At 43.1% G+C, this 139,495-nt stretch overlaps 3 protein-coding genes and 1 pseudogene across 8 annotated transcripts in view; 3 read left to right on the top strand and 1 right to left on the bottom strand.

Annotated features, from left to right (window-relative positions):
* Positions 1-3,078: 3,078 nt before the first annotated feature.
* On the top strand, positions 3,079-9,305 carry LOC134565050 (alcohol dehydrogenase 1-like; annotated as a pseudogene).
* Positions 9,306-15,514: 6,209 nt separating this feature from the next.
* Positions 15,515-50,639, top strand: LOC134565046 (alcohol dehydrogenase class-3-like). The gene is made up of 9 exons (XM_063424412.1): positions 15,515-15,586; positions 18,309-18,410; positions 19,665-19,806; positions 20,405-20,492; positions 21,287-21,506; positions 22,006-22,266; positions 23,455-23,610; positions 24,380-24,392; positions 50,089-50,639. The coding sequence occupies exons 1-9, from the start codon at positions 15,584-15,586 to the stop codon at positions 50,229-50,231; spliced, it is 1,128 nt and encodes a 375-aa protein (XP_063280482.1). The 5' UTR covers positions 15,515-15,583; the 3' UTR covers positions 50,232-50,639.
* LOC134565037 (methionine aminopeptidase 1-like) lies at positions 26,348-114,617 on the bottom strand. 5 transcript variants are annotated; one of them, XM_063424402.1, is made up of 12 exons: positions 113,838-114,607; positions 101,005-101,056; positions 97,483-97,595; positions 96,091-96,151; positions 94,786-94,877; positions 93,165-93,248; positions 75,829-75,967; positions 72,949-73,080; positions 70,076-70,219; positions 56,333-56,398; positions 55,987-56,164; positions 26,348-26,478 (listed from the first exon to the last, which is right to left on the bottom strand). In XM_063424402.1, the coding sequence occupies exons 1-11, from the start codon at positions 113,955-113,957 to the stop codon at positions 56,004-56,006; spliced, it is 1,164 nt and encodes a 387-aa protein (XP_063280472.1). In that variant the 5' UTR covers positions 113,958-114,607; the 3' UTR covers positions 26,348-26,478; positions 55,987-56,003. The 5 variants fall into 5 exon arrangements, 4 of the variants coding, with proteins under 4 accessions (XP_063280472.1, XP_063280471.1, XP_063280470.1 ...); XM_063424401.1 differs by lacking the exon at positions 26,348-26,478 and adding an exon at positions 27,784-27,921 and having other exon boundaries at positions 113,838-114,608; XR_010083757.1 differs by lacking the exon at positions 26,348-26,478 and adding an exon at positions 68,486-68,586 and having other exon boundaries at positions 56,124-56,164; positions 113,838-114,617.
* A 10,765-nt stretch (positions 114,618-125,382) lies between these two features.
* The window catches only part of LOC134565061 (eukaryotic translation initiation factor 4E-like), a 21,711-nt gene continuing 7,598 nt past the window's right edge, over positions 125,383-139,495 (top strand). Inside the window, exons 1-4 of one of the 2 annotated variants that reach the window (XM_063424437.1) lie at positions 125,383-125,887; positions 134,818-134,924; positions 136,554-136,649; positions 138,670-138,733. In XM_063424437.1, coding sequence (XP_063280507.1) covers positions 125,861-125,887; positions 134,818-134,924; positions 136,554-136,649; positions 138,670-138,733 — 294 coding nt within the window. In that variant the 5' untranslated portion in view covers positions 125,383-125,860. The remainder of the gene's footprint in view (positions 125,888-134,817; positions 134,925-136,553; positions 136,650-138,669; positions 138,734-139,495) is intronic. The other variant, XM_063424436.1, reaches the window with a different exon arrangement.

A 139,495-nucleotide genomic window follows, 5' to 3' on the forward strand; every position in this document is an offset into this window, starting at 1 on the left:
CCATCTGCCAAGCATAGTAAATGCCAGATGTTAGTATCTTTAGTAGGATAGTTGCTGGAGTCCAAAATAATAAACCCATTAAATCATTCTTATTAGGGACATTTTATAAGGCAGACATCTAGATCTGTCTTCACATGGAGGAATGAAGTGTATTCTGACGGGGAAACAACAAAAAGTTCATACTTTCCTAGAGTATTTTGTCCTGCAAACCCTTGTAAACACTCAACTGAAGATGAATTTGTGTGACTGTATACCTTGGACAGAAGGTTTCTGACAGCGCTTCCTAATGACTCTGTCTTGGGTTGAAAAATGTAACCAAAAATGTGTATTCTATTTTCATCTGTTGAAACCAGTTGGGAGATATTGTTCTTTATCTCTTGCAACTCTAGGGGGGGGGAAGATGGCAGATGCCTTCTGTTAATGGGACAACTGATAACACCAGATAAGGCAGTGCCTTCTTATCTCTTCCTCCACCCATCCTCCTCTGAGGGACATCACCTGTGAATGGGCCATTTAAGGCCTCTCACATGACTGATAACATTACTTCATTCCATTGTGAGATGCTCCACTCAGTGCGAGGAGCCAAAGCCTTTCCACGGGCATAAAACCTGCAATCCCAAACAGCAAGATAGCCGGTTTTCTACTGAATTCTCGGAGGAAGACCAGACCCAATCTCCAGCACTGGACCCTTTTTTCTACAGGATCATCTCTACTTCACAGAACAAGATCTGTTACTCCAGGAAGACTTATTTGGACTGCTTCCAACACCCTTACAATGGGGTGTCAGGTCATATCTCTGACTGTCAGGGTTTTCTAGGACTTTGCTTGTTTGTTTTGTACTACTGCATTTGTATTTTTTTTATATTCCTGGTTACCAGCTGTTATTCCTATTCCCACATTTTTGCCTGAAAGCTCCTAATTGCAAAATTGTAAAAATTTGGAGGGAGGGGGTTTTTACATTCTCCATTCCAAGGGAAACTCCAGTTTTCCCTGACAGATACCTGTCTTTCCAAACCAAGACACTCTGGCTCTTAGGTACTCCAGGGGGGCATCCAGGAGCTCTGGACAGCTCATGCACAGCTCTGTGTAAGCCTCCATTTAGGAGCTTTCCTCGGAGCAAGTAGAGACCACATGCCCCATCAGAGCACCAACTGTCCATTAGCACATAATGACACCACGAACAATCCACAAAAGACAAGAAAAATCCAGTAATTTCCCAAGAAACAAACTAACTACCAGACAAAGCTCAAATGGTATTTCCTCAGACCTTTGACTATGGCAGTGTTTAACTTAACATCACTTGGCTTTGTGTACAACTTAGCACTCCCATGTTTCTGCTCTCCCACCATATCCTACCCACCCAGACACTCCCCCAGGAAATGGCACATGCTCCAGTGTGCAGCTCTATTTTCACATGATTTTAAAATCACACTCCCTGACAGTGCATCAAAGCCAAATGATCATTCCCACACAACGTAATTCCCTCCAATGCTTCCAGGTTATCAGATGGAGACCACAGATCCCTGTAATAAAAACAACTGTGCTACACACATACCTGAGAAACAACAATCCCATATTTTGTTCAGGGGTTATCACATCTTTGGACAAGTGAAAAAAAATTGCTCTGGACAAGTGAAAAAAAAATTCTCTAACAGGATACATAAATCATATTGAAAGTCATTAAAGATTTATTTCTTTTTAATGGAGCAGGTTGACCAGGCTGAATACCAAAAATCTTTAAAACTTCAGTCTAAAACGCCTCACTCCTCGGAATTTATACATCATCATCATCATCATTCATGTTCTGATTGAGGCTACCAGAGGTGTGCAAACAAATGTATGAAAAAGTAGAAATTTCTTGGGAAAAAATGCTAAACATCCCTGAAATACAGATAAATATTATCTACAAGTGCATGTCTGCTCTAGAGCCAGCTGCTCACCTCCAAGACAGGAGCATGTCATCACCTAGAGGTTGGGTTGACCAGCAGGGCTGGGGAGCTGAATGCTAAGGAGTACTTCCATGTGGCTGGGACCACTGTCACAACACACGGCTGCCATGCTCTGTGAAAGAGCTCAGACAGCTTCTGAGGCAGGATAGAGCAGTTGGGCTGCATCCCTGAAGCTGGAGATGGGTTCAGGGAACTTGAGAGCTGGGGCCTTGGCCTGCCAACTCTGAGTCCTGCAGCTGCTACCAACCTTCCCCCTCAGCCCATGAAACAGGGTTGGGACATTCAGTAGCAAGCACCAACACAAACCTCTGTGGGGAGTCTGCTGAACACATAAACATGGGGCTGACGTCTTCCCAAACAAAAGCAGTTCCCAAACACACATGGTGTTCATCTTAGCCTGGTCCTCCAACAAGCTCTTGCTCATCCTGTTTCCCCCATACATCACCTTCTCCAATGCCTCAGCAGAAAACAGCTCTGGGGGAACATGAAGAGCCCAAGGGGGTGTGAACCCACAAACCTGGTTACACAGGAGTGATGCAAATGTGTCCTTGGAAAAAAAATCTTTTCTTGTCAGACTCTCCTCTTACTGCTCTGGTGAAAATAGCTGCAATACCACAGATATTAAAGCTTCAGCCTAGAAAGTGATATGAGTTTGTCCACCACACCATTGTTTCCCTGCCTTGTTTGTTTGTTTTTTAAAATTTTTAACCTCTTTGCAAATATCTTGGTGTGAATGGCCACCAGATCAAACGCTCCAACCCAGCAAAAAGGGGATGCCAAGGAAGCCCCAGCAGTGCTGCAGATCTCCTCCCTCCACACCTGCCAGAAGCAATTGAAGGGAAAAAAAAGTCTTTCTGAGCACTCTGTTCTTTTCAGGCAGGGAGGGCAGGGAACAACCCAAGGGAAGAGTCACTGATAAAACCCTCCCTAGAGGACTTCTGCCCCTGTCCATCTCAGCACTCCCTGAGCTCCTCAGCATCCAGCATCCGACACAGATTAACCAGTGCTCTCCAGAGACGGTGCTGCAAGGGGACTGCTCCCGCTCCACGCCTTGGGGTTCTGCAACACACCAAGGCAGCAGCTTACTTCCTGCCTGCGAGAGCAACAGACACAGCTCTGCTAAGACCACATGGCCACTGCAGGAAAAGTAAGGACATCGCATTTCCCATCCTTCTTCCCGAGGTGCTCTTGGCAAAAGCCTCAGCCTGCACACCACTCTGTGTGCCCTCTTTCCTCTGACCTCACTCTCTCACCTCTTCCAAACCCCTGTGAATTTCACCAGATTCTGCTTTCGGACAACTGCACGTGTCCATACCTGCATTAGGTAGTGCATTCCCCCTCTGTCCTGCCCAGCTGCTCAGGAAACGAAATATGGAATTGTGCTGCTTTGAAAGACCCTCCTGCTCAATCCCACTCTGTGCTCTTGCTCTGGCAGCAAATGTAGTTCTTCAGTGGTGCTCTCTTCAGCCACTCATCTCCTGCATTCAGCCTGGTCCATGGCAATACCCTTTTCAAGCTGCAAGCTCCATTTTGCTGATGCCAAACTGCTTTGATTTGATTGGGAAAGGGTTTGAGTGATGTCATACAAAAATCATCCTTTTGGCAAGGACAGAAATTATCCAGTTGCCAGCCAGGCTGGGACTGTTTTGTAACCTCTTTTTAGATACCTTCAGCCCACTGAAACTACAAGTTCCGTCCTGCCTGTCTTAAGCCGCAGAAGCGCTCATGTTGCTGTCACATCTGCACCATACACCAGATGAACCAGTCACTTCATTTTGCATTTCACACTTCACATGTGTGGAGTCCCTTGTGCCCTTAAAGGAATTCCCAACTACCTTGCCCTGGAAAAGCGAAGATTAAAGATACCCTTTCCAGGTGTAACAAAGGCTTTTCCCCCATGGTTCCTTGCAAACATTGTGCAATCTGCTCCCTGGGTTTCCCAATGTCCATCACTCCCCCATGGTGTCCCCTTTCCCTGGTCTCCCATTGGCTGTGGAGCCTGGTGTCCAGTTTCTGTCTTCCCTATGGTCACTTGCCTGCTGCCCTGCCCCCCTGTACCACCCATGAACCTGAGACACTATATAACTGAGAAAAATCACATAATCCCCCCTTTTTGGCCCCTGGATTCCCTTCGGCCTGGAATAAACCTCGCTGGAACTGATCTGGTGGCTGAGGGCCTTCTGCCTCTCCTTGCTTGAGCTAGCCTGTAACGTGTGTGGATTTGTGGGCTTGATTGCTTTGCCTGAATTCTTCTCAAGCAGTTTCCCCACTGGAGAGGCTGACTGAGATCTAATTAGGCTGTAGCTACACTCTGAAAAAGACACACTGTTACACACATGAAGTTAGTGTTTAGTGAATATTGTTTGGCTCCACATACAGCTGAGTATTCCTATGTTTCTGCTCTCCCACTACATCCCACCCAACCAGCAACCCCCAGAAAACAGCACAGGACAGTTGTGTAGCTCTAGAAGTGTGTGGTACAGTGTGCAGAGACACATGTGCAGCTCTGACTTTGGTGATTGTAGGACAACTGTCCTGGCCTTTTGTCAAAGGCGAACCTTTCCTTGCAATGTAATCCTCTCCGTTGCTTGCAGGTTATCAGGTGCAGAGCTGCTGTTGCCTGTGCCCTGGGCAAAACACTCTGCTGAGGAGGTGGAAGTTACACCTCCAAAGGCAGGGGAAGTCCAGATCAAGGTAAAAACACATTTCAATAATTTTTTCTCCCTTGCAGGAGTTGCTCTTCTTGTGGCTGTACCTTGGATATAACCAAATTATCTATGTCCACCCATGGGCCTTAACTGCCCAGAGATGTTCTCTGGAAAATCCTTCTGCAAACTCAGATAAGCAGAGGCTGGACTATTTCTAGAAATCACCATTTACTCTTTCCTCTCCAAACAGATTGTGGCCACAGGCATCTGTCACACAGATGATCACATTTTGAAAGGTTCCTTGCCTAATGTGGAACTCCCAGTTATACCAGGCCACGAAGGAGCTGGGATTGTGGAAAGCATTGGAGAAGGAGTGACCTCTGTGAAACCAGGTAACCAACACACACTCAAATGCACGCCCAGGGTTCAGGCCTCAAAGCTCTGCCAAGAGCTCAGAAACTTCCCCCTGCTCCTGAGTCAGTGGTTAAACACCTGAGTGCACACTCATTGCACTGGACTCTCATGTCCACTTTCCCAATCTGTTCCTCATGTGGATGAGTGGGGCCTGGATCATTCATCCTTACAGGGAAAGCAGAAGGTTCATGGTAGGTTTCTGCCCTCAGAAAGCTCAGGAGAGGTGATTCAACAGGCAATGCCTTCAGGGCCTGCAGAGCAAAACACCTAACAGAGATCCACTTTGTTGCAGGAGACAGTGATCCCCCTTTGCATCCCTCAGAGTGGGGAATGCAGCTTCTGCCAGAATTCTGAATCCAACTGCTGTCAGAAGTGCCAGTAAGTTTGTTTGCCTTCCCCTACACCTACATGGGATTGACTTTATGACAAGTCTGATGCTCCCATCAGTGCCTTAGTCAATCAAATACAAATGTTTGTACATACCCACAGTCTCTCTGAACCACAAAACCTGCTGCTGGACAAGACCAGTCGCTTCTCTTGCAAAAGGAAGCAGATCCACCACTTCCTGTGGGTCAGCACCTTTGCAGAATACACCGTGGTCCCAGAGTACACCATTGCTAAGACAGATGCCATGGCACCTCTGGACAAAGTCTGCTTGTTCGGCTGTGAGTTTTCCACAGGCTATGGGGCTGCCATCAAAACAGCCAAGGTTGGTATTTAGGCATGTTTAGCACCCCATGGCCACCCTCACAACCTCATCAATCCTGTGCAAAAGAAACTTCCCCCTCTTCCTCCTCTTCCCACTGGAGACTCACAGGGTCCCATTTGTTCAGGTAAAACCAGGCTCCACCTGTGCCATCTTTGGCCTTGGAGGAGTTGGCCTCTCTGTTGTCATGGGCTGCAAGGCAGCTGGAGCTTCCCACATCATTGCCGTGGACATCTGTTGGGAAGGATGAAACAGGAAAGCCTTATAAATATGATTGCTTGGCAAAATATATTGAGAATATGAAACCTATAAGCAAAGTAGAAATGAAGGCGAACTTGGAAATGTAAGATGCCAAGCCATTAGTTACTGAACAACCGGAAAACAATGGTTTAGCCGGCTGAAGAAGAATCCCTCTTGACTAAACAATACCCTTGGCAAATAAAGGGATGCCAAGGGTCCAAAGGTTGGGGAGGCCCTGCCTATGTGGCAGGGAAGAAAAAAGGGGTCTAGAAAGTAGCTTTTAGGGTTTAAAATGTAACACAATATGGTAATGTAGTAAGTCTTATAGGCTGTATGTAAATTCTATAAGATTTGTGTCTTTTACTGGTTGGATGATTGTAAATTAGCATATTCAAAACAAAAAGAGATGTAATGTAACAAGAACTTAGGCCTCTGCTGTCCTTCTCTCTCTCTCTCTCTCTCCTGTTCTTGCTCTCCTTTTCTTGGGCACGCTTCTAGCTGTGGCTGGCAGCTTTAAGCAGAGCTCTTGTACCCACAACCCTATGCAATAAACTGCTTGTTTCAAGAGCTGCCCAGACTCCAGAGATCTCTCTTGAACTCCCACAACTCTCCTACAGACATCAACAAGGACAAGTTTGCCAAGGCCAAGTAGCTGGGAGCCACCAACTGCATCAACCCTGGAGACTTCAAGAAGCCTGCCTAGGCTGGATACGGGTATAAAGTCTCTAAAGATCTTACCACATCTTAGTATCTAAATAAAGTAGTTTATTTATACAAAAGCACATATCTGAAGGCACGAGAGTTCTAAGAGCGGCCTTATTCTACAACCAATTACAAACCTAGGCAAACAAAGTCTAAACAAGACAATAACTAAAGCATAGAAATCTTAACACACAGAGTTCTAATGAAACAGCAAACAAAGCACAGAATTCCTAACAAGCAGAACTAGTAAGACTATAAGTAAAGCACATATCTGACATTACAGCCTCTAGGTAAATCAGCCTCCCATCTGACCCCAAGCAGGATTTTCCAACCGTGGGGTCACAATAACAGAAAGGGAACACAAGATCACAGATCCCAGACCGGGGTCCCGGCCACGGGGATCACAGTGGCAGTGGAGGGGTCCCCAACTTGGCAGAGTTCCCGAAAGCAGGGCCACAGGGACAAGGAAGGGTCCCGGGGTCCCAAACCCTTGCAGTTCCCGGTTGCAGAGACAGAAACCCTCGCAGACTCCCCAGCAGCCCCGAACAGAGTCCCGGGGCAAACGCCACAGGGAAAAAAGGGAAGGGACGGGATCGCAGGGGCCAGGGAGGATCCCTGGGGTCCCGAACCCTCGCAGGAGGAAGGGACGGGACCCCAGGGCCCAGATGCCAGGCTACCTTTAGATGATACCTTTAGAATCCCATTCGGCTCCCTGGCAAGGCTCCTTCCTCAGGCTGCAGGAGGTGGAGGTTGGATTGATAGATCGGATTGATCAATCAATCGATGCTTCCACCTCCAACCCTGAGGCTTTTTATCCCAAATTGCAAAATGCATATTCATATCTTTTATCTACACACTAACCAATCTAGGTACAATTCTAAAGTTCGTAAAACTACGAAAATCAGCGTCAAAACCTACGCACAAAGCATATCTATTAACGTAAAACTCTATCTTACTAGCATAAGGTTCTACCTTGTTGTACATAAAACTCATACTAAAAATTATAAACAGTACCCTACTCTATTTTTGTTATGTCTGTACTCTATCACTAGGCCTGAAGCTGTGTCCTTCTACACTGAACTAGGACTTAGGGCATGTAAAGCTTAAAGCTAAGGGTTAGATTTCTACTTTGTGCATTTAAAGCTTTTATATATTCTAATTTTTCTAAAAGCTTTAATTCTATCTCTGTACTTTTCACTCTCTGTGGAGGATCCATGGAAACATGGACTCCGACAAAGCCCATCCAGGAGGTGCTCACTGAGATGACCGGGCAGGGTGTGGACTACTCCTTTGAGGCCATTGGGGATGTGGACACCATGGTAGGTGGCACTTCAGCACCTGTCCTCCCTGCCAGATCATCACAGGCCCCTCTCAGGGCAAAATTCATCCCCATGGGAAGTTTCTCACCTGCTGCCTCCACTGCTAGATGCAGAAAGGCAGGCTGTTTGCTTGGAGATAAAACAGCATATAAATCTTAAAAGAGGCCACAAGCTCCCCAGGTCTGCTCCACAAGGGGGAATGTGTCTTTTCAGATTACCAGGGAGGAGCAAGAGATGGCACAAAATCAGCACTCCCCTGAACAACTCATCAGGGCTTTCTCTAATTCTCCTGCCTGTCCCATCAGATTGCTGCCTTGGCTTCCCGCAATACGAGCACTGGCATCTGTGAGATGGCTGGGGAACTGGATTCTGGTTCAGAGATTTCCATCGATCCCACGCTTCTGCTGACTGGGTGTACCTGGAAGGGGACTGTGCTCGGAGGTAGTAAACTTGAGAATACAGTCTAAATTTTTCAGCTTTCCCTTTCATGGTAGTTGACAAGTCATAGTAAAAGAAGGTTTTCAAGTAAAAGACAACTAAAGAGGAGCACTGTATTGAACATGAGCATTACACATGCAAATAAACCCCTACCTGTTTCACACAGTAATCCACTCATCCTAAAGAGCAGAAAATCTCTCACAGGAGTCTGGCACCAGCACTGGTTACTCAGTTCTTACCCTCACAGTAACACTACCTTACCAAAATAGCCTTTCTCCCATTATTCATGCAGCTGCTTTCTCCTGTTTCTAAGCTGGAAGATGAGAGAATATGTTCCCAAATTAGTTTCCAGCTATTTGGAGAAGAAATTCAATTCAGACTTGCTGATCACGCACACGCTGCCATTCGCTAAAGTGAACGAGGGACTTGAGTTGCTACATGCAGGAAAAAGGTGAGAGCCTGAGCAGCAGGAGTGAGGTTCAGCAAACCTCAACACCTCCTCCTAAAATTCAAACAGGCAGAGCACTCAACACTGGCTTCCCAAAGAGCACCTGAGCCTTTTGAGCAAGCAGGGCCTCACAGCTGAGTGGTGGCAAGACCTGCCCTAGCCCAGAGGGAAGAACCCACATTCAGCACAGGGAACCCTCCTGCTCATGGTTCAGCTCAGCACAGATCCTGTGGCCTTATCCCCTGAGGGGTTCCCCTCAGCAGGGATTTGAAGGCTGCCCCGCTCCTGCACACCTCATGCAGCTCAGTCAGGAAGAGGCTGGATGACACAGAAGTGGCCAGTCCCCAGGCACACCTGCCTGCCCCACTGCCTTCTCCTGAGCTGCAGCAAACCCTCCCTTCCCTTCCACTTTTCAGTATCTGCACTGTCCTGCTCTTCTGAAGGACACAGCCAAGGAAGCCGAGTGGAGGGACCAGCGCAGCAGATGCTTTCCTGGCCCGGCCCTTCTCAAGCAGCATCTCCTTGTGGGGCACAAGGAGAAGAGAATGAAGAACTCACCTGTGCTGGTGTCACTGCTGCTCCTGCTGTGCCTGGACAAGATCCAGAAGGATGTCTCTCCCAAGAAAACATTTTTACTAATAAAGGGTTTCTTTCAAACTTGTCCCATGCAGTGCATTCGATCAAAAGTGTTTCCAGAGGACAGGAGGAGCTCCCCCTCACATCGAAGGCCTTTCCACCACACTCTTAGTCTCAACAGTGAGCAACGGCCTTTACCCCTCCTCTCTGCTGCCTCCTACCTTCATCTGCTTCAGTGAGCTGGGGCCTCTCCTCTCTGCCCCTGTCTCAGCTGGGTGAATGCTGCAGCTTCCAGCAAAGCCCAACAGGGGAACCACCCCTGCTGCTGCTGCTGCTCTGAAGCATATAGAGCAGTATATAACTTTAGTATATACTGCTTTATATAAAGCAGTAGATAACTTTCTTATTATAATGTAACACTCATACAGCATCCGTGGATGTGGTTTCATTTTGGCAAATGCTCTTATACTTTTAATATATTTTCTGCACCAAGTCCCACAGTGTATTACAGTACAACTCTGAAAAATCTTCCCCAAAGAACAGGATTGTCACTCCAATATGCGGTCAGTCTGCTAAATGGATCCTTCTTTCAGTGCTGAACATTGGACCCATAACACTACCATGTCTTCTGACCTCTTTTGTGCAACATTTATCACATCCCATAGCCCTCTGAACCTCCGGAAACCCCTTAGCACAATCAGCAATTACACAGAATATCAAGAACACACAAATGAGTTATGAAGGGTAAACAAATCCCATCCTGTTTTCCAGTTTTTAGTAACTTCTGCACATATGACTCTGCCATGACATAAAAGTTAGCTATAATTCTCCTTATTACTTTTTAAACATAAGACAATAAGAGTGCTGGTAATGAGTTAACACCAGTATAATTCAATAAATGTTGATTAATTGAGTTCTAGCACTTCCCTGCTGAGAAAACTCCAAGACGTTCCTTCCAATAAACATTTCCCTAATACTGCACAAGCATCTGCACAGTCTTTCTTTTATACAAGTGACAAGTCTCAAAAATGTAATCAATTTGCCAAGTATCTGTCTAACAAACATAAACACAAATAAATCTGTGCAGGATTGGGACAAAATATAATATTCCTTTTCAGAAAAAATCTAAACGTAGATAAAAAAAAAGTTTGATCATTATGAAAAACCTCTGCCTAAAGTAAATTGTAACTTGCACTTAACCAATTCTTTTGAACTGTTGCTACGTGAAAAATCGCCTAAGTCCTGAGTACTGAGGAGCTCTCTACTACAGCAGGGCCACCTGGTGGTCACCTGTCCCTGCTGTCCGGGCATGCTGCTTTGGATCTCAGAGATCCTCGTGCCCCTTTGACAACAATCACTAACTGGGCAGGACTTCAAATTTCAGCAGATAATTAGAGAGCTCCTCAAATTCCGCTTGATTCCTAAAACATCACTTGTTTCACAGCTGGCCAAATAATTACATTTGAAAGCAAAGACATTTATACAAACTAGAAGAAAATGCTGCCAAGTGCAAAGAAAGAGGAGACAGCACAACTCTTTCCCCACTTTCATCTTTCAAATTTCCCTTGCATAGTTAAATATTAACATATTAAAATCAGCACATATTAGATAAGCTTTTTTTTTTGTTTTATTTGGTTTTCAACGAATGCAGATACCTGAGAACATTTAATTGCAAAACTCCCAAAATTACTTATTTCCATATCTAAAATACTAAACATCTTTCAGCATCCCAGCTTCATGTGTCTCTACTGCAAAACTGTCATGGCCACTTTCACATTTACTTTGAGTACATCAGATTTGTTTTGCAAAGTTATTTTACTCTAGTATACTTTAGAATTACACCAGGATTAATTTGTGAAATTATTCCTAAAGTTTTTCCTTTGGAACCAACCATTTCTTGAATTACCAGATAATATTCAGATTTACGTTCACAAACCCAGAATATTTCTATTACCTAGGAATTATCCAAAGAAATACCAACCAGCTTTGAGCATTTTTGGACATAGTCTCAAGCTGCATCAGGGAAGGTTTAGGTAAGACATTAGGAAGAATTCCTTCACAGAAGGAGTGATTAAACATTGGAATGGATTCCCCAGGGAAGTGATGGAGTCACCATCCCTAGAGGTGCTTAATGAAACACTGGACGTGGCACTCAGTGCCATGGTCTGGTTAATGTGGTGGTGTTCTCTCAGGGTTATTGATTCCCTGAGATTCTCCTTGTGGTTGGTGTTCCCCAAGGTGCTAAGGGTTCCCCCAAGGTTGCTGTTCCCTGGGAGTTTCCTCTGGGTTGCTGTTCCCAGAGGTAATAAGGTTTTCAGTCTTCTCTTTGCCCTAAGTGTTACACACCAGAGGTAGAGACGACAAGCTGAGTCTGCCAGTGCACATTTCCAAGGTTGTTTATTCTTCATTATCTCAGTTCTTTTTCAGCTCTGCCAGGCCTCCCTGGCAGGGTACCTTATCTTAGTTCTTTCTCTGCTCTGTGAGGCATCCCCAGCAGAGCAGGACATGCGGCGGACTGCCGTGGATCAGAGAGCTCCGCACCTTATGTACAGTACCCCTGACCCAACCACCGTCCACAACATACTTTTTATTTACAAAATTGTACCAATACCTACTACCTATGCTAACATGTCATTTCTACTCTAAACCAATCCTTGAGATCCAACTCAGCAGAAAATGGGGGACGAGAGCAAGAACAAGGAGCACAGGGGCCACTCCCCAATTCCTCCATCTTGCCTCTTCAAGCCCATATACTGAGAATCCTAGATTCTACATTTACATTCTATGATAAACTAAATACTACTTATTTTGAATTCTCCCAGCTTGTGATTCTTCATACAATGTGGGCATTCACTCCCATGGACAGGGATCAGAGGCAGTGTCCTCCTGGGCTCTGTGTGAGGCTGGCTGACCCCCTTGTACAGATCCCAGACCCCCCTGTCTGGTCTCCAAACCCTCCAGGGTGGCCAGAGGGATGTTCTAGACTCCAACAGTGTTCAGTCAAAGGTTGGACTCAATGATCTCAGAGGTCTTTCCCAACCTAAATGACTCTGTGATTCTAAATTGAAACAATTCTGATTTTTAAAATGTTTCCAATTTTTTAACCAGCTATACTTATACTTTATAAAAAATAATTGATGCTGACTTGAGGAAAGACAAGAATTTCTAGCTTTTTTTTTAATGCTGCACAAGTATTATCCTCCAGTACTTCACAGGAAAATGTAGAAAACTTCAATCAGAATTCAAAAGGATGGTTTTGAGAGCAATGCCCCACAAAAAGAGAGTTACACTCAAGCATCCACTGTTGGAACTAGTGTTGGAACTGGTTATCCCAGCTCCAACAGGGTTGCTCTAATGAAATATTTCTATCAAAACTACCAGTTTTATTTGGAAAATTTATAGTATTAATAGAAGGAAAATTACCTGTGGGTCAATCTAGGACCATATCTGTTTGGGGAAAACAAACCAGGCAACGTTTGTATTAATGCATTTCAGTTTTGCCTCTGGGTAGACTTGTCAGTCTGCTCCAGCCTCCCTGTGCCTTGCCAATCTGTTCACCAGTGTGTGAGGCTGCAGCCAGCAGTTCCAGTGGCAAAGCACCAGCTCCTCCTTCTGACAGAGGCACACAGCCAGCTTCTGCCTCTAGCACTCAGACTGTCCCAGGATGGGCACCCTGGCAGATCACTTGCATCTTCATTCAGCCATACACTGCCTGCCAAACTTGCAAGTGATTTCTTGCCCCACATCTTCTTATGCTTCTAAGTTAAACTAAGGTACAGAAAAATCCGTACTAAAAAACGAATGCCTCTAGGTAGGTGTAATAATACTGTTTTTTAAAATAAGCAAAAAAAAGTAATAGAGACCCCTAGTTGTTTTGGACTTTTCTCCCCACTTGGCACACAAAATAGACCACATCCACCAAACAAGAACATGATTGCCAGGCCTCCCTCCCACATGCTCAAAGTGCTTCCAAGCCCCTCCTCTTTTCCCAATCCAAATTGATGTTTCTCCTTAATATGTAACACCTGGTAGAACAACACCAAAACCAAACTAATGTAAAATCCAGAGCAGGAGTGGAAATCCTCACCTACAGAACGAACTTACGTACATAAACCTGAAGCATGTGACAAAGCCTAGATAGTTCAGTCAAGAGCATGGAGTGATAACTTGATTTGCTTGCATGGTGCTGAGAACAGAAAGAAAGTTGCAAAATCACTTACGGTGTCCAAGGGCTTCCAAAAGTACACAGCAACACTGGGGGCAGCATCACAAAACTGCAAGGGAAGAAAAGATGAAAAAATAAACAACCTCTTTCATCTCTGAAATTGGAGAGTGAGCATTAGAGGTGTGATTCACGTATCTGTCCTTTTGTCCACCAGAATCAGTGCCTACAATGTTCAGAATGACAAAGATACTAAAAAAAGCAGAGCGTCTGTGGAGTTTATCTAAATATAAAACACTTGGAGGCTTTTTGGAAGCACTGACAAACCAGGGGTGGGCAAGAGCATGAAATTCACAGGAGAGGTTGTCAGAGCTGAATTTAACCAAGGAAGTAGACAAGGCCTGTGTTGATTTCAACAAGGTGTGTAACCTGTATAGCACTCCCACTGACCAAATTACCTTCCAGTTCAATGTCACCTTTCATGAGCCTACAGACTTTGTTTCTCATTTTAGTTTTGTTATTAAATGTGATGTTACTTTCATGTTATTTACTAAATGCCATAGTTGCTTATGTCCTGTTATTAATTTTCCACATGCTGGTGCTGTTGTCTATATGTGGTATTTGCTAAGCTTTTGTTAGCATGTCACTGGAAAATAAAAATTCCCTTTCTTACTGAGGGGGACTTACACCCTGCAACTCCTCAAGCACCATCACCTCTTGTGGAAAATCCCCACAGCTCATGGCAGAACTGTTCCCCTCATCTTACACAATCATGTCTGCAGACCGCACAGGAAGCCCTTCCTACCCTGCCTGGAGAAAAAAGGTTTTTCAGAAAATGAAACAACAGCATGAGTCAGTGAATGATCCTGTCGCTGTGAGCCTCGCCAGAAAGACACACTGGAGCCGATATTTGGGTATCTCAGAGCAGCAGGGGAGAAAAATCCCCCTTTGTTTATTACTTCCTATTTTATACTTCTCGCAAGGTGACCATGGATTGGAGAGTGGGCATTCCCACCTCTCACCACATTGGTCAAGGAGGCTGTCATTCAACCCCCCCTTCTCTTGGAGAAGGAATTCACAACAATGGCAATATTTACAAAACACGATCTTCTGTTTACATTAACGAGCGTGAGAAGGTGCACCCTTCTACTTTAGTATGAACGCTCAGCAAACTAGGAAGATCTCATGGTGACATGATTCCATCTTCCAGCAATAGCTCCTTTGCTTCACAGGCTGCTGGATGGATGTCAAGCAACCCAGTCAAAACTTCCATCCCACTGCAGATCCCTTCACCTACCCTGGCATCAGGCTGCCTTCACCCAGTCTGAAGTAGTCTTCACACTGCCACCCATTAAACCACCACCACTGCACTTTATCCAGCCAAGAACAGATTCAGGCACAAAGGACATGCTCTGTAGATATGGTCAGCTTCCCCCTGTGTCCAGGTGAGACAGGCGGTACCAAGCACCTCCAGAACGGGAGCCAGGGCAGTATTCCCCCGCATGGGGAGTGCATGCACGTCCAGGCACTGCTGCGGCCCTCAAGGGACCGGCGCAGAGGAGGCCGTGGCGTCCCCTTAGTTGGGAAGGAATCTTGGCAACCTGGTGTCGGCAGGAGCAGGCTCATAGCCAGGACAGCGGGCCTGCTCCCCTACAGGCACAGTAATGTCCGTCTGCCGGCCGGACTAAAGGGGTCGCAATAGAAGACGCTGGTGCAGCCGTTAGCAGTCACACCGCAAGGCAACACTGCAGGCACTCTCAGGAAACACAGAGACGTTGGCCCGCACCGCGGTCTGCGTGAGGAAAAGCTGCACGGAGCTTGTGACTGACCCAGTGCGCCCCTGCCCGGTGAGGGAGGGACGCCATAGAGGGACGAAGGATCCAATTCCTTCACCCGCCCTTGAGAGGGAGGCGCGGAGACAGGCAGCGGAGAAGGAGGCGGGCTCCCCTCCTCCTTCCGCTGGGCGCTTTAGCCGTGCGCGATGGTGAGCGGCGTGCGCGTCTGCATTCCCGGCGGGAAGGTCGCCCGGGGGCGGGCGGAGGGTCCCGCACTGGGCAGGATGAGGCGGACGAGCCCTCCCTGCCCTGCTCTCCTCTCACTGCCGGGCTCCGGAGGCTGTCCGGGGCCGCGGGCCGGGATCGCCGTGGCCACTCCCGCCCCAGCGCTGGCGAGAGCCGGGCCGCGGGGGTTGTCCGGGCGTCTCCGCGCTCCGGCCCCACGCGTGTGAGGCGTGCGGCAGAGTCGGTGCCTCTACTTAGGCGTGGGAGGCTCCTGCTGTGAGAATGTGCAGGATTGGGAAGGAAAACACGCATTTGCTTCCCGCCGTGTGTTGTACTCGACCCCCGTGCGCGTCTTGTGTGTCTGAGGGCTGCGCTCCGGCCGCTCCTCGGTCGCGGCGGTGGAGGAACTAGCAGAAGACCTTGAGTTTGCGTGGTTTCCCGTGGGCTTCGGGCAGGTGCCACCGAATCGGCTGGAAAGAAGGAGTAAAACAAGACCCTGCCTGCTCACAAAGCCATTACCTGGCACGTTTGCTGCATCGCTTTAGGAGCAGCGCGATAGCCCAGACCTTCTGCCAATATTTCAACGAATTGTGTACAGGCGGTCAGTGCCTGGGGCCCGAGGGGGCTCGGTGGCCACGCTTGGCCAGACGCTGAAGCTGCTCCAGGCTGGCACTGGGTTTGGAGCAGCTTCTGTCACTGCCCAGAGCTCGGTTTCATCCCGACTGAGATAGCTGATCGTGTGCATAGCCACAAGCAACCCAACAGCTGTGCTCCAGTGCTAGCATGGTAATAGAGGAAATGAAGAACTGCTGGAAGTTGGTCTTTTGGTTTTTATTTCTAGTTGTTGGCTTCAAGATTTTCAGCAAAGCAACAGTGGAAAGTTATGAATAATAAAAGGGCAGAAGAAGATGGGGCTTTCCTGATACCCACTCTGAATAGTCCAGGGGCCTTTGTGGCTGTATGAACTGAATCAGAAATTACTATTTCAAAATGTGCTTCCAGATGCGTACTGTTAGTTTTAGATTATTAGAATTTATCCTGTAAGGAGAATTTTTTCCTCCTCTCTGCCTTTAATTTTGTGTTTAACTAAGCTTCTGGAAATCAAATTTTAGGAGTGCGCGGTCTCCGATGCAATAACAAGTCATGACTTACTGAAGGGAGGATGAGGGGATGGATTGAAAACCAGTAAATGATTTACTGAATGATGGCTCCTCTTGCACTTTGTGCTTTGAATTTAGATTTTCTGGCAAAATCTTTGGTAGATTTAGAGATTATGACTGATGGCTCACACTGTGATTCCACAGTTAGTTACTATGGCACATTACATGCCTTTTTGTAATATTTACCCTGGTATTAAAAAGCAGGACAAGAAGATTTCATGGTTCTAGTTAGGGGTGTTTCTGTTTCTGTCTAATTTAGACCCCTGCTGGCTGTTGGAATAGGTACCTGTTTTCCGTTACAAATCTTTTTGCGTCTGTAGTATTTATTTTACCAAATTTAAGCCAAGGTAAGTATCTAAGTTCTGTTATTACAGGTACAGTGAGGATTTTAACTGGCTTTGGCAAAGCCTGGTACTGCTTATTGTTCAACAGAAATACTGCAGAAAGGCATAGACTAGCCATTGTTTTCTCCTGATCATACGTGATGAATCAGACCTAGCAAGCTCAAAAGGTGGTGTCAGCACTGTGGTTTCTTCCAGCAAGTGAAATTTCAGAAAAGCTGTGTGACTGTATTTCTGGTCTTGGGAATTTACATTAATCCTCTTTCTTTCAAGCATTCCATGGGAACACCACAGCTATTTTAAACATACAAAATGTCATGTTCCTCTATTGGTTTATATTTCTAATAGCAATGGTTTAGACCTTGTCATCTTCATGAAACCAACCTCTAAGGGTAATCCAGATGCTTATCCTGAAGCTGCCCTAGAGTGTATGGCTATAATGCCTGCTGATTTTCTCAGTCAGTTGTATGTATGTACCTGTGAATAGGGTTTACAGATGCAGAAATCCTGCTCTTTCATCCAGGCTCTGCACCACTGGGATTGAAAAGCTTCCCGGGATGTTTAGGTGTGGTTGCAGAGCCGGATTTGTCATAGCGCTGAGAGTAGTGAATGAAGACTTGCAGACAGTGATCCATGTGGCCACTGCAGAGGTGTTAGAGCCTTATAGCAAAGTCCCTCTGGTCCCTCTGCATCACTGGGGGCTCTGCATGTCAGCTGCACACACACACCTTGCTGGAATCCTACTTAGAAACCATCCTGATAAGGAACAGGAAATTCACTCTTGATGTGGGTCTCCACAGTTTCCTTTCTGAACTTTCCACCTTCAAATACTGTGTTTAATGAACATTTCTGAAATAAATGGCAGTCTTTGATTTTAAACCACCATTTTTATTACGCAAACTTTCCATTCATGTTGCTCACTTCACTGCAGCGTGTCTCCCAAGCACTCCCAGGCTTGTTATATTTTTACTCAGTAAGTGAATGACATCCACATTTCAGATCTTGGCTTACTCATTATTGTTTAGCTTCCTGAAAGCAAATGTGGGAAAATTAAACCTTTGTGTTGAAATTACAAATTTCAGATCTGGGATTCTTTCCAAAAACCAGTAGTGCTGCTTTTATTTTCTCACTTGGCTGAACAGGAATTATTTTAAATGAACCATACTACAGATGTCCTCTTTTTTTTTCTTGTTCTTGTCTTTTAGGTTATTAAATGCAAGGCTGCTGTTGCCTGGGAGGAAAGTAAACCTCTCTCTATTGAGGAGGTGGAGGTTGCTCCACCAAAAGCTCATGAAGTTCGTATCAAGGTAATTAGATCAATTCTTATCTATATGTTTTGTATTTTAGGAGACTGAGTATTAAAGATGAATAGTTTGTTTGCCAACAGAAGAAATGTTGAATAGATATCATAAGTTCATTAGTATCTCAGCTGGCTTTACAGAGAAGAAAATTACAGTATTTAGATCTTCTGTTTATGAAAAAACACTTTCTACTAGTCTCACTTCACAGTCTGGTCTGAGGATAATGGCTAATCTTGAGGATCTATTGCAGTTGTTTGTCACCATGAGATTTTACTAGTTTGCTGAGCGTTCATATTAAAGTAGAAGGTTTGCACCTTCTCACGCTCCTTTCATGTAAACACCAGTTGTGTTTTATAAACATTACCATTGTTTTCACATTCCTTGCTAGGACAGACAAGACTGTGTGACAGTCCATTTGACCAATGTGGTTGAGTGGTGGGAATGCCACTCTTCAATCCATGGTCACCTTGCTGGAAGTATATAATAGTAAGTAATAAACAAAGCAGGAGATTCTCCCAGCTGCTCTGGTCTCCCCAAAACTCCGGACTCTGTGTGTCATTCTGGCGAGGCTCACAGCAACAGTTGTTACATACTTAGTTCCCTCAGAATGTCTTAACTGGGAACACCTTTATCTTGTTCGAAGGACAGCAATTTGTCATTTGTGGCAGCTGTGTAACATGCTGGATTTTACTTCAGTCAGGCCATAAGTTACTGGCTGCTGAGCTGTGATTGGTCTCTTGGATTATCTATACTCATGTTTCTGATTTCATCAGGTCTTTCCAGGAGCCCATATCTGCCAAAAAGTATACATTAATGTGAAATTTGTTTCTGTGGAAACGATTTCTGCATGGAGCTGAATACTTAAGCTGGATTTATGCAGTACAGAGAGTTCTGCATGGTCTCTCTGGTAATTTTGCCTCTAAGTCTTAACTTATTTCGAATCTCAGATGCTAGACTACTTTGAGATGACCTGGAGTACTGATTTCTAGTATAGGAAAAAACATGTCATCTTTTACCCCTTTCAAGGTCACATTTTGGTCGATGGAAATTATAAAAAATCATAAAAATACTGTCATGACTTTGCCTTTTCAAAGTAAGAAAAACTGCCTTGGCAGGAATTGAAAATATGTTGCCCATATCCCAAATGCTGCCAGAACTTTACCCTGGCAATTGTGCTGAATTTCTGACCAAAGGGAATTCTTTAGATCTGTGATACTATTCTGTTCTTCAGGGTGTCTCAGATTATATATTTCTTCACAGATAGTTGCCACTGCTGTCTGTCACACTGGTGCCTATACTCTGAGTGGTGCTGATCCCAAAGGATGTTTCCCTGTGATCCTTGGACATGAAGGAGCAGGAATTGTAGAGAGTGTTGGGGAAGGAGTAACAAAAGTAAAGAAGGGTAAGAAAATACAAGTTTTCTGCCTTCCTTGAAAGTGTTACTTTATTTGAAGACCAACTGTCAAATTGGGCCACTGAAATGCCATATTGCAGGAGTTAATACAATATTTTATTCTGGGGTGTGTGCCTGTGTTGATTTCTGTGGTCTGTGAGACTAATCTATTCAATGAGCTCTTGATTTAAAGCTTGAAAGAGCCCAGAATAGCATTTTTTACTTGAAATCAGGTCAGTGTATAGTTGGAAGAGGGTTGGGGGTTTATTATTTTTTCAAATTAAAGTTTTTATCTGTTGGTTTAATTAGAAGGCTTAAAGTGTTTAGTCATGTCATTCACTGTTGATTTGGGGTTGATTTGTTTTACAGTAACATTGCTACTTGTTCTGGAATGATGAATTTTGGATGAGCTGTCTGCTCAGCCAGGATTACAGTTGTTTATCTGGCACTCTGTAATACCACTGTATACCATACACAGCTTTTAGTATGCAAAGGTTTTAAGTGAACTCAAGCTCAAAGAAAAACATAGAGAATCAAGTACTGTCATTTTTTTTTCAGAATGCCTTGCTTGACTCAATAACTAGACACAGAATATGTTTTTTCTTAGGGGACACTGTTATCCCTCTATACATCTCTCAGTGTGGAGAGTGCAAGTTCTGTAAGAATCCTAAAACAAACCTGTGCCAGAAGATAAGGTTTGTGACTTTGACACACGCTATAGTATTTGTTCAATGTATACTTGCTGTAGTTAGCAAAAGTAATTGACAGGAGTTTTCTTTGAAGAATAAGTCTGTTCATGCATCATTTAATGACTTGGAAAGTAGGTGTTTCAGGAGTCACTTATGCATTTTTTTCCACTCTTCCTTAAAATTTCTATTCTTCCCTTAAATAAAACTTTCTCTCTTTTCATGTATGTGAAGGTGCAAACTACTACCTTGTGTTCACAGGTTGGAAAACATAAATGCTCTGACTCCATATTTAATCTGTACTTAAGGGAAGCACTTCAGGGAATTTAGCTTTTGGGAGTGAACACCAAAGCTTTCAAGTGGTACAAAATCATACAGACAGTTCTTTCTTTTCCTTAACACCTGCTTCCCAGATAAATTTGAAGCTCCTGTTCTGAAAAAAAAATCTCCCAAACTCAAAAAAAAAGCCCCAGTGACATAACTGACAGGTGCTAGTCAAGGAGAGGGTACTGAAGGAGGCCAAGACAGTGGTGTGGTACAGTGGCACAAGCAGTTAGCATTGGTAACTAACAAAGTGAACATGTGAATAAACTCCATTTCTTGCAGTTTTTCTCTGGAGGAATTAACTGCATGAAGTTTTAGGAATTTAGCATCTCACTTCTGTGAACTCCTAGGTTTATTGAAATGGTAAAATATAAAGCTGCAAGTATGCAACTGCCTCTCTGTGCTGCTTAGTGGATTCTGTCTAGTGCGAATATTTGCTGCTTAAAACTCTGACTGCACTTTCCTGTCTTTGCCTCAAGAATTACTCAAGGGAAAGGAGTCATGCCTGATGGTACCAGCAGATTCACCTGCAAGGGAAAGCAGATTTACCACTTCATGGGGACCAGCACCTTCTGTGAGTACACTGTGGTGGCTGATATCTCCGTAGCCAAGATAGATGCTGCAGCACCTCTGGATAAAGTGTTCCTGCTGGGCTGTGGCATCTCCATGGGCTATGGGGCTGCTGTCAACACTGCTAAGGTGAAGGCTGGGCTTGTGACACACACAGCTTAGCAACTACATTAGGTCTGTAAATGCGATGTACCAAATCTGTGTTTCTTCTTCCTCTTCAACTGATGAAGTTTAGCTAAGAATTTCTAACTTCCTCATAGGAGGCCAGATCAGGTTAGAAGAACCTTTTGCCCTTAGGAGGAAATTCAGGGGGAGTATCCCTTTTGATACTAGCTATAGATGAATTGCTTTTCCAGTTCATGTTCATCTTGCTGCAAGTCATTCTGATAGTCTGAAGCTCGGTGTGAGGCAGAAGTAGTAGGTGAGTGGGCATGAGTCTTCAAGCAAAAGAAAACGCTTAGTACCTACATATTAAATTTCTATATAGTTTCCCTTGTCTATAAAATCTCATAGCCATATACATTTGCTTCTATTTTTTTCTTTTATTACAGCCTCCTTAACCTGCATTTCCTCTTCCAGTGGAAGGATGATTTTTTTATGCTGCTCATGATTCCTTTCTTACTCCTAGGTGGAGCCTGGTTCTACATGTGCTGTGTTTGGTTTGGGAGGAGTTGGGCTGACGGTTATTATAGGCTGCAAAATAGCAGGAGCATCCCAGATCACTGGCATTGACATTAACAAGGATAAGTATGCCAAAGCCCAAGAGTTTGGAGCTACTGAGTGCATTAGCCCCCAAAATTCCAGGAAGCCCATCCAGGAGGTTCTGGTTGAGATGACCGATGGTGGTGTGGACTACTCATTTGAGTGCATCGGAAATGTCGGAGTCATGGTGAGTGCTTGACCAACAGGAGCGTGTACAGAGAGGGACTGATAGTGGAGGGTTAAAATGATTTCTGCATGGCAAGCGGCTAACTGCAGGTAGTGGGGAGCTAAAAGACGCACGGCCTGAAACCTGACGCAGCCTGGCCTTGGAACAAACGTCACCTTACTGCAACTAGCATCGTACTATTGTTTTAACTGAATTGAGTGTGACTCCAGCCCGGGAGATAACTGGGAAGCATTGTCTTGACCAAATCAAGTATAACTCAGGGTAAAGTATAGGTATGATTTAAGATAGTACCTAAGGATTAGAGAGCCAGTAGCTAAAGGGGGGGGGGTCCGCTAGATAACGTATGTGTAACTTGAAGGTATAAAATCACAAAGCAACTTTGTATCCTCGGGCACAAGATTTGGGCGTCCCACCGCCCCTGTGTCCCGCGCGCTCAAATAAAGAACCGCATATGATTGCCTTTGTGTGGTTATATATTTTCCTACGCTAACATTTTGGTGACCCAGGTCGGGAGCTTGTGGGCGCAGCCAGGACCCCGTGACCCGATCATGCTCCAGCCGGCACCAGGTGATTTCTCGGGGAGCCCATCGGCACCGTGACCCTCGCCGCTCACAACGACCCCTGGTGAGTGGTAAGGTTCTTTATTTTCTGGTCTGGTCTTGTTAGCGTAGGAAAACATATAACCACACAAAGGTGATCATATGCGCTTCTTTATTTGAACACGCGGGACACAAGGGGCATGGAATGCCCAAATCTTGTGCCCAAGAATACAGAGTTGATTTGTGATTTTTATAGTTTCAAATTATACATATGTTAACTAACCTCCACCCCTAGATACTGGTTATCCTATTTCTTAGTTACTATCTTAAATCATACCTACGCTTTACCTTGAGTTATACTTGATTTGGTTAAAACAAAGCTTCTCAATTATCTCCTGGGCTGGAGTCACACTTGATTCAATTAAAACAATAGTATGAAGCTGGTTGCAGAAAGCTGACGTTCGTTCCAAGGCCAGGCTGCGTCAGTTTCAAGTCCTGTGTCTTCTACCTTCCCTCCACCACCTGCAGTTAGCTTATACAGAAATTATTATTTTTAAACTCTCCACTATCATTCCTCCCTTTGAAAGTATTTTCACTCTAATATACTAAGTGTAAATGCTTTCACTTAATACAGTCTCTTTGGCTTCAGAGTTTATACTGGATGTTCATCTTCAAATCCTCAGTTGTCATGAGCTTTGTCCCGGATGTTGTTGCGGATCGAAGGCGCTGGATATGGATTCCGTGCAAACGACTTCATAATGGTCCTGTTCCAAGATGCCTTTTTCTGTATCTCTCTCTTCAAGATTCTGTAAACTAACCAAATTGCTAAAAATATAATTAGTAAAATCATCAGATTTTCAAGGATAGACTTTATCCATGAACTCACATTCCATCCTAATCCTTTAAAGATTTTGCCTAACCAGCTGGTAGCTAAATCCTTTTGTTCCTTTTGTGCTTCATGCTCTCTTTGTTTTAACTGGCTGATATCATGTTCCACATCTGCAGTTACATTTGGGATGTGGATGCAGCAATGGTCAATTTGTCCTTTTAGATATCCACACACTCCATGTTCTTTCAAAAGTAACATATCTAAAGCAAATTGATTTTGTAAAGTCATTTTGGTGGTGGCCTGTAATTGCATGTTGAGTTCTTTAAATCTTTCTTGTGTGATTCTTGCTCATCTATCTACCTGACCTGTGAGTCTATATAGCATTTCTCTATTTCGATAATTTGCAACTGGACCAAACAAGGATTCTAGGGCCCACCCAATTTTTACTCCACTAGAGGGTTCCTGCCAAGTGTCATCTGGGTTCTTGTCCTCTGAGACATCTCGTTTTGATTTTATCTGCAAGGGCTCACTGCTCCCATTAAATGGGGATTTCTTCCAAATTGGACATAAAGTGGAAAGGCCTAGGGTGATTTCTCTTACTTCTTTGTCCACAGGCAAGTGTGTTGTCTATGTGCCATCAGTCATTGCCCATACAAACAGTCCTGGACTTTGAATTGTACTCCTGCTACATCCTACTATAATCTTGGAATCTATTTTGCCTTGTTTGTGTCTAATTTTCCTGCAGGCACAACCGATTGGTAAGGCTACTGCCAATGGTGACCACTGTTTTATTTCCAGATCATCAGAGGTGCAATCATAAATTTTATTACATACCCACCAACTTACCTTATTTGCCTCTTTCTGACTGCTAGTACCAGTGCTCGTCACTGTGGGAACTGTCTCATTTTCAGAGCCTTTCCATTTAATGCACCAAGGAGTGCTTGCCATATATTAGAATTTCTGGAGGATACTCATAGACCATGCACTGTCCCAGGGTTCCAGTCCTTTCCAATCCTTTTCTTCCCATTTCCACACCACAGTGCTCTCTGTAGCTTTTTCCCTGATCTTTTGATAACGTGGTAACCAACATTCCCATTTTGCAAGGTCTTGGTCCTTAACCCACCACTCTACGATTTGTCCCAATTTGCCATTACTAAGAATGCAGTCTGATTTTCTCATAGGTTGCATATAGGCTCTCTCTGTTATCTTCCAGTACTCTTTGACCACCACCCTTGACTCTAGTACTTGTTTACATTTGACTGTTTTGTTCCCTTCTATTTCAGGTAATTTTGACGTTATTATTCCCCAGCTTACTGGGTCCCCTGCTGCCTTTGGTATTGGCAGACAGGCTGTTATTCTGCTGGTATTGTGCATTTTGGCAAAGTCTCTGACCAATCCAATCATTACATTTTCAGCCCAAATTGCATTAGAGATTTCTGTTACTTGTGTCTTTGCTTGTACCTCTCTCTTCATTCTAGAATGAAGAGTGGTTAGTTGACCCTTCTGTATTCCATATCCCAAAGTAACAGCAATCCCCACTGGTGACATTAGTATCCATGAAATTAACATTACCCACAAGAAGAGCATGAGCACAATTACTGATACCATTTGAGCAGTTACAGACATTTTAGCCTCAGCTTTGTCGGTCCTATAGTTTCTACAGCCCACGATTAGACTCCACGAGGTATTGGCGATTGATGAGAGACGGGAAGACTGATTCGGTGATCAGAATTCGATTTTACTCAGGTTTCCCAAAAGCTTATATACTATTTCAAACAGGTTAATAATTTCTACTACAATAATCAGGTTAAAAATCACACGGAAAACTCATGCATTTTACAACAATTCTTTGCTTGCAGAAGTTGACTGAATCTTCTCTCTTCCCGTAAACAGGTGTAATCCCATCTCCTGTAATTTTCACAGTTCTGTTTGTTCCTGCCATGGCATCTTGGTTATCAAACTGGCTATGCTAATCAAGTCTGTTTGACTCTCTGTCTTGTGAATTCCCAGATCTCCTCCTTCTGTATTAACCAAGAATACCCCCTTGATGGCTTTATTAATTAATCTCTGTACACATTGAAGCAAGCAAGGTATCATAACTAATACAATTATTATTAAAATCGTTACGTGCATTCCTATCCTAAGAAAATCTTTTAGCCAAGGTGTCAAACCCCAGCCACTAAACAGGTTATCTAGCCAAGATCCAGATTCTACCTTTAGTTTAAACACACTGTAAAATATAAGGAATAATTATAACAATACATAATATAATGTCTAATACATATAAGCTTATTTTAACTAAATTTCTAATTTATTTATGGAGTCTTTAGCTTCTTAGGAGTTTATTCATCTATTCAAATCTATCATGTTTGCAGGTTTTACACTTTCTTTTAGGGCTGAGGCTTCACGATTTTGCAACATAAACTGAATCTGTTACTATATTAAAAGGAAGAGAAAAAATTTTGAAAAGCTCTGACAACAGTAGCAAGTTCAATAATTTGAGGGGATTTAAGTCTGTCATTGAACAATTCAAGAAATTAAAAACATACAGGGCTTTGCATAATCTTTCAGCAGGAGTGTCCCCGGCGCCCCCCTTTTGTTGTAACAAGAAGTTTGAGAGAGCCATGGGCATGTTCTATAATTGATTGTCCAGTGGGTGAGTGAGGTATCCCTCTTTTGTGGGTGATACCCCATAAGGAGAAGTTTGCAACTCTAGGGAAATGTATGCAGGTCCATTATCTGTCTTAATCTGTTGCGGAATTCCTAAGGTGGCAAAGGCAGCAGCGAAATGATGGCAGGCGTCTTTCCCTGTCTCTCCTGTGTGAGCTGAGGCAAACAGAGCACCTGAAAAGGTATCAATAGAAGCATGCACAAATTTCAAGCGGCCGAATTCAGCAATGTGTGTCACATCTGTCTGCCAAATTTGCAGGCTCTGTAGACCTCTTGGGTTGACCCCTGTGTTCACATTAGGAAGGGAGCAACGCTGACAGTCAGGGCATATAGAAATTATATTAGAGGCTTGTGCTGGAGTTAATCCGAAAAGTCTTACCAAAGCCCCAGCATTTTGGTGAAAAAAGGAGTGACTCAGTTTAGCTTGCTCTATTTTGTTAGGCAAAACATGCTGCACTGATAAGGTTAACAAGTCTGCCTGGGCGTTACCTTCAGTGAGAAAGCCCGGTAGATTGGAATGTGACCTGATATGCATCACAAAGTAAGGAGCCCTCCTTTGGTCTAACAGGGAGACCAGCAGTTTTAACCAGGAAAAAAGAATGTCATTTTTAACATTTTTCAAAACAGAATTCTCTGCTCTCTGTACAATACCTGAAACATATGCGGAGTCAGTAATCAGATTAAAAGGTGTGCTGAATTTCTGAAACACTCTGACCACGGCAGCTAGTTCCACTATTTGTGGAGACCCTTCAACAACAGCAATATCAGATTGCCAAGTTCCAGTTTCAGGGTCCCTCCATACAATCACTGATTTATGGGTTTTCCCAGACCCATCTGTGAATATTGCCATAGCTTGCAAAGGAGTCTCACTTCTCTTTGGCTTGGGGATTAAATTAAAAGATGAGCTTAATAATTTGTGTTTAGGCGGATGGATAGATATCTGCCCTGGGTAATTTGTTAAAGCAATTTGCAGTTTTTCAGACATCTGTAGCAACCAATTCAAATAAAACATTGTGAGAGGTAGATAGATACGATCAAAATCTTTCCCAGCCAAAGAGGTCAGTCTTTGGCGAGCCTTGACAATCAACATGGCCATAAGTTCATCTTGCATGGAAATAGTCTTGGGCATATTGTTAGGCAAAAAGACCCATTCGATAATTAGCCAAGGGTCTGGTTTTTCTGAGTCCCACTGAAATATTAAGGCATAAGGCTGTTTTGCTAGATGAAAAATTATTAAAAGGAAAGGCAGTTTAGGTGCCTAGCTTGCAGCTTGCTAGTTTACCGAGCTCTGCAGTGCATGTTGAACTTGTAAATGAAGTCTTTTTGGTGATAAAAAGGTTTGAATCTCTCTTTAGCAGGCTAAACAAAAGACTTAGTTCTCCATTTGGGATTTCTAATAGGGAGCTTGCTCCCAAAAAATCTTTTGTCCATCATGTAAATTTTGATTTCAGTTGAAATTTGCAAGGGTTGTGCAGAAATAGAATGCATGCCTATTCGCCAGCCCAAATATATTCCAGGGAGATGTCTTTTGAACCTTTTCAGAAGCAATGGTGAGGCCCGCTGAGGTAACAGGTTGGCAGACAGCCTGCACTGCTTCCTCCACTCAACCCACAGTTTCTGCAGAGATAAGAATATCATCCATATAATGATACAACATGTGGAAAATAGGGTTATTTAATTCATGTTCTATAAATAATTATAGACTGGAAACTGTAATATATTGTATAAAGGTATGTGTGTCTGCTCAACCCGCACGTTTCACGGACTTCTGTAAAGCACCTCTCCTGATCTCCCTGGTCCAAAAATAGAAGGTGAGAACACGAGGCACTGATGAGACAATGAACACGGACCAACCTACCCCTGCCTACGTGCAGCGAAAATTACCAGGACTTACACCAGTCGAATGCTACGTGCCAGAGGGATCATCACACACCTCTACGGCTCAAAGCAGGGACTCCCACTGATCAAATGCTACGTGCCAGAGGGATCATCACACACTTCTACGACGGTTAAATTACTCAAAGCAAGGACTAACTCTGGACATTAGCATTTGAATGGGCCAGGGGACCCTTTCGGGATTTAGTATAAACAAGGTTAATGGCCGGTGCTTAGTGGAAACAATGGGAGAAAGGCTGCCGAGGGTGGAATTAAGGGTATTTAAGTTAAGCCTCTAGGTGGGCAAGGTGTGAATCCAGCTAGAGACACCGACGGCCAGGATCCGTGTCTCTGGGTCACCCTTGGCTCATTTTTCCCGGGAGAAATTCTGTCAAGTAAGTGTCGCTGGTTGTGGGGTTTTGTTTTGGTTTGGTTTTTTTATTACTTAAAATTCTGTAATTTGATTCCAAATTTTGTGATTTGAATTTTAATAAACCAAATTATTGAATTTGGTAATAAATTGTCCTGGCATTTATAACAATTTTGGTGCCCAACGTGGGGCCAGTTTTGAATATTCTACGGACCCCTGCTTCTGACCGGGGGGTGCCCCGCTGTAAAAAGCGTCCTGGCAGAGCGGGTAAGTCCGAAAGAACGAACTGGCTTTACGAACCCAGAACTCACAACAGCGAAGGTATTAGGTGTTAGGACAAGCTAGCTTGGGGAGGGCTCGGGAACTCAGCAGGGGTTTTCCCCTGGAACCGCGGTATTGTTTCACTCGTAAAAGTCTAAGTGCACGAAGAATCCATGCAGGAAAAGGACCGTAAGTATAGCGTGGTTGAGTGGGGTGACCAAGTGTTTGAGAACGTGTATGTGTGTGAGTGTGCGTGAACGAGACGTGATTTATCACGAAGCGAGAGCGGACCTTAAGGTCGCGGTTCCGCTGCTCCCGCGAGGGACACGGCCGACCGACGGGGAAGCGATTGGAACGCGTGATATTTCGCTTCATGTGTGAGTGTTACCCGACAGGGTGTGGGAGTCACCAGGGGTCCTGAAGGAAAGAGGACATCCCTTTTTGAGTTCGGGGACTAGTAAGCCTTCTTGACCGCGACCGAGAGGGGTCCGTTAATTTTTTCGGTGGCGGTTACAGAGCCCTGCGGTTAACCGAACATCCACGGAACGGTCATCCGTTGGATCATTAAGTTAACGGCACCGAGTTCGGAAACTCGGGATTTAATTTTTATAGTATCCCATAACTTCTGTGCCACGGGGAGTATGGGATCGTATCTCAGTAGAGATCGGGAGGATTCCTTAAGGGAAACCTCAGCGGGGGCTGCTCTTGAAATCCCTCGGAAAAGTCCATTAGGAAAGTTGTTGCAAGATTGGCAAGAATGCCCAATTAGGAGAAGGGCATCTAAAGATCGGATGATTTATTTGTGTATGAATGTTTGGGGAGGAAAGGAGATAAGACCTAATCTTATATGGCCTGTGTTTGGTACTTTTGACGAATGGGCATGGGAAGCTCTGTGGGAACATGTAGCGAAGAAGAAAAGGAGAGAATTTGAGGAATTGGTATATGTTCTGTTATGGTATTGGGTACGAGTAAAGCTGTATTCTGAAGAAAGGGAAACACGGAATAAACCGGACTACGGGATAAGCTTCTCTCACAGCTCGGTGGCCCACATCCTGTCAGCCCCTACCCTTCCTCCTCCTCGGCCTTCTCAGTGGCAGCGTTAGCACTGCCATCCGAGATCCATGCGGAGCCCCGAGCTCAGCGGCCACTCCAGAAACCTTCCTCCCGCTCAAGGAGATCCCCGAGAGGGAATCCTGCCCCCGTTTCTGGTCCTGACCCCGCACCTCGGCCACCGACGCTAAACTATGGAGAAAAAGAGAAGAAGGGTAAGAAAAACGAAGGGTGGAAGAATAAACCAGACAGGTATACACCAGTTAGAGCCCTGGCTAAAACCAGGACCTCCGAAGGAGATCTAGAAGAACCCGGAAGGGATTCAGGGTGGGACAGTTGGTGTGAGAGCAAGAACGGCCCGGGAGGAAAAATGGGGAAAAAGAAGCATTCCCATAAGAAATTTAAGCTAGACAGTAGAGCAAAACAGAAATTACCAAAGGTGAATTGGAATGCATTAGAGAATAACTGGTGGTGTTGGGAAGCGTGCAAATTAGAAATGTGAGAATTCACGCAAGTCTGCAAAAGGAGAAAAAGATAGAAAAAGAAATTGAAAGGAATCTTGCTTACTCTTTTCCTTGGTGGTGGTGGATCTTTTACTTCAGGCTGAATACATTTTGGAGGCTCCCTAGAGTTGTGTATTTTGCTTTAAAGGGTTTTTTCTCCTGGACGAGATCGGCGGAGTTTTTTTTTGGGGGGGGGGGGGGGTTTTTTTCTCTTTTCGCTAACATGGGAAAAAGAACGAAACCCGCCCCCCTTCCCCCCTGCAAGCGGCAGGGCGAGTCAGTCCATGGTTGCCGGGAGACGAAGGAAAGCGGCAGTTTTAAAGTGACTAGACGAGGCTGCCCGGGGCAGAAAACCGCCATGTAAGGCGAAATAGGAAGCAAAAATGGATAAAAGTATTGAGAAAAGAGACCAAGAATGAGAGCTATACTTATGCGTGGGAAATATCTAGGTGTTTGTTCTTGAAAAGCTGAAAATATATCTTCCTTTTGGTTGCCTGTGTGCTGCATGTGAGGATTTTGTGCAAATCAAAATGTTGATAGTATGGTAGATGTAGTTCGTCTATAATTGAAACAATTGCTACATTTTGAATTCGGATTGTTAGCTTGAGCAGGGATATGGCATTTGTGTTGGCAGACAATGTATTGCAAGGGTTTTGTTTGTTTAAGTTTTTCTTTTAAAAGGTTGAAGCATGTGCCCGGTGGAGTCCAAATTAAAGCGGCTGTTGAGAGGCTGGAAACTAAATCTTTCTGTCGAGATAGTGTTAGAATGGTAGTTGGAGTCAGGATTCTAGTATTAAGTTGGGAAAGTGGTATAATTCTCTGTGTTGGTAGTTACAGGACTTTTCTTTATTCTTTGCAGTTCCTATTCTGTATGTATTTTGTCTAGTTGGGAACAGGGATTCTTAATTTTAATTACTGACTCCTTAGAAGGAGATAGTTTGTGTTGTCCCTTTGATATTATGTCTTCTTTACTTGCTCCTCAATTTGGAGGATGTGAACCTTGAGGTTGCCCTGGTGCCTGTGTTTCAGGGGTGGAGAGTAGGTGATGTATGAGAGGCAGCATTTGTGTCACCGGTGTTAAGTATGGTCGGTGTTTGCTTGTGGTCCTTCGAGCCATGTATTTAAGTTTAATAATACGCAAGAATGGATAGCAAATACAGGAGTTTTGCTTTGGGAATTAGGCATAGGTTAACTCGAGTTTGCTTGTTAAGAGAGGCTAAGTTTGTGAAGTTCTTTTAGGACTGAGGTAAAATGCAGTAGTGTTAATGTTCTGGCAATTGCACTAGATAAAGCTGTCTGATTACCGGGGCCTGAAGTTTACAGTGACTCCTAGCTTTGGAAAACTTTCCCGAGTCTTAAGTTCCGAATTTAAGTAATGCATGGTATATTACAGAGTATTTTGATGCATTTTAACTATAGCTTTTGATGCCTTCCATCTAAAACAGATGAGTTAGTCTTGCTACTTTATTCACTTCTTTTGATAAAAACTGAAGAAGCTCAGACCTGCAATAAGTTAGAAGTGCCTGAGGCGATGCCATTTCTATATTGCTGCCAATATTGTTCTTATAGCATCTGTATATGTCTAGAATATTTTATAAGTGGTAAAGAAGTAGACTCTGTCATTTGTGAGGTCATTTCCTTTTATTTGGTATACCTCATTTCTTTTATGACTTGTTAAAAGTATTCCCCAGGATTATGGTTGATGTCTAAAATTTTTATCTCATGTGCATTTTACTTAAGAAGCTATTCTTCACTAGAAACATATTACCTGGAGCTAGTTTATGGGGTTTAAGGTTGTCTTAGTGTTTATTATTTACTTGTTGTACAGAATCCATGTACCAAGCAGCCATTTTTCAGATGTATTGGTAAAACCATCCTGTTAGTTTTACTTTCTCTCTGGAACAGTACAAAAAGGATTTTTGAATTTTGTATTGAATTATTTAAATTTTGGATGATGCGTTGGAATCATTTTTTTTTAAAAAAATTCTGGATTGTATAGTGCATTGTGTGAATAGTGAGGTGAAAATCATAGTGATCCAGGGACAAAATTGTTTTTATGGTGAAGGTGTGAATGTACTATTAGATAACTTGTTCTAATATTCAGATTTTCTGGATGGTAGGCATGGCAGGGATTCTTTCTGTAAAATATTCCTGTAGTATTGGGCTGGTTTGGAATTTTGTATTAGGTACGTGTTCTTAATTGGTAAATTCAATCTGGGAAAGTTGCAGGATTTTGATGTATATTCATGATATACAACCAGGAGATAAAGTACTGATAAGAGCTTGGAAAGCGGTGTCACTAACCCCTCATTGGGAGGGACCCTTTCTTGTCCTTTTAACTACAGATACAGCCATCCGAACAGCTGAGAGAGGTTGGACACACGCCTCCAGAGCTAAGAAGTTAACAGCCCCGAGGGAAAACCCCGAATGGAAGGTCATCTCTTCCCCCGGAGATCTGAAGGTCCGGCTGCACCGAGGACACAACCGCCCTGAGGAACATCAAGCAGCAGCCTAAAGGAGCCTCAAAAGAAACTTTGTAACCACTCGAAAAGGAGAACTAAAAGAGGGAAGGGTAACCCGAAGGAAGGTATTTCTCCTTGGTCATACAATCTTAGAAATTACGGTCTGCTGGGAGTAGTGTGGGTTAATCTGGCAAATACCTGGAATTCGGCCGGCAGGGGGGGATAGAGTGCAAAAAGCATAGAAGTGGAGAAATTGATCCAGTGAAGCTCCTATTGTGACAAAAGGGAAACTCAAGCTGTCCAGGGAAAACAACCCAGCAAAAAATGAATGAAGGATCAGGAAGGGGGTCCAGGCAACCTGTCCCTGCTGTGAGAAGAACCCGGAAACCAGCCGTTGGTCGCAACCCAATGGGCTTTGGTACAAACAGAGGAACTCGTCTGTGGACTTCCCTACTGATCATAAGCTTAACTGTAATACCTACAAAGGGTCAGTACAATGAAACTGGACTCAGCCTGGGGATTCCTAGAAAGGACGGTCTTAAAGTTGACATAATGTCCAAAATGGAGCACCCTCAAAAGGGAAATCTGGATACGGGAAGAAAATTGGTTAAAAGAAATTCCAGCCCACAGACCTTGTCTAAAGATTTGTGGCCAGAAATACCCTCTTCTTTCAAGAGTACCCCCTCAGAAGGAACCTTGGAGGGAGCGGTAATCACATGCAACCCGGCTCAAATAGCAGAAGCTGGAATGAGAATCCACGAATTTCTAATCAGTATACAAATTGAATTAAAAAGACTGCAGAGGGTAATGGGACTGGTGGGAGGCAACACTCAGAAAAGTAAAACCAATTTAATTTGGACCGAAATAGAAAATTGGACAAATGTGCAGTCAAAAAGGGTGGACTGTCTTATAAAAGGGGAAGAAGAAAATAGGTTAAGCAAGCTAAAGAATCCGGACACCCGTTTTCCAATGTGGGGGTGGATAATAAAAGGGGGAGGAGGGATAATAGGATTATGTGCTATGGGAATGATGTGGATCCTGGTAAATCCCAGATTTACCGTGAGAATGGGACCTCCTGGCTCTCCTGGCTCTCTCTCATGTAAAACCATGACTCTGGCTACACCATCCATCTGGGGCTGACCACTCTGGCTAAACATGCTGTCTAATTGAGGCTGACCATTCTGGCTAAACCGACTCGGACACTCCCTTTTCCAGTGTCCCTCCATTCAACAATACGCACACTGGTTCAGACCTAGCCCCCCACGACCAGAACCTCTGCCAAAGCCACCTCTATTACCGCCACGACCTCCTCTACCACGTCCTCGCCCCTGTCTCTGTAAAACTGCCAAAAGGCTTTGCCCCTGTTTCTTGGCAACTTCTCTGTCCCTGTTATTTTAAACTTTCCAGGCAACCTCTAGGAGTTTATCCAAGTTTCTTAACTCTTCACCTTCTAATTTGTGTAGCTTTTTCATAATATCTTCCTGTGCTTGACCCAGAAAAATAAAGGCAAGCTGAATTCTTCCTTGCTCACTGTCTCCCTGAAGATCAGTATATCTTCTAGCTGCTTCCTTAAGTCTTTCTAGAAAGGCAGTGGGAGATTCTTCTCCTGTCGAATTTCATACAACTTAGACCAGTTCATACTCTTAGGTATTGCCTGTTGAACACCAATTGAAATCCACTCCTGACATCTCTTTAGCCTATGCATATCTACTCCATATGGGTTACTAGCGTCCCACTCCGGATCTGCAGTGGGAAAATTGTAATCCAGTGTCCCTGTCACCAAACCATTTCATAAGTCTTCTCTAGCTCTTTCTCTTCCTGCCCAGAGTACCATGTCCCTTTCTGTCTCATCCATCAGTGTCTAATATCACATGAATATCTTCCCAATCAGGGTTCTGAGTTTTCATTATCATCTTAACCACGCGAGCTACCTTATCTGGGTTTTCTCTATATGTTCCAGCTGATTGTTTCTATATGACTAAATCAGCCGGTGAAAAGGGTACCTTTACAAAGACAGGTCTATTAGTTCCCACCCCTTGCCTTAGTGGTGCAATAATTGTTCTCCTTTGTTTGCCTGATTTTAATATACCCTTTCCTGCCTTAGGCCACGCCGGGGCCAGTTTTCCTCGTGTTCGGTGAGCTACTGGGGCATCTGACCTATCTTCTTCACTGTCACTACTTTCCATTCTGTCTGCCTTCTCTGCATTCTCTCTTTGCTTCTGCCTCACAATCACATCCTGGACAGGCGAATCTGGCAGGGGAGGGTACAGGGGGGCAGAGGGGACAGGAGCTGGCAAAGGAGGTGTAGGTGGGAGCAGAGGGTACCCTTGAACCAGTGTTGGAGGAGGAATAAATCTTTGTGCAGGCGTCAGCGGGGGGGCAGGATAGCTTTGAGCAGGTATATGTGAAGGGGGGGTTCTCTGAGCAGGTGGAGGAGGGGAAGGCACCTGAGCAGGCAGAGGAGGGGCAGGCACAGACAAAGGAGGATAATTTCCTTCAGCAGACAAAGGTGGGGGGGAAACATTGTGCTGGCGTGAGCGAGGGGGGTGTAAGAGAATCAGGTGGGGTCAGGGTGAGCAGGGTAGAACTCGGTGTTGAGGGGGCTGTGGTGGATGCAGGAGCTATAGGGGCTACTGATAAATCCAGGTCCAGTTCATCTCTTCCTCCCTCCAAAGCTTCACTTAAAATCACATGCTGCATACAACGTTTATTTTGGACGCAAGCCAGGCACTTATTATTTTCAAGCCTTACTGCTTCCACGTTGCTACTAACCCACCAAACCGGTTTCTCGAGCAAGCATAGAAATAAATCCAGGTATGGGATTTGTTCCTCCATTCCGTCTTGTGTACAAAGTGATCTAAGTTGCATAATAACCTTTACGTCCAAAGACCCGTTCTGTGGCCACCTCTGGTTTTCAGGCAAAGCATATTTTGGCCAGCTCACAGTACAATACTCAATCAATTTATCTTTTCGTAATTCCTGACCGAAATTCCCTTCTTTCCAATGTGCCAACAAACAGCCCAAAGGAGAAGAACTTGGTATAGAGGCATTATTGCTGCCCCAAACCTCTTTTAACCCTCTTAGTTTCTCCATATTACAGATACATAAAAACCACAGATGCCGATCCTGAAATGCTTTCGCGATGTCTGACGGACGGCTGCCTAGGCAATACCACCAGGAATTCCTTTTGCCCAACCAAGCGTAGCTTTTGCTGCGTCTTAATGGCAGGCCCCCAGACCAGACCAGAAAATAACGAACCTTACTTCTCACCAGGGGTCGTTGTGAGCAGCGAGGGTCATGGCGCCGATGGGCTCCCCAAGAAATCACCCGGTGCCAGCTGGAGCGTGATCGGGTCACGGGGTCCTGGCTGTGCCCATAAGGTCCCATCCTGGGTCGCCAAAATGTTAGCGTAGGAAAACATATAACCACACAAAGGTGATCATATGCGCTTCTTTATTTGAACACGCGGGACACAAGGGGCATGGAATGCCCAGATCTTGTGCCCAAGAATACAGAGTTGATTTGTGATTTTTATAGTTTCAAATTATACATATGTTAACTAACCCCTAGATACTGGTTATCCTATTTCTTAGTTACTATCTTAAATCATACCTACGCTTTACCTTGAGTTATACTTGATTTGGTTAAAACAAAGCTTCTCAATTATCTCCTGGGCTGGAGTCACACTTGATTCAATTAAAACAATAGTATGAAGCTCGTTCCAAGGCAAGGCTGCATCAGTTTCAAGCCATGGATGTTATACCTTCCTTCCACCACCTGCAGTTAGCTTATAGAGAAATGATTATTTTTAACTCTCCACTATCAGTCTGGGTGCCTGCCAAATAAGACAGTGAAAGCTATGCTTGGTTGGTGTTGGGGGTTAGATTTGGGTTTTTTTTCTTCTCACAGAATTTCTTCCCATAAGTTTCCAAGAAGCCTTAATGACTACTTAGTCAGAACAAAAAGGGGTGCTTGAGGGATATGGCAGCACGAGGCTACACCTATTGTTTCTGAGTCCCTGGGAGTGTCCCTCAGAGGGGAGAGATGATGAGCTTTGGGAAAGGCAAAAAGACAGATCTGGGGAAGGGGGAGGCACTCTTGCTCTCAGCGCCGAGGAGGACGGTCAGGCTGCCCTCTGCCTCTGCCTCGTCCTGGGAAATCTACAATCATCTGCTGTGTACCCGGGAATCCTGAGCTCGTTTTCTCCAGCCTCTCCCCCCACCGCCGCTGCTTCTTCGGAGCTTTGAGGTTCCACTGCTACTCTGTAGCCCTGCACTGCCCAGCCCTGCCGGGACACCCCTGCTGCTCCAGCTGCCAGCGCAGAGCTCCTCATCTCATCCACCGGTCCGGGACTTTCCTCCCTTCCAGTTCGGCCTCTCGGAGCCCTGCAGGGGCGCCGAGATCAAACTGCTCTGGGCTTTTGTAAAAGAAAGCCCTCAAGGTTCTTGGTTCTGTTTATTATTGATGCTGTAGTTGTTGTTTGTTGGTCGTTTTGTCATATATACTAGTAAAGAACTGTTATTCCTACCCCATACCTCTTCCTGAAAGCTCCTTTAAATTTTTTTTAATCGGAATAATTTGGAGGGAGGGGATTTGAATTCTCCATCTCTAGGGAGGTCCTGCCCCTTCCTAGCAGATATCTGTCTTTCAAACCAAGACAGATTTATTGGCGCCCACTGTGGGGCTTCAGGGCATTGAGAGGAAAAGGAATAACAGTTCTTAAGTGACCTTGTGCACTGGGTATAGAAACCTCCCTAAATAGCATCATGTGGTCTAGCTTACCTTGGTTTGGGTGGCATGTGGTTGTGGCTGTGTTTCTCCCATTTTCAGGTCCTTATTTAAACATGGGCCCTATAACTAAGGCTACTGTGGCTGTTATCCAGTTTGCACTATGGGTTAATAAGGTGAGGAATTCATGGATTTTTAACTTCCTCTGGAAGGCAGGCACATGGATACATGGCTATCACACTCTAAGTGTTTGTTTGTGGGGTTACTTTAACAATGGTACCTATTGTGGGGAAATGACACCAGGGGAAATTTTTTCCCAACCCTTTACTCAGCTGTTTGGGTCTATTCCACCAGTTTTTGAAGGGTTTAAATCTTCCCTGAATGCTAATGATATCATACAATGGCTAGTATTGCTCACGGGCCTATCCTATTTAATATTCCAAGATAAGTGGAGATTGGCCTGGATAACCACCCTGATACCTACCCCAGAGAATAAGGATACTGCCCTAGAGACTGAGGGTGCTGCCATGGAGCCTGACACTGCCCCACAGACTAAGGATGCTGCCCCACCACCTGACCCTGACATAAAGACCACCTCAGGAATGAACCACCCAGATTGGGTGGGAGTTCTAGTGAAAGAGATAAGCCAGGTGCTGAAGGAGCACCTTTCCCCAGCTGGTGGCAAACCCTCCCCCTCCCCTGAAGAGGGAGAGTCTGAAGGTGCAGCAGTGGAACCCACAGACATTACAACTGTCCAGGTTCCAGCAGAACCACAGGGGCAGTCACAGCCAGCAGCAGTTGCCCCTGTGGAAAGAAAGAAATATAAGGTGAAATCAGAGCACCCAAGTGATAAGGATAAAAAAGGAAGGCCCTCACAACCCACAGGGGAGCCAGAAGTTGAGATCATCACTGAGTCCCTGTCATATGAAAATCTCCGTACTCTGCAAAAAGATGTTGCACGACGGGGACGTGAGCCTTATACAGCCTGGTTACTTAGGGTCTGGGACCTTATGGGTAGAGGTGTGCAACTGGATGGTGGTGAGGCAAGGAACATAGGACCCTTGACCCAAGACTCAGGTGTGAATCAGGTATTTGTAAGGGAGCAAGGACCCCTTCACCTTTGGGACCGGCTTTTAATGAGTGTAAGGGAGAGGTTTGTCCACAGAGACAGAATGCAGGAGCACCACCTCAGCATGCGCTGGAAGACTGTTGAGGAAGGGATCCAACAGCTGAGAGAAGTGGCAATACTGGAGGTAGTTTTTGGGAGGGATGGACAGCATAACAATGACCCCGACAACGTAAGGTGCACAGGGCAAATGTTGTGGAATCTAGCAACTAAAGGGCCATCTGAATATAAAACATTCATGTCAATGATTAATGCTGATACCAGCCGAGTGACTGTAGGTTCTGTAGCCAGCAAGCTTAGAAATTTTGACAGTATGATCAGTGGCCCAATGCAGACTCAGGTCTCTGCCGTGGTTAAAGAACTCCAAGAGGAGATAAGGGAGGTGAGGGAGGAGATGAGGAGGAACAGTTCCCATGTGGCACCGGTGCGAGCCACAGGCCCCAGAGTCAGAACCCAACGTCCCTCAGCTAGAGAGAGAGGGTACATCCCACGAGCTGACCTGTGGTCCTTCCTGCGTGACCATGGGGAAGACATGGGAAGGTGGGATGGGAAACCCACTTCTGCCCTAGCAGCACGGGTGCGTGAGCTCAAAGAGAGAAACACTAACCAAGGGGGTTCCACTAGAATGAAGGTAGCCTCAGCCTCCCATGACCAGGCTGTCAGGTATTACAGAAATGAGGATGCTCTGTCAGACCCCCTTGAAGGAACCTCTACTATGTATGCACAGGAGGAGAGTAGTAACCGGTGCTAGAGGGGCCCTGCCTCTAGCCAGGAAGAGGCACGGGAAAACCGAGTCTTTTGGACTGTGTGGGTTCTATGGCTTGGCACATCAGAGCCACAGAAATATAAAGCTTTGGTTGATACCGGTTCTCAGTGTACCCTAATGCCGTCAGAACATGAGGGAGCAGAACCTATTTCCATTGCTGGTGTGACGGGGGGATCACAAGAATTGACTCAGTTAGAAGCCAAGGTGAGCCTGACCGGGAAGGAGTGGCAGAAACATCCAGTTGTGACTGGCCCAGAGGCTCCGAGTATTCTGGGCATGGACTATCTCAGGAATGGCTATTACAAAGACCCTAAGGGGTTCAGATGGGCTTTTGGAATAGCTGCTGTGGAGGCAGAGGGCATTAAGAAATTGAACACCTTGCCTGGATTATCAGAGAACCCATCTGCAGTAGGACTCCTGAAGGTAGAAGAGCAACGAGTACCTGTTGCCACCTCGACGGTGCATCGCCGGCAGTATCGGACAAATCGAGATGCTGTGATCCCCATTCACAAGATGATCCGAGAGCTGGAGAGCCAAGATAGAAGTGTCAAAGATAGACCTAGATTGGCAACACAAGGGAGAGTTGTTCCTAGCTCGATGGGCCCACGACGCCTCAGGTCATCAGGGCAGAGATGCCACCTATAAGTGGGCACGAGACCGAGGGGTGGATCTAACCATGGACAGCATTTCTCAGATTATCCATGACTGTGAGACATGTGCTGCAATCAAGCAGGCTAAGCGAGTGAAGCCCCTATGGTATGGCGGGCGGTGGTCCAAATACAGGTATGGGGAAGCCTGGCAAATTGACTACATCACCCTTCCCCAAACCCGCCAAGGCAAGCGCTACGTGCTGACCATGGTGGAAGCCACCACTGGATGGCTGGAAACCTACCCTGTGCCTCACGCTACTGCCCGGAACACCATCCTGGGCCTGGAAAAGCAAGTCCTGTGGAGACATGGCACCCCTGAGAGAATCGAGTCAGACAATGGGACCCATTTCAAGAACAGCCTTATAGCAGCCTGGGCTAGGGAACATGGCGTTGAGTGGGTGTACCATATTCCTTATCATGCACCAGCAGCCGGGAAAGTTGAACGGTGCAATGGCCTGCTTAAAACCACCTTGAAGGCATTGGGTGGGGGGACTTTCAAGAACTGGGAGATTAATTTAGCAAAGGCCACATGGTTAGTGAACACTCGAGGTTCCACCAACCGAGCAGGCCCTGCCCAATCTGAGCCCCTGAGAACAACAGATGGAGATAAAGTTCCAGTAGTACACATGAGAGGTATGCTGGGAAAAACTGTTTGGATTAATTCTGCCTCCAGCAAAGACAATCCCATCCGCGGGGTTGTCTTCGCTCAGGGACCAGGATGCACCTGGTGGGTGATGCAAAGGGATGGAGAGACCCGATGCATACCTCAAGGAGACCTTGTTTTAGGATGAACTACCCACATCATGTGTCTGTACCCATATCTATATGTATAGATATATATAATTTAGGTCATGCATGTGTGTATATATATATATATATTTTGTTTTTAAAGATTTAAATTCAATGTAATAGGTTGGTATGGGAAAAAATTCGGGGTGGATGATGTTGGGGGTTAGATTTGGTTTTTTTTTCTTCTCACAGAATTTCTTCCCATAAGTTTCCAAGAAGCCTTAATGACTACTTAGTCAGAACAAAAAGGGGTGCTTGAGGGATATGGCAGCACGAGGCTACACCTATTGTTTCTGAGTCCCTGGGAGTGTCCCTCAGAGGGGAGAGATGATGAGCTTTGGGAAAGGCAAAAAGACAGATCTGGGGAAGGGGGAGGCACTCTTGCTCTCAGCGCCGAGGAGGACGGTCAGGCTGCCCTCTGCCTCTGCCTCGTCCTGGGAAATCTACAATCATCTGCTGTGTACCCGGGAATCCTGAGCTCGTTTTCTCCAGCCTCTCCCCCCACCGCCGCTGCTTCTTCGGAGCTTTGAGGTTCCACTGCTACTCTGTAGCCCTGCACTGCCCAGCCCTGCCGGGACACCCCTGCTGCTCCAGCTGCCAGCGCAGAGCTCCTCATCTCATCCACCGGTCCGGGACTTTCCTCCCTTCCAGTTCGGCCTCTCGGAGCCCTGCAGGGGCGCCGAGATCAAACTGCTCTGGGCTTTTGTAAAAGAAAGCCCTCAAGGTTCTTGGTTCTGTTTATTATTGATGCTGTAGTTGTTGTTTGTTGGTCGTTTTGTCATATATACTGGTAAAGAACTGTTATTCCTACCCCATACCTCTTCCTGAAAGCTCCTTTAAATTTTTTTTAATCGGAATAATTTGGAGGGAGGGGATTTGAATTCTCCATCTCTAGGGAGGTCCTGCCCCTTCCTAGCAGATATCTGTCTTTCAAACCAAGACAGTTGGGCTAAGGAATTCCCGGTTTTGCCTAGGCAGCCGTCCATCAGACATCGCGAAAGCATTGCAGGATCAGCATCGGTGGTTGAAATGTATCTGTAATATGGAGAAGCTAAAAGGGTTAAAAGGGGTGGGCGGCAGTACCCCCATCCCAAGGACTTCTCCTTTGGGTTGCTTACTGGCACAGTGGAAAGAGAGAATTTTTGTCAAGGATTACAGAAGGATAATACTGATTGATTATTGTAATGTACAGTGGTCGAACTACCTGCGGGACAAACTGGTTTTGTTAGTAGAGTGCAGTCTGAAAGCAGTGATGCTTGAAAATATTAAGTGCCTGGCTTGCGTCCAAGATAAAACATTGTATGCAACATGTGATTTTAAATACAGCTTTGGGGGGAAGAGGAGATGGACTGGACCTAGATTGGTTAGTGGCATCTATGGCCCCCTTGACACTGAATTCTACCCCACTCACCCTGACCCCACCTGATTCCAAATATATTTCTCCCCCACCTTTGTTTGCTGAAGGAAATTATCCTCCTTTGCCTATGCCTGCTCTTCCTCCGCCTGTTCAGGGAAACCCCCCTTCTTCACATATACATGCTCAGAGCTATCCTGCCCCCTCCACCAATGCCTGCTCATTCCTCCTCCAACACCAGCTCAAGGGTACCCTCCCCTCCCACCTACACCTTCTTTGCTAGCTCCCCTGTATCCTCCTCTGCCAGATTCGCCTGTTTCTCCTGTCCTGGGTAACTATCAGGAAACAAAAACAAAGTCTTTTTGCAGTTTTACAAAGACAGGGGCGAAGACATGGTAGAACCAGTCCGGACAGTAATAGAAGTGGTTTTGGCAGAGGTCCTGGTTGTAGAAGGCTAGGAATAAATCAATGTTTTGTAAAATAGAGGGACATTGGAAAAAAGAGTGTCCGAGCCGATTTAGCCAGAATGGGCAGCCTCAGTAAGACAGCATGTTTAGCCAGAGTGGTCAGCCCCAGATGGATGGTGTAGCCAGGGTCATGGTTTTACATGAGAGAGAGCCAGGATTGAGAGAGCCCATGGTGACTTTGCATTTAGAAGGGAAAGACATAGATTTTCTCATTGACACGGGGGCAACACATTCTGTATTAAATTATCTTGAGGGGCAAGTTGGGAACAGGTTGGCAGCAGTCATTGGAGCCACAGGGAAGGAGGAGATACGGCCATTTCTGCAACCCCTAGATCTGAGCTTTGAAGATAAGGTCTTGACCCATGAATTCTTATACATCCCCGATTGTCCAAATCGGCTTTTAGGGCACGATCTACTGGCAGCACTGGAGACAGTAATTACTTTTGAGAATGGTGAACTTGTAATGAGAATACCTGAGTCTAACACAGGAAAGATTTTGATGATAAAAGAAAAACCAATTTCTCATATTCCTAAGAAAGCAGAGGATGCAGTAATTCCCTCTGTCTGGGAAACAGATGTACCTGGAAAAACTAAGTTAGCACAACCAATACATGTAGAGTTAAAAGAAGGGGCAAAGGCTGTACGAATCGAACAGTACCCTATAAAACCAGAAGCATGACAGGGAATAGCAAAGACCATTGATAAATTCTTAAAATGTCAAATTGTAGAAGAATGTGAGTCAGAATACAATACCCCAATATTCCCAGTAAAGAAACCCAATGGTGAGTATAGACTTGTACAGGATTTAAGAGGCATAAATGAAATAACCAAAGACATCCATCCAGTGTTTGCCAATCCTTATACATTGTTAGCATCCATGAAGGAGATATATAAATGGTTTACTGTAATTGACTTAAAAGATACCTTCTTCTGCATACCCCTTGACCAAGAAAGTAGGAAACTATTTGCCTTTGAGTGGGAAGATCCAGAAAATGGAAGAAAAACCCAGCTCACCTGGACCCGATTACCGATGGGGTACAAGAACTCGCCCACCCAATTTGGGAGTCAACTGGCAAAGGAACTGGAAATTTGGGCCAGAGAAGGGCAAGTACTGAAAGACCAATATCTATTACTCCAGTATGTAGATGACATTTTGATTGCGACAGAGGAATAAATGACCTGCATAAAGGTAACCATTGAGATTTTAAATGCATTACGAATGGGAGGGTATAAAGTATCCAAAGAAAAAGCACAAATTGCCCAACAGACTGTGATTCACCTGGGATGTGAAATATCACAAGGGCAGAGAATACTGGGTACTAATCGTATTCAAACTATCTGTGCTATTCCAGAGCCTGAGAATCTACATGAGCTGCGGATCTTCCTTGGAATGACTGGGTGGTGTCGCCTGTGGATCATAGACTGATAGCAAAACCCTTGTATGAGGCTCAGAAGACGCAGCCGTTCACCTGGGGCAAACCACAGAAAGAGGCCTTCCAGAAGTTAAAGGAAGCATTGACAACTGCTCCTGCTTTGGGGTTACCTGATCTGTCTAAAGACTTTCAGCTGTACGTGCATGAAAGGCAGCGACTGGCACTGGGAGTCCTGACCCAACGACTGGGAAGCTGGAAAAGGCCAGTGGGTTACTTTTCCAAACAACTCAACAACCTAAGTGCTGGATGGCCTTCATGTCTGTGGTCAGTGTCAGCTACCGTGCTGTTGATACAGGAAGCCAGGAAGCTCACGATGGGAAGACACATAGATGCCTATGTGCCACACATGGTAACTACAGTCCTGGAACAAAAGGGGGGCCAAGCCGGATGATGAAATTCCGGGTAACCCTGACTGAGCAGGATGACATTGCACTAAAAACAACTAACCTCTTAAATCCAGCTCTATTTCTAGGTGCCACAGCTGAGGAAGGTCCATTAGAGCATGACTGTGTAGAAGTAATCAAGCACACCTATTCAGCAAGAACAGATCTGAAAGATGATCCCCTAGAGCAACCAGTGGGAACTCTTTACAGATAGAAACAGCTTCATGGAGAGCGGAACCAGATACGCAGGATATGCAGTAACCACAACTGATGTAGTAATAGAAGCAAAAGCACTACCACCTAATACATCTGCCCAGAGGGCAGAACTAGTTGCATTAACCAGAGCACTAGAGCTGAGTGAGGGGAAGACAGTAAATATATAGACTGACTCCAAATATGCCTTCGGAGTAGTGCAAGTACACGGAGCTCTATGGAAAGAAAGAGGACTGCTGCTGTCCTCCCAAGGTACACGTATTAAACATCAAGATGCAGTCCTGCAACTGATAGATGCAGTACAAAAACCTGAACAAGTAGCAATCATGCACTGCACAGCACATCAATCAGGCAACTCCAAAATTTGTGAAGGAAATCAAAGAGCAGATTGGGCAGCCCACCAGGTAGCACGAGAGGTGCAGAAAACAATGGCATTGATACCGTCAAGACTTAATATCTCTCAATTTAATTTGCCTCCTAAGCCAAAATATACAATAGAAGATGACAAACTAGCACAACTGCTGAAGGCACAGAAGAACACAGAAGGGTGGTATGTAACCGCACAAGGGCAAACAGTGGTACCTCCTTTGGTAATGAGAGAAATTTTACAGGTAAAACATAATGAGTGTCACTGGGGTGCAGAGGCATTGGTAAAGTGGCTGAGACAACACCTAATCTCAGTACGGATGCAAACAATGACTGAGTCAGTAATGTCTAAATGTGAAATCTGCCTGAAAAACAACCCGGTAGCTAGACAACTAGCACAGTTAGGCAGAATTCGAATGGGAATAGAACCAGGAGACTATTGGCAAGTGGATTTTGCAGAATTGCCAAGAACTCGGGGATACAAATACCTGTTAGTAGGGGTTGACACATTTTCTGGATGGCCAGAAGCCCTTCCCTGTCGCACAAACCAGGCAAAAGAAACAGTTAAGTCGTTATTACAGGAGATTATTCCCAGGTTTGGGGTGCCCCTAGGGATATCATCAGACAGAGGCCCACACTTCATAGCCACCGTGGTACAAGGGGTGAGCAAGTTATTGGGAATATCTTGGGACCTCCTGTCATGGGTTAACACTGGCTAGATGTTAATATACTCATGAATATATGTTTTTTCTTTAACAACTACTGTGGGATGTGATCAGGAACAGAGCAGAGCAGGCTTAAATTTTGAAAACAAAAAAACCCAAAACTTTATTACATTACATAAGAACAGAGACAGAAAACTCTTAAACACACAGACAGAAATAAAAACTTCTCAGAACATTTCTTCTCTTAGTTTCTACCCCCTACACATTACTCTCTATAGACTAAACTTTTGGGTTTTAAATTAAACAATCACTACTCAAAAAAAACTAATCTTCAATTCAGCAAGGGAGAGAGGAGTCTCTCTCGCACCACAGACTGTTCTTTAGAAAACACGGGTCTACCCCTTATGTGTTTCTATGTCACCTGTGGCACCGCCTGGAGAAGTCTGTCAGGGTGACACTCTCTTTTTCTTATGTCTAGCGCTCTCACTGCTGTCTATAGGCTGAAGCTGCATATAGGGCTCTTTTAAGGATGCTTGCGTACCAAGCTCTCTCTGTTTTTCCCCTTGGGGCTGAGGGTTTTAAGAGCAGGTCTCTCCTGAGGGCAGAGGGCGCTACCACACCCTCCCCTTCTCTTCTCTGCTCGCTCTACTCTTAAAGTGCCAGTCACTGTAGCAAAAGCAAAGGCAGCTGCACCCACCCAAATGCAGTTTATGTTCAAAGGAGGCTTGAGTTCAGTCTATGGCTAACATTATGCAAGAAAAGTCCAGCTCAGAAGCTACTTTTCTTTAATTCCTTGCCCATCGGGTTCTTTCTAATCGTGTTTTATCATCTTGGTCTCAGGCTGTTTCTCTCTCTCTTCTGAAACTACTAGTCATGAGAATCAATGTCTAAGAAAAGTTTTTTTCTGCCAAGAAAGGGTTAAGAGTTTTTAGCTCTCGGCAGGGCTGCAGGCTCAGGCACTCCCAGGTTGGGCAACTCCCACACGCAGCTGGGCATCTTCTCCCGGAGGGGTGGGGGGCGGTGAGCACACACGGAAGGCACTTCTACAGTTTTCTACCCTTCTATCTTGGATGGGGCAGCTCAGTTCTAGTCTTGCCTACTCTCTTCTCCCCCCGGGGCCCCAGCTTACTTCAGTCCAGCGTAGTTTTCCTGAGCCCGGCCACGTGGCTCCCCTCCCCCACTCAGCCCAAAGCTGAGCAGGGGAGAGGAGATGTTTCTTTGCTGAAACCGGAACTCAAAAAGAGGCTGAACACCCCTGGAGTCTTGCTTTTAACTCTGTGTCCTCAGAGGCGTGTCCAAACCTCTGAGTGACTAATCTAAGTGCCAGCAGAAAAGCTGATCACTGATTGGCTTGCCCACATCCCCCTGGAAAAATTCACCTCCCCCCGCAACTACGACACCTCCACACATCATGGAGACCCCAGTCAAGTGGGCAAGTAGAGAGAATGAACCAGACACTGAAGGGGCAGATCAGAAAAATATGCCAGGAAGCCAAACTGCAGTGGCCACAGGCTTTCCCAATAGCATTGCTGAGAATTTGGATAAAGCCTAGGCGTGGGATGTCAGTTGGTCCTTATGAGATATTGTATGGGAAACCATATGAATCTCCTAACCCCAATCCAAATGTTCATATCACAGGGAAACAAGATGTGTATAATTATGTTCTGTCCCTTGGGAAACCTCTAGCTCAGCTTCAAGGTACCCTCATGTGGAACAGACCACTGGCCCTGGAGAATCCAGTCCACAATATCGAACCAGGAGATGAAGTATACATCAAAACCTGGAACGAAGAACCACTATAAGAGAAGTGGACTGGTCCCCATCAGGTACTGCTAACCACCTTTACAGCAGTCAAAGTGGCTGGAGAGGAACCCTCGATACACTACACACGTGTGAAGAAGGTCCCTCGTTCTGGGAATACACAAGACAGAGAGTCAAACACACTTGATTAGCATAGCTAGTTTGATAACCAAGATGCCATGGCAGGAACAAACAGAACTGTGAAAATTACAGGAGATGGGATTACACCTGCTTACAGGAAGAGAGAAGATTCAATCAACTTCTGCAAGCAAAGAATTGTTGTAAAATGCATGAATTTTCTGTGTGATTATTGTAGTAGAAATTATTAACCTGTCTGAAATAGTATATAAGCTTTTGGGAAACCTCAGTATAATCGAATTCTGATCACGGAATCAGTCTTCCTGTCTCTCATCAATCGCCAATAGCAAGCGGCTAACTGCAGGTAGTGGGGAGCTAAAAGACGCACGGCCTGAAACCTGACGCAGCCTGGCCTTGGAACAAACGTCAGCTTACTGCAACTAGCATCGTACTATTGTTTTAACTGAATCAAGTGTGACTCTAGCCTGGGAGATAATTGGGAAGCATTGTCTTAACCAAATCAAGTATAACTCAGGGTAAAGTATAGGTATGATTTAAGATAGTACCTAAGGATTAGAGAGTCAGTAGCTAAAGGGGGGGGTGGGGGGGTGGGGGGCGTGTCCGCTAGATAATATATGTGTAACTTGAAGGCATAAAATCACAAAGCAACTTTGTATCCTCGGGCACAAGATTTGGGCGTCCCACCACCCCTGTGTCCTGTGCACTCAAATAAAGAACCATATACGATTGCCTTTGTGTGGTTATATGCTTTCCTACACTATTAGGACCAGTTCAGCTAAATAGCAAGATCAGCTGCTTTCTTGACACAAAACATGACACACTCAATTTTTTTTTTTAAAATAGCAATAACTGCTATGACTAAAAAGGACAATTTACACTCAATCCTAATTATGTAATGAAAGCAGTTGCTACTTCTTGGGTTGAAAATGGCGCTTACAAATGTTTTTTCCCCAATCAGACTTTTTTGAGATCCTTAGTTTCTCTGTGCTGACAGTTGAAATTAACAAAACTCACATAAAATATATTGTGCAATGAACAGTAAAATCTCAGCGATCACTCAGTATTTGCCTAATTTCTCAAGTAATTAATTTCACCTTTGGAAATGCCTAAGTATTACTAAATGTAAGGCTAGATTTTCAGGAATTACAGTAGCATTCCTAACTTGGTAATATGGTCTGTGATTACAGTTTATCCCAACTTTCAGTGGCAGTTCAGAGTGACTTCTTTGAAGGCTAGATAGGATATAAAAAGTGCAAAGTGAACCTTTAACAGTATAAGGGAATCTGAACCAATGGAAAATATAATGTAATTTTCAGTGTATTAATTGTTCCTTAAATGCTGATGTGGTGATTCATTAATTGGGCGGAAGGTGCTACCAGTCCAGGCAGCATAAACCTTAGCAATAAACACTCTGCTTTGTCCTGTCTGTCCATGAAGAGGGCTGCCTTGGAGGCCTGCCACAAAGGCTGGGGAGTCAGTGTAATAGAGTGGCTGCTGCTGGCCAGGAGATCTCCACATGGCCCTTTCATCTAGTAACTGGGCAGACATGGAAAGGGACCACGTTTGGAGGTAACTCTCTCTTGCTATGGGGATAAAAATAATTTACTCTGGGCTAAAGCTGGGAAGAACACACCCCCTTAGTTTAGCTTGTGCAAGTAATGTACTGTTGACAGGCTGTTCATAAATGCTATGTTGGCTTTTAAGATAAAGACTCTTTAAAATTTCTTATTCCTACAAACAGGGTACAGATTAACACATTGGTATGATATCTAACATATTTTGAAGAGAATATATCTATATACTACTCAGTACTAAAGGAGTGGGACAGGGAGACTGCTTTATCCTCAAGTGAAGGTTTGGTCCAGTGAAAGGACCTGGTCTTTGGGGAGATGGGAATTCACATCAGTATGTATTGCTTAACCACTAAGTAAATTGTGGGGCCAACATGACAATGTGCTATAAACACCTTTAAAATAAAAAGGGAACAAGTGCTTGATACACATTTTCTGCTGTCAACTCAAAACCACATTGAGTTATTTTTTAGGGAATTCAGTAATTGCTGAAATTGATGGAAGTATTCAGACTTTGAATTATTACACACAGCTCTTTGTCCAAGCAATGCAAACCTTATTGGGTTGGGTTATAAAGATATGTAGGGGGCCTGATAGATATGCCATGTGTATACTTTACTATGTGAGGGCTGCTGTCAATGTTGAATGCTGGAACAGCTAGTGATTCTTCTTCAACACTTGTGTGTGTTTGGATAATGTGTGCTTTTGCCAGACCTCTGTGGGAGGGACAAACATGTCACTTGTCTCTGTTCCTTTTCATATTGATCATACAAGTGCCCGTGTAAGGGCTGTGGTTTTAATTTTCTGAGATGGGTGGAAAAGGTAAAAACAAGGCATGTTTTCCTTCTTTCAGGCTGGAAGAGTGTTGACAGTGTACCAAAACTGGTGACGGAATACATGTCCAAAAAGATCAAGGTTGATGAATTTGTGACTCACACGCTGCCTTTTGACAAAATTAATGAGGCTTTTGAGCTGATGCATTCAGGAAAAAGGTAATGTTCACAATATTGAAAGGTATACAAGACACTTCTTGATCAGACACGGTCGAAGTACAGGTTCCCTGCCCACTGTCATGTTTTAAACGGGGAATCTAAAGGGTGACATATACCACATGAATTGATTCTGATATAAACACACTTCTCTGAGCTTCCAGGTATGTGCCACAACACAGACACACTGTAAAAAGCAAGCAACGGTGTACAAGAGAAATACACAGATGTAAAGCTGATAAAGGGCACAGGTCAGTCTCAGGCTTTCACCATTGCTAAAACATTCTTCCTTATAGAAAGGAAGGTAAGGAGACTGAAGATTACATATTCAGTAATATTTAGGTTCCTCTGCAGATAGACAAATAGTTATGAGCATTATCTCCAGAAACCAGCACGGTCTTTGTATTTGATCTCACTCTGTATCTATCTATTGTATATAACTTTGGGGAAAGTGCTAACTCTACCTGCTTAAGCTCATATGCATTTTATTTTGGATAAATCAGTTGACTGTACTTGTTACAACTGAAAACACTGCATCTTTGCAAATTTCATCTGGCAGTTGATCCCTGTCCCAGTTATATATTTCAGTGCTTTATTCATACATGAGCATGTCCTATGAAACTAATAATGAAAGCTACCTAACATTTTCCAAACAGACAAAAGTGAGAATGCCTGTAAATATTACTGCTCCTGATCAGTCTTGGCTAGCTACTGAAAGATGACACCTAGTTTGAAAAAGCATTCATTTGGAGTTTATTTTACTGGAGGAGAGATGAAAAAAACCCTCAAGATAACAGGCATTATCCTGGATTTTTAGTAAATATTATAGGCATAAGCACAACTTCATTCTTACAAAAGACAGAAGTTAAAATATGTCTCAGCAATGAAAGGGAGGGGAGAGATGGGGAGAAAATTGACTTCTTGGTATTTTTTTTAATTTTTATTTTAAGCATTTGAACTGTCCTAAAATTTTAAAGCCAAATGTGGACCTTCTAATTGGCCAGCACCATGCTAACTGCCTTTTTATAATGGAATTTTTGATAGAAGATAGAATCAAGCAACTGAAAACTCACTGGAACTAGGAAGACCATGTATTTTAGGGTGAGCATTCTGGGTATTAAATAATAAAAAATTGTTAACCACTCAATAGCATTACAGAATTAGTCCTGATTATGGAACTTCTGTTTCTATACTCATTCTTCAAATTCAATAGTGGCTAAGTCAATCTACTTAATAAAAGCTTATTTCTAAACCCAGGGTTGGCATTATTTAGCATTAAGAGCGACTGTGATTGCTGTGTTTTACTTGTTTTCCTCTTGTGATTCTACAGTGCATATGTGACAGAGGAAGAGTATTCTGCAGAGTCTACAGCAAACAATATGGGATTCACTGCACAAGGCACAGTTAAGCACAGGGGTGAGAAGCAGAATGCATTTTCTGCAACTGTGCTGAGAGTGGCTAGAAGTTGTCAAGTTTCTGAGGCTATTCTAGGACTACAGTGGATTGCAGCATCCAGCTCAACCTTGAAGCCAAATGTAGAGCAGAGAGTTTGGTATCCAGGGGTACCATGTTCACCAGGGTGGTCCATGTTCTGCCTTATTTCTCACTGGTCTCTTTGGCAGGCCTCTTGTAAAGATCGTGGCACTAACTCCTCTAGTCAGTTGCTCTAGTAGTGTCCTCCAAGACTTCAGGACAGTTGTCCCATTTCCTTAACTTACTGGTAAATGAAAAAAACTTTGCAGCCAACACTGCAAAAACCAACAGCGTGGGATTGTTACCTCTAGTCAGAAATCTGATCATGCCATTGAAACAGGAAATACTACTATTAGAGCAAGTCTGCTCTTGAGGGCTCCAGAGGAAGAGGAAAGAGCATTGCGTGATGATAGCTTCAGGATTTTTTGGGATTTTTTTTGTTGGAGGGGGAGGGGTTAAGTCTCAGTTTTGGAGTTGCAGGTTTTCTTAACTCTAGGTGAAATGATCTGACTGGATAAGGTTCGTTTTGTATTGAAACCTGGACTCAGTGCCTCATATCCAGAAAAACATAAAGAAATAGCAGAAAAGAGACTGCAAAGCAGAGGCAGAAAGCTCAGCCAGTTAAAAAAAAAGATACATAGAAACTCAGTGTTTTTCAGTGAACCAAGGACACTGATTAAGTGAGAAGTTTCATGTTTTAAAGAACCCTGGTCAAAACAATTTCTAACAGAGAACACTGAATGCAAACAGTAATCTTATTAGAAGAAATTCCTTCTCATCACCAACAATTACTCCAAGCCACTGCTATACAATGGGGACAATTCCATCTCTCATTAAAAAATATCCCCTGGAGCATTCTGAAAATAGTCAAGGTAATGCATTTCTACTTCATTTCAGAAATAAAGAACAAATGTGAATGTCATAAGAATTCAATTTTGAGCATCAGGAGGAAATAAAAACTGAATTTGTACCAAGAAGGTAAGCCCTTTAACCCAGCAATGAGGTGATTCTCAGTACCTTGTACCTCCAGGAAGGCTGGCTGAACATCAGAAAATCCAGTAGAAAACTTGCTGTTAAGCTGTTCCAGTGAGAGTACTCCATAATTACAAGGTGGTATCAATACAATACTAGCTAACGTGGCAAATCACCCCCGAGCTGGATCTAACAGATTTAAAATGCTTACACTGGAACAACTGTTCCTCTATGCTGTACAGACTAGAGGAAGACCACACAATCTTGTCTGCACTACATTATTACTTCAGAGAATCCGCATCTCAGAGTGTGAGAAGCCAGTCTGTAATACCAACAACAGAGATGTAGTGATACCAGAGCACTTGGTCAAAGACCTTCAGCTTCTTCCCAGCCTGAGGAGTTGATGTCCACCCACTACTTTATCCTGCAAAGCTTTTGATTGAATGGAGCATGTTTGAAATAGGGTTTTTTTTTTGAAGTTGTTCAACAAAGGGACTCAAAAACAAGAGCTTCTACCCTATTTTCAGCAATCAAGGTACCATATTGAACAGCACCATCCTGACAATGGTAAGAACTTCAGTGGACAAAAAGATTCCACCAAATCACAGTGCATGAAATGTGCATGTATTGTGCTGGCTGTCATGTAAAACATGCAGGCTGGCCACTCTCCTCCTGCTATTAATCTTAGTCGACACGATCTACCAATCCTTTTCTCCTTAAATATTCAAGTCAAGTTGCAGAAACAGCATGAAGAATTTCCACACTGACTTACACAACAGTAAAGGGGAAATACATTTGGAGATGGATTCAGAACTAATTGCAGGATTGTGTTTTTGATAAAAGCGTATACAACTGCTAAAAATGTCATTAAAAAGATTTAAGTTGGGATCTTTTATTTAAGTGGATAGCAACTTACGTAAGAATCAAAAATAGTAAATTTCCACAATCCAGTCAGCACAAGTCCAGTACGTCATGTTGAAGCAAAGACACAGCCAGATAGGTGAAAAAATAGCTTTTCTCAATACTTCTAGTTAGTAAGTTTTGTTCTCAAGGCTGATGTGCCATCTCATGTTGAAAGATCTGGTGTAGATGCTAACTAAGCTTTCCACTCATTTAAAAATACTGCAGTTGTATGAACTCACTATAATGAGTATGAAAAATCAAAGTTACCATGCTATGATTTCAATTTATAGGCAGAAATGCATAGCACCATAGATTACCTGCATTAAAAATGTGCTAAATTTGGTTGTATCAGTGCAACAACAAAGAGGTATCCAAGTGGCACATGTGTGGGTTTAAGGGTGAGTTCTAACTGGATGCATGCATACCAGTGAGGCTTGCACTACTGCAACCAAACCTGAATGCAATTGAAAATTCTGTGTCTGGGTTTGGATTACAAGACAAAAAAAAAAAGTTATTTCTATTAAAAGCAGCTGCAACTTTTATTTTATAGACCAAAAATGAAGACCCCCACCGCCCGCATCATACACACACATAGAAAAGGCAAGAGCATTGTAACCATTCAAGTGAAGGATATGGTGGGCAAACCTCCACAACAGGCATCTCCTCAACACAGCTCATTCAGCACAGGTAATCCCACTCAAGTACTACAGTCTGGTTTGTTAAAAATCTCTACACACACACACACGCATACGCACGCACACGCGCTCTCTGTGCATCATTTCAGGTCACTTTACTGCATAATTAAAAGAATAAAGGTAATGAAAACATCACAGTGATACTCTTACAGCAACAGAGGTCTGAGGCACTCAGGGCAGAGAAGACATTTTCTGGAAAATTTGGGAGTAGATGAGTCCAGTTCTGTAAAGCACTAACCCCTTTCCCCCACCTAAATTGTGCAGTGCCAAGGGGAGCCAAGGGTATGCAGCACTTCATGTTCTTGGATCTGTGGCAACAAATTCACCACACATTTTGTAAGAGGTGTATTTTATGCCCATGATTGTATGATTTAATGTCTGTGTTGGTTTAAGTATTTCTTGCATTACAGTGGTATAAGACGAAGTCTACAATGGGATCTGAAAATTTTTTCATTACAATTCCAAAGAAAAAGTAAATTCCCTCAGCAGAGACACTAAAGATGATGGAAAGAAAATGGGCAGGGAAAAAGAAAGGGTAGAGAGAAGAGAGGCTTAATCAATCCACACTCCTTAACCATTTCCAGCTCACCATGACCCATTAACAAAATATAAAGGGGTATATGTACCAACGCTGCCCACTCTATATACCCTGTCTGAGGACAAAAAAGATCAGTTTTCATAGCTGCCTCCCCAAGACTTTCCAAAAGCCTGAAACTCACTCAACCGAGGGGGAAGAAAATGACCCATTTAAAAATTACCAAAAGAAAATGAATACAGTGTTGAACGTGTTTCATTTTCACACACTCAGACTTGTTTTGAGATGCTTCACTGTAAGTCTTGCAAATCCAATCCCTCGCAACTACTGTGCATGTACTTTTAAAAAATGCCCCACAGTTAACTAATGTAGGGATCCCATGAATCATGGGATCTTTTTGGTTCTTGTTTCATTCCTTTACCTAGGCAAGTCTGATACATCAGCTTCACTAAGCTTTTGGTGCAGGAGGCTGCCTGCAAGTAATGCTTTGCCAAAAAGCAGCTTATTCCAGGGAGCTGCATATAAGACACTTTGTTAACTTCCCATTCTATCAAATCTCCAGCAAGAAAAACAAGTCCTGCCATTAACACAGTGTGCCACCCACAGTGGCAATCACCACAGAAGCCACCAGCAGAGAGATGGGAGAAGAATTAAAGGTAGCCTGCTCTTGTACATGTGTGTCTTTCTCCCTTCTGCCCCCTTCTCAACTGATAAACAAGGCCCAGAATAGTATCTGCAGAAGCAAATCTTTGGAATGAGAAATGCTTAAAATCTCAGGTGCCACTCACAAACCAGGAGTGACAGGGCACACTGAGATGGTGAAAAAAACCTGGATCCCAAATATCAAGGCCCAGAAGGAAATCTTCCCCACACTTTTCTAGCTAATATCATGGCAGCAACAGAAGCAATTGTGTGTCTAATTGGAAGAAAAGTGCTAAAGAGATAATGGAAGAAAAAAGGAAAGTACAGCATGAGTGCTGTAGGTAGGAGGAAAGCAGGAAATTCTTTTAATTCTCTGCTTTTGCAGACATTGGGTCAGGTTCTTCGAGATATTCCTCTCATCTACAATCACTGAGAACAAAGTAAATGGTGAAATCTTTCTAGTCTGTACTCTTTAAAAAATGCATAGTACAGGAGCAATATATATATATATATATATATATATATTTCTTGTTCTGCTGCACCTTCTCAGTGTGGACAATCACTGGGTCATGAAGTGGGGGCGGATGCTGTCCAGGCGCTGGGTCAGGATCTCGCAGCCCGTGTCTGTGACCAGCAGTGTGTGTTCAAACTGTGCCGAGCGCTTCCCGTCCCTCGTCACCGCAGTCCAGCCATCGGGCCAGGTCTCATCCTGCCAGCCACCTTAAAACAGAGAGCATCACTGCTTGCCAGGTTTTAAATAACAGGTATCAGTCCCCCAAAGAGAAATGAAAAATCTATCAGCTTTACAAGAATGAAGCAGCATCCTGTTCCATCACTACTTAAGAGCAAACAAGAGTAACCATTTTACTCCAATGTTAAATTGCTCACCTTCACAGATCATTGGTTCAATTGTAAATACATGACCTGGCTTCATGACTCCAACAGCTTTGTTTTCTGCAAAAAAAACCCCACTCAAGTTAGAAAAAAGAATACCATCTTAGTAAATGAATGAATCCTTGTCCTAACAGAATACAACAGAAACACAGTAAAGTCAGAAAAGCCCTTCTGAGATGATCTGTTCACGTCTCCATTTTTACGTATACATAAAGATTTCCCCGAGTTCTTTCCTTTTCCCCATCTCCCAACACTGTAATACTTAATCAAGCAGCTTAAAATTAATTGCTGTCCTTTTCTCCAACAACTGGAATTTCAACTCTAGTTCTATAAAAACACTGAACAAATAAAATACAGGAATTTCTGCACACTTCTATAATGGAAAATCATAATTATAAAAAACAGAAGTAAGAAGTACTTAAGATATTCAGAAAAGGCTTGGAATCTCCTTATTTGTTTGCACAGAGCCATTAGCTTCAATAAATTGTCAAAATGTGACAGTGGTTAAGTAATCCCACGATTTCATTTATGAAAGACATACTGCCCCCTAATTACCCTGGATAATGGGGTCATAGTAGCATCACAGTGATAATGCTGTGTTCATTAGCTAACAAAATAGCAGAGCATTTTGAGGTATCCAGGACAATAACACAGAAACGTTTTGATGTTAAATGCACCAAAAATGGTTATGTGGAGGCACATGAACTGATGGACAGCATCACTCCAGGAGCGCAGTTTGACTAGAGGAGGGCTTCAGTCCATTTCCTCTGCCCTGTTTCACCTGAAAGGACAGCGCAGCTCAGATGTAACTGAGCCTGGAAGCTGGAACAAACTCCAGAACTGCACAAAAAACATTAGTTCACAGCTACTTTGCTGCTGTGGAAAATCTGCATTCATTTTAAATCCCCCCATCTAACCTTAATTGTGCAAATTTATTACACTGCCTAAATAACCTACAGGCTATAAAAATCTCAGACATCAAGCTGCCACAACAGCAACAGAAATTAGATTTTTGTTTTTCAAACTCCTTTCATATTGGCGATTGATGAGAGACGGGAAGACTGATTCCGTGATCAGAATTCGATTTTACTCAGGTTTCCCAAAAGCTTATATACTATTTCAAACAGGTTAATGATTTCTACAACAATAATCAGGTTAAAAATCACACAGAAAACTCATGCATTTTACAACAATTCTTTGCTTGCAGAAGTTGACTGAATCTTCTCTCTTCCCGTAAACAGGTGTAATCCCATCTCCTGTAATTTTCACAGTTCTGTTTGTTCCTGCCATGGCATCTTGGTTATCAAACTGGCTATGCTAATCAAGTCTGTTTGACTCTCTGTCTTGTGAATTCCCAGATCTCCTCCTTCTGTATTAACCAAGAATACCCCCTTGATGGCTTTATTAATTAATCTCTGTACACATTGAAGCAAGCAAGGTATCATAACTAGCACAATTATTATTAAAATCATTACATGCATTCCTATCCTAAGAAAATCTTTTAGCCAAGGTGTCAAACCCCAGCCACTAAACAGGTTATCTAGCCAAGATCCAGATTCTACCTTTAGTTTAAACACACTGTAAAATATAAGGAATAATTATAACAATACATAATATAATGTCTAATACATATAAGCTTATTTTAACTAAATTTCTAATTTATTTATGGAGTCTTTAGCTTCTTAGGAGTTTATTCATCTATTCAAATCTATCATGTTTGCAGGTTTTACACTTTCTTTTAGGGCTGAGGCTTCACGATTTTGCAACATAAACTGAATCTGTTACTATATTAAAAGGAAGAGAAAAAATTTTGAAAAGCTCTGACAACAGTAGCAAGTTCAATAATTTGAGGGGATTTAAGTCTGTCATTGAACAATTCAAGAAATTAAAAACATACAGGGCTTTGCATAATCTTTCAGCAGGAGTGTCCCCGGCGCCCCCCTTTTGTTGTAACAAGAAGTTTGAGAGAGCCATGGGCACGTTCTATAATTGATTGTCCAGGGGGTGAGTGAGGTATCCCTCTTTTGTGGGTGATACCCCATAAGGAGAAGTTTGCAACTCTAGGGAAATGTATGCAGGTCCATTATCTGTCTTAATCTGTTGCGGAATTCCTAAGGTGGCAAAGGCAGCAGCGAAATGACGGCAGGCGTCTTTCCCTGTCTCTCCTGTGTGAGCTGAGGCAAACAGAGCACCTGAAAAGGTATCAATAGAAGCATGCACGAATTTCAAGCGGCCGAATTCAGCAATGTGTGTCACATCTGTCTGCCAAATTTGCAGGCTCTGTAGACCTCTTGGGTTGACCCCTGTGTTCACATTAGGAAGGGAGCAACGCTGACAGTCAGGGCATATAGAAATTATATTAGAGGCTTGTGCTGGAGTTAATCCGAAAAGTCTTACCAAAGCCCCAGCATTTTGGTGAAAAAAGGAGTGACTCAGTTTAGCTTGCTCTATTTTGTTAGGCAAAACATGCTGCACTGATAAGGTTAACAAGTCTGCCTGGGCGTTACCTTCAGTGAGAAAGCCCGGTAGATTGGAATGTGACCTGATATGCATCACAAAGTAAGGAGCCCTCCTTTGGTCTAACAGGGAGAACAGCAGTTTTAACCAGGAAAAAAGAATGTCATTTTTAACATTTTTCAAAACAGAATTCTCTGCTCTCTGTACAATACCTGAAACATATGCGGAGTCAGTAATCAGATTAAAAGGTGTGCTGAATTTCTGAAACACTCTGACCACGGCAGCTAGTTCCACTATTTGTGGAGACCCTTCAACAACAGCAATATCAGATTGCCAAGTTCCAGTTTCAGGGTCCCTCCATACAATCACTGATTTATGGGTTTTCCCAGACCCATCTGTGAATATTGCCATAGCTTGCAAAGGAGTCTCACTTCTCTTTGGCTTGGGGATTAAATTAAAAGATGAGCTTAATAATTTGTGTTTAGGCGGATGGATAGATATCTGCCCTGGGTAATTTGTTAAAGCAATTTGCAGTTTTTCAGACATCTGTAGCAACCAATTCAAATAAAACATTGTGAGAGGTAGATAGATACGATCAAAATCTTTCCCAGCCAAAGAGTCTTTGGCGAGCCTTGACAATCAACATGGCCATAAGTTCATCTTGCATGGAAATAGTCTTGGGCATATTGTTAGGCAAAAAGACCCATTCGATAATTAGCCGAGGGTCTGGTTTTTCTGAGTCCCACTGAAATATTAAGGGGTGAGAAGAGGTTGAGCTCTCCTCCCAGGAGGGCAAACAATGGCTCTAAATCTGCATTTGAAATCCCAAACAAGGGACGGACCCAATTTATTGTTCCCAGCAATTTTTGTGTATCATGTAAAGTTTTGATTTCAGTTGAAATTTGCAAGGGTTGTGCAGAAATAGAATGCATGCCTATTCGCCAGCCCAAATATTTCCAGGGAGATGTCTTTTGAACTAAAAATCAAACTGGTTATCACAATCTTTGTTAAAAGCATGTAAGTTGTCACAAGTGTGAAAAATGTGAAATGATTAATTCATGTTCTTATAGTTAATGAAATATTATTGAAAACTATAAAACTGTATATCTGTGTGTGTTATATGAAAATGTAAGTTTCAGGACACCTTGTAACATTTGGCTAAACCAAAATGTTGAAAAAGCAGGCGCCACCCGAGAAACTCACATTCAGAAAGAGACAATAGGCTTATGGGAAACGGACAGCCTCCTTGAGCACCGGCAGGAGACCCATCGAGATAAGGTGGCTGAAACATCAAAGGTTCCTGACTACTCCCTCTCTGGTCATCATCCATATCTCGACCATTCATCAGCCATAAGGATCTATAGAAACTGGACATTAACATATGAACTGAGAGAAAGAACTCTTTCCAGCCTGGTCGGAGAAAACCCTTGGATTTGAATAGCTAGCTGGAAAACAAAGGGAAATATGGGGAAATATTGCCGAGGGCAGAATACAGTGTATAAAAACTAAGCCCTGAACCAGGCAAATCTGTGAACCGTTGGGGGAGATAGCAGACTGCCAGGTTCTGTATCTCACGGTTCACCCTTGGCATTTTCTCGGGAAAATACTGTCAAGTATCTCCACTGTTGGTGGGTTTATCGAAATTCTGTAATTCGATCTTTATTAATAAACCAAATTATTATTTCAATTGGAATATCTGATTGGCATTTATAACAATTTTGGTGCCCAATGTGGGGCCAGTTTTAGAAAATCTGTAGACCCCCGTATCTGACTAGGAGGCGCCTCGCTGTAAAAAGCGGCTTGGCAGATTGGGGTAAGTCCAGCAGAACCTACTGGCTAAACGAACACAAAAACCACAACAGTGGAGGGGTAAAATGGACAAGCTAGCTTGGGTGAGCTCGGGAACTCAGCAGGGAAGGGTCCCTGGTAACCGCAGTATTGTTTCACTCGTAAAAATCTACGTGCACGAAGAATCCACACAGGAAAAGGAGACCGTATCGTGTGGTTGGGTGGGGTGACCTAGCAAATGAGAACGTGTGTGTGTGTGTGAACGAGACGTGATATTATCACGAAGCGAGAGCAGACCTCGAGACCGCGGTTCCGTTGTCCCGCGAGGGACACGGCCAGTTGACAGGGAAGCGTGTGAATTTGTGAGATTTGCGTGAGTGTCTCCCGACGGGGAGGTTAGTGGTCACCAGGAGTCTTGAAGGAAAGAGGACGTCCCACCGAGTTCGAGACTAGTAAGCCTTCTTGACTGCGACCTTAGGGTCAGGTAATTTTTTCGGTGGCGGTTGTAGAGCCCGCCATTAACAGAACCTCCACAGAACAGTCCTCTGTTGGACTACTACGTTAACGGCACTGAGTTCAGAAGAACTCGGGATTTAATTTTTGTGTGTGTTAACCCATCAAAACTTCTGCGCCACGAGAAAGATGGAGTCGAATCTCAAGGATTCTTTAAGGGAAACCTCAGCAGGGGGCTGCTCTTGAAATCCCCCAGGAAAGCCCACTAGGAGAGCTGTTGCAGGGCTGGCAACAATGCCCGATTAGGAGAAGGGCATCTAAAGATCGGATGATCTATTTATGTAAGAATGTTTGGGGAGAAAAGGAGATACGGAAAAATCTCATATGGCCTGTGTTTGGTACTTTTGACGAATGAGCATAAAAAGCTCTGTGGGACTATGTATCTAAGAAGAAAAGGAGAGAATTTGAGGAATTGACATATGTCCTGTTATGATACTGGGTACGAGTAAAACTGTATTCCGACCAAAGGGAAATACTGGATAAATTAGACTACAAGATAAGCCTCTCTCACGGCTCGGTGGCCAAAGCGCTGTCTGCCCCAACCCCCACCTCTTCCTCCTCGGCCTCCTCGGTGACAGCGTTAGCACTGTCATCCGAGATCCATGCAGAACCACGAGCTCCGCGGCCGCCCCCCCTCCTCTCGGCCGAGGGGATTCCCGAGAGGGAACTCGGTCCCCGCTTCTGGTCCTGACCCCGAACCCTGGCCACCGACGCTAAACTATGGAGAGAAAGGAAAGAAGGGTAAGAAAAAGGAAGGGGGAAGAAATAAATTAAATAATTATACACCAGGTAAAGCCCTAGCTAAAACCTGGACCCCCGAAGATGATCTAGGACCTGAGGGAGATTCGGGATGGGACAGTTGGTGCGGCGGCAAGAGCAACCCGGGAAAAACATGGGAAAAAAAGACAGTTAAGCTAGGCAGCAGAGCTAAACAGAAATTACCTAAAGTGAATTGGAATGCACTAGAGAACAACTGGTGGTGTTAAGACGCCTATAAGCCAGAATGGGAGAATTAGCGCAAATCCAGAAAAGGGAGAAAAAGATAGAAAAAAAGACTTAAATGAGATTTTTCTTTCTCTTACTCTTTTCTTTGGTAGTAGTAGATCTTTTGCTTTGGGCTGAATACATTCTGAGAGCTCCCTAGGGCTGTGTAGTTTGTTTTATGGAGTTTTTTTTTGAGATGAGATCGGGGAAGCTTTTCCTTCATTAACATAAGAAAACGAACTAAAATCCCCGCGGCACGGCGAGTGTAGTTGTTGCCGAGTAACAGTGAGAGCCTGCACGGCGAGACACAGCAAGGCAGGCGTCGTTTCTCTGTCTGTGACACCGCGGGGCCGCCCAGAACAGGGGTAGCAATGTAAGGATCCGAACGAGAGTAGTATGGAAAGGCAAGAACAGATAAAAGACTGGGAAAAAGGAACCAAGAATAAAACTGATTTACTAGAAAAGATATTAAGAGTTTTTTTAAGGCTGTGGCTAGAATGTGTTTTTGTGAATATTGCGATTCTGCCGCGACTTACATAGAATCGATGGAACCTGAGAACGTAAGGAAAAATTTAAAAGGGTTTTTTTTTTTCTTTTCTGCCTTTGAGTTAATTAGATGGTAGCAAGTGCTAAATGCCTGGATAAAAAAATTGAGAAGAAGTCAAGAAATTAGTACAACTAGTATAAATAAATTATGAGGTTTTGGAAGCCAAGGTTAATAGGTGATACACAGATGCTAAGTTACTGAATATATTTGGTCTTTGTGGGGGAATAGAGAAAATGTAGCACTGATTTGAAAGATACAAGGAATGCTTCTGAAGATAGATATGAAAGCTTGCTTTGTAGTTATTAACAGTATAGAAAGTTATATTTATGTGTGGGAAGTATCCATGTGTCTGTTTAAAGTTGAAGAAAATAGATAAATATTTTCTCTTAGTTACCTGCTTGCTGGATGTGAAGATTTCGTGCAAACTAAAATATATTGATAATATGATAGATGTGACTCATGTAGGTTTAAAATAATTGCTACAGTTTAAAATTAAGTAGTTAACTTGAACATGAAATGGGAATATGGTATTTTATTAAGTTGCCTAAGTTTTTCTCACTACGTGTATTCTCTTAATATTAAGGCATAGGGGCAGTGGCGTCCAAATCAGAACTGCTTATGAGAAATGGCCGTTAAGAGGCTGGAAATTAAAAATTTGCTCTTGAGGGTGATATTGAAGTAGTAGTTAGTTTTATGATTCAAGTCTTAAGTCGGAGTGATGGCATGGTACAGTGGTGTCTGATAGCTCTTTCCGGGGACTAGTAGCAGTTACACCTGCTAGACAGTAGATGAGAACTGGAAGTTTTTTTCTTCACTTTCTTTCTCTCAAATAATAATCTCTGTAGGGGGAAACAAGCCTTAAAGTTTTTTTTCCCAAGACACATCTAAGCATGGAGGATTTTTCTGCTTAATTAGAATTACTAGCTGTGATTTCTCTGTGTAAGTAGTTAGAAGCCTTTTCTCTGCAGTCTCTATCTTGTATGTATTTTGTCTAGTAGAAACAGGGATTTTTTCCTTTCTAATTACTGATTTCTTAGAAAAGATAGTTAATGTTGTCCCTTTGATATTGTGTGTTCTTTACTTGCCCCTCAGTTTAGAAAATACAAACCTTAGAGCTATCCTGATGCCTGTGTTTCCAAATAGAGAGTAAATGACTTATGTAGAGCAGCTTCTATGTCATAGGGCTAGTAGTTGCCTGTAGTTCTTCAGGCCACGCATCTAGGTGTAGTAATACACAAAAATAGATGAAAGGTGCAGGAGTGTTGCTTTAATCTAAAGCAAATAGTAATAGGTTGGCTAGAGTTTGGTTGTTAGTAAAAAGCTAAGTTTGTAAAAGCTCTTTGTGATAAATAGTAGTGTCTATGTAGTGGTAACTGCACTAGAAAAAGCTGTCTGGCTAATAGGGCCTGAGTTTTAAGGTAACTCTTAGCCCTAGAAAACTTTCAAGTATTTTAATGCATGTTAAAGATAGGTTAGCCTTGCTGTTCTATTCGCTTCCTATGATAAAAGCTAAAGAGCTGAAACTCTCAATGAGCTATGAAAAGTGTCTGAAGTGATGCCATTTCTATAATAATCATATAATATGTGTAAAGCAAGACGTTATATTGCTGCTAGTGTTATGTGTACCTTTTGTTTTTATTGCTTCTGTATGCTTAGTTTATTTTGGGAAATTGAGATACTACATATGTTATAAAAGACTAAGATCTGTCATTTATAGAAACAATTCTTTAGCTTTTCTATGCCTTGTTAAAATATTACCCAAGATTATAATTGAGATCTTAAATGTTATCTCGTTTAATTACTAATTTTACTTAAGTAGCTCTTCTTTGTTACAAGTGTATTACCTAGAGCTAGTCTGTGGGATTAGAAGTTGTCTTAATGCTTATTTACTTATTGTATAACACCCAAGCGTAGATAAGCACTTTTAGATGTATCAGAAATATATACATAAGTGTTGTTTGTCAATATTATTATTATAAACCTCATTTAATAAGAGGTAAAATTCCCTTTCTATTAGTACAAAAAGGAGATTCTGGACTGTGTTTTAAATTGTATTTTAGATTGTGTGCTAAATTGTTTTTGTACAGAAAAGAGATTTTGAGTTGTGTGTGGAATTGTGTGATAAATTATTTTTGTATAGAGATGATGTATGAATTAAGAACTAGAAAAACTCATTCAAATATTCAGATAGTCTGAATAATAGCCATAGCAAGTTTTCTTCCTGTAAAGCATTTCTGAAGATTTTTCAAAAGTACTGTCCAAATTTAAATTTACATAGTTCCTTAAGTGATAAATTTAATTTGAAGCAAACTATGATAAAATTTCAAGATTTTAACTTATATAATCAGATAAATTCTGGTAAAAGAAGTTACCTCCATATGACAAAGGTGTAGTCTTTGCTAACCCCTCAGTTAGAGGGTTCCCATTTTGTTCCTTTTTTTTACAAGTGCCGGTGCAAAGAAACATTAAGAGAAGTGAACCCGTGCCCCCAAAATTAAAGAAGAGGAACTACATCCCCAGGAGGCTCCGAGGGAAAATCCCGAGTAGAAAGTCGTCTCTTCCCCAAGAGATTTGAAGATCCATTTACATCGAGGACATAACAACCTAAAAGAGCATGAGACTATGACTTAGAGAAGTCCTGAAAGAAAACCTTTGTATCCACCATAAAGAAAACCCAGAAGAGAGCAAGTAATATTAAGAGAGACATTTTTGACCGTGTGATCGGTGGGGAAAATGGGAATCAATTGGATAACACCTAAAATTCAGCAAGCGGAGGTGAAAAAGCAAAAACATAGAAACCGAGATTTTAGTCCAAAAGGCTCCTGACCGCAACAGAACAGCTAAAGCCGTCTAAGGGAAACCACCCAGTAGATATGAGGCAGAAACCAGAAAGAGGGTCTGGGCAACCTTTACCTGCTGTTTGAGAAGAAACAAAAACCTTGCCATTGGATGCAACCCAATGGGCGCTGGCATAAACAGAAGAATCGGTTTGTGAATCACTCTAATGGTAATAAGCCTAACTGAGCCTGACAGAAGGCTGGCATAATGAAACTGAACTTAGCCCGAGGTTTCCCAACATAAACAGCCCTGAAGCTAAAATTCAGTCCACCTTGGAGCACCCTCAAAAAGGAAATTTAAACCAAAGGATAAAATTAGTCAAAAAAGATTTCAACCGACAGAACCTACCTAAAGATCATTAGTCACAAATGCTCTCTTCATCCTCAGAAATCCCACTGAAAGGGACCTCTGAGGGGGGTTTAACATCATGCAGTCCAATCCATATAATGAAAACAGGGATAAAAACCCACAAATTTCTAATTAATATATAGATAAAATTGAAAAAGCTAAAGATAATGATAGAATTTATGAGAAATAGCACCCAAGAAAACAAAAGAATTGAAATTTAGTCTAAAATTGAAAGTTGGGTAAATATGCAATCAGAGAGGGTAGACTGCCTTCTAGAGGGGGAAGGAGAAAATATGCTAAGTATGTGAACATGAATTAAATAGTTAATAAAAGAAAAGAAATGGGAAAATTGTGAAAAATGTGAAATGATTAATAAAATGTGAAATGATTAATTCATGTTCTTATAGTTAATGAAATATTATTGAAAACTATAAAACTGTATATCTGTGTGTGTTATATGAAAATGTAAGTTTCAGGACACCTTGTAACATTTGGCTAAACCAAAATGTTGAAAAAGCAGGCGCCACCCGAGAAACTCACATTCAGAAAGAGACAATAGGTTTAAGGAAACCGACAGCCTCCTTGAGCACCGGCAGGAGACCCATCGAGATAAGGTAGCTGAAACATCAACAGTTCATGACTACTCCCTCTCTGGTCATCATCCATATCTCAACCATTAATCAGCCATAAAGATCTATAGAAACTAGACATTAACATATGAACTGAGAACTCTTTCCAGTCTGGTCGGAGAAAACCCTTGAATTTAAATAGCTAGCTGGAAAACAAAGGGAAATATGGGGAAATATTGCCGAGGGCAGAATAAAGTGTATAAAAACTAAGCCCCGAACCGGGCAAATTTGTGAACCCTTGGGGGAGATAGCAGACTGCCAGGTTCTGTATCTCACGGTTCACCCTTGGCATTTTCCCAGGAAAAAGACTGTCAAGTATCTCCACTGTTGGTGGGTTTATCGAAATTCTGTAATTCGATCTTTATTAATAAACCACATTATTATTTTATTTGGAATATCGTATTAGCATTTATAACAAAAAGCATGTAAGTTTAACAGGCTATATCTGAGCACCAGAAACAATTCTCAGTAAATATCATGATAGTCAGGAAATCATAATATATCCTTATTCTCAGTGGCAGTAAGCCACTGTGCTCTAATTCTTCAGGTGGATCAAACTTATATACACACATTAATTGTTGAATTTGTGCATTATTTCTGATGCATCTTGATGGATCACATTGACAGCAAATACCTCGTCTTTTATGAGATGCACAGTACAACAGTATCTCACATTCAACACATTTCCATTCAACCTCGGTTTGATGACAAACTAAACAAGAGAAGGAGAGAAGTAGTTCTGCATTAAGTTCTCACTTAAAGGCTGTAACCATTTGTTTACAGTTCATCAAGAACAAAAAAGACTGAAAACCTAAAAGAGCTTTCTGCATTCTTCTCAGCAGGGGTGCCATCCTCGGCTCCCCCTTTCCTGTTAAGAAATTAAGAGACATTAATTTACCAAACTTTTTTTTTTTTTTCCCTAGGTTAAAGTCGCCCGCTTTAGTGACCTCTATACAAAATTTGCATAAAAATTCCCTACTGAGATAGAACATCTCCCCCCCACAAAACAGACAACACATAAGGCCTGACAGTTGCACAGTTGCCACCCTCCCCTCAGGCCCTGTGATCTGTACCAGGTGCTGGCTTTGATAGCTTTGACTGTTTCCACCCACCCCTGAGAGGACCTGGGAAGAGTCCATAGATTTCCTGTAGGGAGACAAAAACTGAGCAATTAGACAACGTTACTACAGTTCTTGGGGTGGCTGCACGTAGGTTGGAGATGGTCCGATGGCCGGTGGATGGGGGCTGGGCCAGCTGGAAGCTGAAGGTTGCTCCTGGTTACTGTGTCAGCTGCTGCATCTGCTGTGGGACTTGTGTCTGCACTCATTGCTGTCCCGTGCTGTGAGATGATTTGCTGTAAAAGCTGGCCATTTGGTGAAACTTGAAGAGGCATTGATTAGCAAAATAAAGGCAAAGTCTCTGTCTTTAAGGGCTTTCTTTTTTATCTGTAACCAATTGTTATGCACATTTGAAGCGAGTAAGTCCAGATCATTTTCAGGGCCGGGGTCGAATAGCTTTCTGTCACTGCTAGAGTCAGAGTCCCCATAAGCGGTTAGCGTTCGGCGGCTCTGGGGTTGCTGGTGGGATCCCGGTGGGGGTGCAGCTGGCATCTGGGCTTTATCTTTGGCGTTCGTCGGGGACAGGGAGCGGACGGGGGACGGGAAGCGGGACCTGGGCAGGTTTCGGTCTGGCACGGCCTCTGGGGCCGTCTCTGCGGTAGCCTCGCAGGCTGCCTTGCTCCCCCCCTCTTTTTTAATTGCTTCCATGACCGCCCTCCATGCAGGAAGCAGGCGTAGCTCTGGCTCGTGGCCAGGCAGCGTAGCCAGGTTGTAGAGCTTTACACCGACCTTGTCCCAGTAGCGGAGAGTAAGAACAGAGGAAGGGGTGGTATCGGGGAACATGCGTGACACCCATCATAGGAGCGACTTAAGGTCCTGCTTAAGGATGGGGGATCCATGCTTGCTCAGCAAGCGTTGCATGGTTTTGTTAACGTCTCTCCCGTCGGACACGTCCTGTCCCATACCTTGAGTTCCCCTGGCTCACCTGTCACATCTGGTGTACAGATGATTGTGGGCCCAAACGCGGTTCCTTCACCGTCACGATCAGTTCCAGGGGTGTCGCCAATTGCCAGCAGATAGCCGGTTCTTCTCCAGTCACACGGAGCACCAATTATTGGCGATTGATGAGAGACGGGAAGACTGATTCGGTGATCAGAATTCAATTTACTCAGGTTTCCCAAAAGCTTATATACTATTTCAGACAGGTTAATAATTTCTACTACAATAATCAGGTTAAAAATCACACAGAAAACTCATGCATTTTACAACAATTCTTTGCTTGCAGAAGTTGACTGAATCTTCTCTCTTCCCGTAAGCAGGTGTAATCCCATCTCCTGTAATTTTCACAGTTCTGTTTGTTCCTGCCATGGCATCTTGGTTATCAAACTAGCTATGCTAATCAAGTCTGACTCTGTCTTGTGTAATCCCAGACTTTCATAGTAGGCTAAAAATAAGCAGCAGCATTCTTTTTCCTCCAAAAGGCTTTAAGTCCCTCAGATCTTTCCACTTTGCTTTTGCTGTGACTCTGTATTTGAAAATACCGGAAAAAACACCCAGCATCTTTCTTTCTGGGAACAGATATATTTGCTCAAAAAAACCAAAAAATTCAAAGTTCCAAATAGCCAGGAAAAACAGAAATTTCCTTTGTCTTGGATTTTAATTGGGTTAAAAAGCTCTCCAAAGAATCCATATTTTCTTTGTTTTACACAACAAAAAGGACATATCAGGAATCGATACTCTTACCCTGCAATTAACAGATTTTCTCTGTTGTCAGAAAAAATAACTTTGGGAAATTATGACGTGGAAAGTCAGGAATTCTAGACTATATTCTATAACCATAACATATGCTAAAGCTCATTAGGAGACACGAAGATGGAGGCACCTGTCAGGTCTGAGGAAATAAGTGTCCTAGTATCAGGGCAGCTTCAGAACTGAAGTGAGTGTGAACTGTTCATCACTGCTTCATGATGTTTACTCTGCCCTTAGTTGTCCACTGGCACTTAACCTTCTGTCCTTTGCCTCTGTGGATGTTGTTTCTTAGTCTTGCTGGAAAAATTGTTATGGGGCCATGGACATTTTCAAAAACTACCACTACTGGGGGAATGTTCATTCCTCCTCTGCCACACACTAGGATGAATTTTCCAGAAATACCAAATCACAACACTCAAATGAAGAAAAGTGAAAGAAACAGGATCCAGATTCAGGCACAATACCCATCTATACTATTCAAAGAGCTTTTTATTTGCATCTGTAAATAGCAGTAAGGTTTTGCTTAGAACTTCTAAGGAGAGAAACATTTGGCAGTTCATGTCAGACAAGAATGTCCAAGGGAATTCAGCTGGGAATTCAGGAAAAAACTTTGAGCAGTTAACCAGTACTGGTGAGAGCTAACACTAACCATTAGTGCAGTCAGATAATGCAAGCACAGGTTCATAAAGTATGCTACAGTCCAGAGTTTAAAAAAAAAATATTTCTCAAGTGCCAAAATGCAAACTTAATGGCTCAAGTAAATTTGTTGCATTCACTGCAAATCACTTCTTGTCTACAGGACAGCACAAAGGGAACTAATACTCACTGGCATAATGGGGCACGTTAGGAGCTGTATGGAAAAGTTTATGGATTCCATGCCCACAGTAGCTCCGAACCACTGAAAATCCATTTGCTTGAGCGTGTTTCTGAATTATGTTCCCTAGTTCTCTGTACCGAACACCAGGTTTTACTGCAAAATTAAAGAGATACAGAAGAAAATTTAGAGAGCTTTCTTTCAACACAACTAACCATCAAACACCATCTCTGTAGCGCTCATGACTTGTGTCCATCTGTTCTAGTATGCAGCTTCCTATGATCATTTAATCCACTGAGTATGTATGTGTGTGCAATAATATGAGAGAGGGAGGAAACTATCATATAAAAAAAACCCAAGAGAGAGAGAAGAAAATGCCTTTTTCACAAGAATACTACTTCCTTCCTTTAAGGGATGCAAGTGGTCACATTAAAAGGATGTTAAAGTTTGAAATTAAAAATAAAGGATTTTCAAAGTACTTGGTGAGCTCTCACACCCTGAGCTACAGTGCTTCTTGCAATGAATGTATGAACTATATTTTAATATACAATTATCCCTCTATTATGTGAAAAATGCTCACAAAGGACTGATATTTAGGAAAATAAATAAAGGGGAAATGGTTATCTCTAAGACAAGATTCTCACTGACAACGCTACAGCAAATAAGAATGTTCATATTCAGGTTTAACTTTTTTTGACAATCCCTTTAGGAAGCCTTACCAGTTAGAGTTTGAAACGCATGAAAATGGTGTGAGAAATTCACTTTGAGCACTTCGACAAGGGAGTAACAATACCATAAAAGCAACAATGTTTCATCATTCAGCTAATGAAGATTCATCCCAAAAAAACCCTTGAGCCTCTTAAAATATCAAGCTTTCCCAAGACTATTCCCAACTCCCTGCATGTTACATTCCCCTGCAGGAATGGTTTCTCCCCCTCAGGGACTCCTAGAGTTTCTCACCATGTAGTTTAACCCTTCCTCCCCTTTCTGACCCTATTGGCTGTGTCCCAAACTGCCCCTCCCTGGCAGGAGCTGAGAAAAGACCTTCTCCCTCTGTGCACGCCCTCTTTCCCTCCGGACACCACCTGGAATAAACGTCTTGAACTGCAGCTGGGGGTCAGAGCCTCTTTTGGGTCCTTGATCCTGTCCATGAAATATTCCTCCAAAGTCTTCTAAGGCCTGAGCTAGCATTGGAACCTCGGAGGGGTTAAAAGGAGGATTTATTTCACCTGAATATATGCTGTTCCTTCAGGAGCCAGATGTGTGGTTGTGTGGAGCCATCTTAAGCAGAGTTCACATAAAGCTAAAACTTTCTGTGAAGCAACCATTTAGTTCAATTCTCTGATAATGTAAGCGACTACAACTGAAATCCCTAAGCTGAATTTACAGAAAGTAACAAGAAACTTATATTACTGGCATATACATGCTTCTCCAAAAATTAAAAAAGGACATGGTGGGGAAGAGATTAATCTGTTGTGTTTGTGCTAAATAGCTGTGAAATATGGGCCTGACAGCACATGCAACTCATTTCAATGGAGCAAGGAGCCCTCTGCTTCTCTCTCATACAGCTCTCCCAGCTAGAGCTCTGCTGGTCCAACACCAAGACATTAAGATGATTTAAAGAGGGGAGAGGTGATCTCCTTATAACAGGTGAGACACTTGCTGCCAGAATTCTTACTCACATGCAATGTCTAAAACCCTTTAAAACACGTTACAGCATCTAAAAAAATGGTTAAAAAGACTTAGAGTGAGATTTTTCATCTCATTGTAATGAACACGGAAATTTCTGCCACAGTTTCTACATCAAAGCCAGGATACAAAGGATAAGAGACAACACATGTAATGTTTGCTATAAAAAAGTACAGGACCAAAGATAGACACTGTTCTGGTTTAGCTCTGAAAAACAAAGTGGTCATTTCAGAACAGTAATCCCACATAAACAGGTAATCTTTATTCTTCACAGCTCAACCTGGCAGTATTTTCTTGATCACACAATGGATACACAAGACATCAATCCTATGAATTTTTGTCTTTTCAGCTGGACTAGCTATCTCCAAATTATTAACCCAAATTATGTTCATTTTAATTTCTTTTATTTACATTTACTTTTGATTAAATGCAAGTTTAAAGCCTTACTATATAGCACCTTAAACTTCAATCTTTAGAGGCCATGAAGTGATTAAATTATAATGGGGATTTTAAGAAGCTGCAGGGTATAAAAGATATAGATGGTACAAGTATTTCCAGGGACTTGAGAAATTCTTCTTTTGTTTTCTGAAGTTGAACATAACATTCTGCAGCTACCTTTCTATCTCATTGTATGTCTCAATGCAGCTGCCCTGACTGTTAACTAAAGTTCTGTATGCACTGGAGGATATGGATCTGTCTTCTCTGGCACACTCCCAGAGAAAATCAAGAGCTCATAACTAGTTTTATGAAATAAACATCAAGTTTGGCAGGGTTAAAGAGATATGTTAAGGTGTTCACACAGTGTTTTACCTTACCAGTTCACTGTGCAACACAATACAAATTATAAAATTAGGGTTCTCCAAAACATACTTTGCTTGTTACAGTCTCTAAGTTACTCAGATCAAGGATGTCTTACTCATCAGTGGTCAAAAAAAAGGCTGTTTCCATGTCAATATCATCCACCGATCAGCTCAGCATCAAATACATTTTCCTCATCAGCCCACATTTAAAAAGAAGTTGCATCCACCACCCACAGAGCTGTGCCATTTGAAGGATCACTGCATTACACAACATCCATCATCAGCTGGTCACAACACACCAGTGCTTCTGTGTGCTGCACTAGAAGTCACTGAGCAGTGGCAATATGAGCAAGCATGTTTGAGAACCAAAACCTTCATGCTTCAGACATGTTTTACCTGCATCGATGGCTTTCACTAGGCACTCATAAGTTGTGTGGACAAGCCTCCTGGCACCCTCGTCCACGTCTCCAACATAAAATGTCTCGTTCAGATCTCCATGGTAGCCATTGCGATAGACAGTGATATCCACTGCAAACAACAGCAGACATGGGAAATTAGCACTCTGTTCCTCACTTCCTGCCTCTTACTTTGTGAAAGAACCAGCATTTAAAAATGGGGGATTCTAACTGTGAAGTGATTACTTCACAAGAATTCCATATGAAAACTCTTCCAGCAGAATCAATTCTTTCATGCTTATCCTGTAGATTCTATATAATAATTTATAAGTTAGTGTTTCATCAGTGAACAGTTTATTTAATGAAATAAAAGGGGGAGGAAAAAAATCCCCCAACAATGCAACACAGACACAGCAAGCTAGCATTGTTTTTTTAGGTAAATATAAAAACGGGAAAGAGAAGCTCTTTGCTCCATGGTGATTTACCTGGCTAACGTACTTTCTTAGAATTAATTCCAGCACTAATAGGAGAAAATAAAATTTTAAAAGGTATGTAATAATGGTTTTACATACCAAGTTATCTTGCTGTGGCAGAATGGGAACTTTTGTTTCTAAGTCTTTGTCAGTCAGCTGATAGGTCTAAAAGCTGCTAGATCACCAAACCCATTAGAAGAGCTACTGCTCTGCTATTCATGAAGAAAATCACACCCAAATCCTCTCACAGGTAAACAGTCATGAAGGAAACTAGTGAACAATAATACTATAGGAATATTGTACACGAGCTGCCAAGAGAGACCAATACAATCTTGATAGGAAGATATGGGAAAATACACTTTGGTGTCAACAGCTAGATATCACTTGCTAGTTACTTCTGGATGATATGTTCCTGTGATTCAAAAAATGTGTTTTGGACTTTGGCATGGCTTCCAGGCTAAAAAGTTTCAAAGAAAAAAAAGATGGACACTTCCTTTTAATTGTTCAATGGGTACATTCCCTCCAAGGTACCTTTTCTTTCCCTCCTTGTAACCTGTTTTGGTCCTCCTTTTCAAGAGGCTTTTGAGCCACTACCTTGCAGAAAGGAAGCCCAGTTCTTTCTCATCATAACAAAGCACAAGGCTCCAAGCTTAATCAAGTGCAGGAATGTGTACAAAGATATGACTAAAGCCTCTTACAGAAGGTGTTCTCTAGGGCTGAGGTACAGCCTTGGCATGTAAACAGCAGAGGTAAGGCACCGTGCAGGTGAAACCAACCATGTTGATTAGAAGGCTGGAGCACCTCTTCAATTAGAAAAACCTGAGAGAATTCAGATTGTTCAGCCTGGAAAAGGCTTTGGGGTGACTTAATTGTGGCTTTCCAGCACCTGAAGGGAGCCAAGAAGAAAAATGGAGAGGAACTTTTACAAGAGCATGTAGGGACAGGACAAGGAGGAATGGATTCAAACTGAAAGAGAGTAGTTTTAGATTAGATACTAAACAAAAATTCTTTACAGTGAGAGTAGTGGTGCACTGGAACAAGTTGCCCAGAGAAATTGTGGAAGAAGAAAAATGGAGAGGAACTTTTACAAGAGCATGTAGGGACAGGACAAGGAGGAATGGATTCAAACTGAAAGAGAGTAGTTTTAGATTAGATACTAAACAAAAATTCTTTACAGTGAGAGTAGTGGTGCACTGGAACAAGTTGCCCAGAGAAATTGTGGATGCCCCATCCCTGGAAATGTTCAAGGCGAGGCTGGATGGGGCTTTGAGCAACCTGGTTTACATTGAAAGTGTCCCTGCCCACAGCACAAGGTTGAAGCCAAATGATCTTTAAGGTCCCGTTCAACCCAAACCATGATTCTATGAGCTGGGCTTCTTAAGCTGGACTCCAGCAATGCCAGAATAGCTGTCAATAAAAAAGAGCTGTGCAAAGTCATCATCTCTGAAATTAAAATAATATAAAGGAGCTTTGGCATACATTGTTACATGTACCCTACAAGCTTAGAGTTTTCAACCAGACCACACCTTACCTAGACGGAGCAGCAATCATGAGACTTGTTCTGAAAAGGCTGGTACCCCAGCACAAAGGTGCAGACTTAGTAGCTATTATTACAAGCTAGTATGTATCAAATATCTGATAATCTAAAAAGATTACAACCTGCTTCTAGAAGCAGGTCAAACCTTAGCATATGCTGTGCATTTATTTACAGGTAAGAGAAAAGCAAACCAATGCAATAAACAAAGGGGCAAACGTTAGTACAAAAAAAGGATCATTAATTTTTACTGCCAAACCAAGAAGAAATGGAAGCTAAAAAAAGATCTGGTCAAATAATTTATAAAAGTATCTCTCACCACCCAAGAAGGCTTAAGTACCTTGAGTACTAAGAACAAAAAGCAGCTGGTATTGTTAGGCAGTGAGATACTCAAAAAAAGATAACATGCACCCATATAACACCTCGACGTTAGAACCCCTTACAGTCATCATAATCATCATGAGCAAAGCAAAACTAAGAATCTAGAGCCATCTAATCTAGAATTCACATGGAACTAATCCAGTTGAATAATTCAATATACATTTTATTCACTATATATACACAGTTGGAACAACTGGAATCTAGCCCAAAAGTGGAATACTAAGGCACTATACTAATACACAGATCAGGGCAGAAGACTTAAAAAGCTATTCAAGTGGACTGAACTTTTGAAATTATTTTATTAAATAAATTCATTAATTTAAGTATGTAAAGAGCAGAGGTAAATGAGAACAACCTAACTCGTAAATGAGAACAAAAGCCTCTCTTAAGAAGCTATTCAAATGATGTTGCCTGCTGCTGAAACCTCACCGTACTGCATGCTTTAAGTGCACAGAAGGTAGAATTGTTGAAGGTTAATTTTCACAGCACTTACCATTAACAATATCTCCCTCCTGCAATGGCCTCCTGTCAGGAATTCCATGGCAGATCACTTCATTCACTGAAGTACAACATGACTTGGGGAAATTATAATAATTCAAAGGGGAAGGATAACAATTCCTTGCAATACAAGCCTAAATAGAGAAGATACAATTTACACCAATAAGTTTTGTACAAAGAAAATACACAGAAGAAAACATATGTGCAACAGTTTCACAGTAAGAATGATAAGCTAAAAAGCACTGACTCTTGAAAAAAAGGTTCTTCAAGCATTTCTTGGCAGTGTTTTCATTATGCCTTGCATTTCTTACCAGGAAGAAATTAAACCTACTTTAGTTTTCTTTCCACTAATTTTCATGCTTGACTGCGAATGCTGAGATATTCAGTGTTAAAACAATGCATGGCAATATTTATTCAGTTTTTAAAATTCATTTTCTGTGGCAGTGTGCAAATTAGGTTTATTAGGTTTATCGTATTGTTCCTTTGTTCTCTCGCACGTGCGTGCACTTGTCGTTATGTAACAGTCCGTTACCTGTCATTCACGCTGCCCGTGGTTTTTTGTATTCCTCCCTGCTTCCCTGGTTGGTAAAGTTAAATTTCCCGCGTGCTTAACGGTCCCGGGGATCCCCTTCATTGGTTGTTGTACCCTCACCCCTCCCTCTCACCTATCTGGATAAAACTCTGCTCAGACTGCTTTCGCGCACAGTCGCGGCGCAGCTGGAACGCGTTTGTACGTGCAATAAAACTCTGCTGCTATTCGCTGCCTCCCTCTTCTTGCCTCTGTCCGAGTCATTTTACCACCGCTGCTGAGAGGATCTCTCAGGAACAAGAACCCCGTAAGAATCAGCATCGTTCACGCGGCGTACGAACTGACCCTTCAAGCAATATTCACAATGCCTGGACTAGCTGGAATAGAGACACTGAGGTCTCGAAACATGGCACACTGACATATCGTGTGGTGCCCAATGTGGGGCCGTGAAGAGGTCCTCACAGGTCTCGAAGACCCATGGAAAGGACTGGCAGACTGCCGTGTTAGGAGCGGAGTCTAGGAAACGAAGTCCATGGATGCTACACGGTCCCCGGTCCAAGCAGCCTCGTCCGCTCGAGGAGCGCTCCCAGAGCGAGGGAAGGCAGCGTCCCTCTTCGCACTCAGAGAAGGCGTCTTCCCCAAAGACAGAGGTCTCTCCGAGATCGTCTTTTGCACCCACCGCCAGGGTTTGGTAAGTATCCCCGCTTTTCTGCGGAGCGGGTTTTGGTTTTGGGAAGCCTCCGCGCAGACGAGAGGTCCCCGGACAGCTGGCCCCGCGGCCGCTGGCATTGAGCATTTTGGCTCCTTGGCTGGTTTCGAGTTCCCCTGGCGCTTATTGGTTTTTTCGGTGTGTGTCGGATTTTACGTTGTGCGCGAATGCGCGAGGGTGTGCGTGTGTCCCCCACTCGCACGGCAGTCAGCTGAGTGAAGCTCGGAAGGAGCACGTTGCTGGCTGCCGGCTTTTGTTTGGCACTGTACCCCGGTGTTCTTTCGCAGATTTAGTGAGTGTGTGCGTGTGCCGGTGTTTAAAGCGCGCAGCGATTTTTTTCTTTTAAAGATTTTTTGTTGCCGATCTCGGTTTGGGAAAGTGCTGATTTTAAGATCTAAACGGGAGAGGATGGGTGCTTCTCTTTCGTCAGAACAGGAGGGAATTTTTAACATTCTGGTTGAATTGTTAGAGTTTAAGAAAGTTAAGTTCTCAAAAAGCTGTTTGAGGTGGTTGGTCCAATAGCTCTGTTCGAACTTGCCGGACCTCTCCCGAGCAAAAGCTCACAGCCCTCACTTTTGGAGCACTGCGGAGAGAAAACTAGCGGAATTGGCAGATGCTAGGGACAAAGACACGCAGAAATTCGCGGCTTTGATTTTGCAGCTCAAAGCTGCCGCAGCAAAATACAGGGAGTTTGAAAAAGAGCCTCTGCAGGGACAAACTGCCTCGGGTTCCCTTTCCCTCAGCCCCAAACCCTCTCTCCGCAAAAAGGGAATTTTAAAAAAAGTGACAGAAAAAACGTCTGTCAACCCCAACTTTCTTCAAAATTCCCATTCCCCCCGCTCAGGCAGTCGAGGCCAGACTGCCCGGGACCCCTCTGAAAGCCCTGGCCAGGCGATCGGAGGACCTTCCCTTCCCCCGAATTCTCCCGGTTCGAAGCCAGAAGTTAGTTTTAAAGTTACTGCATCACAAAAGCCTCAGAATGGTGACTGTGGCATCCATAATGGGGGGGACCGCATGGTCTGGTCACCATCCCCCTCTTCTTCTTCCCATGATTCCCTTTGCTCTCCCCACCCTTCCCCTTCACCCCACCCCTTCCCGTCCCCTACCCCTCCCACTGCCCCGAAGTTCCCACCCACCTGCCCTGCCCCCAGACCCGCCCATGGACCCGCCTGCCAGGTGGAGCCACAGGCGGAGTCCCCAGCATGTCCCCACCCCGGAAGTCGGCCATCTTGTTTGTTTGGTTCCCACGGTAACACTTCCCGTTCCCACGGTTGGAACCAGGAAGTAAACAACCGGGAACCAGGAAATCAACAGGCTTGCTTTACTGCCGTGCCAGTGACTTACCGATGATCCCAGGGAGACAACAATAATAATCCTAATTGGCAACCTTTCTCCCAAGTAATCATTAGGGATCTCTGTAAAGCCCACAAAGAGTACGGCAGGGAAAGTCCGTACTTCCGTAGTCTCACAGCCAATCTTTCTAATGTGGCAGTTGTTCCTGCTGATTTAAAGCAGCTGTTTTCATGCTTCATGAATGTCACAGAGTTTAAACTCTGGGAAGCAGCGTGGAGGCAGCTGTTGAGAGAAACACTACCACACCTTTTACAGCAACCAGATACAGCAGTTGATGGGCAGGGGAATGCTATTTCCCTTGAACTCCTTTGGGGTGAAGGCCAGTGGAATTCTCCATCCACACAGGCCTCCCTGATTCCCTCTGCAGCCCTCACAGTACTTAAAGATCCAGCTTGCAAAGCGTTTTTCAACCTCCAAACCCATGCTCCCATGCCACCTTATACCATGCTCAAACAAGGTCCAGCAGAACCTTTTGTAGATTTTGTAGAGAAATTGACCCGTGCTATTGAAGTGCAGGTCAAGAATGAGAGTGCCAGGGATCAAATATTAGAAGAAATAGCATTCATTAATGCTAAGGATTTGTGTCGCTCAGCTATTTTGAGTCTTCCTCTAGATCCTCCTCGCACACTCCACTCCATGCTTCAAGTGTGTCAGGTCAAAGTCCCCTTCCTCAGCCGTGGGACCCAGCCTCGACCACCTCAAGCATCTTCTCTCCCACGACCTCCACGTGTGGCTGGAGCATCCCCTGCAAGCCAGACGCAGCACAAGCCTTTGCAACGCCGCACACCCTTCCACGGCAATCGACAGCAGCAATGCTTCTTCTGAAGAGAGGAAGGACACTGGGCTGCCACCTGTCCTCACAAACATCAAGGACAGACGACAACACCCCGAACACCTGAGACTCCTAAACCTTTTCATCAAACGCCAAAAAACTAAAGGGGGAGCATGAGTCCACCCAGCGCGATGACCCCAATCGGGTGGACCAAGCAGGGGGGTCAAAAGGGGGTAAACCAATTGATGATAACACATCGGACGGGACATTTCTCTCACCTGAATTTGACCTTGCAAAACCCATTTAAACAACTAAATCTCTATATGAACCTTACAGGCTGCAGCTCACAGAACCGTTGATTCTAAGTGACCACGACTGGCATTTTGTTACCATCGATCGTTGCAGCGCCAACGACTGGCCATTGGTGGAGGACGGTAAGTACATCATCGTCGGGGACTGCAAACACACTCCGCAAGAGGCTGAGGTTCTTCCTGGGCGACTTGTTAACTGTCCCAAGCACCTCATCCTCTGGCTGCGTTGTATTTACCCACCCACATTCTTACCAAAAGGGCAGATAATTGCACAGGCCATCCCATACGAGGACCCTGACTCCCAGAACAACACAATCACAGTAAACACAGTACACAAGGCAACAACACAGCAACCCAGGGTGAAGTGTACATTTATGATGGGTGGAGAGTCCTTTGATAAAGATCTTTTTGACACAGGAGCAGACTTGACATCGATCCCAATCAAGGATTGGCTGTCACACTGAGCTCTGGAGGACATAGCAGGTCACGTCCAGGGTGTAGGGGGCTTTCAATTAGCAAAGCAATCTAAGAACGTGGTGAAAGTAAGGGGACCAAAAAAACAATTGGCAACTATACGTCCTTTTGTTTTAGATTACGAAGAGCCACTGCTTGGCAGAGACCTCATGGCCCAGTGGGGAGTCACAATTAACATCCCTGAACCCCCACAAAACTTTTAGGCGGCGGCTGCTGAGACGCGCCCCATCCAAAGACTCAATTGGAAAACCGATGATCCAGTCTGGGTGGAACAGTGGCTGCTTTCTAAAGAAAAATTACAGGCGCTTCAGGAGCTCGTAGAAGAGCAATTGGAAAAGGGTCACATCGAGGAGACTAATTCTCCTTGGAATTCACAAGTCTTTGTCATCCGCAAAGCTGACAAGACTCGGTGGTGGTTCCTTCACGACCTCCGCCAAATTAATAATGTTATCGAAGATATGGGGTCTCTCCAACCAGGAATGCCCTCCCCAACCATGCTCCCTCGAAATTGGAATCTGGCAGTCATTGATATAAAGGACTGTTTCTTCCAAATTCCTTTACACCCTGACGATGCTCCACGTTTTGCCTTCTCGGTTCCTTCCATCAACCGAGCAGCTCCAAGGAAACGATATCACTGGAAGGTGCTTCCCCAAGGTTTGAAATCCTCCCCAGTCCTGTGTCAGCAGTTTGTCGCTTCCTTGTTGTCCCCCGTGAGAGCAGCCGCGGAGGAAGTAATGATCCATCACTAGATGGATGATATACTTGTTTGTGCCCCGACAGATGATTTACTGTCCCACACACTTGGCCTTGTAACAAATTCGTTAGTTGCTGCAGGTTTCGAGCTGCAGGCAGGAAAGATTCAGCAGATGCCACCCTGGAAGTACATGGGCTTGGAGATCAGTAAGCGGACCATTGTTCCGCAGAAATTGGAGATCAGGACAAAAGTCCAGACCCTTGCTGATGCCCATCAACTCTGTGGTGCTTTGAATTGGGTAAGGCCATGGCTGGGTCTGACCACCGAAGACCTAGCCCCTCTTTTCAATCTTTTGAAAGGGGGAGAGGAGTTGAGTTCTAGGTCACTTACCCCAGAGGCAAGAACAGCGCTTGAGAAAGTTCAAAAAGCAATGTCTTCCAGACAGGCACACAGATGCGACCCAGACCTGCCTTTCCGTTTCATCATCCTAGGAAAGCTGCCGCATCTGCATGGCATCATTTTTCAGTGGGACCAGTCTGCAAGAACACCCAGACAAGGTAATAAGGGCCAAGGCAGGGGAGATCCGCTTCTGATTATAGAGTGGGTCTTTCTCAGCCACCATCAGCCCAAGAGAATGACACAGCCGCAAGAGCTCATGGCTGAGCTCATCCGCAAGGTGAGAGCACAGATGAAAGATCTGGCCGGTTGTGATTTTGAGTGCATTGAGTGCCAATTGGCTTGAAGACAGGCCAAATGACAAAATTCATGTTGGAACACCTGCTTCAAGAGAATGAAGCATTGCAATTTGCCCTAGATTCCTTCACAGGCCAAATTTCAATTCATCGGCCGGCCCACAATTTGTTTAATTGGGAGGTAGCATTCAAATTGTCAATGCAGAGTGTCCGGAGCAGGAAGCCCCTCAAAGCTCTGACAGTTTTTACGGACGCGTCCGGGGCTTCTCACAAGTCAGTTCTGACTTGGGAGGATCCAGAAACTCGGCAGTGGGAGGAAGATGTTGAAGAGGTGATGGGATTGCCTCAGATCGCTGAGTTGGCCGCAGTCGTTAGGGCATTTGAGACGTTCACCGGACCATTCAATTTAGTTACTGACTCTGCACACGTTGCAGGGGTGGTGTCTAAGCAGATCAGGCCATCTTACAAGAGGTGTCCAACACCGCTCTGTATGAGCTGCTCTCGAAGCTTGTAAAGCTTGTCTCCCACCGAGAGCATCCATTTTATGTGATGCACACAAGATCACACACTGATTTGCCAGAGTTTATTGCTGAAGGTAACAGGAGAGCTGATGCCCTCACCGCTCCTGCAGCAATAGCCCCATTGCCAAACATATTCGAGCAGGCAAAGCTCAGTCATCAGCTTTTCCACCAGAACGTGCCAAGCCTGGTCAGATGTTTCCACCTCACACATCAACAGACCAAAGCGATTGTCAGCTTGTGCCTATCGTGTCAGTCCCACGCCGTGCCCACACTACATGCCGGAGTCAACCCTCGCGGGCTTCAAAGCTGCGAGCTCTGGCAGACAGACATCACAGACATTGCATCATTCGGAAGACAGAAATACGTCCATGTATCAGTAGATACTTTCTCGGGTGCAGTTTACGCCTCTGTCCACACAGGGGAGAAAGCACAGGATGTCATTAAACACCTTATCCAAGCATTCTCTTTCATGGGCATCCCCAAGGGCCTCAAAACTGACAACGGCCCACCGTACAAGTCAGGTGAGTTCTGCAGCTTTCTGCAGCAATGGGGAGTGGAGCATAAAACAGGCATCCCACGCTCCCCCACAGGACAAGCGATAGTAGAACAGACCCATCAAGAAATCAAAAAAGTCCTTGCACAACAACAGCAGGTACTAAAAGTTGAGCCCCCCTCTATCCGATTAGCCAGAGCGCTGTACACAATCAATTTCTTAAACTGCAGTTTTGAGGTGTTTAACCCACCAGTCGTGCGACACTATAGATCAAATTCTGATTTCCAACAGAAAGAGAAGCTACCAGTCCTGCTCAGGTCACCTGAGAGCAGACAAGTTGAGGGTCCTTATGACCTGGTGATGTGGGAGCGTGGGTACGCCTGTGTCTCCACGCCCACTGAGCTCAGACGGGTTCCCGCAAAACGGGTGAAGCCTTTTAGGAAAAAGCAGGAGGAGAGAAGGGAAGATGTACCGCAGGTCGCTTCTGCGGCGCTGCGCCACAAAAGGCGAAATTACACTTGGTTGACCCTACCCATTCTCTGGGAATGGGAGGACCCCTCACCTTTTTCTTATTTCCAGCCCTCATGTTAATTATTCTGTGTTCTAAAGTCTGTTTTTCAGTTTTTCAGTGTGAAAGATCCAACCCAGACCAGAGAAAGTCACCACCATGATTCATCTCTTGCTGACGATTCTCCTTTTCACCAACCTCCTGGCAGTCCATCACGTCTAAGGCAAACATCTGGGCCACCCTCGCTACATCTACAGGCCAAGATCACATTTGCCTTAGCCAAACCTCAGCCGCAGATCCATTGTCCGCCTGTCTTGTGGGGATCCCATTCAAGGTTGGAGAATTGCCCGAACCCTTGCTGAAGGAAGCCAAAAAGATAAGTAGATCCCAGGTCCCTGATGGGTCCCACTCTATTGTGGCAGGAAGCAAGGTTCCAGATATTAATCCCCTGGTAGGCTAGGGAAAGTTTGTGGCCAAGCTGAGTGAACTCCAAGGGGAGCCTTCAGAGACTGAGCTCCTTGGGTCCTCAAAAGCACAGGTTTGCTCCCAGTTTACCATGACCCTGCCACAATCATCAGGGAAAGCCCCAAATAATATCGGGAAAAATAATAAATTATACTACACAGACCCTTGGTGTGAGCGAGTTGCTCAAGTGCCTGTGACATCTAATTGGTGGACAAAACCCATCTCACTACCCAGGGGAATGTTTCTTACCTGCAGAGAAAGGGCCTGGGCAGGCATCCCCTCTCGCCTTTCCGAAGGTCCATGTACACTGGGAAAATTAGGCTTGTTTACACCCAACAAAACAAAAATGATGAATTGGCAAAGGAAAAACAATGGTACCCACAATTCGGCCATTCAGAAATGAATATAAAGAATCTGGACCCCGATTGTGACTCTGAAATCATTTATTGGAACAAACCAAAAGGAGTCGCAGTCACAATACTAATCCCATAGGTCGCCATTGCAAAGTCCATGGGGGAATTAGCTCACTTTGAGTGCTGGGTTGCTAAACAAGCCAACCTAACTTCAAATGCCCTGAGTGACCTCCTGACAGACGAGGGAATCACAGGACAGGTGACCCTTAAAAATCAGGCCTCAGTTGATTATCTTTTCCTCCTCCATGGACACATGTGAGGAGTTTGAGAGCCTTTGCTGTTTTAATTTGTCATCTAAAGCTGAAGACATCAAGAAGACCATTGATGAAATGAAAAACTTGGTGAGCAAAATCAAAGAGAACACGTCGGACTGGTTCAACGACCTCTTTAAGAACTGGGGAGTCTCGAGTTAGGTTGCATCCATTTTAAAAACCTGTGTTACCGTTATAATTGCTTTAGTTCTGATAAGTTTTATTAGAAAGATAATTCATAGGTTTAAGTCTAGTGCCACATCAAACCCAGTTGTGAACCGTGTTTCCATGGCATCTGTTCCTGAGGAAGTGGAAATGGAAAACTTAGAGAAGTCTTGGGAAGACAAGAGCCTCTCTGAGGAGCAGTGGCCATCCATGCAGTCAAGGTTCAGAGACAGCTTTTCTGAATGTGAACATCAGCTTCCTCCATGCCGTTTGCTCATCTTAAAAAAAGAAAAAGGGGGAGATGTGGCAGTGTGCAAATTAGGTTTATTAGGTTTATCGTATTGTTCCTTTGTTCTCTCTCGCACGTGCGTGCACCTGTCGTTATGTAACAGTCCGTTACCTGTCATTCATTCTGCCCACGGTTTTTGTATTTCTCCCCGCTTCCCCGGTTGGTAAAGTTGAATTTCCCACGTGCTTAACGCTCCCGGGGATCCCCTTCATTGGTTGTTGTACCCTCACCCCTCCCTCTCACCTATCTGGATAAAAGTCTGCTCAGATTGCTTTTGCGCGCAGTCGCAGCGCAGCCGGAACGCGTTTGTACGTGCAGTAAAACTCCGCTGCTACCTGCTGCCTCCCTCCTCTTGCCTCTGAGTCATTTTACCACCACTGCTGAGAGGATCTCTCAAGAACAAGAACCCCGTAGGAATCAGCATCATTCACGCAGCGTACGAACTGACCCTTCAAGCGATATTCACAGTGCGTGGGCTAGCTGGAATAGAGACACTGTGAGGTCTCGAAACGCGGCAGAGTGACCATTTTCAATTATCGCTTTTAAGCACCTGTCTTGGTTTGGAAAGACAGATATCTGTCAGTGAAAACTGGAGTTTCCCTTGGAATGGAAAATGTAAAAACCCCTTCCCTCCAAATTATTACAATTTTGCAATTAGGAGCTTTCAGGCAAAAATATGGGAATAGGAATAACAGTTGTTTACTAGGAATATTAAAGAATACAAATGCAGTAGTACAAAAAAAACAAACAAGCAAGCAAACAAAAGTCCTAGAAAACCCTGACAGAGTCAGAGATACGACCTGACACCCTGGTGTCAGGGTGTTGGAAGCAGTCCAAATAAGTAGCAGATGTTCTTCTGTGAAGTAGAGATGATCCTGTAGGGGAAAAAAAGGTCTAGTGCTGGCGACATGGATCCAGTCTTCCTCCGAGAATTCAGTAGAAAATCACCTGAATTCGTGTTTGGGATTGCAGGTTTTATGCTAGTGGAAAGGCTTTGGCTCCTCCAACTAGGTGAAGCATCTCACAATGGAATGAAGTAATATGATCAGTCATGTGAGAGGCCTTAAATGGCCCATTCACAGGTGATGTCCCTCATAGGAGGATGGGTGGAGGAAGAGATAAGAAGGCACTGCCTTATCTGGTGTTATCTGTTGTCCTGTTAACAGAAGGCATTCGCCTTCTTCCCCCCTCAAAAGTTACAAGATATAAAGAACAATATCTCCCAACCAGTTTCAACAGATGAAAATAGAATACACATTTTTGGTTACATTTTTCAACCCAAGACATTATCCACCCCTTATTCTATTATCATCTGTATCATATCCAAATCAATAAACTCTGTTTTATATATATACATACACAGTGAAACCTTATACACAATTCTCACTTAAGATTAGGTTTCCCTGTGGCGCACAACAGGTTTCCCTGTGGCGCACAACAGGTTTCTCCATCTTTCTGCATTACCCACCAAGTATAACCGGGTCCTTGAGCAAAAACAATCCCACAGATGGGTCTGCCTTTGCCTGAGGTGGGATCAATCCAAACAGTCTTTCCTAACATACCTTTCATGTGTACCACTGGGACTTGATCTCCATCCATCGTGTGCAAGGGTTCAGACTGGGCAGGACCAGCTTGACTGATGGAGCCTCGGGTGTTGACCATCCAGGTGGCTTTCGCCAAGTTCATTTCCCAATTCTTGAAGGTCCCTCCGTCAAGTGCCTTCAGGGCAGTCTTAAGTAGTCCATTGCACCATTCAACTTTCCCAGCAGCTGGTGAATGATAAGGGATGTGATAAATCCATTCAATGCCATGTTCTCTGGCCCAGGTGTTTATAAGGCTGTTCTTGAAATGGGTTCCACTGACTGACTCCAGTCTCTCAGGGGTGCCATGTCTCCACAGGACTTGCTTTTCCAGACCCAGGATGGTGTTCCGGGCAGTAGCGTGAGGCACAGGGTAGGTTTCCAACCATCCCGTGGTGGCTTCCACCATGGTCAGTACGTAGCGCTTGCCTTGGCGGGTTTGGGGAAGGGTGATGTAGTCAATTTGCCAAGCTTCCCCATACGTATATTTGGACCACCTCTCGCCATACCATAGGGGCTTCACTTGCTTGGCCTGCTTGATTGCAGCACACGTCTCACAGTCATGGATAACCTGAGAAATGCTGTCCATGGTTAGATCCACCCCTCGGTCTCGTGCCCATTTATGGGCGGGATCTCTGCCCCGATGACCTGAGGCGTCATGGGCCCACTGAGCAAGGAACAACTCTCCCTTGTGTTGCCAATCTAGGTCTACCTTTGAAACTTCTGTCTTGGCAGCTTGATCTACTTGCTCCTTGTTTCGGTGCTCTTCATTAGCCCGACTCTTGGGGACATGGGCATCTACATGGCGGACTTTTACAGGTAGCTTCTTTACGCGAGTGGCAATGTCTTTCCATTCATCAGCAGCCCAGATAGGTTTTCCCCTATGCTGCCAGTTGGCCTTTTTCCACCTTTCCAGCCAACCCCACAGAGCATTGGCTACCATCCACGAATCAGTGTAGAGGTAAAGCTTTGGCCACTTCTCTCTTTCAGTAATGTCCAGGGCCAGTTGAATAGCCTCGAGTTCCGCAAGTTGACTCGATCCAACTTCTCCTTCAGTGCCTTGTGCAACCTGTCTTGTGGGGCTCCATACAACTGCTTTCCACTTCCGGTTCATCCCCACGATGCAACAGGAACCATCAGTGAAAAGAGCGTAGCGTTTCTTCTGCTGGCAACTGATTATACAGTGGAGCTTCTTCAGCACGTGTCACTTGCTCTTGTTCCTCTTCATCGGTGAGATCAAAGTTTTCACCTTCCAGCCACTTGCTAATTATTTCCAAAATCCCAGGGCGATTCAGGTTTCCAATGCGGGCGCGCTAAGTGATGAGAGCAATCCATTTGGTCCATGTGGTGTCAGTGGCGTGGTGGGTAGAAGGATCCTTTCCTTTCAACATCAACCCCAGCACCAGTAGTCGGGGTGCCAGGAGGAGTTGTGCTTCCATGCCAATCACCTCCGAGGCAGCTTGAACTCCTTCATAGTCAACCAAGATTTCCTTCTCTTTTGGAGTGTAGTTGGCTTTGGACCCTCTGTAACTTCGGTTCCAGAATCCCAGTGGTCGGCTTCGAGTCTCACCAGGCACCTTCTGCCAAAGCCTCAAAGACAGACCATGGTTCCCAGCTGCAGAGTAGAGCACACTGTTAACCTCTGGTCCTGTCCTGACTGGGCCAAGGGCTACTGCATGAGCGATTTCCTGCTTGATCTGGGCAAAGGCTTGCTGCTGTTCAGGGCCCCAGTGGAAATCGTTCTTCTTGCGGGTAACCAGGTAGAGAGGGCTCACAATCTGGCTGTACTCAGGAAGGTGCATTCTCCAAAAGCCTATGGCACCTAGGAAAGCTTGCGTTTCCTTCTTGCTGGTTGGTGGAGACATTGCAGTGATCTTATTGATGACCTCAATGGGAATCTGACGCCGCCCATCTTGCCACTTTACTCCCAGGAACTGGATCTCCCGAGCAGGTCCCTTGACTTTGCCCTTCTTGATGGCAAAACCGGCTTTCAGGAGAATTTGGATGATCTTCTCTCCTTTCTCAAACACTTCCCTTGCCGTATTCCCCCACACAATGATGTCATTGATGTACTGTAGATGTTCTGGAGCGTCACCCTTTTCCAGTGCAGCCTGGATCAGTCCATGGCAGATGGTGGGGTTTTGCTTCCACCCCTGGGGCAGTCAGTTCCAGGTGTACTGCACGCCCCTCCAGGTGAAAGCAAACTGAGGTCTGCATTTGGCAGCCAGAGGAATGGAGAAAAACACATTAGCAATGTCAATTGTGGCATACCACTTTGCTCCCTTGGACTCCAGCCCGTACTGGAGTGCTAGCATGTCCGGCACAGCAGCACTCAGCAGTGGAATCACTTCATTCAAGCCACCATAGTCCACAGTCTCCATTCTCCATCAGACTTGCACACAGGCCAAATGGGGCTGTTGAAGGGTAAGTGGGTTCTGCTGACTACCCCTTGGCTCTCTAGCTCTCAGATCATTGTGTGGATGGGAATCACAGCATCTCAGTTTGTGCAATACTGCCGGCAGTGCACCGTCAAGGTGGCAACAGGTACTGGTTGCTCTTCTACCTTCAGGAGTCCTACTGCAGATGGGTTCTCTGATAGTCCAGGCAAGGTGTTCCATTTCTTAATGCCCTCTGCCTCCACAGCAGCTATTCCAAAAGCCCACCTGAATCCCTTAGGGTCTTTGTAATACCTGTTCCGGAGGAAGTCTATGCCCAGAATACACGGAGCCTTTGGGCCAGTCACAATCGGATGTTTCTGCCACTCCTTCCCAGTCAGGCTCACCTCGGCTTCCAACATAGTCAATTCTTTTGATCTCCCCATCACCCTAGCAATGGAAATAGGTTCTGCCCCCATATGTCCCGATGGCATTAGGGTACACTGCGAACCAGTAGCAACCAAAGCTTCATATTTCTGTGGCTCTGTTGTGCCAGGCCATCGAATCCACACAGTCCAAAAGACTCGGTTTTCCTGTGCCTCTTCCTGGTTAGAGGCAGGGCCCCTCTAGCACTGGTTACTATTCCCTTCCTGTGCATACATAGTAGAGGTTCCTTCAAGGGGGGATCTGACACAGCATCCTCACTTCTGTAATACCTGGCGGCTTGGTCATGGGAGGCTGAGGCTACCTTCATTCTAGTGGAATCCCCTCGGTTAGTGTTTCTCTCCTTGAGCTCAGGCACCCGTGCTGCTAGGACAGAAGTGGGTTTCCCATGCCACATTCCCATGTCTTCCCCATGGTCACACAGAAAAAAACACAGGTCACCTCGTGGAGTATACCCTCTCTCTCTAGCTGGGGGATGTTGGGCTCTAATTTTGGGGCCTGTAACTTGATCCAGTGCCACGTGGGAACTGTTCCTCCTCATTTCCCTCATCTCCTCTTTAAGTTCCTTAACCAAGGCAGAGACATGAGCCTGCATCGGGCCATTGATCATGCTCTCATAATTTCTGAGCTTGGTGGCTATGGAACCCACCGTCTCTTGGTTGTCCTCAGCATTAATTGTTGCAATCAATGTGGCATATTGAGATGGTCCTAGAGTTGCCAGATTCCACAACATTTTCCCTGTGCATCTAACCTTGTCAGGGTCATTATCATGCTGTCCGCTCCTCCCAAAAAGTACCTCCAATACCGCTACTTCTCTCAGCTGTTAGATCCCTTCCTCAAGAGTCTTCCAGCGCATTCTATGGGGGTGTTCCTGCATTCTTTCTCTGTGCACAAACCTCTCCCTTTCACTCATCAAAAGCCACTCCCAAAGGGAAAGGAGTCCTGGCTCCCTTACAAGTACCTGATTCAAACCTGAGTCCTGTGTCAAGGGTCCCAAATTCCTTGCCTCACCACTATCTAGTTGCACCCCTGTACCCATAAGGTCCCAGACCCGAAGTTGTTGTTTAAATTTATGGGGGGGTCCCCGGGGAGTGCCCCCCGGAGACCCCCGGGGTCTTTATGGGGTCGTGGTGTTCCCGTGCTGGCAGGCAAAGAGACTCAGATGCCGGTGGGGTGCTGATGAGGTGAGGGTTTATTCACTGAGGGAGGGGGGAAGGGAAGGGGGGGAAGGGAGGAGAGGGAAAGAGGGAGCATCAGGAGGCCTCCAGGGGGAGAGGGGCAAGAGGGGCAGAGCCTTCTGCCTTAGCATTCTTATCACAGAGGTTCAAAGGGGCGCGGTAACATTCTCCAGCCAATGAGGTTACAGATACAGGATACTGCAGGGAGGATACAGACTTGAGATAAACCATACATTTTCCAGGGGTGAGCTAGAACAAACCATTTCCATAAAATGCAATCCCACACGAAGTAACCAGGCTGTATAGGCCTCACGTCCCCATTGAGCAATATCTTTTTGCAGATTACCAAGACTTTCATATGAGAGGGACTCAATTATGATCTCAACCTGAGGCTCCCCTGCGGCTTGTGACCGCCCTCCTTTCTTATCCTTATTACCTGGGTTTGCTGATTTCACCTCAGACTTCTTTGTTTCCACAGGGGCTACTGAAGGGGCCACTCTCCTTTGTCAGGGCAGGGGGAGGGTTTCCCACCATCTGGGGCTAATGAGGCTACCACAGGGGAAATGTACTCTCTCAGCATCTGGCCCATCTCATGTATCTCCTTCACCCAGTCTGGGTGGTTAATATCCAAGGTAGGCTGTGGGGCAGGGTCAGGCTCTGGGGCAGTATCCTTATTCTCTGGGGTACGTATCAGGGTGGTTATCCAGGTCAATCTCCCTTTATTTCTGAATGCTAAATAGAATAGGCCTGTAAGCAATACCAGCCACTGTGATATCGTTAGCATTCAGAGAAGATTTAAACCCTTCAAAAACTGGTGGAGTAGACCCAAAGAGCTGAGTGAAGGGTTGGGAAGAAATTTCGCCCGGTGTCATTTCCTCACAGTAGGTACCATTGTTAAAGTAACCCCACAAACACACAGTTAGTGTGTGATAGCTCTGAAGCCATGTGCCTGCCTTCCAGAGGACGTTAAAAATCCATGAATTCCTCACCTTATTAACCCATAAAATAAACTGGATAACAGCCACAGTAGCCTTAGTTATAGGGCCCATGTTTAGATAAGGGCCTGCAAATGGGAGAAACACAGCCACAACCACATGCCACCCAAACCAAGGTAAGCTAGACCACATGATGCTGTCCAAAAAGACCTCTATATCTAGTACACAAGAACATAAGCACCCCAAAACTGTTATTTTCTCTCAGTGCCCTCGTTCCTCACGCTGGGCACCAAATTCTGTCTTGGTTTGGAAAGACAGGTATCTGTCAGGGAAAACTGGAGTTTCCCTTGGAATGGAGAATGTAAAAACCCCCTCCCTCCAAATTTTTACAATTTTGCAATTAGGAGCTTTCAGGCAAAAATATGGGAATAGGAATAACAGTTGTTTACTAGGAATATTAAAAAATACAAATGCAGTAGTACAAAAAAAACCAAGCAAACAAACAAAAGTCCTACGAAACTGACAGAGTCAGAGATACGACCTGACACCCTGGTGTCAAGGTTTTGGAAGCAGTCACAATATGTCTTCCTGGAGTAAAAGATGTTGTTGTGTGAAGTAGACAGGATCCTCTAGAAAGAAAGGGTCCAGTGCTGGCGAGATGGGTCTGGTCTTCCTCCGAGAATTCAGTAGAAAAACCGTCTAAATTACTGTTTGGGATTGCACCTTTTATCCTGATGGAAATGCTTTGGCTCCTCCCACTGGGTGGAGCATCTCACAATGGAATGAAGTAACATGATCAGTCATGTGAGAGGCCTTAAATGGCCCATTCACAGGTGATGTCCCTCAGAGGAGGATGGGTGGAGGAAGAGATAAGGAGGCACTGCCTTATCTGGTGTTATCAGTTGTCCCATTAACAGAAGGCATTCGCCCTCTTCCCCCCCTAGAGTTACAAGAGATAAAGAAAAATATCTCCCAACCGGTTTCAACAGATGAAAATAGAATACACATTTTTGGTTATATTTTTCAACCCAAGACAGCACCCACTCCAAGAGTTCTGGAAGACACACAAACTAAACAAAGTAATATTTAGCATTACTCTTCCCCCAGCTTTAAAACCTTAAGCTGCTTCCCTTTCAGTGTAATAAACTTTTTGTAGTTTTGCAAAACGGACACATTTCATATATACTTACACATACGTACACGTACTTTGTGACATACTGAGCAAAGTACTGAAAAAAAAATACTGTGTTGACTTTTTTTAAATTAAAAAATAACACTTTTTAAAACTTCAAAATATCAATTAGGGATATCAGTCAGTGTCAACCAACTGCCAAATTTTCCATAAACTGCTGGGGAGGAGTAACACCGTGTTAACTACTAGCTGTTCATATTAGACATAATGCCTAAGCAAGTAGTTTGGTGTTTAATGCAGTTCAACAGAAGTCTCCAGCCTAATGGAAGCAGACAATCTTGGCTCAACAGCTGCAGATACAGATAAAAAGAAAGCTCTCCAACAAACTTAACTATACCAAAATTGTTTTGTTTCCCACAACGCACAGGAGTAGCCTCAAGTATCAGATTAGATGATTCATACAGAAGACAGCAAAGAAAAACAATTACACAATTCAAATATCTATGGAAAGTTAAGGCAGGAAGATTCTTGAGCATGCTTTTATAACACTTCAATGGACTGTGGCTTTATTTTGTCAGACTGTATCAAACATCGTTTCAGTTCTCTCTGAGGCACCTCAGTTCTGATTCCCAATCATAAACAATTTAACTTTCTCCTCTATATGTCTTAACCAACCACAGAGAATACAGGAATTCCATAGCCTACATCTGATGTTCTTTATATAATGGTATCCATGGTTTAGAAGAAAGAAAATAATATGATGTTAACTGAGAAAGCGAGTGAAGAAACTTAGAAGAAATCTGAGGCCAGAAATATGGAAGCAGCTGATACAGAGAGAGACCCAGGAGTTTCTAAATCACTTTGAACCTACCATTGCACTGTAGCACACTTCTGCCATCTGCACTACCCACCAGCTTCCAACTGGGAAACAGTTTGAAATAAAGAAATAGAATTCATGCAACAAAGAAAACCACACAATAGTAATTTAAAAATAAAGAGATAGAAGAAAACACTTATAAACACCAGAAGAATAATAAACTACTCTTACTAAATGGACAGCATGATCAATTTCTTCAGTAGTTACTCCTGGTTTCACCATCGTGGCAGCAACATCCAATACTTCTCTAGCAAGCTGCAAATGAAACAATTTAAAATTTAAAATAGATTTCAAATTGATCTATTGGCTTAATTTAAGCTGATGTAAAATAGGCAAGGACTACTCTCTAGAAGATTCGTAACCCATTTTTGACAGCTACGCTGAGATCACCAGGAAAGCTGTGTGGAGTTATGCTCTAGAAAGACTGAGACATCTCCAGTTCATGTACTCAGCCACCTCCGTGAGAGCTGAAAATACCCCAGTTCAGGTTTGGAGCACACTTTCCTTGAATGCCATAATCTTAAATCAGACTACCCAAATACATTTCAAAGTTTGACTTTATGCACAAGGAAGTGATTACAACTGAACAGTAATTTTTCAAAAATTGTTAGGGATGGAGCTTTGTTATGCTTTTTAGTTTTTACTTAGTACCTGTCGGAGTCTAGAACATCCCTCTGGCCACCCTGGAGGGTTTGGAGACCAGACAGGGGGGTCTGGGATCTGTACAAGGGGGTTACCAGCCTCACACAGAGCCCAGGAGGACACTGCCTCTGATCCCTGGCCATGGGAGTGAATGCCCACATTGTATGAAGAATCACAAGCTGAGAGAATTCAAAATAAGTAGTATTTAGTTTATCATAGAATGTAAATGTAGAATCTAGGATTTTTAGTATATGGGGTTGAAGAGACAAGATGGAGGAATTGGGGAGTGGCCCCTGTGCTCCTTGTTCTTGCTCTCATCCCCCATCTTTTGCTGAGTTGGATTTTAGAGATTGGTTTAGAGTAGAAACGACATGTTAGCATAGGTAATAGGCATTGGTACAATTTTGTAAATAAAAAGTACGTTGTGGACAGTGGTTGGGTCAAGGGTACCGTACATAAGGTGCGGGGCTCTCTGATCCGCCCAGTCCGCCGCGTGTCCTGCTCTGCTGGGGATGCCTTGCAGAGCAAAGAAAGAACTAAGATAAGGTACCCTGCCAGGGAGGCCTGGCAGAGCTGAGAAAGAACTGAGATAATGAAGAATAAACAACCTTGGAAACATGCACTGGCGGACTCAGCTTGTCATCTCTGGCTCCGGTGTGAAACACTTAGGGCAAAGAGAAGACTGAAAACCTTATTACCTCGGGGAATAGCAACCCCGAGGAGACTCCCAGGGAACAGCAACCTTGGGAGAAGACCTTATTACCTCGGGGAACAGCAACCCCGAGGAGAATCTCACGGAAGAGCAACCCTGAGAGTACCAATTCCAGGAGAGGAAAAAGGTCTTATTTATGCACTATAAAACATATTCTTAACAGTAACAACGTGTCAGGCACAGATTGTCTTACTACTAATAACAAATGCAGGAAACAGATAAAAGTCATCCTTATGCTTGCAAAATACTTTACTGGGTACTGGGGTCACAAGAAGAGAAAAAGGCAGAAAATATAAAGCTTCCCAAACTATTTTTCAGTGCTCTAAAGTGGTTTGAAAATTTATACTCTCAAATGTGCTGTGACAAAGTGGTAAAATCATTATAGATTCTTAAAGAATATAAAGGCACCTTGTGTAAGAAAAATCAAAACCCCCTTACCCTACACACTACTCGCATCCCTTCTATATCCTCAGATGACAGTATTTTTATTTGAGAGGTTCCTTTTAAACCTTGTTCTGATTCAGACATTCCTGAAAAGAAAAAAGGGAGAAGATTAGGAAAGAAAAAAACCCAAGTTATATAGGGTGATGATTACTACACATATCCAATCCAGAAACTTCCTTAGCTTACCAAGAGCAATAGAAGTGCAGACTTTCCCACCATAGCCTAAAGTAAGAAACCCACCAAGCCATAATATTATCATCATTATTCAGATTAAATGGAAGTCATAAGCCTTACACAACACCATAATTCCCCATGTGCTCAGGAAGCAAATTTACTTACTGCATAAAACCATCACATCTAGTTAGTCAAAACAGAACCTTAAATATCAGGTTTACAAGGAAGTTATTTTATTCATAGAAAAGCATTTTTCAGCTGCTCTTAGAAAATAATTAGTGAAAATTACATTCTTAAACAGCCATAAAGGGTTACATGAGCTTGGGCATATATCTGTTTATACTACTGCAATTATCAGCTGACAAAAACATGTAAATTCTCCCTACCAAATTCCGTGCAATCTCAGCTTTATAGATGTGTGACCCCATAAAATCCAATATTTTGTGTTGTTTTAGTATTTACACTCTTCAAAAAATAACTATGGAACATCTTAAGATTAAAAAATAATGCTAGCAGACTTTATAGCAGCCTTTTAGGGAAATGCAAAGCCTCAATACTGGTATAAAAAGGGGAAAATACCCAAACAATCCAATAACTGGGTAATTCTGATTGCATTCCCTCTCTGTCCAAAAACAGCTGGAACTCATACACCAATTTTCTTTTGGGGGACGCATACTGCGAGGTTTTCTTGGTTTTGTTATAAAATAATACATTTTCAACGGATACACTGATGCCATAGAGAATGGTCTAGCAGAATTCATCTGTGACAGTCAACTGACTGCTGTTTGTTATCAAATTAACAACAGGACTAGGACTTGTATGTTTGAGAGAAAAAAAAAAAAAAACAAAAAACAAAAAACCAAAAAACAAACAAACAAATTAACTAATTCTTAATTTCCTGTACACCTTTGAAAGACAACCCATTGCAAACTTTGGACTTCCAAAAAATACTTGCAATCATGATTCTGTAAAAATCAGTAAGTTACTGTGTGGAAGAAGTAAAGTGAGAACAGATAAAAGAGGTTCCCTTCTCCAGTATCTCCTTGATGCTTTAAAGGCTTTTTCAATGAAAAGGAAAATAGAGAGCAAACATAACAGTCATAATTGTGATTTGTTTCATGTTACCTAGTGGGTGATCAGCATAATCTGGTCTCTGAATATAACTTGGCACAGGTCTTGCTGGCGTCTAAATAAATCACAGGCAAAGCTGGTTAGGTTGCAAGAACAATTATAGTCACAAAAAGAGAGTCACACAGAAAATTAAATACAATATGAAATATTTCATGTGAAATATGGCCAAGTCCATTTAGAAAAAGTTGCAAAGTATGTAAACACTCCAAAAGTTCCAAGTTTCATTCCCAAACATTCTGCTGTTACTCTCTATTGCTATCATATTATACAACTTCTAATAGCCAACTGCACAGCTTTGTAAAAAATCCAATGCTTATTGTTAAGTGACTCAAACTGTTTTTATAATGCATTATGCCTTATTGTAATGTTTTTTTCTGCTGCTTTCCAGATTGCAAGTGCACTGGTCCCAAATATATCCCTCTTCTCTTTAGCAAGATTGCTACTTCTGATCATCACCATAGTCAAAATCTCTAATTTCATTTGCATCAGTCTCACAGCAGTCACAAGATGAAAAAAACAATGTTCAGGGATAACACAACTAAATTACTTAACCAGTGAAATATCCCAAACACATTTTTCTCCCATAACACTAACAAACACACATGGGCTCAGGCTCTCCTAATCTGTTCTCTAATGAGCCTGTAACAGATGGAGAAGACTAGAGAGAGGATGCCACTGGGGCAGCTTTTCTAGCACAGGCCAATTAGAAAAGACAAACGTAAAGAAAACGCCGTTATTGCTGTAAAAAAAGCTTCAGTTTACTCCATGTATAAACTTGTACCAATTTAAAAATACAGTTATGTCTATGTGTATATATATATACACACACAGTTATATGTCATCATCTTCTCAACCCACCTTCCACAACCAAAGATCTTACTGACCTCTGTTGTTTGTTCACCATTCCAATGCTGGAGATTACTGTAACCTCTGTTCTTTCAGCTGTTCACCAGTTCACTCACCAGGTTATTCTAAACCACTTACATAATATAATATAAAACCATTTCTTTAAATTCTAAATTAATTCACCTGAGCTTTTAAGAAAGACTGCTCCATAACTGGCAAGGACAACAAACAGGTAGGAGACATCTGAACTAGCAGCAGCTTTTCTGCAGAATAAATGTCACAGTGTACATCCAAAAGGTATGAGTTTAAGCCTGTTACTGATGCTCACAAGCACTCCCTAATTATAAATATACCAGGAGACAGAACAAGTCAAACTAAAATGAACCACAATAAGGACAGCCATGCATGTCCTTGCCATCGGGTTCAGATCAAGAGGCTCTCCTCTCTCAGCGAAAATGTGGGAGGTCATCAGGTCAGGAATGGTCCATTAGTTGCTACAGAATGTAGCAGTGCTGGAGTAGAGAGGCACCTCTTGCTTACCAGTGGATAGTGTGGCCTGAGTTTCCCAGTGTATCGATAACCAGACCAGGGATTTGTGTTAATGTCGCCTTCCAGGCTCCAGGAGGAAACTTCCCGCTTAGCTTTTTCATCCTCTGAGAAGACAAGAAAAAGGGGGGAAAAAAGTTGCAGGAGCAAAATCTGTCCTACTAAGAATGAGAACTGCGGGATCTAGAAAGTGACTTAGAAGTGTGTAAGTCTAGACCTGACTGGCATTTTAGATACTGATATATGAAAGTGTAAGTAGCAGTTATCATTTTGTATTGTCCATTCCAAATTCACATTCTTCCTATCCTATTCAATAGCAAACTGGGGAATGTCAGGACTGAATGCACAACTGAAGTGTAGTAATTAACTTGTTATTAATTTGTAGTTTTATAACGCAGTGCTTGTTTTCATTCCCGGGAAAAAAGCCTGTTTCTACAGAGGCACTCACTATCCCTTCAATTAACACCCTTGCACTGCAGATGAACATTCCTTTCTTATGATCTCCCTTAGCACCCAGTGACCGAAATGACCTGAGGTGGGAAGGAGGCCATCCAAAGGTGGAAGGAGGCCATCCAACTGTCAGGCTCAACACATGGAGGCTGCTACCCCTCCAGAGCTGATGAAGAGAGTGCAGGTCCCGCAGTTCAGGACAAGCAGTGCTCACACCTTACAAGATGGTCCCAAACTGCTGGAGCTTCCCAGTTCTCTGAACCTTGTGAAATTCATGTCTGACATGGTCCAGTGACTGACTTCATTCACAAATAACACATTCCTATGAGGGCAAATTGAAGCATTGAAATAAGCAGATGCTGAGCAATATCAAAAGGAGAAATATTTACTCAGAAAGAGAAGGCAAGGGTTAACAAAGAGCACGGTAACATTAATCTTTAACTCATATCTGGATAACTTGTTTGTTTGCTCTTGGTGTATCTCAGAAGGATGAAGAGGTAGCAAAAGGTCTGCTATTGCAAGCCCTAGCATCAATTCCTCAGAGCCTCTGTGGCTAACATCTGAGCCATCTGCTCAAATGACATTCAATTCAGATGAAACTGAGAAATAACAATTTAAAAGTCCAAAGCTTTTCATATTCACACAAATTAATAGGATACAGAATGCAAGTGTGAACTATTAGATCCCTACACTGGGAAGGCAGAAAGAGGGAAACCATTTGTAATTGTCTGTACTATTCCAACCTATTTACCATTCAACATTTATCATGGAAAAAGAAGCTTTATTGGGTTTTAGGAAAGGAGGTGAATTATTTGAGGATGTGAGTTTCTGCCATATCACTTTTTAATCCTACCTCTCTTTTCAGCAGGGCTTAATGAAGATAGGCAGGGTGGTGGCAGGGAGGAGGCAAGGGGGCAGAACTGAGGTCTGCCGTCTCCTCTTTGGTTTTAAACTCATGATTTGTTTTCACTCCTCAGATAAGGCAGAATCTACCAGTCTCCTAGTATTTCTGTGCCAGAGCTACCAGCTGTCACTAAGGCACACAGACACTCTTAGTACTTTGAACTGAACTCAGCAAAATCCTAGCTACGATACATCCTCTATCAGTGGCTGCACCATGCACACAAGCATTCTCCCTTTTTTCCCAAAAATGTACAGAACAGCTGCACTCTGACTCACTTGTGTTCCAGCAAGTGTCTAATCACAAAGACTTTGCAAGAATCTTTCCCACTGTACTGCCTTTGACTGCAATAGACATCAAAACGCTATAAAGGAACACTGCCTTAACAATAGTGATTTATTATTCCCCTTGCCCTTTCTTTCAGCACCCTTCTATCTGTGTTCATATACCTGGCAATGTAGCTCAAGCAATAATTCATTCAAATAGAAAAGTGAACAAAAAAACCCACTTCTGTGAACCTCTGCCTCTGAAATTTTACACAGCACTTCAGACTGTCAAGAACTGGACAAAATTTCAGATATGCATCATCCAGTGCCAGGTATCTTGGAAAACAACCCAATACCATTCCTAGGCAGAGAAGCATACAGCAGTTGAGGTTGGAAGGGACATCTGGAGGTCATCTGGTCTGTCATGGGTTAGCACTGGCCAGATGTTAATGCACCTATGAATATATGTTTTTTCCTTAACAACTACCGTGGGATGTGATCAGGAACAGAGCAGAGCAGGCTTAAACTTTAAAAACAGAAAAACAAAACTTTATTACATTACATAAGAACAGAGATAGAAAACTCTAAACACACACAGAGACAGAAATAAAAACTTCTCAGAACATTTCTTCTCTTCCCCCAGTTTCTACCCTTTACACATTACCCTCTATAGACCAAACCTTTGCGTTTTAGATCAAACAATTACCCTTTAAAAAAAAAAACAATCTTCAAATCAGCAAGGTAGAGAGGAGTCTCTCTTGCACCACAGACTGCTCCTCAGGAAACACAGATCCACTCTTTGTGTGTTTCCATGTCACCCGTGGCACCGCCTGGAGAAGTCTGCCAGGGGACACTTTCTCTTTCCTATGTCCAGTGCTCTCACCACTGTCCATAGGCTGAAACTGCATACAGGGCTCTTTTAAGGATGCTTTCATGCCATGCTCTCCCCATCTTTCCCCTGGGGCCGAGGGCTTTTTTTTCTCTGCGGGCAGAGGGCGCCACCACACCCTCTCCCTTCTCTTCTCTGTTTGCTCCACTCTTAAAGTGCCAGTCACTGTAGCAAAAGCAAAGGCAGCTGCACCTACCCAAATGCAGTTTGTGTTCAAAAGAGACTCAAGTTCAGTCTATGGCTAACATTATGCAAGAAAAGTCCAGCTCAAAAGCTACTCCTCTTCAATCTCTGCTCATCTAGGGTTCTTTTCATCTTTCTTTATCATCTCGGTCTCAAGCTGTTTCTCTCTCTCTTCTGAAGCCACTAGCCATGAGAGTTAATGTCTGGGAAAAGTTTCTTTCTGCCTCAGAAAGAGTTAACAGTTTCTGGCTCCCGGCAGGGCTGCAGGCTCGGGCACTCGCAGGCTCAGCAGCTCTCCCACGCAGTTGGGCCTCTTCTCCCAGGGGGCGGGGGGGGGGGGGGGGGGGGGGGGAAGGAAGGCACCTCCACAGTTTTCCACCCCTCCAGCCTGGATGGGGCCAGCTCAACTCAAAGCTTGTCTCTTCTCTTCTTCCCCCGGGGCCCCAGCTTACTTTAGTCTGCAGCGTGGTTCTCTTCAGACCAGCCACGTGGCCCCCTCCCCCACCCAGCCTAGTGACTGGGCAGGGGAGAAGAGATGTTTCTCTGCTGAAACCGGAACCCAAAAGAGGCCGAACCCCCCTGGAGTCCTGCTTTTAACCCCTTATGTCCTCAGAGGCGTGTCCAAACCTCCGAGTGACCAATCTAAGTGCCAGCACAAAACCTGATCACTGATTGGCCTGCCCACATCCCCCTGGAAAAATTCACCTCCCCCCCAACCACGACATGGTCCAATCCCCAACTCAAGCAAGGCCACCTAGAGCTCACTGCACAGGACAAAACCAATTCAAGGCAATATGAAAATGCATTTTAAAAAGTAATGTACTTACTTGCTTTCTTGTGTAATAACTTGTGAGTGGCCCAGCTTCCCTTAAAGCATTCCTAGAATTCCAAACAAAATGTATAAATACGTGTTTAAAGCAGTATTTACATGGACAGATATGCCAACCTGACAAAATAGAGAAGCAAATGTATTTTAAGAGAAAACTAACCCTTGTAATTAACCCTTAATTAACCCTTGTAGCAACATGCAGTAAATGCTACTGTAACTGCTACCCTTAGCAATAGAAAATATTACACTCAAAAGTTTACGAACCAGAATAGGCAGAAAAAGCACAGCCAAACAGACAACACCCATGGCAGTGAAATACACTGATATAATCCTGTATATTATTGACCCCTTATAATTTTAATGAGTAACTAAACACCATGATGGCTGCAGGTTGGCTGAAACAGTCTGTCTCTGTACCTGATCATACAGTGCTGCAGTGAACAGCAAGGTCCTCCCTTGACTCCAACAAGAAATCATTTCCTCCAGCTAATTGCATCCCTTCTGCCTCCTGCTCCAGCACAGGAAAGCAACAGAGGCCAATCAGCACAACTACAGGGGAACTAATGAAGTAGACTAAAGGGCGGAAATGAGGGCTACTGAATGAAAATAGGAAATTGAAAAAAAAGTATCAAGAAAGTTGAAATGGAAATCAATGAAAGAGTGAGACTCTAGAGGAGTTTGATCTTTTTGCTTCTTCCCAAGCAAAAACAGAGCAGTTCATGCCAGAAACAATGAATCAGGAATTTCCGAAGAGGCAGGATGTAAACTGTTTTTCTTTTTAAGGAAAAACAATACTAATGCTGAATCATCATTGTAAAACTACCATCCAGAGCCAACAACTGATTCAACCTAAAGTTTACAACACTCAACCAGTCCAAGACAACACATTTGCAAACTAAGCCCTGCTTGTAACATTCTACCCTTGCTTCAAGGTTGCTCTTGAGCACTCTGAGCTGTCTGCTCCTGTTGAGCCACCTTCTCCCTCTTCCCTCATTAGTCTTGCAACCAGTAGTTACCAAAGTGCATCCACAAACACACAGTACAGTGGTGCACAAGTACACCTAGATTCAAAGGGACCCTGCTGTGTGTGTGCTGCTCCCCTCATGACCAGAACCAGTTGCTCATTGTGTTCTGCTACCCCACATACCAGGAGTGACTGCACTGCCAGGAGCTCTGAAACCAACACAGCCCAATGTTTTGTCACACTTATATAACCCACTGCACACACAGACCTTTGCACTGCACTGTTGTCTGCTGGGGAGTTGGGAGAAAAGGAACAGGTTTTAACTGAGGCCTGCCTTAGGAAAAACTAAAAAAAAAAAATTCCAAAAATGCCATTTCAAGGACACTGGAAGCACCAGTATGGTTTTAATCCCCTTTCAAACATGAGGTCTTTGTTCTGAAGCATAAGGAGGATTACACAACTGTCTTGGTTTGGAAAGACAGGTATCTGTCAGGGTAAACTGGAGTTTCCCTTGGAATGGAGAATGTAAAACCTCCTTCCTCCAAATTATTACAATTTTGCAATTAGGAGCTTTCAGGTAAAAATATGGAAATAGGAGTAACAGTTCTTTACTAGGAATATTAAAAATGCAAATGCAGTAATATAAAAAAACAAGCAAGCAAACAAACAAAAGTCCTAGAAAACCCTGACAGAGTCAGGAATACACCTGACACCCTGTCGGCCAGGGTGTTGGAAGCAGTCCAAATAAGTCCTCCTGGAGTGACAGATGTGGTTCTGTTGGAGTAGAGATGATCCTGAAGTGGCAGTGAGATGAGTCTAATCTTCCTCTGAGAATCCAGTGGAAAGGAGGATGCTCTGCTGTTCTGAATCTCACGTTTTATCCAGGTAGGAATGCTTGGCTCCGCCCACTGGGTGGAGCATCTCACAATGGAATGATTTAATTTTATCAGTCATGTGGTGAGCCTTAATGGCTCATTAACAGCAGATATCCCCCTGGAGGGAGGATGGGTCATGGAAGAGATAAGGAACATTGCTCCCCTGGTTTTAACAGCTGGCCCATTAACAGAAGGCATCCACCCCCTCCCCCCGGGAGTTACAAGAGATAGAGGAAAAAAAAGGTCTCCCCAACTGGTTTCAACAGATGAAATAGAATACACATTTTTTGGTTACATAACCCAAGACAACAACTAAGGACTTAGAGCAGCTACAAAGTCTGCAAACCTAGAATCCACTTTTTTGAATATAAAGGAGTATTTGGGGAAGGAAGACATACATCAGCTGTGGTAATTGCTGATTGCAATTCATTCTCTGCTTTCTCATGAAATTTTGGGGGATGTTCTCCAATGCCCTTGCTTTGTCCTATACCAACAGCCTTTGTTCTTTGCTGGCCCATAACCAGAGAACACCAGGCAAACACAGCACCAGGGACAGTACCATAACCTGAGAGGCTCCATTTTGACTTTTTATTCCCTGCAGCTGTGGACAGCCTAAGAAGATTCTGCATAAGGCTGCCATATGCCTGTTTTCCCAAACATGTTTCCCATATTTTACTTGCCCTCTATCTCCAGAGGAGCAGTAGCTCTGCCAGAACTCCTGAGCACAGCTCCAAAGCTGCTGTACCCCGAGACAACCCAGACATGTGCACCATGTGCATATCCATCAACTGCAGCAGGCACACACAGTAAGTTCAAAGTATTTTTGTGAGCAGGGGCTGTTACAAGTGCAATGTACAATCAATGAATCTCTCTGCCTTGGTCTGACACTTCTGGAAGGCACTCAAAGGATATGCTGCACATCCACCTACAGCCCATCTATTTTGTGTAGGATCAGTCATATGCTTCCTGTGAGCACTGGACTTACTGGGTACATACAAATCATTTATATTCAGCACAAGCACCACATTGCACATGACTGCAGAGCTCTGCCTTAGCAATTCCACATAAAAATACAGCAGCTGTCATCTCACAGATTGGAGAATCATAGCTCTGGCAACAAAGCACTACCAAAGTACCACTGCACATTGTGAACACTCTCACCTTCTATACCGCAGACTTCCCGACAAGCTATGGAAAAAACCTCCTCTTTCTCTCCATCTGGGCCACTTTCTGGAGTATTTTCTGGAGAAAATTACGCTTTTCACTGAGCCTTCTCCTGGAACATCTACTTCAATCTTACTATCACTATTCCTGTCTCTTAACAATTCTTCTGTGTTCCTATGCCCTATCCAGGTCAGGATAGAAAATTTTCAATTACTAAATAAACAAAATCCAGGGAAAAAATACCCAGGGTGATTTTTAATATTAAAATAAAGAAAATAAAGATTTTTTTTCCAGATAGAGTGAATAAAGGAACATGTAACACTGCATGGCTATATTTTAAAACATTAAATAGCTTCAGGGAGAAAGTACACAGGAACAGTATGAATTTGGCTTCAAGTTTCTTGGAAGACTTCCTGGGTTTCATTTTAAGCACTACATCATCCATTAGCATGCCTGATATTAATATCCCCACCTTTCTCACCTAAAGCATTTTTCTTTTTATTTCATGTAACCTTTACACCTCAATTAAGACAGACATGGAAATACTGAAGAGGACTGTACAAGAAGAGAGGTCAAATGTATGACAAAAAAGAAAGCAGAGGGGTAATCCTTGACTTGTTTAGAGCAATCCTGGGTACAACTATTCTATCAGTAAGAAAAATATAAATTTGTCTTCTAGACAGAGGCTGTCACCATACTGAAACCTTTAATAACATTTCTGGCTTCAAGACATTCTTAAGCCAATCCCACTGGTTTTGTGTTTAGAGACAAGTTCAACCCACTGCTCATCAGAATTTATCAAAAGGTAACCAAAGGCACAACCAGCATTACCATTTGGAAACATTCCTGTTGCATCCCCTTGTGGAAGCTGTATTATTTCTGAAAATAATTTTTATCTTAAGGACTCAACCAATGTCAACAGAATCATGCAGAATACCAGCATTTGTTTTATAGTATGGTGCATTTTCACTATGAACACACTGCTCATTACCAAATATCTTGAGGGTTTTTTGTTTTAAATCAAACATTGAAAAAACAAAACCCTTTAAAACAGTTACTAGAATAATTAGGGGGGAAATTGTGCTATGTTTATTGTCATCTTTCAAATAATAACAAAAAGCTTCTTATTCATTTAATGTATGCATGCAATCTGATTAAGAGGTGGGAAAGTACAGCCAACTGCAAATTCCAGAGGAGAAAAGGATGCTCAATCAAGATTAGAATATTACTCCACTACAAACCTCTGTATAGCACAGATCTAATAAACTAGATTTAAACAAGCTACCCAGAGACAGGGATGCCCCATCCCTGGATGTGTTCACAGCCAGGACGGATAGAGCTTTGAACTACTGGTCTAGTGGAAGGTGTCCCTGCCCATGGCAAGGGGTTGGTACCAGAGGTCTTTAAGGTCCCTTCCAAGCCAGGCCACTCTATGATATCCAAACCCAGGAAGCTACACAGGCATCACAGCACAGAATTCAAGGCATGCTGATAGACTGTGTTTCTGAAATGCATTTGCATGGGAGCAACTAATTTCAAGTTAGATCTGGCAATCCCTCTGTCAGCACTCCAACTTGTGTCCAACTTCCACAGAATTACTCCCTCCATCCTCTGTGGTCACCATTTAGAGCCACTGTGATGAATTTCAAAAACTATCTACCTTACAGAAAAGAAAAAGAAAAAGAAAAAGAAAAAGAAAAAGAAAAAGAAAAAGAAAAAGAAAAAGAAAAAGAAAAAGAAAAAGAAAAAGAAAAAGAAAAAGAAAAAGAAAAAGAAAAAGAAAAAGAAAAAGAAAAAGAAAAAGAAAAAGAAAAAGAAAAAGAAAAAGAAAAAGAAAAAGAAAAAGAGAAAAAGTTTGAATCAAGACTGTGAAGACAGACTGTGTCTCTCTGCATGTCATTATACCCTGAACTGCAATGAGCAAACATCTAAGAAACAGTGCCAAGCAACACACTGTATTTAAAAATATTCTGAGCGATCTTTTAACAGAATTTACAAATGTCCTTTAGAATGTAAAACACTCTGGGGCCTAACCTGAGACCATGCCATTTTGCATAATGGGAACTCATTTTTAACCAAATACCTTAAAGGTATGCAAAACAGAAGACAAAAAAAAAAAAAAAAAAAAAAAAAAAAAACCCAAAAAAACCCCAAACAACCAACCAAACAAACCACCAACCTGAAGTATAGCATTTACCTTAATACCAGGTTATCAGTTATATATAAATACATTTAATACAGTACAGATTAACTCACATTTTTTCCATAAGTACAAGTATGCTGAGGTGTTAATACATTTGATGTTAAGTGAAACAGATGACTCTTTTCAGCATGCTGAAATCCTTATAGGTCAGTACAAGCCCACAGAGACAGCCTCCGGTCTGAAAAACTCAGTACAAAATTCCCAAATTAACCTAAGCAGCATACATGAATAGTCAGGTTTTCAGAAGAGTTGAATATATGTTTTAAGATTACACTCCAAGAGAACTACCTACATGCAGAACCTTGGTATCAGCAGGGTAGATCGACTTTCTCCTTCATCTAATGGGGGAATACACAAGACAGAGAGTCAAACAGACTTGATTAGCATAGCTAGTTTGATAACCAAGATGCCATGGCAGGAACAAACAGAACTGTGAAGATTACAGAAGATGGGATTAAACCTGCTTACAGGAAGAGAGAAGATTCAATCAACTTCTGCAAGCAAAGTTTTATTGTAAAATGCATGAGTTGTCTGTGTGATTTTTAACCTGATTATTGTTGTAGAAATTATTAACCTGTCTGAAATAGTATATAAGCTTTTGGGAAACCTGAGTAAAATCGAATTCTGATCACCAAATCAGTCTTCCCATATCTCAATCAATCGCCACTAATCTAAGACCTGATCTTACCCTGAGGCTCCTGGGTCCCTCATGACCGAGCCCTTCCTTTGAGAAAGGGACTGCGTTTTGCAGCTCTTCAGATTTACAGAAATACACAACTGATTTTTGAGAGTAGCGAAGGAATAACAGACCAGAGGAATTCCAACTGGAGTATCCTGTCAGTACATGAAACACTAGCTCAGCAAGTCTGCCAACAGGAGTCTGAAGAAGTCAGAAAGTCATGAGGGCTCAGCTTTTATACCTCACCAACAATCAGGTGCTTACCTCAGACATAGGTATCCATGGTGATTTATAAGCAACTGAGAATGTTAGCTTCCTGATGAATGAAATCTGACTTTCTCGATGGTATACACTCAGTGCCATTTATGCCTGAGGAAACTCCTGTGTGCTGAAGTTGAATCCAAGCAGCTGGTTTCAGCCTATTTCAGGCACAAAGAACAGTGAACCAAGGACAAAACATTGCAGTGATGTCCTATGATCTGATGTGAGAGAGGACAAAAAATAGTTTCATCCAGGTCCATTCCTCCCTGCTCCCCATCCCCAACACATTAACAGTGAAAGGAAACAGCAAAGCAGGAGATGGGACAACAATCTTCTCTTCAGGTCTACAATTTTTCACAAATTACAAATTAATTTTTCACAAATGCTGTGACCTTGAGCATCCAAAGCAGTCAAGGGCCTGGGGCTGAGTGTCAGTGAAAGTGTTAGTGTGCCTTCCAGAAAGCAGTAAATTGTATATAAACTCACTAAGTGAACAAAACAGCAATTCTTTCCTGTCACTGGAATTTAACAAGTCATACCCCACCTCAGATGTCAAGAGGTATCAAGAGACATTGGGAGGCACCCACCAATGCAAGAGAGATGCTGCCCCAGACTATACAGTTCAGAGAAACTGCTACCCTTTCAAACACCTGAAACGCACATGGCAGAATTGTTAGGAACGAAAGAAAAGAAAAAAAAAAAACAAACAACAACAACAAAACAACCACCCCACAACTGACCCTCTCCTGGCTAGAGTAACACCCCCACACCCCAGACAATCTGAGTAGGGAGAGCTGCCCTGAAGGAAAGTTGCCTGGCAACTTTTCCCTACCTAATTGAAATGTGAAAAGAAGCTGCCCACACCTAGATAGCCCTATTGTCCTTTGTAACTACCTCATTTAGCAAGAGTAACTTCGGCTATGACCAGGACAAATGCATATGCATTTGGATATGCAGATAGGGCAGGGCCGCCCCCGTGGATCCTGGGAGGTTTTTTTGGGGAAACTGCACCCCAGGACAGGAAGCTGGATTCGTCAGAAGAGAATTGGATAGTGCTCTGGCTGAGCGGGGAGTGGATGCACCTCCTGGCCTGATTTGAAGATTGGCCATGACCTGTGAGGAGCCTGAATGGAATGGGAACCAGCCAGCTGAGCTGACTGATGCAGAGAATGGGAAACTCTTGAAACTTTTCCCTGAGGGCAAAGAGCTGACTGCCACTGCTCTGCCTTCTGATGGTTGACCAGAGAGAACTGCCAGCTGTTTCTATGGGAACAAGGACTCAGGATCCACTGGGACAGCACCTGCTCCTTCAGATGGCTGCAGTAGTGTGGAAAACTCCGATCAGACTTTGCAATCCTGCTGATGATTTTAATAATGAGCTGATCACTTTAATAAAGAGCTGAATATTAATAAGGCATATGCCCTGTTCTTTTCATAATCACCATATAACTCCAGTCCTCACTTCTGACTCCATAACCAGACCACTTCATACAGCTGGGGCTGACAACACAAGGGCACACAAAACAGGGAGGGGCAATACTTCTCCTTGAGTAAGTTATGACTACTATTATGACACAACCCATGGTGTCCAGCTCTCAAGAGAAACAAAAATGGCAAAGGCCACCAACTTCAGAGTAAGAGAATGTTTCCAGTAAGTGTCTACAAGTAGGTATTTCTGAATTTGGCTGGAGAAATGGCCCTGCACCAGCATCTAATCCACAAGCAAAAAAAAGTCCTAGAAAACCCTGACAGAGTCAGAGATATGACCTGACACCCTGTTGTCAGGGTGTTTGGAAGCATTCCAAATAAGTCTTCCTGGAGTAGCAGATGTTGTTCTGTGAAGTAGAGATGATCCTGTAGAAAAAAAAAAAGTCTAGTGCTGGCGACATGGGTCCAGTCTTCCTCTGAGAATTCAGTGGAAAAACCGGCTGAATTGGTGTTTGGGATTGCTGGTTTTATCCCGGTGGAAAGGCTTTGGCTCCTCCCACTTGGTGAAGCATCTCACAATGGAATGAAGTAACGTTGTCAGTCGTGAGAGGCCTTAAATGGCCCATTCACAGGTGATGTCCCTCAGAGGAGGATGGGTGGAGGAAGAGATAAGAAGGCACTGCCTTATCTGGTGTTATCAATTGTCCCATTAACAGAAGGCATTCGCCCTCTTCCCCCTCTAGAGTTACACGAGATAAAGAACAATATCTCCCAACCGGTTTCAACAGATGAAAATAGAATACACATTTTTGGTTACATTTTTCAACCTAAGACGTGTGATTTCCGCATTTAGAAGACAGACTGAATTACTGTACCTCACCACAAGATGACAAACACACACAACACTGCAGTAAGTCAAAAAAGAAAACAAGACAGTGAAGAAAGGTAGCTGGTAGTGACAGTACTTGATTTACTAGCCTAAAATATTGTGAAATACAAAGTTGTGTTTTGTGTCAGGTAAATAAAGAGAATCTGTGTAATTGTAATTGTGGAACACGGCCATGGGACAGTTATAAAGATGAGTTCTAATAAACAGCCGAGGAAAGCATGGAAGGAGGTTTTTGAATAAACCTTTTGCTTGCAATTACCTATTATAAATCTCAAGCTATTCTGTAATAAGAGTCTTTGAATTATAACTTTAGAAGCTTGCTTCATATTAAAGAATTTGAAACTGTAGTTTTAGAATGAAAAAAGGCTTTAGACAAAAGAAGGAAGTAAGAATGATCTTAAGGCTTCCTCACAGAATGGTGAAAACATCCTGGATACGGAAGAAGGATTTCAGCTCGCTGATTTATGGTTCTTGAAAAAGGGAAACCAGACATCACTATTGAAAGATTGATAGACCTGGAAAATAAAAGCTGGACCCCACCACCTGGGATACATATCCTGGATGTGCATCCTGGAATATCAAAATCCAAAATAGATCACAACAGAGTATAGAAATCGAACAGGAACCAAACATCACCATCATAGATTTACGATTATTAGGTATTGAATAGTGACATTAAAATTTGGAAATAGAAACTGCTGAGAAAAGCTTATGAATATGTATGAATATAGCAAATAAAATACCAGCAAGTCCAGCAATCGGTGTGGTCAGAAGGGAAAACCTCTACCACTGTACCCAGCGCGCCGCCTTTGCTCACACTTTACCATGCTAATTAATCAATTATTAAATTGAATTGCTGCTTGATATATTTTGGTCGTGTCAAGCATCTCATTTCTAACAATATTACTAAGGGTTAATACCAGACAGAATCCCTCAGTAGAACAGTTCCTCTTGTTACAGCTTGAAGTGAAAGGGAAAAAAAAAAGCCAGGGTTCAATATACTACCTCAAGAGCTCCTCTGCTGCTAAAAGCCATTTTTACCTTGTCTCCATGACCAGTTCAAAACCTCCCTGCTAGGCCAGAATCTGGCCACATGGCCTCCTTTCTATCCATCACCCACAAGCACAACTATTATTTTAGCAGCTGTACCCAGTTTCCAAGGTGCCCAACAGCCAGAGAGGAAACAGTATTGGCTCAGAGAAATCTCAGAGAATGTCAAATCACTCCAGCATAAGCATTTTCAGGGCATGTTGTTGAGGGATACATTTTGATGCAGAGAGGGAGAAAAAACTAAGTGACCAGAATAACACCCTTTCTCCAGGAAAGGAGAAACACAAATGCTAAATTCACCAGGGAAATCATTGTCTTGATGCTATCTACTTGGAAAGTTTACTTCAGTTCTCTATGTGCAGTCATGAAAAATAATTTTTAATCCATCTCCACACTACACTGAGATTCTCAGTCCCATACTTCCTATACCTCCTATACCTTTCAGTCCTATACCACTTTTTTTCGTAGCAAATGTTATGTTAATAACTTATAATCCAAACACATGGCTTCACATGGTTACCTTCCTACAGTAGTTCACAATTTTCTGTTGTTTATTCTCAGCACTAGAGAAAATAAATTCCTACAAATTTGGTTTTAGCTCTGATTGGAGTTTTGGCTGTATGCAAAAGTCATTGTAGGCTTCCAAGCAGATTAATTACCTGGTGTCCATGCCCATACAGATGCTTTTACCTGTCAAGGAAACACCAGATAGCTTGTGGCTCCAAATCCACCCTCAGCCCAAAGGAAGTGCCCACACACGTGGCTAACACCAGTACATTCCAGAAAGACAGGCTGACTTTATGGCTGGGCCAAACTGGGCCACAGTGGGCAAGCCTGCTCTCCAGCAGCACACTCCTGAAGTGTTTCATGACCCTGCAGTGCTAAACCAGTAAAAAAAAAAAAAAGCCAAAACACAAAACAAAACAAAAAAACCAACAACTGCTTTTCCTCCATTTAAGAGAAAACTCTGACAACCTCAGAAGTGGCTCACCAAGGAATCAGGGACAGCTTAAGGGAAAGGGTAGAAGCATGCATCCTTAGAGGGAGGGAATAGCACCAAGCCAGCTACAACACAGGCTGTGCTGTGAGGTGGAATAACATCCTAGGTCCACTCACTAGCTTATCTAGGAGTTATTTATGCATGTAAGACCAGAATGGAAAGAAAACCACCAAAGAGAGAACTCCAGAAAAGTTTCACTGATGCTAACCAGTCCACTGCAGTCAGCTGAAACATGCCGGAAGTTCAGAGAAAATAATAGTCCTTCACCTGCCATGTGCTTATTTGAAGAGGCAGCCAGGTTGTTAGCAGCACCTCACCTACCCTCCTGACTGTGCTTGCCAGACACCCGGGCAGGACTGCAGCGAGTCTCCTCCTTGGCACACACCAGGTGATGAGGAGAGCTGGAGCCTCAGGACAGTTCCATGCTGGGCCCCACACAGGGTACTAAGGGGGGGCGAAGGGTCCTTGCTACAGGATTAACACAGGGACTCTCAGTGCATGACATTTCTTGCACATCTTTAAAACAGGCTGTCACTAATGTCCTACTCTGTAACACCTTGCTCCAAAACCTCCGAAGCACCTTCAGTGTGCTTACCCACACTCCTGATTGGGACAGCAAGGCACGACATGCCCCAAGTCACTCAGAAATGAGATGACTGGGATTCCCAGTTCAGTATTTCATTTTCTGGGCAGGATAGCTTTACAAGCATGTAGTCAGTTATCCAGCAGCCTATTTTAACAAGCCAGGAAGTATTTCCAATAATTCCCCTTTTACCTAACAACAGCAGCAGATATTTCAAAATAATTAAACTCAGAACATAGAAAACAAGAATCTCTGCATCTTATGGAATTAGCTGAGATAGAGATGGGAAGGAGGGGAGTGAAGATGTAACTGGAACTCTTCACATTGGCCTGTTCGTTCTCTTAACAAATAGTTTTGTCATCACCAACTAAATATTTGTATATACCAATGATGCATTTATGATGAGTTTTATATCAGACATGTCAAAACACACAGTAAAATGCAGAGCAAATCCTAGAAAATAACCACAAGCACCACGTGGGAACTAGAGATCCAGAATTGTCAGAACAACTCTGAGTTGCAGTTGCTCTAATTTGGCATTGATTCCCATTATAGGGCACAGAGACTTCAGGGGAAAGTACTAGAAACTGTGCAGTGGGTGTGTCACAAGCACGAGGGAAGTTTTCCCCTAGTCCTATGCAAACCATAACTATCAGTTTACATGCTCACTCAGAAAAAAATTCTTCCAAATTAATAAATTAATCTAGCTGACATGATTGAATTATTTTCTTGTTTGTCTACAAAGCTCAATGACTTTACTCTGAATTGTAATTGTGACAAGGAAAGCCAGTGTTAATCTGAACTAAATATATGTCCTCACTGATTTTGACAGAATTACCCATACAAAAAGTTCAAAGGATTAGGTTATGTATTTTAGTGCACATTTTAAATTTAAAAAAAAAAAAAAACCCAAGACCAAAACAAACCCCACAAACAAAAACCACATTCAGCAGTCATCAGACAGCTCTTTCTATCGAAGGACAACACTGTTACCACTGTGGCCTACAGAACACGTTCAATTCTCACATTTACACGTCGGAGCTGACTGCTGTATGACATGTGCACAGCCTAACCTGACCCTTCCTGTTTGGCACCCTCAGAGCAGAACACCAAAGGACATAGTGGGAAAAAAAAAAAAAAGAAACGAAAAGGAAACAATAAAAAAAAAGGAAGAGTATCAAATAATGTTTACAGAAACTCATAACATAAAGAAAATCTGTTTTCAGAGCAACAAGTCTCCCGGTGTCTATCAAAGCCGAGCAACTCCAGAGCTGACGCCGGCAGAGAAACGCACCGGCTGGAATTTGATGAGCACGTCCTCACTTTGTCCCACTAAGCCTTTATTTTTAAGGGGAGCACACGAACCACCCACACCTTCAGGCAGAGGAACATCCGTGCACCCCCTCACGAACGCCCCGGCTGCGCTTTAGTGCAGCTGAGGTCCCGCATGCCCACGGCCACGAGGAGAAATGGGGCTCCCGCCCCGCCCGGGGCCGCCAGCCCGGTTCCCCCGACTCCCCCGGCTCCAACAGCCGAGGAGCCGAGGGGGAACTTCGTGCGGGGTCCCTGGTTGGGCGCTGCTGCTCCAGGCTGGCCGGGAGCGGGCGGGCAGAGAGGCAGAGCCAGGCACCCCGGGCCGGGCCCGGGCGGCCGGGAGCCGGCGCGGGGAGCTGGATCCTGCGCCCGCCGCACGCCCGGAGCGCCAAGCGAGGGGCTGGGCCGCGGGGAACCTCACCTGGGAGCAGAAGTAGGAGCCCTGGATGCCCAGCTTGAGGCAGGTGGGGCACTGCAGCTTGGCCTCGCTCCTGCAGCCGGCGGTCTCGCACACACTGCGGGTCTCCACCGCCGCCGCCATGCTGCCGGGCGGCCACGGGGGAGGAGCCGCCGCCCGGAGCTGCCGCCGGTTGAGGCGGGTGGGCAGAGCAGGACGGAGGGACGGAGGGACGGAGGGACGGAGGGACGGAGGGACGGAGGGACGGAGGGACGGAGGGACGGAGGGACGGAGGGCTCAAAGCCACATCCAAGCCGGCCTTGAACACTCCCACTGATGGGCCATCCACAGGTTCCGTGGGCGACGTGTGCCAGCGCCTCGCCACCCTCACAGTAAAGAGGGTGTTTAGCCTATTTAGCCCAGAAAACAGAGGACTGAGAGGGGATCTCATAAATGTCTCAAAGGTGGGTGTCAAAAGGATGGTGCCAGACTCTTTTCAGTGGTGCCCAGTGACGGGATGGGGAGTTACCGGCCATAGACTAAAGCACAAGAAGTTTCACTTCAAGATGAGGGAGAACTTTACAATGAAGGTGGCAGAGCACAGTAACAGGTTGCCCAGGGAGGTCATGGATGCTCCCTCTCTGGAGACATTCCAGACCCACCTGGACACACTCCTGTGTCACCTGCTCTGGGTGACCCTGCCTTGGCAAGGGGGATGGCCTGAATGATCTCCAGAGGTCCCCTCCAACCCTAATTGGTTCCGTGAAGAACTTCCCGTAGTTTTCATCTGCGAGGCTGTACAAGAAATTTTTCAAGCATATCTTCTTTATTGTGGACTGTGGGCTGTGGTATGTAGGTCTGTCTGTGTGGTTTATAACAATTCTTTCATTCTATTTTTAGCCCAGGAAAACCATCACAAACTCAATATTCAGTAAGTAACCAAAGTTAGAAAAAATTAGAAAAATAGGCTGCAGAGTCAAGGTGGCATTGTCACATGAAGGATGCAGATTTGTTGCTGTAGGACACGAAATGAACCACACTCATTCCGTGAATTCTCAGAAGGCCAGAAAAAAGGGTTTATTCAAAATGCGATTTTTTATATACTATTTACAGAGACCAAGATGATTGGATGGGCAAAGTTAACACCTCTTCAACCACATTGGTTAAGCCAGAGGGCCATCAAGAAGTCCCTCCTCTAAAAGGAATGAATAGCATACAGTTAACAAAACATCTCTATGTTTACAGCAAATCACCTGGGAAAGAAATTTCACAAATCAAAACATGTCAGACATGAAATCAGGGCTACACTGATTGTCTTCCTGGAAAGAGAAAGATTAGAAACCCATGATCTGTCATAAAAATAAATGTGATTAATGCACATATTATATTTCTCCTATTTGCATGGGTTAGAGAGTGAAAAAAGATACTACATGTGCCTGTACAGATGACTGCTTATGTTCTCTGGTGTGATCAATGATGTGGGATAATTCGTGTTTATAATGTATGTATAATATAAATCAAGTTGTGCCCTTTGAAATAAATGGTAAAATCATAGGAGACTGGGGGTGGACAGATTCGGGAATCGGAGAATGACCCTTGCCGGGGAACTGGGGAACAACCGAATTTACAAGAGAAAAGGAGAGGGAGTCCGAGGAAGTTGGGTCCTCTCCAAAGATGGGATTGCCATCAGAGACACGCATCTCAATATGCATTCCCAAAAGTCGTATTTAATATTCATCTCCCTGCAGAAGAACTATTCAACTGACCTAACTGGTGAGGATGAATCTCCATGAATATGAAGGAAAACTGAAGGGACAAAGAAAGCATGAAGTAATGCTCAGTCCCACTAAAGAAACTATAAAAACTGGACTCACAGAACTGAAAGCATGAACAGGGGGAGCTGCAGTGCGATAGAGGCTGCAGCTAAGGTTCACCCAGTACCGATCCCGGTAGTCAACACTGATTCTTTGATTGTTGGCTTACCCGAAATTCTGTTCATTGATTTCTCTAAAATTAATAAAATCATTTATTAATTTGGAATTGGCTTGGCATTTATTACATCTGGGTATTGTCAAACCTAGTGTCAGTGTAGAATCAGAGAGTTGTTAAGGTTGGAAAAGACCTTTAAGATCATCAAGTCCAACTGTCAGCATTGCACCACCACCATGTTCATCACCAAACCACGTCCACAAGTGCCATATCCACATTTTTTGAACACTTCCAGGGTTTGTGAGACTACTACCTCCCTGGGCAGCCTGTTCTAACGCTTTACAACCTTTTCCACAAAGAAAGTTTTCCTAATATCCAATCTAAACCTCCCCTGGCACAACCTGAAGCCATTTCCTCTTGTCCTGTCACTTGTTACCTGGGAGAAGAGACCAAGCGCCACATGGCTTACAGCCTCCTTTCCGGCAGTTGTAGAGAAACTCCTTTTCACCAGGCTAAACACCTCCAGCTCCCTCAGCTGCCTCTCACCAGAGTTGAGCTCCAGACCCTTCCCCAGTTCCGTTGCCTTTCTCTGGACACACTCCAGCACCTCAATGTCTTTCTTGTAGTGAGGGGCCCAAAACTGAACACTGGATTTGAGGTGCAGCCTAAACAGTATCACAAAGGAACGATCACTATCCTATGTGATAAAACATCTCTAACTTAATATCAGTGCAAGGTGCTTTTTACTGGTTCATGTTAAGAAGTACTTGCTTTCAAAAAGAGCATGGGGATATGCCTATTGAGTGGGAGAATAGCTGCAAAACACTTCGGAACATGTATCTGCAAGATTCAGCCATTAGTACTGGGATCCCACTCCTTGTTTAAATTTCAGCTGTCTTCCCACTGCTGGCAAGTACAGACTATGATTTCAGTTAAAACTTTGCGGGATGAGATTCTGTCTTCCTACTTCAGTGCCATTAACTTCAATTAAACTACACCAATCCTTATTCTGATCTTAGTACACAAAATATTCTGTTTTCCCAGCATTCACATGACTCCCCAGAAAGTGTGATTTGAAATCCAAACTATAATCTCAGTATTTTCTGCAACTGTCTTATTCCCCATGGTCTTCTGTCCCCATCTTTGACAAATAATAATAATAATTTAAAAATTCTTTATCTCCTAGGCTTAGAGGTTATGTGAAAATTTCTGCTTTTCCAGAACAGAAAAGCGTATATCCTATTTTTTCCAGAATAAGTGTATTCATATAAATCTACTTGATGCATTATCATAGTGTTAATTGGCAAAAAGTAGCCCAGCTGACTATAGGACAAGGGCAACAGATAAAGTATATGATCCAGGTTTGCTGTGTGATAAGGAGTTTCACTTATCATGGGAAATTAACTGAAGGAATTTGATGCCATGGTATTACTGAAGTGTAGTTGCAGGTGGACACCTGTGTTTCTGACAGTTCTCACCTTCATTTCTCCAGTACTGATCATACTTGTATCAGCTTACCATTAGTAGAAAGTGTGAATTCACTGTCAGAGTGAATTAGGAATGTTTCTAGGATGCCTGCAAAACACAAAGATTACAATCACTATTTTCTTAAACAAGTGACAATAGCTGTGTTCTGATTCATGAAGCTCATGCTGTGACAGTATTTATGTCCAAATTCTGAAGATAGTCAACCAACTGCCAACCAACATAATGAAATATCTTTAAAGGACACATCATAATGTGCTTATTTTAACCTTCTTAAAGCCGAATGTTATCAAATAGGCAGAATCACTCCTTAATGACTGTCCTAGGGTGACTTTATGATGCTTGTATCCCCAATCGTCTGTTCTGTCTGTGCTGTATATTGAGTTCTGTGCCTTTAAGACTGGCTCTGAGGCCAAAGCAAAGAATGAAGAAGCGTCAAGTTTGTTTTGAAAACAGCTCTCACTCCTGCACATTCTTCTCCGGACTGTGTTCGTCTGAAGCACAGACCGGCGCATGTGACAGAGATCTTTTTTTTGCTTTTTAGTTAGTTTTAGCTAGCTAGGGCAGAGAAGTTCCCTGGACTGGTTTGGTTTTTTTTCCTTTTTCTTGAGACTCTTTGAATCTGCTCTGGACTAAAAACCCCAGAGAAGCACCGAGGGATCGCACCTGCGGCCCATCGGGCCTGGACCTCCAGAAGGACTGGGACTGATAAAGAACTGAGTGAGCTGAGCCACCCATGGCAAGGATTTTTCTCAGGTTTACCATCTCTGTTCGGAGCAGCGAGAAGTTTTATTGTTTCATATTATTCATTCTTTATGCTTGTGAGCATTTTGTTGTTAAATAAATAGGTTTTTTTCCACTTTTCTCCGAGGAAGTTCTTTTCCCAGACCAGCTGAGAAAAAAGGCCTTTTGAGTTTGCTTTCCAGAAGGACCCTATTCAGAAGTTTCCTCCCAAATTTGCCCTAAACCAAGACAATGACCCATGTCGCTACCAGGTGTTGTACTGTGAAAAATCAGTGCTGCTTTTCCAAGTAACCAACTAACCAAGCTATCAAGCAAACCAGGACAGGTACCTTCATACACTTCAGTTTCCTCTTTGTTCCATTTAAAGGACCCTAAGGAGTTGCAGACATCGTTTACCTGGTTAAGCAGGGTTTGCAGGTACCTGTTGTTACTGACTTGGTATAAAAAACCTGAAGTGTACTGGCTGATCTAGTTTCAGTGTCTCCTGCTCAAATATCATCATCTGCTTCTTGATGAGATTTCAGTACAATTGTTATTAATAATTTAGGATACTTTATTAAATTTTATGAGCATCTAATTCACATTCATATTCATATCTGAGTATAAATTCACAATTTATTCGTTTTTTTGTCTTTCATCCTTACTGGGACAATGTCACTATACACTTGTGCTCATTTTGTAGTGGCCAACAAGGAGGCATGTAAGGAAAAAAGAGGACTCCTGCTCTAGTAGACAGAGTTCCTTCTGTTATTCACTTTCATTTATTTGCTGTATTTCTGAAGGGCAAATTAAAGGCATGCTGTTTCCCTGCTTCCTTATAGAAACCAAGGATGGATGTATTAATTAAACAATTTAAATATATGTGTGATTTAAAGAACAGCAAGCCCCCTAATTGAGGAATTCGCAATCTTGTCCTCCGCAATCTTTGGAAAGAACGCAGACTGCAATGGCAGATTAGCCTAGAATAACAAACCCTGAAAGATTTGGCCTAGGATTTGCTGTTGAAATGGTTTTTAAAGAGCCCTACATCATCATCCCCATAGTAAAAATTATATGGTTTCTGTGGTATTTCAATGCTTTTGTTTTCCAATTTGGCCTTGATGTTCTGATTTACAAAGTGAACTGACTCCTGCCTCCTGGAGGTCCATCCACTGCCATTTCCCATTATGTGGTGGCACACTCATTCTCACTGGGGAAGTTCACTGACCTTTGCTATGACCTTACCTGAGCAGAGGTCTTTTTTCTCTGTCAGGCTTTTCACGTCCCTTTCTGGCTGCCTGTCCCCCTGTGTTACAGACCAACACACACAGAGGTGCACGAGTCACAAATTTTATAGCCCATTCATGATACTTATGTTCACTGCTGTCCTCCCAACTTCTCCAAAGTGATGCAAGGCTGGGAGTACATGAGGGCAGCAAAGAGGGCAAAAGGGGAGGTCAGCTATGTCTCATGGGTCAGAGAGCCGCAGAAAAGCAAGAGCAGCTGGCAGCTGAGACAGCTGCTGCTTAGGGAGAAAATGGCCACTGAATTTGACATTACTTAATTAAGAGAGCACCTTAGGTTGAGTCCCCACTCCTTGCTTTGCTTCTCTACATTGCAGTACTGGGGGCTGGGCAGTCCCCCTTTCCCAGTGAAACTCTTGGTAGCTGTCTCCTGTTCAGGCTCATTGAAGACGCAATTAAATGCCTCTTTGTCTAGCCATGGCTGAAACAATGCAAAAATGCCACCCAGGAGCCAGACCACAGGCAAATGTACACTGTTATGGCTTGGGCAGATAGTACAGACACTGAGTTTCTCATACCAAATGCAACAGTTATATAGGTTGTATGTGTCTGTACGTGCATGCAAAAAAGAAAAATCACAAACCCATCACAAATACCCCAAAGATGGCCACAAAAGCATGATCTTAAAAAGTGAACAGAAAACAGCCCTATAGGAATCATTACCCAGAGGAAAAAGATAAACCTGTGCTCAAAGCAAAATAGTCTTACTAAGAGCATGGGGGAGAAAAAAAATCATTGTAAACACTCTTTGTAAATGAACAGAGTTGCATTGAAGAAATAGCTGTCTCCATTTTTCCCCTTTAAGGAAAAATTATATAGGATTTCAGGTTCTGTCCAATTCTCTAAGTCAAAAGAGGTTGCAATATATTTTAAGCCCCTGCATCACTCTTTTCCCCTCCATTGGTGCAGATGAAAACTAAACTACTGAAAGGCCCAGTCCAGCCACAATCCAGGCTGGAGCAGACTTACTCAAAGCTAATTCCAAGCAAGCTTCAGCTGTGCTGAAAAGGAAGATCCTGCACATTCTTTTGTTTTGTTTTGATTTGATTATTCAAGCTGTAGTGCCTCTTGCAGAATCTGTATTAATATAGGGAATCAAATTTGCACTATGGTGTAAGAATGGTTCTCTCTGCATTCAAAAACACTCTTCTGCTACCCAAGAATTTTAGCATTTTCCAGTGTATGCATATGAAACTGGTTGTTTTATCATGGGACAAGATCAAAGGGAAACAAGCTGCATCTTTGTAAAAAAATTGGTGTTTTTATAAAAAGCATTCCAGTTTAACCAGTAAGTTGCAAGCTTTAAAGAGAGAAACTCCACTGCTGTAAATACTTGAAAGAATCCATTAATATGTCTGGATATGAGAAAAATTTTATTCTTTGCTATGGAAACACAGTAGAAGTCATGGAGTGAAGCTCTGGCCCAATGAATTCAACAGGAATGTTACTGATATCCAAAGAGATTTCACTTAGTTTGTATCATCAGAGGGCCATAAAAATAGACTTAATAGTAGTAAAATACAATCGGTGTTTTATTTCTGCTTTAGATACCATGGACAATACTGTGTGATATTAAAAATTCTTTTTATTTTCAGGTTTCAAAATCAAACTAGGATGATCAGATTTTTAATCACATACAACACGGTGATTCTTAAAGTGTTATTTCACCCAAATCAGTGAGATACAGGCATGCAGATCAACTAGAGCTCATATCTACACACCTCTGACTTGGATGCCACTCTTTGCAGAATGAAGATGTTCCCAGCAACTACCTAAATTCACATCAGAAACTGATAAATCCCTGAAGGATTACCGAAGATGAGATACTCAGCATTTCTTTACTTCAGCCCCTTCTTTTCTCCACTATAACTTCAAAAGGTGGGATTTTCTGCCTGCATCTATACCTCTTTGCCTACTATCTTAAATTTCCTTTTAGTTTGAAGATTATATCACTTGCAAGGCAGCCACATAACTTCTGAGCATCTCGTCTGCTATGTATGTTTGGGACTTGAAAAGATTACAGTAGTTCATAATCCTCTCATTGCTACTGTGAGTTGTTGGATAACTTCTGATGTCATCTTTAGAGGCTTTTTGCCTCCAAAACTCAACAAATCAAAGAAAAACATATCCCAAACCACAACACATGCTTGCTTCCCATTTGTGTGGCAATGAGGTAGGCCATGTTCTGAACTCAGCTGTGCTATATTCATCTAGCTAATTAAACACTGTTAATAAGCATACCTGTCTTATAGAGGGCTTCATGCTGTTCTCCCTACCTAGCATAAGTGAAATTAAATAGCCAAATTCTATATGATATTCAGTACAATTTGATGATTAACACTCACAGTTCTCAGTAAAATGACGTTCAAAGCTGTAAAATGTAGGTCTGTACACTTGGCTCATTGAGAATAAAAATACAAAGTTAAACACAGAAGAAAATGAAGAAAAAATGATCAGGGAGGAAGATGATTATGGATGGATTATCTTTATTTATGTTAAAAGACTCAGAGGCAGGATTAAAACACGCAGTCAAAGAATGTGCATGGCTGCCAAACAAGTAAAGTGGAATATAAGATTCATATGGCAGCATATTAGGCAAATAAATAGGAAGATTTATTAATTACAGTTTTGCATCAAACCATCTATAAAGAATTACCAGAAACCAAATGTTATGAAATAGATAAAATGAACAGTATGTCACTGGACAAAAAAAAAAAAAAAAAAAAAGGTTCTTCATATGTTGATGTACTTCCTGAATGTACAAATTTCAGAGATTAAGTTCTTGTTTCGCCATCATAATGTGATTTAAAATTATACAGTTTAGGAAGAAATACTTTCTTTTTCAATTTCTCTTTTGTCACTGGGATAAAGATATGTCCCAGTTCTTGTACTTTGAAAACTGTTATGGTTTTATAGATGCACATTGTGTTATTGGCTTTTCACAATTATTAAAATGATTGTTATATGTGTAGTGTTGAAATAACTGTTATAAGGATATAGATTTTATGTTTTTGCTTAGTCGTAGTAGTGAGATAGCTGATATATAATGTTTCCAATTGAACTGTTTGTTTGGTTGGGATATATGTGTGGTGTTGAAATAACTCCCCTGTAAAGATATAGATTTTGTTTTTGCTTAGTCATAGTAGTGGGATAGCTGATATATAGTTATGCTTGCAATTGAACTGTCTGTTTGGTTGGGATAAAATCCAATGAACATGTGAAGAGGACTGCTATTGATATGCCAAACTATCAGCACTTGCTGCCTGAAGAGAGCATGGACCACAACCCAAACTGGAGGTGATAGTGAAAACACAGCCAAGAAACACGCATGCTCTAAAAAGGTAAGACCATGCTAACAGTTCCTGGAATATGGAAACTAGTTTGTAGAAAAATTTGAATATGCAACAGACTGATGCAATAGAAAGGGTATTTAAAGAATGTATCTGAAATAGCAGGTGTGCACTTGGCTAGATGCCAAGTCACCCAGGTTGGCCAAGGTACCAGGCTGACTGTATTAACCCTTTGCTTTCTGTCTCCGAATTGTCTTTTCATTAAACCTTTTTAATTTTATGTTATAAACGCCAGGACAAATTTATTGCCAAATTCAATAATTTGGTTTATTAACATCCAAATTACAAAATTTAGAATCAAATTATAACAATTTCAAACAATAAAAACAAAACAATACGAACCCCACGAACAGCGAAACTTACTTGACCGAAGTTCTCCCGGGAAAAGTTGAGCCAAGGGTGACCCCAGAGACACAGGACCTGGCAGTCGGTGTATCTAACCGGGTTCACACCTTTGCTCACCTAAAGGCCCAACTTAAATACCCTTAACTTCCCCCTCGGCAACCTTCCTCCCATTGTTTCTCTAATCATCGGCCATTAACTTTGTTTACACTAAATCCCGAAAGGGTCCCCGGGCACATTCAAATGCTAATGTCCAGAGTTAGTCCTTGCTTTGAGTAACTGTCCTAGAAGTGTGTGATGATCCTGTTGGCACGTAGCATTTGATCGTTGCAAGTCCTTGCTGGCATGTAACATTTGATCGTTGCAAGTCTTTGCTGGCACGTAGCATTTGATCGTTGCAAGTCCCGATGAGTTTAGCTGCACGTAGGCAGGGGTAAGTCATCAGTGCCTCGTGTTCTCACCTTCTATTTTTGGAACCCGGAAGATCAGGAGAGGTGCTTTACAGAAGTTCGTGAAACGTGCGGGTTGAGCAGACACACATACCTTTATACAATATATATTACAGTTCCCAATCTATAATTATTTATAGAACATGAATTAAATAACCATATTTCCCACATTTTACCAGGAAAGTGAACCTCGTTTTTCACAATTGTGTTTGTTTCATCAAGCAGTATCACAAAAGGTTAAGAATTTAAATATATTTTTGTTGTGTTTTTCTTTATTGAACCCTTGGCCTTTGTTAAGTGTGATAAATGATGTGAGATTATTCGTGTTTATAATGTATGTATAATATAAATCAAGTTGTGCCCTTTAAAATAAATGGTAAAAATCATTTGAGACTGGGGTAGACAGATTCGGGAATTGAAAAATGACTCTGCCGGGAAATGGGGAACGACTGAATTTACAAGAGAAAGGAGAGAAGGTCCAAGGAAGATGGGTCTTCTCTGGAGATGGGACTGCAAACGACCCAACCATTACCACCGAAATAGACCTTGCTCCACCAGGGGACACGCATCTCAATGTGCGATTCCCAGAAGTCGTATTTAATATTCATCTCCCCGGAAGAACTATTCAACCTACCGGAAGAACTATTCAACCGACCTGACAGTGAGGATGAATCTCCATGAATATAAAGGAAAACTGAAGGGACAAAGAAAGCATGAAGTAATGCTCTGTCCCGCTAAAAAACTGTATATAAACAGGACTCACAGAACCAAAGGTGTGAACAGGGGGAGCTACGGTGCAATAGAGGCCACAGCTAAGGTTCACCTAGTGTCGATCCCGGGACTCGACACTGATTCTTTGATTGTTGGCTTACCCGAAATTCTGTTCATTGATTTTTTAAAAAATTAATAAAATCATTTATTAATTCGGAATTGGCTTTACATTCATTACATTAAGTACTAATCAAATCATAACACTAAAATGAATCCCATGACTGGGTTTACCTGGTTTAACAGGCTGTCCAGGGGAGTGGTGGAATCACCATTCCTGACAGTGTTCAGAAAAATGTGTGGATGTGACACTTATGGACATGGTTTATGTTATGAACAAGCTTCCCGGATGGGAGGGGCTGGGCTGCCCCTGTCCTGGCCCCGTGGAGGACGGTCGGCCAGTCCCCCCGGGGAAAGCGCAGAGCACGCATTGGCATGTTAAAAGAGCTCTGGGAGTGCAGCCCCCCCTCCTCCCAATTTGTGCTTTCACCCAGCCTTTTGGAAGAATGGGGGTTTCTCCTGGTTGTAACCCCCACACCCTAGCAAGTTTGAAGACACAGGGAAGCTGCTCTGAAGGGAAAGGCAGCATTCTTCTACCTCATTAAAATGTGAAAAGGAGCGGCTCCGGCCTTGATGGCCCAGCCATTGTTTGCTGTAACTACCTCAGCCGGGATATCCCTCTGCTTCGGGATACCTCTGCTTCGGGATACCTCTGCTTCGACCAGGACCAATGCATATGCATTTTTATATGCAAATAAAACTCCCCCTGTGAATCCTGGGAGAGTTTTTTTGGAGAAACTGCACCCCAAGACAAGAAGCTAGATGTGTCAGAGGAGAATTAGATAGTGCACTAGCCGAGCAAGAAGTAGATGCACCCCCTGGCCTGGTTTGAAGACTCACCATAACCTATGAGGAGCTTAGATACAGTGGGAACTGGCTAGCTGAATTGACTTAGGCAGAGAATGGGACACTCTTGAAACTTTTCCCTGAGGGCAAAGAGCTGACTGCCACTGCTCTGTCTTCTGATGGTTGACCAGAGAGAGTTGCCAGCTGTTTCTATGGGAACAAGAACCCAGCATCCACTGGGACAGCACCTGCTCCTTCAGATGGCTGCAGCAGCGTGGAAAACTCCGATCAGACTCTGCAATCCTGCTGATTACTTTAACAATGAGCTGATCACTTTAATAAAGAGCTGAATATTAATAAAGGCAGTGCCCTGTCCTTTTCAGTTTAGAGCTGGGCTTGGAAGTGCTGGGTTAACAGTTGGATGCAGTGTTCTTAAAGGTCTTTTCCAACCTAAATGGTGCTTTGATTCTGTTCTGCGGACAGAAGGCCACGGAGCGCTGTGTCTGGGGGATAAGGGACTTCACACCGCTGTGTTCGGGGGACAAGCGCCTCTGGAGCCCGGGGGCCGCTCCGTGCGCTCAGCGCGGGCGGGCGGACGGTGCCGGTCCCGCAGCGGCCGCCAGAGGGCGCTCCCGCGTCCGCCCGCCTCTTCCTGCCCGGCCGACAGTGGGAGGGGTTCCTGGCGGCCCCCGCGCTTGACGACTACATCTCCCGGCTGGCACCGCGCCCCAAACGGCCTCCGGCCGCACGTGACCAGCGTCCGGCCAATCGCGTGCGGCCCGGGGCTTTTACCCGCCGTCGACCCGCCCTTTAATGTGTCCGCGATTCGTCCGCGATCTGAGCGCTCTGAGATGGCGGCGGTGGACCCGGTTGAGCTGGTGGGTGCCGTGTTCCCTTCTCCTACCCGTCTGCTTTTCTATCGCCTTCCTCCCCGCGCATCTTTATGCTCTTCCTCGTCGTCGAGGCGCCCTTCCGCCGGCCGCGGCGGGCGCCCGGTCGAGCGGGCGGGCAGGCAGGAGGCGGCTGGCCGGGGAGGCCGGCGAGGAGCGTACACTCGCCGGGGCGGGGGAGGGGGCGGCGGGGCGCTGTGGCTGTGCCGGCACCGTCGCCCGGTTACGGCGGGCGCGGCCTCGGCCTCGGTAGGGCCCGGCGGGAGCGGGGCTGGCGGTCCGGCGGCACCCATTGTGAGGCGCCCCGCCGCGGCCCCGGCGGCCGCCCGGCGCATGTGGCGTGTAGGGGGTAGCCATGTTGTTTCCCGCCGCCGCGACGAACCGGGCAGCGAGGGGCGGCTCCTCCGGCAGCGGGAAGGGCCGCGTTCCTGGCGAGCTGTGCCCCCGGGAGAGGCCCCGCGGTGAGGGAGCGTGGGGTCGCTAAGTCCCAGATGCGCTGCTGGGGTAGCCGCGGCCACAGCGCGGCTGGTGAGACTAAGCAAACGAAATCGTCTTTTATTTGAGAGTGGGGTTTTTTTTCAGACCTTTCATGATAATTTCAGTACTTTTTTTCCCCTAGGCGATAAATTATGTTCATGGTATTAGGCTCGGTCTTACAAACATAGCCTTAGCCTGCACTTCCCTAATGAGCTGGAGTAGCTGGAGGTGATCCAAGTACAGTTGTTATTCTAATCCCACATGATTGCGTATCATGAGGAGAGGACACCAGAAGACTCTGTTAGGGTTTCAAGAAAACCCAGTTAAGGAGGGCTGGTCTCTTGCTGCTGTGCTTACCAGCTGTGAATAAATAGCCAGTGTGCTGTTTGGGGAGGCTTTGTAACATTTAGACAAAGTGAAAAAAGTTTGAAAATCGGTGGTTTTAAATAAAGACTAATTTTGCTCTTTTGTGTAAGGGACACACTGATTTTTCTCTTAGTGGTTTTCTTCTGTGAACCGGATGCCATATTTTTACTTATGAGGAAGAGATTGAAGTGGGTCAGTATTTATAAATTGCGTGGCAGCAGTTCTGTACAGGGAGAGTGGCAGTTAAGAGTGCAAGACAGACCACCAGCAGCACCCTTCCCATGTTCTTCAGCCAGTGTTAAACACTTGTTTTCACATCCAAAAGCTAATCTTCGAGTTGTTGCCTGCGTATCTGAAGGTGAAGGTTTCCTCTCAGTGCAGTGCTTTGTGGTGATTGTGGATCTTAGTAGAAATTGTGATAAATAATTTGTAATATGGCCATTAGAAATTGAAATTACTCTAACGGCCTGGGCCTTGTGGCTTTCTTCACTGTGCTGCTGGCTCAGAAACCCTCTTTGCACCATTTTCTCCATTAACTCCATCTGCACGTTGAGGCAGATCTGGATCTAATGCAGCAGAAAGTAAACAGTTGGTTTTACAGTGCTGTGTCCCAGCAAGATTGATTTCTCAGATCCAGTTCACCATGAGCAGTTGTGCTGAGCCTCTAAAAATAGAAGATGGGGCAACACTCACAACAGTTTAACTAATTAATGCGGTTGTTGCATGTTCTGCTGTAGCTGTGGTATGTTTGTATTCAGGAGTCAGCTACCACCTGTGCTTGCTTATTTTCAAATTGGAGCAAATAACAGTCTTTGTTTATTGTCTTTGTAGGTGGCTCATTTCTCCTACCTAAGCCTAAAGTTAGACTTGTACAGTGACTGAGGTCAGAGGTGCACAGTGTTGCAGAAATATTGCGTGCTTTGCAGCTGAATAATTTAATTGCGGGTGTGGTTAGGGATTACCTCTTGATCGTAGGGAAGCCTTCTTGTTGCTCACCTGCAGAATCTGGACCTGGGTTTGTAGAGATGTCATCTGTAGTGCTTTCCTGGTGGGAGAATGTGTCTTGGGAATTGAAAATACAACTGACTATTGGTTGGTTTTGGTTTTTTTAATACAGGCTTCTGCGAAGGTCAGTGATGTTTCTAGAACTGTCATGGTTTCAAAAGTAGCTTACATTGAAAGTTTTAAGAGGCTTGAAAAATGTTTCAGACTTAACAAATACGGAAACTTGAATTTAGAGTCCTGTAGAGAGTCCCATAATAGTTGTCAAAAAAAGCGAGATTATTCTAAATAAATACAGCCCAATTGCATAGGGGTTTACTTCTCCACTCTAGGGAAGACTTAAGCCTTTGCAACACTGACAGGTTAAAACTCAGTTTTTCTTGTGATTTCTAGGTTTTTCTTTTAAAAATATTCTATACTAATTTATGAGACTATGCAGAACTGTCACCTGTTAGAGTGCTCATACAGCCTTTGAGGATTAAATTTGATCAGATAACACCATGCAAAAGTCCACAAAGTCAACAACAACCAGTAGTAATGCTTTAGTAAGCAGTAGTTTACCAAAAGTGACTTTATAGCATAGCTGCACAAAGCCTGTAACTTTTAGGTGCATATAAATCTAATCCCTTATTGTGCAAATTGGAAATGGCATCATGGTTCTTTTATATTTTTGCAGTTTTATAATAGCAGTTATTGTTATAAATGCAACTTGTAAATTTAACTTTTTTTAGCATACAACGGTGATGTTTCAGTTATCTGTAATTTGAAAACTGCTTGTTTGAGAAGGTAATCATACACAGGTGGGAATCAAAACTTTATTTAAATGAAACTGTTATCTCAAGGGGTTACAAACATAATGGTGTAGGACCTTAAAATTGTGGAAAGTTCATAATAGCTCCTAAAATTCAGTGTAGGCTGAAAGGTATTTACTTGTATTATTTGCACACAGTTAGCATGTAAGTTTAATTCAACTTTAGACTTACTCTTGTTGCTGGATATTTCTGCTGTAAAAGTCAGTGACCTGCTCTGTTTTAAGTCAATATACCATTCAACTGCAGTATTGTGAACACAGTTGCTTGCTCATTGCATTTTTCTGAAATGATACAGGATGGATGTATCTTTCATGCTGTTTAATAATTGGAAATATCTATCATAAGCTTTTGAATTTTAAATAACATTTCTGAGTTAGGAGCTTCCTCTAAGAGGAGTGTGTTGCACATCTTGTAAATTTTTTGAGATAAACACTTTTCTGAAAGCAATTTTGAATAGTTATACACTTCACATAGGATATAAAATATCAAACTTATTTTAAAGAAATGCATAAAAATAGCATGTGAAATCAAGCTGTGTTTCATTTACTGGTACTACCTGCAGGTGTGGAGGTACATGGGAATTTTTTTGATGAGAAAATGCATCCCTTTTGGCAGCTTTGTGAAGATTAGTTTGAATGTTGAAGAGGTATAGGGGAGAATTAAATAAGGGATGTTGATAGAGTGCCTGCATCGTGAAAGAGGAATGCAGACTTAAAATGTGAATTAATGTGACTTTTCCTCAGATAAATTGTCTTTCACTTTTGAATTATTCTGTAATCAGGGTTAAACTTAAGTTTAGAAGCTTTTTATTAGCTTGTGGTAGTCCTCATTTCTTGAAGTTTAAAACCTCTGTAGGACATTGATGTTAGGAAGATAAAATTGTGTGATGTACAGATGTAAGTGTGCTGTAATGAGTGTTGTTAGTGGCCTTAAACTGCCAGTTGTCCTTGATTCTGTATAGTGGATGTAAGGCAGAAAAGTTTTAACTGTTTAAAAGTTTTTTGTTTTTTAATAGAGATCTGCCTCTCTTGTGCTCTGTGCTGTTCATCAGATAACCTGTATGTTTGACATTCTTTGCAATCACTAGGCGTACCAGAAGTACATTCAGTACTTCTTTGAAGACCTCTCTCTTGACCATTCATACATTCTACATTAAATTCTTTTCTGAAGATGGAACGTGTCTTAAATTTTCAGCGGATATAAAATTCTATGCTTTGTTGAGCCAGGGGCTTAGTATACTTGTAAAACATGGAGGTCTTTTGTGTAGGAGTGTTTGGGAAGACTAGAGGTTTTTTTGTTCTTTGAATCATCTGAACTGTTCTCCCCAGCAGTTCTGACAAGTTTTCTTGTTTGAGTGCTTTAGAACTGACAGAATGTTAGATGTAGAAACTCATCCCATTGGTAGATTTTGTGTTGCAGTAGCAAAGGCAGCAGCAGAATGGAGACTGGAGTAAGAGGTATAGTGTGACTTTTTTATTTAGTCTTTTATTCTGTTCTCCTGTACCTGTGTTGCACCTCTGTTGTAATTTGAGGGGACGTCACTCAGTTAAAATCAGGTTCCATGTTTGTGTTCTAATAGTGATTGCCTTTCTAAAAATCTGTGGTGTTGAAAGTAATGATGAATGCAGTTAGGATAGTTGCTCTCTATTAGGCCTTGCTGTCACAAGTAGAAATACTTTCTTTGTCCTGGTGACTGGAAATCTATTTCACACTTAAATTGGTAACAGGTGGCTGTTCTTCTCTTCCAGTTGCTATTACATGTACTATGTATGATTTTTACCACTGTACATTCATTCCTCATAGTTGTGTGTCAAATCACTTGGTTTGTTTTCTTAAAGGATATAATCCTTGCTTGTGGGTGTGCTCTATTTTTTTTGTTGTTGTTAAGAGTGTTTTGAAATAAATAGCTCTTGAATTTTGTGCCTTGGAAATTATCCTGGCTGTAGTGTAGTAGCAGTTACTTGCAAGAAGCATAAGGACCAGCAGATAGTAGAAATTGTTTTTCCCAAGACATCAGGTAACTGAGGCATGCAGTTTTCTTCTTTTGGAAACCCTAAACAAGAAGGTGAAAACTCTGGAATGTAACTTATTTTGGTTCAATGCAAGAAGACTTGAAAAGCCTCTTCCACTAATTCTCTTAGCCTTTCCCAAGAGTGCATAATAGTGCTAGGTTATGTCCTTTTGGGCAATAATTGTTGCACTCCAACTGGACTTGCTAAACAACTTCTGTAGACAGCTAATAACATGAATGTGGTCTGGGCAGCATCTGAAAACCCTTGGTAAAACCTAGTCAAGCTGCTTGTTCTCCTTAATAGACAAACCTGGTGAAGCAGTTTGTACTGTAAATGCACTTTGTTTCCTGTCCTGGTGACATGCACACCTTTCTTTGATGTGTTGGTCATTATGTACTGTAGAGAAAGAGTAAATATTAGAGCCAATTAAATCTGCAAGTGTCAGAATCCAAGTAATTGCAGATATACAGTCATTAAATGCTGAGTAGGCAAATGCTTCATGGACTTCTGCAAGCTGATTCCTACATCAAAAACTGTGGGTAGTGAATAAATGTCACTCAATTATGTGCTGTCTTGTGTATGAGAAGTGGGATTGGCCATGTGAAGCTTTCCAGTTTATCTGGTAATACTACCCTGTTTTATTACTTATATTTTAAAAGCAGCAAACTCGGTGGTTACTTAGCATAAAGTCAATTTTAGATTAAAGAATACATTAGTTATGAGCAATGGTAAAGTATTATGAAGGATTTTAAATAAGGTAGGTCAGAAACTACTGATAGTCAGTCTGACTTTGGTTAATAGTTTTGTAATTACAGGGTTTCAAGCTGTGAATTGCTAAAATGTAGACAGTAACATTAATTCATGTAGTATTTATGGAATAGAATTCTAAGCAATTTCTTGTAGGATTTCTTGGATACCAAGACTTTAAATGGACTTAGAATACCAATTAATGAACTTATGTAGTTTCTGTTTGACTAATAATAAAAAGTGATTTGGTATACAAACATTTCATTTTGGTAATCAGAATAGTGAGATAAAGGTAGGATGAAAGGAAATAGGAGCTGATAATGATTAACCAGCCAAAAATTAAAATTGTTCTTTTTCCCTGATGGCTGTGTATCACCATGAGCCTAGCCAGATAAGGACACACTTGGAGACAGAGGTCTGGGTTGATCAGAGCAGCAGGGCAGGAGACCCACCCTTTGTTTATTCTTCCTATTAAATACCTCTAGCAAGGTGACCATGGATTGGAGAGTGGGCATCCCCACCTCTTACCCACATTGGTCAAGGAGGCTGTCATTCAATCTCCCCTTCTCTTGGAGAAGGAATTCATAACAATGGCAATATTTACAAAACACGGATCTGTTACATTAAGGAGCATGAGAAGCTGCACACTTCTACTTTAGTATGAACGCTCAGCAAACTAGGAAATCTCAGGGCAACAGCTGTGGGAAATAGAAAGAAGTGAAAATAAGCTGCTTTAGGCTTCTCTCAGAGACCAACCAGAAATAATGTTTTTTAATAAGTTCTGCTTCCAACTTTATACCTGCTGTGTAGACCTGTAGCTATCTTTGATGGGGCAGCCTGGTGCTGAAAAAAAGTGTTCTGGTGGCATTGTTTTTGAGGGGAGTGGCGCAGTCCTGGGTCAAGGTCATAGTTACCTGGGCCTTGGAGCTGAGCTGTCATTTTCCATTTTGGACAGGAGCTTGAATAATGGTTCGTCCAAGTTTCATGAATGCCATGTAGCTTTCAGAATATCTAAAATGACTTGATATTGTGGTGGCTTAAGTAAAATACTTGTGCTGAGTCAGATGTCTTCTGTTTGTCCAAAAAACAGAATTTCGTGTAGTTGTGTGAATGATGATCATCAGTGTATCAGGCAGGTGTTGAGGCTCATTGCGTTTTTCTTTTTGTCTGGATGTGCTACCTTAATCCTTTCTAATGTTGTCTTTTGTTAGAAGTTTATGAAACAGTTCAGCTGTGCATGTGCTCAGTGGCTTTGTATTGATTCTTCCATTTTTTGTAGTTGTGATAATTCTGGAAGAGTGACCGGAGAGACTTTGGGATTAACTCTTTGTATGTTGAAAGCTAGTTGCTGAGCAAACATGAGATTCTCAACTGAAATTGGTTTTGGAAGATACTCTGCATCTGCATTCAGGAAGAGTGAGTCTGTTTGATGTTAAAATTCCTAGTGTAATAGCATTTGTAAATCAGTTGTGAATATTAGATGTCACAACTGCAGAGTATTGTGACTGAAAGCAAGCTTTATGACAAAACCTAGTGCTATTCCAGAACATCAGCAGAATTTTTCTTGAAGGGTTATTGTTTTTGCAGGTGTAACTTCTAAATTTTCTAGTTAGAAGCCCCTGAAGGGGCCACACTTTAACTTTAGTTGTCTATACTTATTTCTCTGTAATATAATACAGATAACGTGAAGGAGGAAGTATTAAAGTGTTTCCTTGATGAATTCTACAGCTTTTGTGTGCTGTCTGGAATTGTTCAGTGGGATGGTTTTGTGTGATTAAAGATGAATGATACCAAAAATAAGTGGGGGTAACACTAGAAATTCTATTCTAGGTAGGATTTGAAGAACTTACTAAGTTTTGTTGAAGGTCTGCTTAGCTTTTTTTAGTATTATACTGGAGGACGTGTGGCAGATTGTTCAACACTGTGCTTCTGTGGGTTTGTTAGTGGTGATCCCTTTGGGGAATCCTCAGAAAGCATTTAGTTTTAGTAAGAGGAAGGGAATTGTGCTATTGTACTGTGTAAATCAAAGCACTGGCCAAGTGTTCCTGTTAGATCTCTCCACTGTGAATGCAGGTGCATGTGAGTATTCTGAAATGTCATGAGGTGTTTTTCTTGGTGGGCTGTTAAACTAAAGCACACTTGATTATTTTCAACCATAAAGGAATAACTTCTCTGATATAAAACACAATATCATGCTTAATGCTAAATATATTGATAATGAAAAGAAAATCCCTGCTGAGACCGATCTTTAGGTGTTATCCAGAAGAGTTTGCCAACTGGGTCTGTGAAGATTGAATAGTGTTATCACTTCATATCCATTCCACTTTTCAACAGCTTTGGTGTGATAAAATGTATGTGGAAGCCTGGAGTAAACTGTTCCATTAATTAAATAACATTACTTAATTCACTATGTTATTTTTTTCTGTTAAAACCACAAAGTTCAAATTAATTTTCAAATACTACTCTTATATTGCCATATTTGGAAATGTCTAGAGTCTTTGGGTCTGCTGTAGTTAGCTTTTATTTTTATTACTGAAGTGCTTTTTCTTTCACAGGGCCAGCTCTATAGGCATTTTTGTGTTAGTTCTTGGGAAGGAGCTACAGTCCTCATTCCATGTTTGTCATATTCTAGCATGGATCGCAGATTAGGGGGGGATGGTGGTAACTGGTAGGGACACTTGGCCTCACAATAAAGCTTTGTATTCCCTGGTTTGAAGGAAAGGCATTAGAATTTCAAACCTGGCACAGTGACTTCTTGAACTGAATGACAAGCCTGAGGGGATTTGCATGCAGAGAGAATATAATTTACGCACTTATGTTAAAGTATATTTAACATTTCTAGAGCTGTCTCTAGAAAGTTGAAAAAAATCACTCTTGAAATCAATCTAATACATACTAAACTAGTAAGTACATTTATTTCAGATTCTGCTGTTTGGTTCATGATGATGTTGCAAATACAAAGATAACTATGCACTGGCTTGGCTTCTGGCTGCTTGCAATGAATGATTTTAGATCTAAGAATTTTAGTTTTATCTTCTACTTGTATTAATAGATTTTTTTCGAAATAACAGGGCCTGTGCACCTGTTTCAAATGATGCTCTGTCAGAAACTGATAAAAATAATTTTTGTTATTAAATCAGTACTCTGAATTTATTTTAGATGTGCATATTCTAGATAACAGATTGTATTTTCTGAAATAGCATTCAAAACTATTGCAAAATTAGACAAGTATATATAGTACACCATTTTGGAAACAAATTACATAGGAAGCAAATCACTGAACAGCAGAATGTGAATTCCTGCGGTTAGAGTTTATTATAGGACCTGTTCAGATGTTGAAGAATAAAGGGATACAAATTGTGCTTCCACTATGTGATTTGGGCCCCTAATCAAGATAAATTATAGGAACTCAGCTTCACCCTTTCTAAGGTAACTTCAGGGAACTAAATTACTTCAATAAAAATTGGGAAGGAATGTATTAATAACTCCTTTCTTCAAACAGGAAACAACTCCCAACCCCCAACCTGCAGAAGAGGAAAAAACAGAGCCAGCACCTAGTCAGGAGGTTGCCAGCCCTGAACAGTATATTAAACATCCACTACAAAACAGGTAAAGGGCACAGAAAAGTGATTGAAGTTTTTCCAGGGATAGAAAAATGCTTGTGGCTTTGCAGCTCTTGTTGATCTTACATTCTCTAGCAGTATTTGGGGAGTTCTCAGGTGGTTTTTTTGAAGATTTTTGCAGTGGGGTTGCAGAGTAAGGAGAATCTGATCCAGATGTTAATATTCAGAGTCTTCTTCAGATAGTGCAGTTACAGAAGCTGAAAATCTTTGCAAGTTTTCAAAATGCAGCCAGGTACTTTGAGAGCATGGGTTTGCTTTTAGCTGGAGGCAAGCAGAGCTTTTGTTGCTTTTGTCTGGTGCCTTTTAAGAGGCTGACACCGAGATGAAACTGCTGCCCACTAGAACTGGAAAACCTTGCATTCTGCCTTGTACTTGGGTAAATTAAGGTACCAGTGTTAAAACTTGTAGTTAAAATTATATTTCAAAGTTAGTGAAAATTTCAAGCCCTATTACAGTTTCAAAAAGACCAGCTTGGAAATAGTTTTCTCCAAGTGAGCTGATGCGTTACTATGGAATGTTCAGTATTTATTGTTGGCAGGTACCTTTTACCTAGTGATACCTTACTCTTTTTCTAAGTTTTGAGCAGGTGTGGAAAACAATGCTTCCCTGTATTGCTCTGCTGCATGTATCCCATTTTCCTTGTTGTCTTTCAGCTTCCATCCTCCTTCTCTTTCCTCTAGACACCTTGATTAAATTGATGCTGACACTTCTTTCCAAGTGGTAGTGAGGCTATTACTGGAAAGGAGTAAACTTTTAAAACTAGGTTTGAAATGTCAGGAAGGATCTTAAAACAATAGATTGACACCTAGTGACACTAAAGTTCTCTGCTGAGAGAAGATAAATCTAGTCTAGTGCTAACCTGAGTATTTCAACACTATTGAAATTATCAGAGTGGGAAAAAACCCAACTGTTTGATTAAATGCCTCATTAGGTATCCTCTTCCAGCATTTTAAATTGCTGCAATGATGCTTTTTAGATTCAGAAAGAGCAGCTTTGTGTGAAAGGTTCAATTTTGTCTTGATATTTGTACTCAGCAGAAGTGATTTTTTTTCATTTAGTCTCGTTTTTGTATATGCTGATTTTAAAATTTGAAACAATTTGTGCAGATTTGAGGTGGTTGCCATTAGTAAGCTTTAATGCAGCTTCCATTAAAATTTATGCTTTCCTTGTATGTGAGTGCTTGGGACGCTTTCATGTCATACATAGCTTTGGAGTGATATAATTTGCTTATTTAACCTTTACAAGGAAATTACTGGCCAGGGAGCCCAGTTTGAATAGTTGGTGTTGTTTTAGACCATGATCAGTTGTTTGTGGTAGGGGATAGCAGTTTAGCACTTGACAGCAAGGAGAAACATCTGAGGTTTAGAGTCTTAAAAGAATTCCAAAGCTATTTAAAATATATACCTAATGGATTGATAAAGTCTGCCACGATTCTTGTATTAAAAACAGAAACATTGTTGGTCTGTAAAGAATTGATCAGGTAGCTTATTGATGAAAACTGACCTCCATGCTCATAATACATTAAGGTTTGCAATTAGTTTGAATATAACAATAGAAATAATTACATTTTTAATATACTTTAATTTCTAGATGTTTTTATTTTGCTCTCCTTTAGATGGGCACTCTGGTTTTTTAAAAATGACAAGAGCAAAACTTGGCAAGCAAATCTTCGTCTTATCTCAAAGTTCGATACTGTTGAAGATTTTTGGGCGTAAGTACAGATTTTTAAATCTGCATGATAATTCTGGGATTTGTTAGCAAAGCTTCTGTCCAAGTCAAAAAAGCCACAAAGTACTCCATTAACTGCAAATTCTTGTGTAATCTGAAATATTTGCAAAACTGAAGGTGAAGTCTGGTGAAGAAAATGTGAATGGAGAAGTTCTTCATCCTTTAAATGCTTGTTGTCTTGCTGAAACACTGCAGCACTGCTTATGTGTACATAAGAGACATGGTAGAACATTTATGTCATGTGTACATGACAGACATGTAGAACATTTAATTTGTGCAGTAGCTATCTCATAGTAACATGAGCCTGTGAATTCTGGTGGCCAACTGATTGCCACTTCAATGGCCCCACATTTTCCTCTTTGATTAAATTGACCACTGGCTCATGTCACATGTTCAAGAGTGCCTGAATCTGGAGCGTAGTACTTGAGATTCATGCAGATTAATGGCATCCTTGAAAAAAAATCATTAGAGGTTACAGAAGAAATTACCTTCATTCTAAGTTGAAGGTCTATGAGAGTGGTTAGGCTCCAACAGCAATAAAAAGCCTTCAAAGGTGGGCCTGTGCTCTCTAAACACTTGCTTCAATCAAGGTTTTTGCCTGCTGTAATGCTGAGACAGATCAAATGCAAGTGCTGTTAAATTGAAGTGAAAAAAAAGTATTATATATTTGACCTTAGTGCTTCATGCTACATTGAGTGGTAGGGTTCTTATTTTTGTTGCATACTTTTTTTTGGATGTGATCCCCATGGAGGGAGATGGGGTCTGAGTGTAGTAATGGGACCCATCAGTTACCCATTAGCACCAGAAGGAAAAATGCTTCAGCCTTTTCAGTAACTTTATTGGTGCAGTTCTGACAGGGGAATGGGATTCTGGGCTTGTAGGCAGCTTTCCCATTCCTACTGTGGGGGTGATTGCAAATTGTGGTTCACTCAGCTGACGGTGGTGGGGTATATGATGGGCAGCTGAATTGTTAGAAGCTCACTACTAAAGTTGGTTAAGGGTAAGTTTTTGAGCTTCTATAACCAAGGTAGTCTTGGTAATTAAAAAGTGCTTAATCTAGATGTCTGCAGTGAAGGTGTAAAATCAGCCACCAGCAGTTAAGTTACACCTCATTTGTGGCTGGAGTGGGAAATAGGTGTGTCATTCTGGGGATAAAATTTCAGTGTCAAGGTAAACTTAAAAGAGGCAGCCTGTTAAATTTGTAACTGGTGTTATAAATTCCTGTGTGTGATTTCTTGTTGTTAGAACATCACAGTAATCAGTTTTCTTTTTGATGCTGAACTGTGCCTCAATATTAGTTGGTCTTGGGCTACACGTTGCTGTCATGTGTGCAGGCCTCTTTCTGAAGTCTGACCTTAACAGTGCAGGGGTGAAAAATGGCATCTATCTCTGTGTTTGAGGAGGAGACACTTTGTACTCCTTTGATTGTTTTTCTGAATTGCACAGTTGTAAATCTAATTCTGAATATATATTTTGTTGTCTATCTCCTGTTCTTGCCTTTTGAGTCCTTAATTAGAATTATCAGGCCTACAGCATTCATACCTAGAATACTGTGTCAAATAGCAAGGTTGAACATTTCTCCTAAAAATCACTCTCAGCAGTGAGAGTAGCCCTAGAAATATAAATAATTATTCTTATTCCATGAATGTATAGAATACACATGGACACAGAACCTGTTGCCATGAAAGCTCACTGAGTTATGTTCCTAATGACGTCGAACTTTAGAACTAAACCTTAGAACTAGGTTTAAAGGAAGCATTGGAAATGAGTTTAAAAACAATTGTGGGGTTCCTGTTCCATTCTGCTGCTTCAAGCCTAGAACATCTTAATACTGATACTTTTATGTTGTTATAAAATACTTAAGAAATAGGGTTGCTTTTGAAATAACTTTATTGCTCTTTAATTTTTGGGCTTTGTTTGGTCATATGTCTTAAATTCTTTAAGAATTTTGTACCTTAAAACAATGCTTAGTTTCTGATCCTGCTTTTTTTCCCCTCCAATAGTTTATACAACCATATCCAGCTCTCTAGTAATTTAATGCCTGGTTGTGACTACTCGCTCTTTAAGGTAGGCTTGCTAACATTTTTGTCTTTAGTTAACGATTTTGATGGATGCTTTCCTGACTAATTAAGATGCTGTCCAAATATTTCACTTAGGACATCTAGGAACACGGTTTGGAATATCATAAAGGTGATTTTTTTTTTGAGGAAGTCTCAAACGTGCTGTGTGAAAATCAGGTTGTCGCTACTTCTGAAACTGCAAGCACTTGCTTTAGCACATATCACAGACAGTAGATTTTAATCTGTGACTGTTAGTCTTCGTTCTACGTTTGCAATGTTTGTGCAAACAATTAAGTTTACATTTTTCTAATATGAAAGGTTTTACAGCTCTGTCACTTGATGTGAAATGAGTTAAAATGTCTGTGGGAGGCAGCAATGTTGCCCAGTATTCCTTATGGGTTATTCCTTATGGGTACTACTAACCAGATGCACAGTACTAATAATTTTTATACTACCAGTTAAATGTTGTATTACTTAAGCATGAAATAGAAAAGTGCACCCAACATGGACAATTAGAACATGCTGAGGGAAGTGTCCAAACTAGTGAATAGGAAATGCTGATGAGAAGGTGTAGGTGAAATCATGCCTCAGCTGGGGTGGAGATCTGAATTGCTGCTCTAAGTTGAACCCTGACCTCTTGGTAGTGCTTCTATCATGCAGCTTCCTTTCTGGATTCCAGCACCTAAATAGTCCCTGAAGTGCTGGTTACTGGTTCCTCCTTTGCTCATAAAACATAGCCACAGGCTGGGACTCCTCAGCAGGCTGTGTG

Source organism: Prinia subflava (genome assembly GCF_021018805.1).
Source record: "Prinia subflava isolate CZ2003 ecotype Zambia chromosome W unlocalized genomic scaffold, Cam_Psub_1.2 scaffold_32_NEW, whole genome shotgun sequence".
Lineage (NCBI taxonomy): Eukaryota > Metazoa > Chordata > Aves > Passeriformes > Cisticolidae > Prinia > Prinia subflava.

Excerpts from the sequence above, each read along its gene's own strand:
- LOC134565046 (XM_063424412.1), top strand. Across the intron at positions 19,807-20,404 it reads AGTAACAAAAGTAAAGAAGG|GGGACACTGTTATCCCTCTA; the intron begins GTAAGAAAATAC and ends GTTTTTTCTTAG. Across the intron at positions 20,493-21,286 it reads AACCTGTGCCAGAAGATAAG|AATTACTCAAGGGAAAGGAG; the intron begins GTTTGTGACTTT and ends CTTTGCCTCAAG.
- LOC134565037 (XM_063424402.1), bottom strand. The coding sequence starts at position 113,957 with ATGGCGGCGGCGGTGGAGACCCGCAGTGTGTGCGAGACCGCCGGCTGC. Across the intron at positions 93,249-94,785 it reads GGATGCGAGTAGTGTGTAGG|CTTGCTAGAGAAGTATTGGA; the intron begins GTAAGGGGGTTT and ends TTTCATTTGCAG. Across the intron at positions 73,081-75,828 it reads GGAGGGAGATATTGTTAATG|TGGATATCACTGTCTATCGC; the intron begins GTAAGTGCTGTG and ends TGTTGTTTGCAG.